Genomic DNA, 144179 nt, shown 5'->3' with positions numbered 1-144179 from the left:
TTGTGTGCTTTTGCTGCGTTTGTTGCAGTCCGTTTGGCCTCTCAGGGCTACCGTACATATGACATGTTGCATGTTTAGAGCTGGAAATATGAGTCCGTCAAACAGAGACATGTCAAGTTCTAGACTCAACACTTGAAGAATAAGTAATTCTTTAATCATTGAATGCTATAACACCAAAGATAACAGTTCAAGGACACACGTTCCCCAAGACATGAGTGAACGTGCAGCAGAGTAAATGATTATCTGCAATAACTGCAGAGACTTTACCAAAACGTTTGCCAAGTTGCAAGATTTGCCTCGAAACATTTTGGTCAATATACTTAGTGATATAAAATTAATTTTAGCTATTTCCGTTATTTCTTTCATTTTCAGACAAAGACATAAAACGCCTGCTAATCCAAACTTCTGCTTTCTACTGTCTCACATTGCTGCAAACTATTTCTATTTTGTTAAGCAGAGAAAAGCTTTGGAGGACAGCACAAGGGTTGAACAAACTCTTTCAGCTCTTTGTATTTTTACTGAGCAAAAAGAAATCCCCACACTGAAAAATGCTATGCAGAATAATAGATAATAGAAATGAATTGCTGCTGACCTGGTTGCTTTGCTCGCTTACCCCTTACCACAATAAACATCCATCTCCTGCAACACATTGCTTACTGAAGTAATGAGCACAGTACAAGAGAGAAAAGAAAATGGATGGTTGTATATTTTTCGTTGCCTTTAATTCTCTTACAGCAGTGTCCAGAGCCAGATTCACGAAAACACACATCCATTGTTCAAAGCTGCTACTTCTTGGCACAGTTAAGTATGACTAATTTGCCATGAACACTATGTAAATGACTACTTTTTTTAGTCTGAAAAATATATAGGAATCCCTTTAAACTGTTTAGCTCACTCGAGCAGAGAATATTTGCCCCCCGCAGAGAATGCATCAGAGTTACAGCAGAGCTCAGCTGCAAAGGATTTGCGGTCTAATGAGGGTCAGTACAACAGTTAACTTGTAGGTTATACGCTCAAATGACTGATAATGTTTTCAGTGTATATTCCATGTGTAGCCACCAAAAACTCCCTTCTCGTGCCTTGTTTCTCAACCTTGTTAGGGAACACCAATCATGAGACACATGTTCCTCTTTTCTTGGTCCCATGGTGCAGCTAATCAGCAGGAGGCACTTACTGTTACCATGGAAAACAAGGCTTTAGCTCTGATAGACATGCTAGCTTAGGTTGGCCTAAAACGGACCTGACACGACAAACAAGTTTTAATGCCTACAGAAATATCAGAGTGAAATTAGTCCCATTTCATACCTCATGAACTTTTATTATATCTTTCTGTCATTTGCATCTATGACACCTAATCTATGCTTCAGACCATCAGGCTCCTCAATAATTCCAGCTAGGATCTGATTAGACAGGTCCGATTGTTAATTATGTTTAACATAATTAACAATGTTAACAGTGTTGTTAAATATCACTGTGTTACATAAGACTGTCATAAATTAGATGGTAAGAAAATACATTATGAATCCCATTTTAGTTTAAGCGAGAAAGGGGCGAACAGAAGAGCACCAAATATTAACAACAACTCTAATAACTAAGACTGAACTGACAATCTGTTGGATTTGGGTGCAAAGTGACCTTGGCTATGTCTGGAGTACTGATACGTGAGGGGGGAATTGACATAAATGTAAATCATGTACCCCTTTAGCTGATTAGAGTGCCAAATTCAGTGTAACGGGACAAAATATGGAGGACCACCCTACTCCTAGGGTGCAAAAAGCACCAGAGATAATGAAACCGCCCACCACGAGCAGGTCTCCAGAGAGAGTGACAGATTTATGTGCGGATTCTAAATAGCATGGGTCCTCTGTAAAGACAGTGTGCATAAAGTGCACTCTGAATCACTTGCCCTCATAACAGTCCGACGGACTAAGGCGGCGCCTCATAATATCAAATGGTAGAAAGGTCAGGCTTTTATCACACATGTAAGAGAGTAGACACATCTGGATACTTCATCTATGGATATTGCGCCTATCTCTAAAAACTTCCTCAAATACTGTATATAAGGGCCCAAGGGAAATTAGAGTGATGAGAGAAGCTGCGGTGTGGCTTTTTGCAATGTAAGCTGGGAGATATGCACGTATTGCATGAATAGTCAGGTCCTCGGAGGTGAGGGTGGGCTCTTGTGAATCTGACTAGTGATGGAGTTGTTCGCTCTTGCTCTTAACTATGGAGCGTGTCTGTGTGATTGGTAATGAGGCAGAATTTTTAGTTCTTGTTTTTTTGTAGTCATGATCAATTATGAGGATAAAACGCTAATAAATGTTGGTGCTGCAACATTGGTGCTGCAAGCTTTTTGTGTTTCTATCTAAAGTGCTGGAGTTGGAATGAGAAAGCCAGTCCATAAATGCCCAGCCACTGTGATTCCCTTTCTGCTACTGTGGATTTCTTTAAAATCTTTAAAATCATATTTATTTCCCTTGAAACAAAGTGAGCAAAATTGGGGCTCACAACTGATATTAAAATCAGAGGTTTAATTTTTTGCCGTTTTAACATTTTATCAACTCATCGAATAAATTTCTAGTGAAGATTAACCTCCTGCAGAACCAGACTCAGGGAGAGGCAACCATCTGCCAGGACCGGTTGGGGTTGAGGGGAAAATTATTTGTTGTATTCTATTTTTGTGGATTTGTATAAAAGAAATATGTTGTATATAAAATTACATATACACTTTGCTGTAAAACCTCTCTGCATATGCTTTATAGTTTAGCAATGGTTTATATCATAGGTGTCAAACTCTGGCCCGTGGGCCAAATTTGGCCCGCAGCCTAATTACATTTGGCCCGCGAAGCCATACCAAATTATTATTATTACTATCAGAGCTGGCCTACTGGTATTATACAGCTAATATATATATTGTTTAGTATTAAGCTTTGCTTGTTCCATATTCAGTTTTTCAGCAAAACTTGTTTGAGTCCATAAGAAGAGATTCATTCTTATATCTGGAGGAAGATTTTTTTGTCAATAAATATTAACGTTGGCCCGCAACTTTGTTCCAGTTTTGAATTTTGGCCCACTGTGTATTTGAGTTTGACACCCCTGGTTTATATAGTCAGGCAAGGACAAGGACAAAATTCTGGTTTACGTCACCCTCTTTTTAGATTTTGTGAAAACATTTTGGTTTAGCTTACAACGTACCTTTCATGAGGTTAAACAGACAAACTTCTACAACATTTCCATGATTAGCAAAGTTGCATGTGTAGTGATAACGCTGGTCTCATGGTGTCAGTCTTATCTTGCACAATGAAAATGATGCTAAAAGAATATCCAGTGCATTACAATGTTTCAGAAGGGGATGTGTTGTGAATGAAAACAGGTTGACCAGGCTACAGCAAAAGGTACTTAAGCTACTAGTTGACACAATAATGGAGCCTTCCTAAGGCTACGTCCACACTTACCCGGGTATTTTTGAAAACGCAGATTTTTCTATGCGTTTGCACCTTTCGTCCACACGTAAACGGCGTTTTTGGTCACTGAAACAGAGATTTTTAAAAACTCCGGCCAGGGTGGATATTTTTGAAAACTCCGTTTTTGCATTTACGTGTAGACGAGAAAAATGGAGAAAACACAGCGTCAAAGGTATGCGCATTTTTTGACGTCACACTGTGCGCCATGTTATTGTTTCGGTGAAATGAATTTCTACAATACTATTACTGTTAATTGTACTCTCTGCAGTGTTTAAATGCTTACATATATACACACAGTTACTGTCCCTCCACACATACGACTCGGTTCTGCTTCTATGCCCCATCTTTGTTTACTTTTTCCCACCGAGGCTTCTAGACTTCTGATTGGCCAACATTTCTGCACGGTTAGGAATATATCGCCACCTGTTGCTTTGGCATGTTCCTAGCAGCGTTTTCCTTCATTTCTGCCTTTACGTGTGGACGGGATTATTTTTTAAAACGAAAACGGAAAACCTCCGTTTTCAAAAATACCCGTGTACGTGTGGACGTAGCCTTAAGTCTGTATATAAAAACAAACTAACAAAAAACAGCAGTCTTTGGTATAAACTCCTATTCAGATCACACAACCTTCATAAATATTCACCACGTTATAAATTTGCCCCATACTCTTTGATAAATTGTGCAACTGAATGCAAATCAATATCTAATTTCAATGAATTGTCTTCTATCTGTCACTAAAGACAGATAAAATGCCTTTAGCGAGGCCTCTGTTCCCTGAGGATGCCTGAGGATGGAATCAACATTTTTTCATTTTTATTTTTTCAAACTTTAAGGTCCTTTCTGCTTTGTTTTACCGAGAAAGGTTGAGCCAAGCTAATTTTGTCTTGCTGTAAATAAACATAAGTAGGTGTTGCTGAATCCTGCGAGTCTCATATCATGAAGGAATCGGGCAAAAACCATCACACACTGAGAATCAGAGCATGCATGCTGTGGGTTAATAGGTTACCAAAGTGATACACCTGCCTTTGTGTAATCTAATAATAACCCTGTTGCTGCAACACTTCATTAAGTACACTCTTTAATTGCAGTGACACTGAAAGCCTGCTTCTAACATCACACAAATAATCTTGGAGTGACACCTTCTAAAAATGATTTTTCATTGTTTTTCCTTCAGCAGCCACACATGTCTTTGGATAAAAATAGCTTGGCTTGCCTTAAAATACAAACAGCATACAAATACACACGCAACGAATGTGCTGATAATGAGCCATTCCCCACTGTGTCTGAACACTGCTTTCTCGGAAAGAGCTCTGTGGGCAAACATTAAACTTACACGCTGATCATATCCTTTGCTTTCCACAGGCCTGGGAATACTTGATTTAATTGCAAGCCACTCCACTGAAAAAACAAAACCAAATCTTTATGTTTGCATGAAAATATATTGTAGAAAATCACTTCCACAATTCCAGTAGCCAACATCAGAGTTGCTGCTGTCATCGCACGATTATATATATTATATATATCATATATATTAGGGGTGGTGGTGGTACCGAATACGGTATTCAGATAGGCACGAATATCATGTTTTTTACGAATACTTGAAAATACTTTAAAAAATATTTGTATTCGGGAACAAGAAAAAACATTTTATCAAAAAGCTGAGTTTCCTTATTAGACATGCATGCCCAGATGAGTGAGTGACGTGTAAGAGGTGAATGACACAGGCTGCTGCACACAGCAAGAGAGAGAAGGCTCGGCCGTGCGATTAAAGACGGAACTGCATCGTTGTTTTTGTTGAATAGATTTTTTTGTACCTTAACTGGGTTCCAGAGGCAGTTTATAACTTTCGCGAAGATCTGGAGATTATTCCATTACGCTGCATTACCGACGTCTACAGTCGGGTGCTCTCATGTTCGCTCTGTTTACGTAGCTCTGTTAGCTCGGTCATTTAGACCAGCGGTCCCCAACCCCCGGGCCATGCACCGGTACCGGTGAGTGTTGAGGCTCGGGTGTGAAATTTACGGTTTACAGGGTTTTTATTCGTTTTTATCGTTAATATTTGTTGTTTTTGTCGTTACCTCAGTTTCCCCGTGACTTTTCCCGTGTGTTATGAATACATTTGTTTTATTTTGTTGTATTCATCCGCGACACCTTAAAGGCCGTTCTGTAAAAATATTGTAGGACATAAACCGGTGACGCAAAGGTTGGGGACCGGATTTAGACAATAGGCTGTTGACAGCGTAACGTTAAAGTCCGGTTTGAAAGGATAAAACAATGCTTGTGTAGTTGGGTCGAACTGTATGCACTTGTGGGAGTTATATGGTACATACAAGTTACTCTGTCTTGTGCAGACAGCAAGATATAGGCTAGTTAACCTTAGCATAGCTTTCCGTCACTCATTAACTTAGCTGAAACTCCCCACATGGATTTGGCCAACCAAATGGAAACGAGTGTTGCTGCTGCTGAGCCACCTCTTGGTCCTCCACCAGCCAAAACAACTTGATCAAGTTCTGTTTGGAAGCATTTTACAGTCAGTGCTGTACCAAACTGATATGTATATCAAACATCTGTCAACATCTGTTATGCATAATCACATGCACTTAAAGCATCTTATTCCTGGTACTGTCTGCCAACCCCCACCAGAAGCACCAATCCCCCACCAGCACCAATTCATCATCACAGCCATGTTCTGCCCCTGCAAGTCAGTTTCACTGTCTGTTCAGCGTCCTTGGTGGTGGTGGTGGTGGTGGGGAGGGGGTTCATAATGTTCACAATGGTATTTTATTAGTTGTTGGTTTTAACCATGGATGAGGCGATGGCTGTTGTTATTTTCTTGCATATCCATAATTATTATAATGGATATAATTAAAGAATACTTACACTATAACGTTAATTAGAAGTGTAATGCAATTTATTTTTTTTACGCCTATTTTGAATTTTACTTGAATACAAATACAAATACCGTCTGCTTTGCACATCTCTAATATATATATATATATATATATATATATATATATATATATATATATATATATATATATATTTCATAAATTAAAACTAAAGTAAAAAGTCAGTTAACATTACCAGAAGGGGGGAAAAAAATCAGGATCATTATCTTTAAATATAACGAAGTCCACATTTATCTCTTTAGCATTCCCTGCAGAGTTAACAGCTGGGGGGAGCAGATGAGTTCATTTGTGTGTAGCAAACAGCGAGAGCTTTAAAAATAATGCACCAATATGAATTCTTATGCTGGTTGTCTGTATGCATGTCATGAAATCCCTGAACTCCTACAGGGGGAAAGAAAGCATACAGGTTACAGACACCATCCAGAGGATCAGAGTGGTATTACAGGAAGTGAGCAAAAAATGAGTTGCAGTTGAATTTCTGTCTTTGCTCCCCCCCTCCTCTCTCTCATTCATATGTGAGAAGTCTCCCTGAATCTCAGCAGTCGTCACCAGATGGTGCTGCAAAGGCAGGTTTGATCCATGTGTTGCTCACCCAGGCAGGAGCGTGAAGGAATGAGGAAGTGCAGGGGCGCTTGCATCAACGTAATCATCATAACTCTGGCGTCTGGCATGCAGACAACTGACTGGTGGCGGCTATAAATCCAGACCAGGAGAAAAGAGGCTATTATATATGCTGTGGAGGAGAGTGATGCGTTGCACTTTGGAAATTAGAGAGGTCCAAGGGGGGCATGACGCTCCTTACTTCCTAATGGAATACCCATGTCATCACCACAGACGCTTCATAATGTACTTGTCAGCTTGAGCAGCTTGAGCATCAAATGAATGGGGTGTTGTTGTGCAGAACACCGCATCTAAGATGGAAAATGTGCCTGTGCTTTAAAGGATCAGCTTTTATTTACAAATGTGGTGAAAAGTGAATTAATCCTAGGCATCTCCATAGTTTTTTTTTTTTTTTTGAAAGAGCCATAGGAAGCAGAAAACAAACTTACAGGACAAAGAGGCTTTTTTGTGCTAAAGGTAAACATGAACGCACCGCCTGAATGTTGCTGGTGCCATAATGTGGTTCAAGGGTAGCATTACATATTGAATGTAGTTATATGAAATGTACTCCCTTTGCATATTAGAGTAAGATGTCAGCCATCTGGTATATAACACAATACACAGTGGATTGCTGGTTTCATCAAATCTGATCATTTGCTCTTTGCTTTCATCCACCACAAAAGTTGGAGTGTCACTGTGCATGGTAAATACTGTCATGATATGATGAGATGCCATTTAGCAGCGGAGCTCAGGACATTTTCTAGAAGCCCAGAGGTTGGAACAAGGATGGGCGGCAGGCAGGAAAACAGGAGCAGCAGATGGAGTGTCCCATTAGCAGTTGTCCTGTTAGCCACGGCCAGCTGCCACTCTCTGGGTCTCTCTCTGGGCCTGTCCTCTCCCCTGAGTCAACAAAGTAAAACCTACTATCATTTCAGGTTTGTTGCTTTTCATGGGTTACTAGTTACACAACATCTGCACGTACAAAACTGCAATGCATGGAGAATTATGATGTCAATTTTACAGTCGTGTACCTCGCTTTCACGTCCTGGAAAAGAGTAGCTTAAGAAAAAACGAATGCATGACACGAAGATTACACAGAGCGAGCAAAAGGCAGAGTCCAAGAATAAAATAAAGCAAACATGTGGAAAAATTCACATTAAATGTGGCAAATGCCTTTTTTACTTGAACCTACAGATTAGTAGGAACCAATTTACCCTCACTCACTTGTTCTTTTTAACTTGTTCGGTTTTTTTTTCTTTGCACGTTGCATTATGGGAGCATAGAGTCAAAAGTGCAGTCAGAAATCAGCCATATTGAATATGCACGGGGTCTTTAATGTAGCACATTTCTACTCAGAAGCTGTCAGGTTTGTGGTATGAAATCACATGCCACGAACACAAAGCATGCCACATCTAATACAGACACACAAATGCAGACATACTGTACAGAATGAGAATACAAGCAAATTGTTGCTTTCTTGATGTCATTTGGGAATGATGGGAATTTCTTGCTCAGACAAGCTGGCTGTATCTTTCACTAACTCCACTCCAGTGTTTAAAGCATGGTCGTGTGGTGGCTACACCTTTTTCATTCACCAGTCAAAGATGTACACAGATAACGGAAACACTCATGCCCTTTTATACACACACGTCACACTCCCCCCCCCCCCCCCCCCCCCACAACCTTTCTTCTTCACTACTCTTCTTCTTTTTCTTCTTTTTTTTAATAGCTCTTTGTTCTCTGCCCATGTCTATTTTTATCTCAGCGTTCACGGGAGGAGTCAGAGAAATGACGAGGCTTGGGAGACTTGCTCATCTCCATGGCAACTATATTGCAAGCCTTTATTGTCTAATATAGTCGTCTCCCCCCCCCCCCCCCCCCCCCCACATTGTATACATTTGTAGCACTTATCTTATTATCAGATTTCTTCAAGTCTCTATTTCGGCACGCTCCCTCACCGGAAGATCTGTGGAGGTCCTTTTTCTTAATTATTTTTTTTTCTATACACGCTTCCTCCCTTGGATCCTCCACGCTGTCCACCTCTCACCAGCCCCTTCCCCCCAGGAGCGGATTGAGCTGTCTTTTCCTCTCTGAACCAATGGGCGTGCTGTTGTGGAGTAATTCTGCACTAACCCATGCCTCACTCATGAGACACACTTTGGATGCCATTTGTCTTGCTACCACTGTGAGGCCTGCTTTCATGAGACTGAAAATCTCTGTGGGTTTTGTTCAGTTCATGGGGGTTTTCCCATACCTCCCTGCCCCACCTCTCCAAACTCCAGCCCCCCACCCCTTTACTGGATCCTGCTGAGACAGCAGATTCACTGACACATTCCCCAGCCAATAACTGTGGTCTGACACCGTCTTTTGAAACACTCGCCATTCCACGGACCTAGTTTATGATTTGACCAATTGCAAACATCTATCACTGTGAAGTCCACAATGCTTTTTAACATACCTGGGGGTATAATGATGGACCTTCTAGTAATTTAAGCAGTACAAAAATATATTTTCATTTTTTTCACTATGGACTTTCCCCTTATTAGTCACCTCTTCAAAAAAATATTTTCAGCTGTTGTAACATCCTGTCTCTTTAAAAAAAACAGGACATGCATTCAGTTCCACATGTGGGATTCCTTCTTGTCACGTGGCTAGGCAGTGCAAACATATGCTATCAGCGGTAGCTTGTGTGTTCATGGCATTAGGTGCACAAACACACATAAGGGAGAGAAGTGGAGACAGTCTTATGAGCTATAATGGTACAAACATGAATGGGGGTGGGAGCTTCTGAAGGATGCGCTCAAACATGAGAAGGAGACAGAAATATACCTTGGAGGCGAAGAGAGGACTGATGCAACCCCCTCGCATTTAACACAACCTGCGCCACCATTAAAGCATTAAGAATATGCTAGCAGCACCCAGACTAACAATGCCAGGTGAGATAATGAAGTTAATTATGTGTTTTCTTTCGTGCCAGTCCACAAGTGCCAGCAGATGCCAGCCCCGAGGATCTAAGTGCTCACCCATGGTCCTCCAGATTGCCCTCTGAAAGAAACCCTTTCACCGGTCCGCCTGTTCCCTATAGCAACAGTCATCCCCCTCTGCGTCACCTGCCAGCCAGGGAGCAGGTGGGCCCAGCGGGGCCAGGTTGAGACTTCACCTGTCACACTTCCAGAGCTGTCCCACGCATGCCAACACAAACATGAACGGAGGCACAAATAGTCCCAACCTGCAATATTTCAAGCAGATTTTATTATGCAAAACACATGGAAACAGCTGAGCACACACCGACACATGTAAACACACACAGGCATATATAAATAGACGTATTTACATGTGTTTAGAGCACATATAGTTGTCTTTAAAGGTGTTTTTTCCCCCCCAGAGGCTGTGTCTGAATGAATCTGTGACAGTGCATCTTAAGGCCGGCCAAGCTGAGTCTATTTGGATTTCACAGCTAATTTAATTTGTAAGAATACTTTTGTTTTATTGCAGCAACATATGTTCTTCTGCTCCATTTTTCACCCAAACAAGGGTTGTTTATTTGTCCTGTTTCTTCTGCTTTAAAAATAATGTGGTGGAAAGAAACTACTGTAAGTACAAGTTTATTATGCAAGCATCATTAGATGTGCCTGCTTTAGTATAGTAAGGCAGCGCAACAGTTCCCCCTGCCTTTAGGACCATATATGGTTTAAATGCAAATTTTGTCCGAACTACTTCATGACATGCAGCTGCAAGGACTTGTGTTCATTTAGCATGTGACATGGATTCCAGTTTTTGTGCCGCCTAGAACAGTTTTAAAGTTTAGCTAGCAATGAGCCACCAAGACCAAGACTCATGTAGCCATTAATCACATCCAGCTAATATTCCCTTTTAGTCTGGTGGCTAAATATTTAGTACAGGTGTGTTCCCATTACTCTGCTGTACAAACACAAGTGGAATTCTGGCATTAATTTAATAGCTTTTACTTAGACCAAGCATTTCCACCACTGCAATGTAGAAGATAGCTTTGTACATGCACAGCACCTTAAGGTAGTAATCAGTCAGAGTGCTCTTCATGAACAATAGAAGGCGTGAGCTTATAGGGGTACGGCAGGGTTGGGCGAAGGCTGTGTGTGACCCTTGATGTGAAGGAAGTGACAGTCAGGCAATCCACAACAGTGTCTGAGGTCAGAGCCCCCCACCCTCAAATACAGCGCGATCAATACCAGTGATGAGATATGGTGTGACGAGTGGTTTATCAATACTGCAAGGCAGAAGGAGGTACATTCATCAATCAATCTTGTCTTTCAAGTTCTGATTGCACAAGAGCACATTTAGCAGCAGAACAGAAAAGGGATGTCAGCAGTTTACTTGTTTGTTTTTTTTTTTGGTTTTTTTTGGTCAAACAGAAACAGTCCTTCGAAGCAGAAAAAATGATAAAATAACATAATTTATTACCTTCTATATTGTACATCTCAGGTATCTTTTGTTTTAAGTAATATGCTATATAATTTTTCATCTGCTTATATAGTATTCTAGGAATGAAAGAAGAATTGCTGAATGGAGAAAATGAAAACATTACATTGTTAGATTTTAATACATCTTGACAAAAAATGATGGAAAATTCCAGGTCCAGAGAACAGCACTTGATATTTTAATATGGACAATGTAAGTTAAATCCAAGTGCCATTAAAATTATATGGTTTTTTTTCTTCCTTCTTTTTCAGTCCCTGGCTGGGCTTTCTTGTCCTTCACTGCTAATGGCATGATAAATATGCAGGGAGACAGTTGCACGCCACTTCTGGGTTGATAGTGTGGGACGAATGATGCAGTGGCTTCTGAGAGAAACCTATAGCTTTTTCTGGATCAACCACAGGATTTCAGAGGTTAGTTATTGGAATTTCAGTGTAGCCATCCATCTGACTTCCTCTTCACTCTTAAGGCTGTTTATCATTTGATGAAGCAGCAGCATAGAGAGCATCACATATGGAAAAGATATTGTGTGAAACTTGTATGAAAAGCATACAAGAGTGAAAACAGATATAAGATCCCTAGAAAAATTATATAAATGAAACTTGTATGTTTTGGATACTTACTAAAACAATATATGAAAGTGGCCACTTTCATGAGTAAAACATATAAGCCTTATATGATTCATCATATGAAGTAGGCCACATCTGATGCAAGTTTTTTCTATTTCTTTTCCATATGGGATGAGGGCTGACACTGTGGACAATCTGATATTAAACTCGGTTGCCTACTAACTGGGTACATCTTATCCTCCTAAGAGGGTGAATATCTTTGCAAGGGCATTAGGGTCTGACCTCTGCTTCCGCAGTTACCATCAGTTGGGAAATCAATGAAGCGCGTGTGCAAAAGGGCTCCCATAGGACTGTTCGCATCTGCACGAATCAGCACTGTTTTGTCGCCACCATTTTTTCTCAACTCTGTCAGATGAGATCAGAAGGCACAAATGTGGCATATTTCACACACCTACACTGGATCTTCACACATAAATAGGCATGGGATACTCAGGGGACAGGTGATGCTGGTCATATGTCACGCATTGAAACAGTGAGAGACATAAGGCACAAATTTTAAGTTGCAGTGTTTATTTGAATATTTTTGATGTGATGATGTGCAACCTGCACTTTAGAACTCCAAGTCTCTTTTCTCCCTCGCACAAACTTGTATTTGCTTTCCAGGCCCTGTAGTTGGCTCTGGTTTTGTCTTTGCTTGATACTGTACAGTATATGAGTTTCTTCCCTCGGGTCTCTTAGACATGCAGAATACTGAGCCGTGCACATTTAGGTTGACAGATTAGTTTGCATTTGGTTTGACACCACAAGAGAAGGTCTCGGCTTGCCTGCAGTAATGGCTGCTACTTTTCTGGATTGGTTTAGTGTGAAAGCATGGCCTGCCAGGGGAAATATGTAGGTTCAAACCCTGACCCAGTAGGACCTGCCCATGACTTCACAGTTCCCTGTGCTTTGGGAATAAGAGGTGAATCATCTATATGTGAATCCCTATATACCAAGCAAAGCAGACAGAAGCCCTGGGGAAGATTCTGTTTCTAAATTAGTGGCCACTGAAGGCTGCGTTACGGAAGAATGCATAATCAGGCTTCAAGTGCGCTTAATTCAGCACTGACCATCTCAGACAGAGAGAGGGAGAGAAAACAAGTCAGTCAGTCATGTGCTTATTTGTAATACTGACTGTGATTGTAGCATAGGCCTGTGCAACGTGTCCTTAATGACGGCATAAATCATTTCATAACCAACTGAGTCTGATGCTTGCTATATGAATATTTACACAGTTTTAATCAATTTATGCATTTAGAATCAGATTCGACGTGATGACAAGTTTGTCTCCCTTTTTAAAAAAAAAAATAATTCGGCCCATGATGAACTGCCATATCACACTAATATGTGCTACTTATACCTGATTAATTTGTTCCCATCTATGTGAGGCCACCTCTCTGAAAGAGTAGCACAGCTGCTTTGAGATAGCTCAAGTCCCTTAGGTGAAACTACACCACACAAACACACAAATGCACATGGACAGAGACACACACATGCAAACACATATGCACGCACCTTCTTTCCCCTAGTGTGGGCTTGGCAGCTGTTCCTGTTATGATTTGGAACACCAGGGCCATGCTAAAGTCTACAGGAATCTAGAAAAGTAGGAGCCAGAAGGAAACCTGATACAAATGAAAAGTAATGTTGGATATTAAGTAAAACATACTCCAGAAAAAGCCTCACGTTCCTGTGCACTTATACGCCCCAACCGATGCTTTTGAGAATGTCTCATGAGCCACCAAGTAAAGTGTACTCAAAGAAGGCATTTAACCTCAAGATGCCCCAGCAGAGATGCCTTGTGGACAATACATTTGTTTCTGGCTGGATTTGGGCACTTCTTGCTGCATCTTTGTGTAACTGTACGAAACTGGGCATTTCTAAAATAATAACAATAATGAAAAATTATAATAAGCCCTGCGACAAAACACTCTTGCTCTATGGTAGCTGGGGTAGACTCCAGCGACCCTATTGGATGGATGGATAAATGGATAGAAAAGTGTGTATATAAATACAAGACTGCACAGAGTCCTGTTTATGAAAACTTTGTTTTTACATGATGTTATTAGACCTAGGATTTCATGACCCTGTAACGTTAGCTCTAATACTAAGCTTGACAAGTAACTTGAAGATGTAACTTGAAGATTCAATAAAGAAAGAAGAAACAATAAAAATGGTGTTATAGGATGAGCGTGAGGGTATTGACTTAAACTTATGGTTAAACTAAGACTTGCTTAACAAAACAATAGAGAAATAATGATATTAATTCTTTTAATCAATATAATTACTAACAGATACATTGTTATGTCTCTATGTATTGATGTAATTACAATCAGCATGAGTAATGAGGCATAAACAGCTTAGTGGCTGATAATTACTTTTGACTTTATATATATATTTATACAATATACTATATCTTACTCTGCGCCACCCACAGTGTCTCTAAGCTAATACCTAATTCTATTACAGCAGCAAAGCAATAGCAACAGTGACAGTATCCAATTCAGTATCTATGCAGATGAAGAGAAAGAGAAGAAATCTATGAGAAAGTGTCAACAGCAGAATTGAAAGTGGCAATATGCCACTGCAGCTATGTGTGTGTTGGTGTCACATGAAGGCTCTACGCATAGTTAGCACATTGTCAAATGGGCAGACAATGGTGGCCTTAGTTGTTTTACTACAATTTCTATCATCCAATTATGCCAGGGTAGATTTAGCAGTGGATCTGGATAGTTGAGTGCAAATTGATGAGCCAGATGATGTCCTTTAGTGGTTTGGCTTGCACACTGATCTGAATCTTATGGGTGCCAACCGGTCACACTTTGTGTAGCACTTGCTTGAGCAATGTTAGACTGCTGACAAGAAGAAGGTCAGGGGATAGTAAAAGGATTTCTAATCATGCTTGTTGTTCTTAACTGCTGATTTGCAAATAAAGTTTGAAAAAGTTGTCTAATGAAGGGTTTAAATGATTTCTAAATCATTGCATTCTTTTTTATGTACATTTTGTACAAAATGCAGGTCTTTTGGGATTGCAATGGATGCAGGATGGAGGTCAATATGTTACAGATGTGCATGAAAGGCATACACAGCTAGACCTGGACAGTGGATGGTGGCGTAGTAGGCTTCAATGGAAGCCACAGAGTAACCTATGTGAAAACAAAAGTGACACTTTCATGGAGACACATGTCCTATTTTAGAATCCTAGTAAGCAGCATCTAGTTATAAATGATTTATTTAAGAAATATAATTAGCCGTTACACCTGGAGTCAAATATTTTATATATTTTTTTATCTGTTTTTTAATTGGAAGTTGATCTTTCAGAGATCCACACAGAAAAGTTTTTTGAAAAGATTTGATGGAAGACTAGCACAGAATGTATCTGACCCCCTGTTTGTCCAGCATTGGAGCCCTTCCTTCCTGATGATTAAATCACATACTTTCAACCACGCACGAAATTCAGCATATTGTGAAATATGGTGACAAAAGCCTTCTAACCTGCTGAAGATAATATCATCCCAGATGGAGCATTTTATATCCATAGGTAGTTGCAAATCCTGGCACAGATGCCTGTTTTGTGCTTTTAAGCATAAAGAAGTTCTTTATTTTCAGAAAAGAAATGGTTAAATATTTTGGTCAAACATTCAGACTTGTGCAGGTTAGGATAGTTTGCAAATACATTTTACAAAGTATTGACACATTCACAACAGATGAATAACAATTTGGCAGCCAGTCTTCTTGTAATGTTGCAGGTTTATGTGCTAAGTTCCAGTTGCAGGTTAGTAAGAGCAGTCAGTTTTGTTGGTATAAAGTGATATACCAGCATATCTTGAAATTGTCGGCTGGTTATTAGCTTGGTTGGCAGCCACAGATAGCTAGGAAAGCCCTGCAGGCTTGTCCGTTTAGGGACACATGCAGAGGCTATCATTGTTCGGACTGTAACTGCAGAGAACAGGCAGCTATGTTTTTGATAGTGGTTCATTTAACAGCCAACCTGGACATGGCGGCCCTGGGCTGTCATATTTGTTTTGGACTTTGTCCATGGCTTGGCTGAGTAGTTCTCTCGAATATAGTGCACTCTACAAGACATGATGATAGCGGTTATCGTGGGTCATTATGCATACGCCATCTGTCACAATGGCCCACTGTTGATCTCTCTAACCCATTAACTATGATTGCATTAAACAGGTTCCAGACTGCGGCGACCACCCAGAGCTTGCTTTTCTTCTCCTGTGGCCAACTTTTGGTACGGGTCATATTGTAACATAATGTAGAACAGTGTGAAGCTTACACTCAGTGTTGGGAAGGTTACTTTTAAAATGTATTCCACTACAGATTACAGAATACATGCCCCAAAATGTATTTTGTAACGTTACGTTACTCAATGAGAGTAACGTATTCGGAATACTTTGGATTACCTATTATATTATCATGCTTTTTACAACTACATGAATGTACTATTGCTGTGTGAATTATTACTTTTACTGAAAGTTACTTGCCATGCCAGTACCGACTAGATTTTTAAATCTTAATATAAAATGAGTAGGGTACAGTGGACATTAGGTAAAGCTGCACTTTTTGCAGAGATCTCGTATAGAAAACTGTTTCACGCGTATATAAAACAGGTCCGCGGCTCCGAACCATAGTAAAGGGACCTCTGGCTAATATGTTGGGTTCCGTGTCGCGCTCGTAGACGAAAACTAGCTTTACTTTGTTGTCTGGGTCAACTTTGCTAGCGAGAAACAGAGAGAGCGTTGAAAGGCTGCTTCAACAGAACTTATTGTTTCAGAGAAAAACACGAAAAAAGTGTACAGTCGAGTCTTAATAGCTTACTTACAGCTGGGCTCGTCAGGCACTCTTTTTGGCTGCAGTGGTTATTATTATATTTGCATGCTTCCATCTCCCGCTTCTGGTCGGTGACAACTCGTACTTTTCCACTTCCTTTTTCTCCCTCTCTCGCGCTCACAAACACATAACGTGTATGGCAGTCCATTCTTCCTGCAGCACTACACTGCCAATGAAGCTACATTCTTTAGGGCTATGCCTGTAACACTCTGCCTATTGCCTTCATATTAAATCATTTTTGTGAATAATCTTTTCTTCACGTCATTATGCGGGCTGCAAGTAGGGGTGACATGGGCCGCGAGATTGAGACACAGACATCAGAGCCTCTTAATGTGTGTTTTGTTTGGGGCGTGGAAACCAAAAATAGAGAGGGCATAGCCGAACATATAAAACAGGAAAATACCGCCGTGTAATCCCTTTATTTATAGAGTGCTTTGAGTACTTCGGGAGAGTAGAAAAGTGCTATATAAGAACTAGTCCATTTACCATATGCTGCCTTTATAAGTTCAGTACTGATCCTGTATTTACTTGATATCAAATCAATACTGAAATTTGCAGTATTGCACAGCACTACTGCACAGAACAGCATTTCAGTAGAAATAACTCAATCCAATCCACCAATTCAATCAGGGCCATCAGAACCAACATCACATAACTGCTGTCAAGCTATTATTTCCAGTCGACCAGTGTCCGTGTGGGTAACCAGTGAAAAATGTAGTTCCATCCTCGTAAGAAGCAAGTGACTTTCTGTTGAGAGTATCACATGGGATCTTAACAGGCTCCAGTTTTAGTATAATATCAATCAATTTCACAAAATGAGAGAAAGGCCATGGTCCATGCAGTGCTAACTACAGCGTTTCACGTGGTCTACACTCTCTCACTGGTATACAGAGTGTAGAACTTCAGGCCCACAGTAAGGTTTCCAAAGTGGAAGACAAAATAAAAGACAGAATAATTGTTTTCCCTTCAAAATGCCTTTCCGGGAGACAGAGCTTCAGGAGAAAACCACAGTTTCTATCATTTCAACATGATTCATTCTAATATACTGAATATCTTTAAAGAATATGTAAAAAGTACAAGACTAAATGATGTTTAGATGAGCAATATAAAATATTCATGTAGTATATACTGTATGTTTTAGTGTGGTGTCAACATTTCTGAGGAGTTACAAAGGACTTTACAGATTCATGGCTTTTTTGTGCAACCAAATGGTTGGCTTTGGATTGCCTTCCATGATTTCTGTGAGAAAAACCCAGTCTCAAGATTTTAGCCAAGGATAGCTTAACTGCATTCTTGGGAGTACCCAAGGATGGGTTTAGCTTGCTGGCAAAGGCAGGGCAATGGGAATAATTGTAACTGAGAAGGGAAATGTGCACGAATGATGCAACCAGCCTTGCCAAAGAAGTATGAGAGGACAGAGGTTGTTCTTTAGGCTGACATGCGGCCAACAGCTTTGGCTATGATCACCCTGGCAAAGAGCTGAAGTAATAGAATAAAAATTACATTTTTAAGTGGCCAGTGATGTTTTAGGTTCTGGCAGTGTTAGTGAAAAGGGGACTGAAAATATATGGTGTACCTTCGTTTTAAACACAGATTCCTTTCTTTGGAAAGGAACCTCAGAGCCAGGGCTGGACCGATAATCTGGCATACCGAGCATTTTCACAGTGGGCCAATGTACTTTTGGGCTGATGAATGACTCATTTTGATTCATTTTCATTACTGACACAGGGTTTCCCAATCAAATCTCTGAATGCGACCGGCCCCTCCCCTACCTTCAATGTGAGCTCACGCAGCTTGTAGAAAAAGTTTCGTGGGCCAGAAGTGGCGAAAAGGTGGAGCTGAAAAAACAAAGACAAAAAAATTACAAGAAACTAAAAATAGATGCAGCAAAATGTGTCAAATTAACAAGTAGCAGCAACAACTAGTACCCAGCCCTCACAGTCACAGGAGGCTACTGCTGTTGCTAGCACCAGCTGTGGAGAAGTGAGGAAGAAACAGAGGAAGATGAAGTTAATGTAAGAAAATAGATGGAGGGACATAATTAGGAAGGGAGAGATTCAAAGATTTAGGTCAAATGAATGGCTACTTTGACCATGAACCACTATTAATAGTTAAAGTGTAGCTCTTAATTATTGTCACGTACTGCAGTGCAAGTAAGAAATAGCACAACAACAACTCTATCAACTTGATTAAATCCTGTTTCACTATCTATAATCAAACAAAATGAAATGTGTATGCATGCCCGGGGCAATTTTTTTGTCCCAGTCCAGCCCTGCTCAGAGCGGTGTTTATCCGTGTTTCCTTCAGTGGATAGTAACAGCTTTGTGAAGCTCTGAAATGTGGAGATTCTGACAGAAACTGGTAGGTGTGTCAACAGAAGTGGACATGTTGACAGAAATGCGCATGTTGACAGATTAGCTGTGAATAGCTGTTTGGGTTTAGGCAAGGGTTTGAAGGTCAGCAAGCAGCTGTGTCTGAAGACGTGCCCCGAACCATGGCATGTGCTTTGGATTACTATAGCATAAAATAACACAACCATCTCACTTTTCATTAAATAATGTGATGCCACTAAAGGCGCAATGGAAAAAGAGTTACCAGGGTGGAATAGTTTAATGGTTCCAAAACTTTGTGGCTTTTGACCCCTAATAGAACTTCACCATATGTTATGATAAACCGGTTAATTTAATTGTTTTTATAGTGATTCATTAATATTCCGGGAATAAGTCAGTGACAACAAATGCGAAACTAAGCCAGATAGCACATGAAAGGGTAGAGGTGGGTTGCAAAGTGGCTTGTAATGTACAACAAGAGTGGAATAAGTCAGATTACACGGTGAGGCTGGCACTGACTGACTGATGTGAGGTAATTAGATTGTCTTAAATCTGGACTTTACTGACAATGTTTCATCCATGTAAGCTGCTGGGAGAAGAGAATGTTTTTTTCTTTCTTTCTGGTTTTAAATTAAAATATTAAATAATTAAAATATTAAATTGACACACATGGATTTTTGTACTTGTTCTTTATAGCAGCGGTCCCCAACCTTTTTTTGTGCCACGGACCGGTTTAATGTCAGACAATATTTTCATGGACCAGCCTTTAAGGTGTCGCGGATAAATACAACAAAATAAAATGATACGACCAAGACAAAAACTATGGTATTCTGTAAATGTAATAATAAACACAAATTCACTCTTGCAGCCCGGTACCAAATGACTCACGGACCTGTACCCAGCGGTCCTCAACCTGGACACCGCTATTTTATTTAGGATTTTTCTTCTTCTTTTTAAATTTTGGAACATATTTTATTTGAAAAGTACCCTGAATAACAATTGTGTGCCCAATGGACCGGTATGTATTGTGAAAGGATTGTGGTTGAAACGCAGGTTAAAGTTCGGCATATACAACAGGAAGTGATTCAAAAGTGAAGCAGGCTAAATAATGCATGCAATAAATAACGGCTGCACATTACTGTAACGGGGTAATAAGTGAGATTTTACTGCTCCGGCATACAAAATGACAACAATATATCTGGGGTGGGTTGATCAATCAATTCCAACGAATCAACGCAGCTTAACAGATACAGATTTCCTCTCTGTTCAGTGGAACCTCAAGACATTCTCTCGCTTCTCCTTACTTCCAGCTTCACCTGCTACAAGCTGGAGGACAGAGCCATAAGACCGACTCCCATCACAAGACATTTTGTTCTCATACCAAAAAATGCTCCTTGTGATTTACCTTTGAGTTTCTGTTACTTATCATTACCCTATACTTTTCTTTAACAACCCCACTCCCAGTTGGCAAAAGTGTCGTGGAAATAATTAGGAATTCTTCAAATATCACTTTATGTCAGTTACAACTGGTCTTAGTCATGATTCTGGAGGTGTGGATGGATGACAGAGACTTGTGACTTGAAAGCATTTGTGAGAACCACCTGCCAGCTGAAAAGTGCTGAGATACATCACAACAAGTTGCAAAAAACTATGAGTTTTATTTTTTCAATCTTTGTAGTTTGAGGCTACAGTTAAAGGCTCTAAATTCTTAATAATAGCAACTGTTTCAAGGGTGAATATTAAGAGAAGATTTTATCTATATCGTTAGGATCACTAAATTTATCATTGTAACTCTGATGAACGATGACTTAGGAAACACATTGACTCTAGAAGAGCACTCACTGATAGATTATTTATATGAAAATAAAACTATACAAAGTACTACAATATTTCCAAAGCTATTAGGATGATTCAATAAGGATAATCTTTACTTGCTGTACCTCTAATTGTGAAATGCCATAAAACTATAACAATGTAACAAGTTTAGTACATCACCATGGCATAGACCTCACTTCATTTTTCATTTTCATCTTTTTAAACTTTGTCTAAAATCTACAGCTTAGAAACTGATTCAACTGTGCATTACTTTAGAAAATTGTTGTATAGCTCAAATTGTAAAGGAAGGGTGTTTTCTTTGACTATGCACCACCTCTCCAATAACCTCCATGAAAATCTGTCAAGTTCTTTTCTACAAAGTTCTGCAAACAAGCTGTCAGTCACAAGGCGTGCTTCAAATAACTAATGTGCACTCTATGAAACTTCACTTTCTCTTAAAGAATTGTTTGACGTCTTGGGCCTCCATCACACAGGCCTAGACTGATTGGCAACCAACTCGCAACCAACTTTGCTTGATTTCCAAGCAAATCATTCACAAAGGAGGTGCTGTGCCAAAAACCTCCTTGTCATTACTTTGGCCGAAAGCAGATTTCCTCAGTCACTCATAGTTTTTATTGAAGATGGTGACCTTTTGCCAAAAACTCCCTAACTAGCCAGTTAGTACTGAAACTTTAAACTGAACTATTCATCTTCAGATTAAAAATGGGAACATTAAACTTTTCACACTTTCACTATGAGTCAGCTGGTAGCTGGTAAGCTGTTCCTAACAAGTCAGCATTTTCCATGCTAGGAATCGAAGAGCGCCGCAATCTGCTGGTTACCAACGCAATTACAAGGAGGTTTTTGGTGTGACACACGCTTTGTGAATGATTTCACCAAGGGACAACCAGCAGTCACTCACCAATTGGTCTGGGAATGCAGTTTTTGTTTCCTTGTGACTGATCTCTGGTCCTGTGTGACTAAGGCTCTAGGAATATGTGTTACGTTTTACGTGTTGTATGTGTCAGACTATGTCTTTGTCCGAGGCAGTGACTTCCCATAGTAGCCTTTGTGTATGATGTCATGTAAAAGCAGTTCATTTTAATGTTTTCTTTTTTTTTGTTTGGGATAAGAAGTGCCTACATGTTAGCTAATTAGCGCTGCAGACGCTGCCGGCAAATTCGTTACATACACACAAATCCAACTGACTGCTTTCTTATCTCCAGTGGAGATCCTAAGATCAGCTAATCAGCGTCTCACTGTATCTTAATATCTGCTGTACAGACTTGACACTTGCATCAGTCTTCTTACTGAGCTCACTAAGCAAGAAAGTAAATAAGTCTATTTCTTTAAAAAAAAAAAACATCTGGGAAACAGTTATTTCCTTTTGTACTTCCTAAATCCCTTTGTGTTTATATCCTCATTACTCTTCCTGTGCTACAGATCTTTTTTTCCCCTAATTTCTCTTTCTTATGAAAAGAAAAGATTAAATAAGATTATATTTGATTTATTGACTGAAAAGACCTAAAAATGTACTTTAAATGTCTTTATGTAAAGCTGCCATGCCATGTCAAGCTATGAAAAAAATGATAAAGTCCATCCACAGCTCATTTAGCAAAAAAGACAATATCTCTTCACATACCTGCCCGACGAAGTCACCGAGCCTCTGACTAATTTGCTTTATGACTTAGCCTGCTTCTCCGTGTCTGTGTGATAAGCTATGATAGTCACCTAATCTTGTAACTTCTGGCAGCTGTGAGCTATCTCATCAATTAAAAATTCCCATGGGAGGCTCAGATCCCAAAAGGAATTACTAAAAAATATTATCCAATTATGATCTCCTTACAGCTGTGTAATTATGCTTGACCACAGTTCATGCTGCTGTGTGACGAGATGGAGAGGTAGCTGAAGTCCATCACTTTTTAATTAACCTGGATGAATGTGGTTTTTAAAAAAGCAAAAAACTTGCACTGGTCTGGTCCCGTGTGATCCCCAACCTGTGACATTTACTGAAAAACTACAGCTGAGGTTGTGTTGACTTCTGCAAATGACTCATTTTTGGTTAAATGAACATAAAGGTGTGATGTAAGCTGTGGCTGACTGAATTCATTTTAACACAAGCGGTTTCTACTCTCATTGTCTTTAGAGGTGGGCAGATCGATCCAAATATTAATAGTTGGTAACAGAACGATAGTAGCGTGTTAGCATCGATACTTTGTTTCTATTCTCTAAGTTCAGTATGTTCCCTCTGTCTTGTGTTATATAAATTTTTCCTTGGAAATAAAAAAAATATATACCTCACACGTGTACTATGAAAAACGTCTGAACCTTTTTGTGTTGACTTTAAACAACAGAGGTTTTGGGACAGGCACATTTACGCTTCAGTTCATAAAAAAAAAAACAGTTGCAAAATGTTTAAAAAGCTGAGAGGTGTGTTTTGTTGTATGAACTAATCACTGTGGAAAGTAAAAATAAAGGGGCATTTAGTGCTCATTAAAATGTGTTTTGAATTTGCAAATTAATGATGATTCATCTCAATAAATCATGACACACCACTTTCCACTACAAAAGCTGCTTTATAGGTTAGTATAAGTATCGGTATCAATATTGGTATCGGCAGTACTGGCCCTGGGATTGATACCAAAATTCGTAGTATCGAACAGCACGACTTTTCTTATAGCCCTGGTGAGTTATGTGGTTGCAAAGCATGAAGAAAGTTGAGTGTGTTTCTAAAAAAAAAGCACATAAATAAATGGAGCATGCTACACACGTCCCGTGTAATGGACGAGACGTATGCTGATGGAATGTCCTTCGGTTCCAGGGAGACTCCAAAGTGCACAAGGACCGGGTCCAAAACGGACAAGAAGCAGCAAGTTGCACAGCGGGCTTATCCTCCTTTAGTGTCACTACTTGTCCCTGTTTATATTTTCTATCTCTTTGTTTGCTTGTGTACTGACACACCGCTCTGTGCTGCCTGCACCTACAGCACCTCACATCACTATGCTAACTCCTCTCTATGGACTTAAAAGCTTTTTCAATGCGTCTGAAAATATTTATGAATCTAAACACAGTTATTTTGCTCCGGCAACTGAGTGCCAGTGGTGAATGCCTGCAGAAGCCGACCTATAGAGTCATATTTGCAGACTCAAGCATAAAAGTCCATTTGGACGGAGACTATTGACTCAGTATTGGGAGGATGGCTAATGGCACTAAAAGAGCATGTTTTTGTGCCGAGATGGATTAGGTTTTCCCACCAGCACACAGCGTGCCGTGCCGCCCATTTTCAAAGACATGAGCAGGACTGTATAATCTTAAGGGACAAATAATTATTGCGTGTACAAATGCAGCGTGTGTGCGTGTGTCTGTGTGTGCGCGCAGGTGGCTTTGATTGATTTTCAATCCATTCCTTCTCTTTCAGCTCAGCTGCGAGGCACATTGTTTAAGGTCTATTTCATATTGTAAATTAATTATTTTCTGCTGGAATTGTATTAGTGTGTGTGTGTGCATATGTGTGTATTTGAGTGTCTGCTCTGCATGCATTTACTTTGTTATTGCAAGCAAAATGACATGGCACAGTATTATTTCCCATCTACCATATCCAGACCTCACGCGTGTTTTTTGTTGTCGTTGTTGAATGCATCAGCTCCGCGGCTGCTGCAAATGCATCTCCAGTGTCAATCACATTTCTTTGAATTTGGAAGACGGAGAGCAGGAGATGGAGGGAGGAGGCAGGGGTGGAGGTTACAAGGTGGCTACTCCTCATTCACAGTTGCTTGTTAAAAAAATAATAATAATCAAAATTCAAAAATCTTAAAATGCAGTTGTGTGCACTGGAAAGCCTCTGCTCGCTGAATTTCAAAATACCTTTGGCACCATTGTTTTTTTTCCCTCCTGTGTGTATACAAGCTGCAAGCAGTCACGCAGCTGTTTCCATGGCAATATCTATCTGTGTGAGGAATTCATTAACCCTTTCTCGCAGGAGTTCCATGTAGAAATCCCACGTAGAATACAGATTGGGGGGAGGGGGGGGTGTGGGGGGGATGCTACAGTGCTATTTTTGACAAAACCTACTATTTATGAAGTGCAACGCATTTTTTTTTTTTAGTATATAGTGGAGAATCCATGTCTGCTTTAGTATTGACATCCATTGTTTCCGTGTTATCCAGACACCAAAGGCTGTGTTGCAACAGGCTCTGACATTTGGATGTAAGGAAAACTGAAGTGATGACACTTTGAATGCAAATAAGGGCATCACATGAGCTACCCTTTGCCAGATGGATAGCAGAATAACCCTTTGCGGCTTGAAGCCATCCTCAGAGAAACATAGTAAGGCTGCGTTTGATAAAAGATAAATCAGTGGCATGCTGAAGTCTGGAAGGAGAAATATATATATGGCACGTGCATGCCAACAGCATGTCCTTAGAAACTGTTACATCCGCTTACTCTAACGCTAAGACAAAGACTGAGCCTGCTAAAGACTTCCCTGGGTGTTGTTGGCATTACAGACATGCTACTTTGATATTGATAAACCATTGAAGAAGATTAACCTGATGCCAGACCTTTACAAACACTTAATTATTCATTGTGATTGTATCAATAAAAGGCCACAAAGGTCTGCTTAAATATGACACCCCCCCCCCCCCCCCCCCCAAAAAAAAAAAAAAAAAAAAAAAGTGCTATAAAGTGAAATGCACTGAGGGCTGCAGAGGGACACGGGTGAGGTAAGGAACAGAATTACAGATTCCTATTAGTGCTTCTCCTCCATCAATAGCTATTTAGCATCAAGTGTTGCGCCTCGTCCATGCTAATTTCGGAGCTGGCATGCCATGTGACTGCTTGAGATGTGCACTCGTCTGGTGTGTGGAGAACAAATGAGCGTTTCAGGTCAGTTAGTTGTGTGCCGCCTGCAGGGGTTGCGAGCCTTTAGTTTTGTCACTTCAAAGAATGAACAGGTAAGAGTGTGTTAAAGCTGCCGGCCTCCTGCGGACTGTGCCACACGAAGCTGCACAGAAACACACGGGGTGGGTGGGTGAGGGGGATTATTTTACAATTATGATGATACATGTAACCTTTGCTTAATCTCATTAATTATTCAACTCCCCCACCCCCTCCCCGAGGACAAGCGCCACATGTCATCATTTTTTTATCTTAAAAAAAAAAAAAAAAGAAGAAGATACATACTACATTTTTAGCTCATTTCCTTCAGGCTCTCTTGTTTTTATGGCCAATCAGAACATATCTGTTAATTTCCAGTTATGTTGGAATATGCTGCTGTGAGCTCACCAAACATCAGAAATAAACAAATCGAGTTGTGTGCGAACACCCAGTGTGTTCGGTTTTGATGAGCGTGTTTAATAATCACCAACAGATGTCATTCACGCCAGTCTGAGGTCACGAATCATGAGCAGGATTTCCACTTAGCATCCTGGAGTTCATACTTTATCTGAGCAGAGGTGGATTATTCATGTGATGCATCTGTCTGACTTGTTTACATGTATTTTTTTCCCCTTTCTCCCCTGCAGTAACCCGAGGCGGACAGAACGGAAGCATTAACGCGCATTTCTTTCTTTCTTGTGTGCAATCCACGGTTTGAGTGTAAACAGCGCTCCTCACAAGTATTTGGAACACTGCGGTGCAGTTCAGCCTCAATGAGCAACACACTGCACTTTGATTGGGCTTTCTGTGGTAGCATAGCAACAATTGCCTGGTAGCCTGCTTCAAGGTAGTGCTTCAGAGTCGTGTGCCGTGTGCTTTCAAAGCCTCCGATCTCATCGCTGCGGTCAATGAGCGGCGTGATGCACACTGATGTTAAACCTTGGTTCTCTCAGAGGTTTGCAGCGAGTGCGAGGTGTTGAGCTCCTGCAGTGCCGTTTTGACCTACGAGTGTAATCATAGTTTATTATGGCGAACAGAAGAAAAATCATAGAAAAGTCATGCAGTGCATACATCCAGTGCCAAAACAAAATGCTCTGCTGCACCTGGCGCTATGCTTTTGCATGGGCTAAATGCTTCAGCTCTGCTCTGACTCTAGGGGCCTTTTGGAGGGCTGTCCAAGTCATTCTTAATTAGGTCATGAGTCAGGAGGGCAGCAAAGCTCAGTTTGGCTTGTGTGTATCTGCTTGTGTTTGAAGACCTGAAATCACCTGTGGATCTTTGAATGCTGCTGTCAGACTTGTGTGTCTATTTGCACTCATCTTGATCCCATCACTCATATATATAAATACACTATATTGCCAAAATTATTCAAAAGTTTTCAGGTGTTCCAATCACTTCCATGGCCCCAAGTGTATAAAATCAAGAACGTAGCCATGCAGACTGCTTCTACAAACATTTGTGAAAGAATGGATCCCTCTCAGGAGCTCAGTGAATTCCACAGTGGTACCATGATAGGATGCCACTTAACAAAGTGGAAGCAACTGGGAACAGCTAAGCCATGAAGAGATTCACCATGTAAACTCACAGAGCAGGGTCAGCAGATGCTGAGGTGCATAGTGTGTAGAGGTTAGCAGCTTTCTGCAAAGTCAATTGGTGCACACCTCCACATTTCATTTGGCCTTCAGATTAGCTCAAAATCAGTGTGTAGAGAGCTTCATTGGAATGGATTTCAGTGGCCAAGGAGCTCCATTCAAGCCCAATATCACCAAGCACAATGGTGTTGTAAAGCACTCCGCCACTGGACTCTAGAGCGGTGGAGACGAGTTTTCTGGAGTGATGAATCACACTTCTCTGCGTGGCAATCCAATGGACAAGTCTAGGTCTGATGGTTGCCAGGGAAATGATACTTGTCTGACTGCACTGTGCCAGGAGTAAAGTTTGGTGGATGGCGGATTATGGTGTGGTTTGTATTTCAGGGGCTGGGCATGCACAGAGTCCTGACCTCAAACAGATAGAAGACCTTTGGGATGAATTAGAACAGAGACTGCGAGCCTGGCCTTCTCATCCAACATCAGTGTCTGACCTCACAAATGTGCGTCTAGAAGAATGGTCAAAAATTCCCAGAAACACACTCCCAAACCTTGTGGAAAGCTTTCCCAGGAGAGCTGAAGAGCTGCAAAGGGTGGGTTGACATCATAGTAAATGCTAAGGATTTAAAATTGGATATATGCATGTGAAGGCACATGAGCAAATACTTTTGGCACGTATTTATGAGAATATTGTAAAGCCTGGTTTCCAGTTTCAGACCAACATTGCTATCTTTCCAAATATTCAGCCTCTTCAGGTCATCCAGCTTCTGTCCTTAAACTAGTCACAGGAATCCCTCTTACAGTGAGAATGAACAAACATGAGCTAAAGCTTTTGTCTCACCTCACAGTTAAGGACTTCGTTGCTGTAAATTAAACCCCTTCGTGAGAAGCCTTGATTGTGTTCTTTAATCAGAGGGAGTGTAAAAAATCCCACAACAAATTAATGTTAAATGAACTCTCATTAAGTTCCCTCCCCCCCCACCACCATTGAAAACACACCTATCCACTCATGTCCCAGACTGATGGTGAAGTTGTATGAAGAAAGGATAAAGCATGTTGTCTAAACACTTGAGTTAAACATACAGCGTCATGTGTTACTAAGAGTCGATTGGGGCGTTTGACTGATGCCTATGAACAGCAAGAGGAAAAGCGAGTGACTGGAAGGCACCAATGCATTAACCATGTGATACTATTTATATCTGAGGAGCAAGGGTGACCCAGTAACTCACACGTGTTATGCAACATATGAATGGCGCAAAAAAAAAAAAGTGCATGGAACATGCACATCTCAGGGACTTGGGTCTCCTTGTCATAGATGCCAATGAGAGTTAATCGCATTAATCAGGGAATGCTGTGGATGGGAGAGAGAAACTGTCTATAATGTAGAGCAGACTGTGCATGCCCAGACACTGGAAGTATTCATCTAGCTTGCTGTCACACAGGTTTCAACTCCATATTACGCTCCATTATATACTGCCACTGCTCCACTGTGGCTCAAAAACGTATCCTATGAGAGCTGAACTGCCTTCAAATGAAACACATGCGGACAAGTAGCACTTATCAAACCTACAATTCCTGTTGCCTTGGCACGTAGACATGAGCAGACCAATTAAAAATGAGAATACATTGAGCTAGTTTGTCTTCAAAGAAAAAACTTGAACATTTTAGCGTTGAACGTCTCGCTTCTTTTGAAACCAGATATCACGCGTGAGGGATGGACCCGACTAAAAACGTTCGCTAGTTAATCACAAGTTAGCCTCACTCGAAACCATTCCCTGTTTTGTCATCACTTTGAGTCCAAATAGGACCATATTCAAAACAATGAACTTTATATTCTATTAAATATACTATAAAACGACATACAACTAACACATGAGGAGAGTGTTTATTGAGGCACTTCCGTTGCACAAACAGAGGAGTGGCCCCCTGCTGGCCATTGCAAAAATGCACATTACAGGATTCACTTTCCCAATGGAGGATTTGCTTCTTTTATGTACAGTTGAAAATCAACCTTAAGCTATAGCTAGGCATTAATCATTAATTAGAGCATCTACAGTAATCTTGTACTCGTAAACTAATAATGAGGAAACTAGTGACTGTAATTGTATCACTGTTAGGCTTTCATTTTTTTGATAAAGAAAAAAATAACAGGCATGATCATCAAATGATCCTGAGAAACAATGTACAATGATTGTTAATATGAGTTTTTAGGGCCATTCAAAATCACTTCTCAAGTATCCAGGGATATTACCTCTTAAGCCTCTCTTTGGAGAAATCCCCAGCTGAAGAGCAGTGAGGTTTATGATAGGAGAAATATTCTGCAGAAAAACAAAACAAAACTAGTGTTCAGCTGCCAAGTGTTTCCAACATCATGAACAAACTAACACTCAGTTTGCTGAATCAGATGCTTTACACCAGATTTGGAGCCATCACACTTTCAAGCTTGTCTGACTATCAGCTCCTGTGATGCAACAAGTATGAGTGTGTGTGAGAGCCGGTCGTAATTGCCAAGCCCTTGGGTTTCAGGTCACAGTCAGTCATGATCTTACCAAAGTCTTTTTTAGAATATTTATTATATAATTGAATGTATCTGGTGTTACTCAGTATATAAATAGCGATGCAATAGCGATGATGGTTATGATGGTCAGAGACAGGCCGCTCAATGGTCTCTTCCGAAGCTAAAGCCAAAATACAGCAGTGGCATGAATCTGCTTTATTGTGTACATTTAAGCATCGGTTAAAATGGGAAGTTAAACGGGATAACTATTTTCCTTCTCTGCCACTTCCTTACCCTTTTGGCTCAGTGCTGTGACATCACCTGTGTGGGAGGGACAAAGTGAAATTTCCTTAGAATGGAGGACAGCAGAGTTGAGGCAGAAGCAGCAACAAATGCTTTGAGTGTGCTGAAAAAGACATTAAAAGGAGAAAAAAGCAAGAAAGGAAGAAGCTAGAGACTGGTTGCCTGGTTATTCGTGACAGTGCTTGTGGCCATGACAATGACGATGATGAGGCGGTTAAAGTACAGTGCGAAACCCCGAGTCACACCGCATTTCGTTCTTGCATGTATTTAATGTAACACAAATGCCTCAGCGGTCAGCTTCATCAGTCGCTGTTTGCTTTTGTCCCACTGACACCACAACGGCGACAGAGCCGGGTCTGCTCCTTTAAACGAGCCTTTGCGCATAGCCTTCGAATCACCACAACTGCATCAGTGCTGGCTGGGTTGCCTAGCAACTGGACAGCACAGAGATCCCTGAAGAAAACCTCTTCCTCTGTATAAAACACAAGCTCGTGTGATTCTCCGATTGTGGTGTGCGCGTGTTGCCAATTTCCCAGTGTTTATGTTACTAATACGGGAAAAAAAAAAAAGATGTTGAAGAGGGATGAAATAAATAAATAAATTCGACGTGCGTGTTTCCATGCCGTGGGTGCGCGCGCGAGTGTGCCCGCATGCATGACTTGTGTGTGGGTGAGCGCCTTCGTGCGTAAGTGCGCGTGTTTCAGAAATGTGGCAAAGTGGAAGAAACGCACGGAAACGCACCGGCACACACTTCCAGCATCCTAATGGGCTTCAGAGAGACAATTCAGCGCATGAACAGCCTGTCGCTAAGGAATTCACCTTAGGTGTCCCCCTCCCTCCTCACCCCTTAGTAGGATATTTTATTTTATTTTAAAAGCAGAGATCCAAAAAGAAAAGAAAAGGAAAAACAGAAAGAAAACACAGGAGACGAGATTCCCTCATCATATCTCTTTGGTCATTGGTTCGGTGTTTCCAGGAGAAGACCACCGGACCCTAATAACGTATTCAAACGCCATTTAACGCCGGGCAGCGGAGGCAAGTGGACTTTTCAAATAGGTTTGCGTCTTTAACATGTAGGCTAATCCGACGTTGTGACACATTGCATTTGGTGTATCGGGGGGCCATCCATATTTCTCGGCATCTAATTTTTTTTCTCCACCAGAGGAGTGATATAGCCTGCTCTGACGTCTGCATCAGATATTACCCAGTGCTTTTTCAATGTGCATTTTCCCCTCAGTGACTTTGCGCTGATCTACATCATCATCAGCAGCAGCAGCAACAACAGAGGGGGAAGACAAAAAAAAAAAAAGAAAAGAAGCGGGGGAATGAAGATTTAATTTTTTTCTTTTCTTTTCTTTCTTTTTTTTGTAATACAAACCCACCGCTCCCCTCCAGACGACGAGCGTTTCCAAACTCAAACAAATATCTTTTAACAACATCACGTTGTGGAATAGTCTGGCGCCAGAGCATCGCTGGAACCATGCCTCATCTGCAGATTTGGACTGGGAAATTTCATCCACCAATTTGATCGTCAAGAGGCTGCTGCTCAGTCACTCATGCCCGTGTTTGTTTGGTTTGTGTTTTTTTAAGGGGGAAGAACACTTGTCATCACTTTTTAAAAGTATTAGGTATGCCGTTTTTTGAGCAAGATGTCTGATCTTCTGGTGTTGGTCGAGGGGCTCTGTGACCTGCACGGATTTCCATAGCCGGGGAAGAAGCAGCGGGGGCCAATTACCAGATTTTTTCTTTCTTTTCTTTTTCTTTTTACCCCCATCCCTAAAGCACATTTTAATGAAGACATCGCATGCATAGATGTAGACTAGTTTATTCGGCATTTTTAAAAGGCAATTATTTTTTGATTGCCGATTTTTACTTTGTGCATTTTCGGGAGGACCACTGGACCGGTTGGATTATAGGAACTATATAGAAGGATTTGTGGAGATGTTGGGTCGCCAAGAAGATAAATTATGTGGAATTTTCTCTGCTCTGGCGGCTTTGTCCTTCGTATGCTTTGTTCAAAGGTAAGAAAAATGTCGCTTGGAAGAAAAAGAAGAAAAGAAATTACGAACTGTCACACCCGTAGACGTGATTACCGGTCAATAAAAGGCTCAGATGTGGCAAATCGCATTAACGGGGTACCCAGGCCTACTTATTAGGGGCATTGCTGCCGATATATGCCCTATTAGACGGCGCTTTGGCGCGCGCGAGCGTAAAAACATGCGCGTGCACAACCAGAAGCCCATTGTGAAACGTAACCTACTCCCGATATCAAAATGGGGATATACATGTGTGTGTGTGTGTGTGTGTGTGTTGTCTGGGGAGACTGTGTAAAATGACAGCCCTGAGTAGGCACTGTAGGCTTGAGCGATGATTAAGCGATACAATCAATCAGCCGATCATCGATTGATTACGCTGTTCTAAGCAGCTGTCCGCAGCTGTGAACTACAGCACTGTATCCAGCAAGCAAGACCCTTTTAATTTTCAACGCCAACTAATGTTCGTATTCATACTGCTGTCGCCCACTTGCTCCTTTTTGTATATTCATATACGTGTTTCAATCTGATTTTGAGAAGGAATCCTGGCGGGTTGTCATCCTCTGCTGCTCTCCACATAGATGACAGGGTAGCCCTTTAACGTTGCAACGTATTTTTTTTTTTTTTAAATTCATGTGCCATGGCTTTTAAATGTTTACACCATTGCCAAATTACTGCACAAGACTTCATGGATAACGTCTCAGTGTCAGTCTCCTGATCAGTTCCGTAGTTGTTTTGATCTTAGAGGAACTGATGTAGCTTTCATCCCTTGTGGCCTACTCCTTTTTCATGGTCTGCAGCAACCTACAGCTTCCCTTATGAGAGTGAAATGCTCACTGAGAACACTGGGCTGCACCTTTTGACATCTGATTCCATTACAATAGTCTGGCCCAAGCAAATGAAAGGGTTTGATTTTTGCAGATTCCCTCATGATGCTGTCAGGTGTCAAACCCTCAAAGCCCTGCAACTGCCCAGGTTGATGAACAGCTGCACTGCCTATGAGCTAATTGAACAGTGATTCCCTGACTGAGCCGTGGGCAGTAGTGCTCCTGCCATACCAAGGGAGCAATTTACCCCCCCCCCCTCACACACTCACGCATGCACACCCTCCCTCTACACTCATTCAGCACCCTCCTTGTAATAGGGAACCTCAGCTGGAGAGCTGCTCTTTGCTAGGTGATGCAGGTCATGGCACCAATGTTATAGATGCCACTCAGACTAGAGTGGACTATGCAGTTCCTCCTGGGAGAGGTGGTCCGTCTCCAGGCTCAGACTGATGAGGCCCGTGCTTCTGACGGCACGATGGGAGGCTTTTTGCTATAACCTTGTGCTTATTAAAACACACGCCACTGAATCACGCTGGGCTTTTAGCTGATGGCGAGCCAAAGAAACTGTGACGTTGTTACACTTAACACCATTGTTTCTGAAGGACTGGCATCAATATAAAACGTTTGACAGGTGCACCATCATTGCACCCTCTCAACCGATTTGATGAATATGCTGTAGGTGGGGCAGAGGGGGATAATGCACAATGCAAAGCACGTTTTTCAAGCATTTCCAGTTATGATACAAACATGGGATTGTTTTAACATTTTATCAGGTGCACCTCAGAGTAACACAGAAAAAAAAAGCATCTGCATGGATTTAATTCTTTGCAGTGCTATTTTCTTTGCGTTTTGATTAAATCTGGAGTCTGGTAGTGAAATAATGTTTACTTTGAAGGACGTGGGATGCACGCGTGGATGGGATTATTTGTATGCGAGGTGTTGTTTAACATCCAAAGTCCCCTTCTGCCCTTTTGCTAACACCTCATCAGGGCTTCCTTTTCATATGTCACATTTGAAAAGGAATATAGAGTATGTGCAGCACAGTTTTCAGGCTACTATCACCCAGTAGGTGTGCTGTAGAGATGCATAATGTTTGTGATAAAAGTATTGGACACTTCTGCTTTTGCTGCTTAAAAATGCCTCTTGGATTTTCACCTCCCCTCCAGCTCCTCCATTGGAAGCGCCGGCATGTCTGTGGCCAAGACCACCGTGGACAAGTTGCTGAAGGGATATGACATCCGTTTAAGGCCTGATTTTGGAGGTACGTGTCATGATTACATCTGTTTATGGGGCTCGGGCTCCGCTGTCGAGGGTCTTAACAATTCAAGGTTTGGTCATGATGATATCTACGAGTCATCCCTAAGCCGAGAGCTGCCAAAGAGTTGGCCTGTGGCAAAAAAAAAAAAGAAAAAAAAAAAAAAGAAAAAAAAAAGATGGGGATGAGCTTTGAAGTGACTGCTACCATGTCATTACTATGCATCTATCCACATAATCGAAGATGGCTGCTCCTCCAGAAGTAGGGCATACATGGAGACGAGCCGTCAAACGCTTTGTCTTTTAAAATCTGGCAGACTGAATGCGCCGATTTTCAATACTTTTCTGAATGCACTTCTGATTAGAGATGTTTTATGGCCTCTGCGTTGCACATTACGCCATACATTTGGCCCATTAACTTTTACTGGAAATTATGCATTTGCTCATTACAATAATGTTTGCTTTTATGATTCTCTAAAGTATACAACATGGAAGACAACTCGTTCTTGTTTGCTACGTAGAGTGATTGTTTTACTGAAGCTATTTAACTAAAGCAGAAGTAAAGCAGTATGAAAATAGCTGGACAAGCTATATTCATTTGTTGGTACTTTAATAGGTAATTCGTTGGGTCTCTTTTGTGTAAAATGAAGGTTTGGGGAAAAAAATTCGATAAGAATTAAAGCTTTTCTTTTGCAAATGGACTTACAATGTACAGGATGAAAAGCCAGTGGTTGGTTTCCTTTTGACATTTAAGTTATTGAGATAACATAAAGTTAACATTTCCAGCTGTGGCAGCGTTGCTTTTGTTTTGCTGTAAAAAATGTTCAGGGTTGTAGATTTGATTGAATTTCATTTCAAATGTAAACAGACATACATTTGCATACATTTAGGAGGCTTATTTGGCTGATAGTGGTTTTCTTTAACATATATGATCTAAATTACGCTTATCAAATAGATGCACACTGTTCACCAGTACCTTTTTTTAAATATGCTGCAGGCTGCAGCTTGTCAGCCCTGTGACTACACTACACTTGATGAGAATGAGAGCAAGCAGTGAAAAACATATAGCAGGTGTGCCTCCTCATATAACCTTCGTCTGGTTGGCTGCTCTGATGAAGGCTTATGTGCCAAGATGTGTTAGGATGATGTTAGCTATTGTAACAACAACAAAAAAAACCCAAACAAACAAACAAAAAAAAGAAAAGAAAAAAAAATTAAATATGCTATGTTATAGTTGAGGTTAGGTCTTTGTTCTGTGTTTTGGAGTGCTGCCATTCCAGAGTTGTTTCAAAGACTCAGTGAAAGGAAATAAGACAAAGCAGCAATGAAATGCCATTTTCACTTTGCTTCCGACTGTTGAAACAAGCTTGTTATGCCTAGCAGTAGTTTTGGACATTGCACATTTCATTTTAGTTTTGCAGCCAATTTCAGTTGGGATATTATCACCCAGCAAGACCCAGCCCCGTTTGACGATATTAAATATCACTCAAATACAAACAAATGTTTCAAAGTCAATGTTTCTGCAACAGATTCACACATTCCTCGGCCCCATTTATGTAGCGCCATAGCTGTGTAGCTGGTGCTTGCAAATGCCAAGTCTATTGTGTTTTCTCTCTGGCGTTTTAATTTGTGCTTTCATGACAGTTGGCAGCAATTTGAAGAGTGTTTCGGGTCTGAACTCATCCTTATTGTCCCGCTCACCAGCAACAGTTTTGTAGCTCACCAGTTCCGCCATTCAAAGCAGACAAAAGAATTAAATGTGACCAAGAACTGTTGAATCTGTGTAGCGTTTTTGCTGTTGTTAAAGGTCAGAAAAGACAAAAAAAGCTGGATTCGGCATGTCGAATTGGCAAGCAAGCAACAATCACTTTACTTCGCCGTAATAACGTACATAATATATAAAAACACAATGCCATAATTCCCATCGCATATCTCTTGTGGGTGAATTACCAAAGTATGTATTAAATATCAGAATATAATCATGAATTTTGTGCATAGATTTTGAATAAAAATAAAGGTTTCTGTTCCGAAATGTTCAATGTTAAGAAGATATAGGCAGCGTTTTGTGTTATGTGAATGATTTCATTTTTGTGCAGCTGAGAAATCAGCAATGTTTTATATTAAAAAACAAATGGATGAACACTGCAGCATCCTCTTTTATCTCTATATCACCATCAATTCAAGTAAATGCATTGATTTCTGGTTCGACATTGAATGATATTAAATATCTATATTGATATTGATTGCCTAAAGATTTGTTAGTCACAGGCTGCTATTCTGTAGCAAGCTGCGAATGTGTTGGAGTAAGTAGAGCAAGTTTTAAGGAGTGAGTATCCCAGGCAGGGAGTAGCTGTGCTTTACCCTCGGGCCAGAGAGCTGTAGTCCATCATGTCTTAATATTTCCAACATCACTCAGCTGCTTCTGCTGTGCTACTTCTGCTGATGACCTTCAGCACTGGAGATTCAAGAAGGAGGATTTTAATTTTGGCACAATGCAGGACAGTGAGTGTGATTGCTATCGGCCTGGCCAACACCCATATTAGAAGTAAAGATCAGCCCAGAGGTGTATGTTGGTGGAAAAAGCTCGTGCACTGAGTGGTCAGAAACAGGATGATGATGCGTGATATTATTCGGATCGTTTATTTAAATGGAAAGTCCACTCTGCAGTCATTCCATTTGAACAGTGCTCTCCTCTTCCCATTGATCTGTGAACCGACTGGAATTCAAGATAATAGCTCAACAGTCCCAAATGACTTCTATACTATGATGATATTGGTTGAATTACTATTACTGTTTTTCAATTTTGCAGAAAAAACAGTTTGATTAGTGATCTCTTGCAAAAAGGGTGTGCGTGTCTTCTCTTTGGATTGTAGTCCTCGGTTGTAACCGCCTAACAAACCGCCCATGGTAACAGTGCTGATTTTTCGATCGCAATTCTGAATGATGCATTACATTGATTTAAATTCAGCCAGCGCATTGCAGACCTGGTAAGGAAAGAATCATTTTTTAAACACAGCAATATTTTTTTAAACACATTTGCTCTTTTTGAATCAGTTGTGTTTTCATACCAATGCAATTGCTGCTACTCAATCCAGGACCTGATTGTACGGAAATCTGTGTCTTGTATAAAAAAACAAAACACTCACAAGTTACCAAAGAATGGACGGTTGGTTGATCGTGTCGCTGCTCAGCTGCATTTCACAGCATCTGCCACCAGTACTTGCTTATTTGCTGCATTGATGCTGATGAGATCTATCTTTTCCCACTTAATGTTGAATTATAAAGAAATAAGGATGAAACATAGTTTTAATGACATTAAATGATTCTAACTTGCTTGAACTAAGCAGCAAATGGTGCATTCAAATGCTTTTCTTAAAATCTGCTCATTCCACGAGAACTTTCCAGCATACTGAAAAGTGTTGTGTAGACTTGTTTAGTCGGGCTCATAGGTGTGTTGTTCATGTAAGGCAGATGACTCACAGTGATGTATGACAGTGTCTTACAATTAATCGGAAAATAGTGGATTTTGGGAATATGCCCAATTTGGGGATACTAGTAAATCTGCAAAGAGAATAAAAGCTTGAACACATACTAAATGGAAAATAGGACACACTAATGAGACTATAGATTTTAAAAGTTCACAGACATTGTAGGGAGTAAGAGCAACCACTGCAGCAGTAAAGCTTTATTAGTTATTGGAGCACAGTGGTGCTGGTCATGTGTTTAATGATATTTTCTAAAACTGGTTGGTCTTTATCATGATTCAGTGATGATGATGCACCTTCTGTTGGGGTAGTCCCTGTCTTTGATTTCATAAAAACATTTGTTGGAAAATTCAAGGTAACTGCAAAAATACTAGAAATAGTCATGGAGGGCTTTGGTTGACTATATATGTTTTGGGTTATTACATTTGAAAGAGATGTATATTATCATAAGAATGAGGGGGTTTAAAAGAAATCTTTTCTTCTATTCATAATGAAATAAAGAAATATTGGAAATTGAATATTTTTTTCCACTTTCATATTTAACCACAGGTACAAGAATCAGATCCAGAACATGTAACATTTACACTCGTCTACTGTTCCACAACCATCCCATATGACAAATCTGATAAATGATTTAGTACTCTGTCGAGAGGAGGAGCAGGGGCTGTGGATGCACATGCATTTATTTTTCAAATCCATAAGCCGGTTAAGCTTGTTGAAGACTTGCAATTGTTACAATTACCTAAGATGATTTGCAGCGCCAGACTTCATCTTAATATACAGATAGTAATTTCTTTGTCTAGTACATGTTAATATGAGTGATCAGTTGATCTTTGAGAGTCTTAAGTCTTTCTCAGGTGACAGTGCATCTAGCGTCTATGTTTTCACTCTTTCAGAGTAGCTTGTAACATCAAAATCTACACAAGAAGGAGAACCAAAATGGCTCCAAAGCAGCCTCACTGGCAAAGCATTCTGCTTCCTTAAGCTGGCAATATTTTATCATTGCAGGTTTTGTTCGGGTGCAACCACTCAACACATGCCAATCGTATGCTACAGAATGCCAACACTCTTGAAACTGGCTGCATGTTATCAAGCAAATCAAAGAATAATCTCGCAGACTGGAACTCTGAGCCAGTGGAGTGAAGTAACTCATCAGTAAGATCACCTGCTGGGGAAAACAGACAGTTGACTCTCCATGGCACATGGTTGGCTACTCTTGACCAAGTGTTTTTGACAGTAATCCCCATTTTTCAGTGAACACGGGAAGCTCTGCTGCAAGGTATTCCTCATGCACCTCTGCACTTTGACAGCATTTTGATTATATAGGTTACAATGGCAAAGCCCCTTGGAAACCTGGGGCAGGTGCTGAAGAGCCAAAGAGTCTGTGTCATGCCTGAAAAAAGGCAATAGATCAGGTACCTAGTAAATAATCCCAGTGGACTTGTAACTGGTAAAGGTTCATTGTAGAAAATTGCAGCTATCAAGGAGACCACTGGTCTCAAGATACTTTTTGGGCACAAGGTATTTTTGCACATGGTAAAGTACGAGTTTTGAGATTTTTTTTTCCTACAGTTGACCCCACAATACTACCAGGTTCACAAAGAAATGAAGTATAAGTAGGGCCCAGAGCACTTACAGAACAGATTGCTTTACATTCAGTATACCTGCTAGATTATTATCATAAGCTGTAGACATCATTTTAAAAACAAAGGTCAGCATGTCTAAGAACAGACATTCATGCTATGGTGTGTAAAATATCTGAGTATGAGAACATTCGATGTATACTGTGCATAATGTACTATGCAAAAATCTTGTGGGTGCAATATAGATGCAAATATGGTCCAGAATGGTTACACCTCTCTTGCATCTAATGACAAGTGTCAAATTTCTATCTGAAAGAGCCCGGGAGGTGCCAGACTCTATCTGCACTCTTTGCTCGACATCTCTCACATTTTGCCAGCGGTGGCAGCACCAGTCCGACAACAATGTATCTGGTACCATGACTGTTGTCAGACATTAGACTTAAAAGGTCACAGTGATGAAGACTAATTTTTGTTATCATCATCTATACTGAGACCTGTGCTGGTTACCATTTTGAATGTATTGAATATATCACCCAGTTGACTGAATTAGCAAACTAGGTAGCGAGTTAGCGAGCAGAGCTACCTGTCAAGCAGAAGACCATTGAATCCTCCAATCACTTTCTGCTGGCTGCAACAATGTTAAGACAGCAATAGACCACTTCCTTATTGCAGCCTTTTCATGTACACATTTTGATCTCCAGAACTTCTTCTCTTTAGTTGTCCTTTTAGACAACATGAATTTATTGTGAAGAATTGCTCTAATGTGTATGCCGATTGCTATGAAATCCTGATGGTTTGGTCTGTTTTGGATGGAAGTCTTATCAATGACATGTTCAAGGTCCAGTCAAAAAGACCTAGAGAACGGTTGATGACTTGCTGGCAACCACCAGTCACAAGAGTTCTGCATCAAAAATGTCTCTGTAATTGCTTTGGTCCCTACTAGACTTGTGCGATATGTCTGCCTTGCTGCTGCAGACAAAACATTTCTCTGTTTCTGGTTTTCACACTTCACAGCTAGTTTCACTACTGCCTTGAGAGTAATTAGTGAGAGTTTGCAGACAAGTGAGGACTTCCTTACAAACTCCCGGCAACCGTGGCAATCTGCTAGTGACCAAAGCAATTGGATCTCTGTTTTCTGTGCTGCACTATATACCACTTTGTGACTGGTATCACTTCACTACTCCTGGTAACCTCTACCAAGCACTCAGCAGTCAACATTTTTTTCCTAATGACCCGTGATTGACAGGGGGCCACCAACCAATTTCTAGGTATTCATGATGGGAGCTTTAGCAATCAATTTTACAGCAATTGCCATTAGCTACTTGCCAACCAACTTGGGAACACACCTTCTTCCCTTCCCACCAGTGGTTGCCAGATGATCACTGACTGGTCTTTAGGCCCATGTGACTGAAGCCTTAGTTTTTTCTCTGCATCTAAGATTTTCTTTTAGAAAACAACTCAACAGCTTTATTTGTAAGCTAAGACTCTAATTTTAAAAGACAAGTTTGACCAAAGCAAATGAATGCCAAGTAACGTAACTAACTTTAGCTAGGCAGTGAATTAGCAAACAGCTAGTGCAGGGGCTGTAAAGCTTTCTGTCAAGCCGAAACTAAGAAAATTCTGCATCCATCTTCAGGGCTTTGAACTCTCTGAGGTTTCTAAGAATTTTATTCTCACAAACATGTGTTCTGTCTGATTTTCATTATCTTTCCTTCTGTGATTTCATTGCGATGCTCAGCATGTTAATATATTCCAGTTTTTTGCCCCTCGCACTCGCAATCATCCCTTGCCCCCACAACGCCTTTTCTGCTATTCAGTGCATGAGCTAGATCACCCCCTGTTGCTGACAGGCAGGCGCTATATAGATCAGTCTGGCATATTACTTTCATTAAAGATCCAGTGGGTATATACACCTTTTTCCTGTTTGTGATTTCATTTCTTTGTCTAATTTGTCGCTGTTACAAATTCTGCAAAATTGCACATCTTCCTTGTTGATTTTATATGTAAATGATTAATTAAGGGAGTGTCTGCATCCCCTTATGGCTAAATCAATCAGGCATCTGCTTGTGCGTACAATTCCTCAACAGCTGAGATTTATAAAAGAGGGTCATGTGTATGCATGGCTTTATAAAACTGACGAAAAGAATGCGCATTCCTGCCTTTACGCATACACAATTTTAGCCATTCGAATGGTTGCTTTTTAAAAAAAGATACCAATGCCTCACAGAATGGATAGGAGACCGTGAGGAGATATTCAAGAAGCCAGATTTAAAAAGTGTTCCAGATAGTGTACCCACTCCACCTTTATGAAAGAAAGAAGACTGTTTACAGCTGCTACAATTTATTATACAGTTTACCCCAACATTAGCCTGACCCTTCGCCAGTGTAGCCTGCTGTATGTTGCAACAATGTATGCCGATAAACAGGTGATAAATCAAAGAAGTTACAGAAATTCAGTTTATCTGCAGTTTGAAAACCATTGTTCGTTCATCTCTTCTGCCTTTCTTCTTCCGTCTCACCCTTTTATCTCACCCTTCTCTCATTTGCGTAGCCTTGCATGCATGCACACAAAGACACTCAAGTGTGCTCGAGAACTTGCATGTCTCTGCATTAAATCATTTTTTTCTCTGTCAAGTTGTCCGACACTTCAATAAAACTTGACTACAAATGCTGCTTATCTTGGATAACACAGCTAACCTTGGTAGTCATGCACCACAGGCCACACTTTGAATCACGGCTTCTCTGACACATGGCTTTAACGTGTTACACGATGACTTCATCATTTATTATGGAGGTTTTCATAAAAGTGATAGTCCCTAAAAAAAAGTAGTATATGAATTACCCAAACCGTTTCTTAACAGACCTTATAATCAGTCACATAATATGTTTATAATACTGTTTGGTGTTACCTTGTAGTGACTGTATTTTCTAGCAACAGCAAGAAAACATTTTTTAAGTTTAAAAATGTGACAGTATTATTACCTGCCTGATTTTCCTGCCACCATTTTATATACTGTGATTTCTTTTCTTTCTTTTTTGCAAGTTATTTAACATCATTTACTTTGCCCTGATTTATCTAAAAAATAAAAACAAAACAAAGGACTCAACAAGGAGTCCATTTCAATTCAGTTTGATTCAGTGTATATAATGCCCAAGTCACAACAACAGTCGCCTCAACGTGCTTTATATTGTACGACCCCACAATAATACCGAAGGCTCTACAATAGTCATGAATAGAGACTCTGGTTAGGCTAACTTGGGGGAGTCTGTCCTGATATTTGGTTCCTGGGTATTAATTATTGTATCACAAGACAATGTACTGCAATGTTGATTTTTTTCTCCCATGGTATGGGGATGTAGCTGTACCAAAAACTTAGTAGTTCGTACCAATACCAGTCGAAAAGTGTGTATTTCAGAATAACATAAGGATATTTAGTAGTTTGGATGATGTGGCTGAATTGAAATTCATTTACTTTGAATTACTCTAACAGATCTGGATTTCATCTCTTAGATGTTTTTCTAAATTCAAAGATGTGAAAAGCATGATGGCATCATTTGCATATAGCCTTTTGCATATCAGTTATAACCCCTTTTTGGCCTTTTTTAAAAAGTCTATATCGAAGTACGCTAGTCGCTATTTTCCATGTGTAATATGTGCTGTGCAGTGCATAGTGTTTTTGCTCATGCATTCTTTTTCTTACATGTCTGGATTGCCTACAGTACTGAAAAAACATGTACATTTTCAGAGTATTGTAGTGAGCATTGGTTTTGGTACTTCCCCTGCACAGAAGCTTTACCCTTTTTTATAAGTCTTATAAGCAAAAAATGTAAAAACAAACTAGAACACTTAAAATAGCAACAATCTTTGATGGATGGATGCATTTTGGGCCACATTACCCCACCATAATCTCAACATAGTTTGAGCCCAGACAGCAAAGGCAGCATGGTTTGAGACTGTCCACCAAAGCTCTTCATCCACTGTAAGTTTTAATCGATGCATTTAAAGATAGTTTGAAATTTGCACTTTTGTTTTTTCACCGCAGTATGCAACCACAGTGTGATCCTAAAAAAACCATGAAATTTACAATTTTGACTCAAATACTGTATCCCAGCTCTCAGGAGAAGCTTATCCTCCTCATTTAATCAGAATTCAAACAATGGAAATAATATAGAGAGATACATTTTGGTAATGATACCACCACCTATAGGTGTTACGGCATTTTTACAGTTGTAACAAAGTTGTTGTTTCTGCAGACGGAGCCTTCATTTATCCCCATCCTACTTACACAGCCATTTTGTCTCTTTGTTCATTAACCTTTTGTGAAAAGAATACTTATCAATAATACTCGACAGATCACCATATGTTCCAGTAAGAGACCTAGCAGAGGTCATGCACTGTGCTAAGAATGGTTTGTACTTTCAGTCAGGAAAAAGGGCATGGTGATCTGACAGTTTCATTCTGGCGAAAACAATTCCCTGTCCTGCTATCAGTGTGAACAAGCTAACAAATGGAAAAACAAACAAACGTCCAGTCAGTTGGAGACGATAAGAGGGCCAAGCTCAGCTCATTCACACATTCGTCCTTCTGGAGGACACATTTCAAATCAAGCTGTCATCATCACAGGAATGGGTTTTATGATCTCAGCTTCCACCATTAACACACCATGACAGGTGACATATCACAAATGCTGTAAAGATGTCATTCTTCCCGCAGAGCCGTGACCAAGTGTGGGACATCTCTAGATGACAAAAAAAGTGCATTTACTCAATCCAGCACTTCAGATTTTATGGATATACATGGTTAAATATGGTCTGGTGGGCAAATGTTTTTTAAGGGTTGGCAAAAAGGGTGTTCAAGTTCAAGTGTTGATCACGAAGAGCACTGAGTGAAGTTGAAAGCCCGGCCACTAAATATAGTCAGCAGATGTCCAGGGGGTGTTCTGAGGCAAGCATTTTTCAAATAGTGACTTTGAGATGAGCTTGTAATCATGGAGCGAATGTATTTTTAGATGACCAACCAATGTAGACAATACTTCATCATATCAGAGTAGACTAAAGAAACAAAGAACCAATCCTCTACCTACCTAAACGTTCTTTTAATTAAGAGGTTCAAATGGTTACAAATAGAAATCTTTATAAACATCATTAAATGGGGGAAGCTATCAGTGAAAGTGCTTTCCACAGTGTTTAATGTGGTTGCATAAAACTGTAAGTTACGCTACATGGGAATTTAATGGGAAACCACTCAGCAAAGACTTTGAAGGTCTTTATTTGATTAAAATGCACATTTCATCTTGCTGCCTTCATCATGCAACAAACACAGAAATAAGGAGCATTTGAATAGTTAGATAGGTTTGAAAAAAAAAACAAAAACAAAAACAGGTGTATCTGTCCATCTACCCATTAGGGTTGTTGGGAGACACTGAAGCCTGTTGCAGCAGTCACAGGCTAAGAAGTGAGGTGCACTCTGAACTTGTCACCAGTCCAAGGCTAGTGCAGAGACAGGCTACTATTCTTGCACTGACATTTAAACCTATGGCAAGTTTAACCAATTAACCTAATGTATTTGGACAGTGGAAAGACAGAGACAGAGTACCGGGAGAGAACCTACATGTGCACAGGGAAGATGTGCCAATTCCACACTGGACCCAGTTTTCCAAAATATTTCAGTCAATAATTCGTTATTTTTATTATTATTATTAGTAGTAGTAGTATTAGCAATCATTATTATTTCACCAGATTGTTTTGGCAGCATGATTTTAGCACAGCACTGGTATAGAGTAGCAAAAAACAAAAGCAAAATAGACAATTAAGTGCCTTGAAGCAACCCATATGGAAAAGAAATAGGAAAAACTTATAAAAGACTTGCATAAGATGTGGTCTACTTCATATAGTGAATCATATAAGGCAGCGGTCCCCAACCTTTTTTGCGCCATGGACCGGCTTATGCCTGACAATATTTTCACAGACCAGCTTTTAAGGTGTCGTGGATAAATACAACAAAATAAAACTAGTACCGGTACCGAAAAAAAGAAGATTTACTCATAACACAGGTGAAAAGACCCAGGAAAACCGAGTTAACGATAAAAACGATAACAAAATAACGCTAAAAACCCTGAAAACCATACATTTCACACCCGAGCCTCAACTCTCGCGGCCCGGTACCAAACAACTCTGGTCGGTGGCCCGGGGGTTGGAGACCGCTGATATAAGGCTTGTATGATTTACTCATGAAAGTGGCCACTTTCTCATTACTTTCATATATTGTTTTAGTAAGTATCCAAAACATACAAGTTTCATTTATATAATTTTTCAAGGGATCTTATATCTGTTTTCACTCTTGTATGCTTTTCATACAAGTTTCACACAAGACAGATACAAACTTTATACGATTTATATATATCTTTTCCATACGGGAAGTGTTGTTGTATTTTGGCGCCATATAAATATAAAATTGAGGTAGGCTAGGCACACGGTCATGTGATTCAAAGTCATTGTTCTTAGAAATGTAGAGTGTTCAGTTTCCCATGAAGAAGGCTAAATATATATATATATATATATATATATATATATATATATATATATATGTACTCTTAAGCATATTTTATATGCTCTTGAAGTGGTATTTTGCATATACTATAGTTTATGAGGCTGTTTCACAATATTCAGCTTTTTTCAGTGGATCTTGATTAGGTCAGCGTTTACATTGTCTTTCTGTCGTTCCTATACTGAACATGGGAAATAATTTAGATTATCAGCACAAAAACAGTTCAGTGATGCTTTACTAAGCTACTCTCCTACCTTACTTTGTCCTTGTCTGGTGTAATAAACAGTGATAGTGGCTTAGTGTGTCTTAAATGGTATTTTGTCGGTAGTGCAGCAGGGAGAAAATGAATTTCAGTGAGCATACTGTAGATGTGCATAAGCAGGATGACAAAGAAATGAGCCTGCAAAGAGAGCCTGTAAATGTCTAACAGAAGGTGCTGTGCAGGGGTAATTTATGAAGTGTTGTCTCGGTGTAGACAGCCCTGCAGATTTTAGAAATACATGTGACTAGTGGAAATTCCAAGTGGTGATCTCTTCTGTTATTTTTTTTTCTCTCCACGACTTTAAAGGTTCACACGGTTCACGGGAAGATGGAGAATTTTTCTGTAACAGATGGATTAATTAAAGTTCAACCGTGTACCTTTTAGGGAGAAAGGACAATAAAGGACACCCTGTCCGGGGACTGGAATGTCACAGCAGCGTATAGCTCCACTGGGAATAAATCTGAAACCATTACAGAGGTGACTGAATCCCTGGGGAATTCTCTGCGGTCGTGGGGCATTTTATGTTTTATGGTGGTTATGAGCATTAAAAAAACAAAAATTAAGTAAAACAAAACCAAATAAAAGTAGCACAAAAAGAATTTGGTGTTGAAAACCAATATGTGATTTTTAGTTTAAAATACAGTGTTGTGTTACAGACACAAACATCAGATGCCATCAATGCAATTTTTTATTTAACACATTTAATTGATATTATTAGTTTAAGGCTTTTAACCTTGGTCCCTATGACAGTGTCAGAATGCACCATCTGTGAGCAGCTGTTTTAAAGGTGTGTCAAAGGCGGGCTGATAACAGTGAAAAAAATAGTCTATTTTTTTCGATTATTTTTCGATTATTTCGATTATTTCGATTATTTCGATTATTTCGATTATTTCGATTATTTCGATTATTTCGATTATTTACTGTGTCACAATAAAGGGAAAATTGTTCCAGTCTGTTAATAGAGCAGCATTTCTCACATTTATACTATAATTATATGCAGAACAGAATGTGCTAGTTGGATAATAATAATAATTTAAAAATTTTTCATGCGCTCCTACTGTACATTGGAAGTGTCTTGGAGCAAGAACATCAGTCAGCTATAGAGCTGCTGCTGCTGCTGCTGCTGCTGCTGCTTGATGCTACCATTAACAGTTCTGAGGTGGTATGTATTATTTATCATTACACATGAAACGACACAAAGACATATTTTTAACAACAATAAAAAGGATCCGCAATTTGACTAAGAAATGAAATACATCACATTCTTAACCTAATTTCTCACAATTCTTTACAGATTACATGATACAATGTTTCTTTGTCGTTTTGTTATTAAGTTACCAGAATTTGTCTGAAGTTTAAACACCTAAAAATATAAGAAATAAAGGCTAATTTTGTTCAAATTTCTAACAAGTGTTGCTTCTTTGAATGAAAAGAAAACCCCAAATCGATTCTATTTCGTATTTAAAGTGTCAAGGGTGTTCCATAGACATTGTACATGTACCAAAACACTGTAAGAGTATAAAACTTTCTATATTTATTGGAGACTTCAGACTGCAGGAAGTCATATTGCTTCCACAGTCGATAACAATGCTCCGTTCTTGTTTTCTCCACAACATGTATTTTTTCTTGCATCCTACCATAAAGTCATTTTGACACAAGACTTTAATGGTTTCAAATAAAAGAGGATCACGGTAGAATTTTGCAGTTTAATGATCTCAACCATTAAAAAAACATCAATGGCTCTCAGGACCACTTGTCAGAGCGAATCAGACTCTCTACCTGTGCGGCAGCTTGTGACTACAACTGTAATTGCCGGATCCCGAGCTATAGGCGGTCCAGCCTGTGGACATGTCATCAAAGAACGGCCACCTGCCATATCTCTCTGCCATATGCAGCTCGGGTTTTGCTGATCTCATTTCCCATTGACCTCAAATGAGTCCCAGTTGCAGCTTGATCTTGTTTGTAATGGATAAGTGGTAAATGTAGCCATGAAACAGCACATCGGTTTCAGCGAGAGTGGTGAGTAGAATGGACACCTAATTGACTGCATATAAAAGGCGGGACATGTAAGTAAGAGCAGCAGCTGCAGCGCTTTATATTCAGCTTGTAAGATGCTGTAGCGTAATGTAAGTGTAATTGATATGAGGCTATCCCGTGTGTCCTTTGAGATGATAGACTAAATGCTGCTCACATACGTGTGTGGCTCTTTACAGAGAGCACTCCCAACACTATTACTTTACCTTCTGAGAACACGACCACTGATTGATGCCCGCGGGACGTCGGATGCAACCTGCAGTTTGGCGGACGCAGATATTAAATAATATGTGGTAGCAGGTAGATCTATCAAGGTTAGCAGGCGACTGTGCAACACTCGGGACAATCTCTTAGTCTGTGTGCTGCGACATGTCAAATGTTGGGGTGTTTTGCATATGGGCTGATGGCAGAGGCCATTGTAATTCAGTCTCAAAGTAATGCCTATTCAGCGCAAAACATAAGTGTGTTGTCAGAATCCCAGGATGGATGTTGGGGCATGTGCAAGTGAAATCTATCCTGATGAAGAGAGAATGCCCAGTGATTTATTACAGAGGGAACGCAGGAAAAAATGCTCAAGCTGGGCACTTTTTCCTTTTCCCTTCGCTTAGATTTTCTATTTGAATTAAATGAGGTGTGTATGTAGGCAGGCAGAGGGGGGGCAGGGGTGGTGAGAGATAGCATGCAGGAGAAAGGACATACTTCATCTTCCCATTCAAAGTGTTGTTTTCAGCAACTTTGAAATGAAGGAGAAAAATGCTGATAGAATTGCACCAGAATGTATCGCAGTGGACTGCAAAGTACAAAAACTCTAGGTCAGGCGTTGGTGAGGCATCCTGCGTGCAGGGCATTTTTCCTCTTCTTTTTTTTTAAATTCCTCTTAAGGTCCCCAGTGACTCACTTCTTGAACCTGCAGTGATTGATGGGAGGTGTGTCCTTGACAAGGCCATGATAGGGTGGCCAAGGGCAAGATACAGCTATCAAATTGTTTCACATACATAAACAAGGATGAAAAAAAAAAGCCATTTACAGCATCTGGAGAGAGATGCTTTGACCCTTACTACTAGGAAACATGCTTAAAAGCCCATCCCATTTCTGAACTCAAACAGCTGGCCACAAAAAAAAAGGATTCCACATAAAAATATTTTGTGCATAGTGTAGGGCTAGAGGAAAACGCAAGATGGAAGCGTGGCTCAACCTCTGTGAAACAGCATATACACCTCTTAAAGCATCAATAACAACAATGCAATAAAACGCTAATTATTTATATTGAATTCAGTGACCATTTGAGAGTACACCAGTGTTGTAGCTCTGAAAGGGAAATTTTTCGTGTTATAATTATTATAATTATTATAATTATTGTTAGTACCTGGAGTCTTTTTACTGCTGTTATAACAGGTGCAGAACATAGCTCGGCATTGTCTTCCTGAAACAAGCAAAGTCTCCCCTGAAGGAAATCTACTTCAGCATTTATTAGGGGTGGGGGAAAAAATCGATACTGTGTAGTATCGTGATATTTTGTTTGCTAATAATGTATCGATACAGGGACAGCAGAAATTGATATTTTGTTACAAAAAAGGTTTTTGTGCTCTGACTTCAGAGCATGTTGATCCTGACATTCCTTCCCTGTCCAAATGTGTTTAACTTTTTTTTTGGCAGCAATAAACATGACAGTTTACTTATTTTAATTTTAGACATGTTTTATTTTAATTAAGTTTAAAACTTTTTTATTTAATGTAAAATTATATTTTGTTTTAATTTACCTTCAAATTCTTCAGTTGCTGAAGGGGCTGCATAGTTTTCATAAATTTCATAGTTCAGAATAGCTATAATTGTACCAGATGATTGCATTCAGTTAAGTTGGACTAGACTGTAATACAAACCGTTCAGTTTGTCAACAATAAAACTGACTGAAATGAGAGAAAGACTGAGTGTGAGACTTTGTTATTAGACAAAATGAATATTGATAAAGTTTACCTTTATGTACAGAATCTAAATATCGCTAAATATTTTTAAAAAATTGTAATAATATCATATTGTGCGTTAAGTATTGTGATAATATCGTATCGTGGGATGTATGGTGATTCCCACCTCTAGCATTTATGAGACCTTCACAGATATGCACGTTACACATGCCACGCACAGTAATGAACATCATGCCATTACAGATGCTGGCTTTTGACCATGTGCTAATAACAACCTAGACAGAGAATTTCACTGTTAGCCTGACAAATTTGGCTTCCAGAAATATTTTACTTTTTATTTAGTCAGAGTACCCAACACAGTGGCACAGCTAGCATCACTGCAAATATGCTAGAGACCAACAGCGATAACAGAAAAAGATGATTCTCTAATTTTGTTTCATGTTGCATACATCATAATTGTGATCAGTGTTGGGATCGTTACTTTAGTTTCTTAAAAGTATTGTATTATGTTACTTAATTTGTTATACTACTCATTACATTACATTATATTACTTACCAAAGACACCTCCTCAAGATCAGTCTGTGTTCTTTGCTAACATTGCGTTAGCATGCTATATGTGCAGATGCTTCCAAATACAAAGCCAAAGTAGTGCTGGCAGCACGATGCAGTTGTTTATGTCCTGGATGCAATTTGTAGTTTAGCGGACTACCTCACGTTTGTCCTTTTGTGCAATAAATATAAAAGCGATGTCCATACCGCTCCACCATTTTCCTCCTCCCGGCACATGACCTGAAATCAGCTGACTGCAGCACAAGTGAGCAGGAATAAGAAAGGTTTTGTTGGATGTTTTTTTTTTTTTTTCTTTCTATCCACCCAGCATTAAGATAACTGAAGAAGTAATGCAAGTGATGAGATAATTGTAGCTGTAATGTAATCACTGAATTTATTATATTACTGCGTTCCTGAAAAATATGATGTCATTACAGTAACGTGTTACTTTGCAACACTGATCGCGATAATACGTTCTCAGGGTGTCCGATACAGATAATTACCTTAATGCTGTTTTGTATGAACTGTTCTGGCATCTGTATGCATAATGGTGATGTCAGTGGTGATGCTTTCATTTTCAACATTTAATATTATTACAATTCAGGGCTCTCTTGTTAATTGTAAATAGAAACAGGAACTGACACTGTAGGTATACTTTACCAGGTCTTGTTAAGTCTACAATTTAGAAATAACTTGAATAGGTTTTCTTATGTCAAACTCCATTCTCCTGTTTTGTGAAGCTATAGGTATGCAAAAGATATGCATGTATAAACTGAAAGATCTGAACTGTAGTTGTGTTTTTCGTTTTTGATTTTCTGTGTGATCACAAATAAATGGAACACATTTGGACAGATGTATCCATCCTCCTGCACGGTCACATGTCTCTGCAGTTCAAGTGTACAGTAGATGTATGTGTCAACTGGCTGATGAGTTAAACTTACTGAAGTTTTCCTCTAGTGGCACAACACAACTTCTCCATTTCTCTTCCTGCCCTTCTTTCTTCCTCGGAGTCTTTGAACACACAGCAGCACTTGCTGTCACTCTTCCTTTTGATTCCACTTTTTTCATCTGATCTAACACGACTTTGGTTTGTTTTCCTTCTTTACATTTATGCAGCTTGTTTTTGTTTTTCATATACTATTTTTCTCCCCCTTGTTTTAGAGTTTGTCATTTAGAGTCTGTTATCCAGCTCTGTTGACTTTTGTTTGTTGTGTTGCAGGACCTTTTTTTTATTCCTCACTTTCGTTTGAGGTGAGATGTTTCTTTTCTTTTTTTTATCTCACCTGCGCAATGTGACTTTCTCTGTTCCTGTGGTCTAGCAGCATTTCATGTGCAAATAAATGAACTCTAAACTCTAGATGGCAATTCAGCTAAAGTGAAGAGTCCTAAGTAGTGAGATTCCTGCACACATGCCTCACACACATCTCGCTAATGTCTTATACTGTTCACCTTTTGATGACCTTGGTTGTCTTCACTCCTGATGGGTTTTTCTTGTTTGTTTTTTTGGTACATTGTAATTTAGTGGCTTGGACAGAACAGCAGAAAGAACACGAGGAACACTAAGAGTTTCTTTACTAATAAAGAACTAATTCATGTATCGTACTCTCTTGAGACATATTAGTCTTGACTGGTGAGGAGGATCTACACATAATTACCACAGGTTAATGTAATTACACAGACATTTAAAGCGGGACTTACCAATGCGTGCACGATGATGCTGATGCCATTGGATATCGTGCCATCAGTTAAAAGAGACAAAAACAGATGCCCTTTTGTAAAGAAAACACCCTGTATTTAGCAGCACACATATCTTATGACTTTACTTAAGCCAATTTTTCAAAATGTTCAGTTCACGATCAGAAGGGAACATGAAAATAATGGCATTGATTAAAACTGTCAATGTGCGACTGAATAAATTAGGCCTACGAGTAAATAAATAATAAGCTGGACCACAGAGAACTGATGAATGAATTATACCCTTTTTTAGCCAATAGTTTGCTAACAGCTTCAGGGGGAAATCCTGCAATGGACACACTTTGTCCTCAAGTACCCATACATTGGCATATTTCCTTTGTATCACAGAAAACAAACCTTCCACAGTTTGCAAGTCGTTCCTTTTTTAAATTTCTTCAAAACAGATTAGTGACTTACCCTTTTTCTGTGCGTACAACAATCTCAGATCTAGCTCTGTTCATCTTTGGAGAGCACAAAGCGTCATTTTGAGATATTTGAAATTTAATCTCGAATAAATAGGCTTTATTTTCATTTGGCTGTGTTCAGTAGATATACTGTAGGTTAAATCTGTTTAAACAAAGTATTTCGTTGATTGAGTTACCCTCGTGATTAACTGTCTGCTATTTTAGTGTCTCTCAACAACTGCACTTGCTTCTGAAAAAAAGAAGTCAAACCTTTCAATTCACTCTTCATCCCCTCAGACTACTTTAATAATGTTCCTTGTGGGATTATAATGTAGGAGTTGGAGATTTCATTTGTAATATGTGCCGTGTTTCGTAAGTAGAAAGCGTCTTCTGTTTCCAGCTTTTTAGTGCAGTATCTAAGTAGGCTTCATATATCAGGCCTGAGGTTTGTGACAGGATAGGACGATAAGATGAGGCCACCTTTACTTATCCTCTGTCTCTCTGACTTCCTGTGATATACTGCCTCTGCTCTCCTGTTTCACCTCATCATTTTCTTTTGTCTACTCTTCTGTCCTTTTTCAGGCCCCTTTGGTTTAATGATTTCGCCTTATTTACTGGTTATCACCGCGTACTCAGGGTTCTTCGGTTGTGGCAGCGCTTGCAGTTTTGCACTTGGTTGCTTTCCTTGGACAGTGCAGAATGCAACATTGGTATCAAATGACTTATTTTGTCTGAGAACTAAATGTTACAAACAAGTGTGAAGAATGAATGATTAAGTCGGGACAGAAGAACGGGTTGCAATCATGGGATGCGCACAGGACACAAATATTAAACAAACTTACATATACCCAAAAGACATTACATTAATTTCACTTGTTTTGAAATTCTAAAAATTAAAAATAGATATGGAAAATAACCTGATTAAATGCTCGGTACTTGACATATTTGACCCTATCGATGAGACCTCAGGGAAAACATTAAGCTGCGCTGGGTTCTGTAAGAGTGATCCAGTTTCCTTCCACAGTCCTGACATATGCACAGCAACTGGAAACTCTAAATTGTCCGTAGGTGTGACTGTGTTCATCCGTCTATGTGTGTTAGCCCTGCAAGAGACTTGTGTCCTGCCCACTGCATGCTGGGCTACAGACTCCGGGTCTTTGCTACCCTGAAGCTTGTAGAAAACAGAAGAATATTAATTAGCTCAAGAAATGAGGTGTGGAAATGGTATTAAAATAATAATGATTAAAAGTAATAAAAACCTAGCGTTCTGCACAGACCTAAACTGGCTGCACACGTTACGACTGAAACGGCAGTTTATCATGTTTTTGTTTTTTTAGACGTGTGTCTAAAAATGTCAAAAGATGACTTCTTCACTTATATAGCTTTGTGAGGATATTTAAGTTCTTGAGGGTTTAGGGTGAATACATTCAGTCAGCAGTTACAGTAGCTCCCTGTGGTGACCTAAATAACTTCATTCATAAAGACACTGATACATACGGGGAAACGTGAAAGTACAGAACTGCCTCCCTCTCAGTGTATGCGTTTCCTAAAGCAAACATTACCGCCTCGTTTCAGTTTTAGCCGTATATTGTTCACATGTGCTCGTGATGATTACTTGATCTGATGCATTTGTTTCTTTCCAAGCTGATCCTACTTTTAGCAGCCACAAAATTACAGTAAATCTAATGTATATGATGTGTTCATTTGGAGTTCATAAGGGTCTTAGATTATAATAAAAAAAAAAGAAGACACGTTGTTCCTTCCTCAGTGTTCGGGATGAATGAAACATGAAAGCCGGTGCACTAGCGGAATAGACCTGCTGTATAATTAGGCTGCTGAAATATTGGATTTTAAGATGTCATGTTGTTTTGTAATCTTCTGCTGATGCATATCAGAGACACCCTTTGGCTTCTTGAGCAAAGGTAGCGTTTCTATTATTTATTGCACTTTCCGCTTTTGTTTTCGGTTGATCTCTATCATGAAGCAGCTAACTGAAAGGAAGCCGCTGTAGTGAAAGCATTTTGTAGGACACATTGTTGTGTTGTCTTGAAAAAAAAAAGGTTTCCATTGAATAAAACCAAAACATAAAGAGAAAAAAACTAATGAAAAAACAAAAACAAATACAGATTCAGCTGGATAAATCATCATGCTTCTCTTGCAACACTGAAGGGAAAATGCTGCACAGTTGCTATGGAACCCTCTGTTGCTAGGCAATGGGTTTATTATCAGAGTTTTATTTTTTTATATAAGAGGCGGTGTCTTCTTTGGCATCTCGCAAATTTGTTTTCAGAAGGCTTTTTTCGACTGACAGGTTATGAGGAATAATGCTTTCTTTAATTAAGATCCAAGTTATTCTGTTTTATTTATTTTCTGTGTAGATGATCAAATGCAAATGTCCAAACACAATATAACTTGTGAAGTATTTCATCAGAAACCATTGCTGCAAGAGAATGTCAAACATTTATGCAATATTAAACCGCATATTTAGCGGTTAGCTTTCTTAAGGAGGATTCTATATAGAGTTAACCTTATGCTGGTCCTGTGTTGCATGTGCTATTGATCCTCTCTTTCTTTCTTTCTTTGTAATTTATCTGGCTTAATTTATGAAAACATCCAAATTATAAGCGCAAATATGGAGGGAATATTATCATGATGCCCTCTTGTGGCTGCACCCAGACATCAGACTGATTAAGGTTTACATTATTAGACATGTTTTTAATGTATAAGAAAATACAATCGTAGTAAAGACCCAATTTAGGGAAGCCTGACTCTCTTTTTCTTTCCTGCCTGACCTGTCACGCTCTTACATGTACTATGCATAGAAACTGACATGAATCAAAGTAGCACTATTTTGACTTCTGATTATGATAAACATCTGTAATAGCAACTGCAACTGTACTTTGTGGCTGATTATCTACATTATGCTAGCACATTAAAGGAAATGCACATATTGCACATATATGTGTTAAACAGATAACAAAAGTAGTAATTCTGTGTTTGAAGCATAGCATACAAGCGGAGCTTTGGATGTTATTAACACTTCATAATGGAAGCAGTTCATGATTTTTGCTAGTCATCAAATAACCAGCCTAATAACATTTGAGGGACCATATATAGTCTAGAGTGTCCAAAAAAACAAACAAAACAAAACCCCAAACAAAGGCATTTTTTAAACCTGCTTTATTTTCTTTATAATAAATAACGACTTTTCAGATATTAGTCAGGTTAGGATTATCAGCTCAGATTAGAAAAAAACATGATTAGCAGTCAAAAGATTAGTTACAAAGACATGTGTGCCCTGCCTTCAGTTGAAATCAGGATATGCCACTCCCCAGCAGTAAACGTACTTTGTTTTGATTTAAACTGCCATTACCATGGAAAACATTAAGTGGGGCAGCTTCACTGCCCCCTACATCGGTTGCCCTGAGGCAAAATAAGGCTGTTAGCCTGCAAGCTAAATGTGGCAACACATTGTTGGACTTCAGAGGACAGCATACATAATAGATGCAAAGCAAAGGAGGGGATGCAAGGGCTCAAAAAGAAAAACAATTGTCATCAAGGAATGAAATCAGATTGGCTTATTTTCTGTTTATGAACCATGTAGGAAATCTACTGGACACCACTCCATGCTAATGAGCCATGACAATAATGACTTCAGCTACTGGCAAGAAAAGAAACACATTTATATCTTATTCGTTTAAAGCAGTAGTTCTCAAAATGTGGGATGGGACGCACTGTTGGGGTCCCATCACAGTCACTGCAGGACCAGGGGGGAAAATCTGGAGTGAATGAGATCACTGACTGATTTGTATTTTAAAAAACTAAGATGAGTTTACTGATCCTTTGCCTTTTATTGACCTTTATTTTAATAAAATTCAACCTGATGAAAATTGTGCAAGTTTCTCTTTGGTGCCTTTCAGTAAATGTGACCAGCATAAGCTTCTCCATCATTTAAGGCAGCGCAACTGGTCTTTTCATCCATTATTTTAACTAAATCCGGTTGTTAAGTCTGACGTCACTAGCCGTGTCTGGGCCTAAACTCCGCTGCAGGTCCATATATCAAACGATCACTATGGCATTACTGAGAGTTGAAAAACTGTCTAAAGTCTTTCATCTTTAATAAAATGATCAGCATTCTGCTCTACCAGGTGTAACAATTGAGTTTAACATCCAGGCATCCATGAAAACGGAATTCATGACATTTAACGGAGTTAGAAGTTAGCAGGAAGTTAGCTCGCTAGCTTCTATCTAAATACAATATAGCATGTCCTGACTGCGGGGTTTTGGAAACAAATTAAAACGTACAGCTCTGTTATCACTTCCAACATAAATGAAGACAGAAAACTAAACAGCAGTGACGTTTGTAGGGTTACTGAAGTTTGGCTAGCTAGTATAAAATGATGTGCTACGTGACCGCTAGCGACACAGCTATGTTAGCATAATATAGCTTTTTTCCACTCGATAAAAGTTAACGTGAGTGTTCTCGGTGGTCATGAACAAATGTAATCGCATGGCAGGATGCTGTAAAAGGACCAAACTTCAGCCAGGAGAACAACTCAGATAATCCATCCACAATACAAGGCTAATCATTCATATACTGCTGCATGGGCTGGGCTGTAGTTACATCCTAAGGTTTTAAAAACTGATTTTAAATAAATGATTAGCGGTAATAAAAGCCGAGGGAGGTCAACAGTAATCACTGACTGTTTTAGGAGCTTTTTGAGATTAAATAGAAGAAAATACAAAACATTAAACATGTTAACAACACAAAAGCCATATTAAACGCAGACTACTTTAGGCCCGGAAGTAGGATTCGTCACGTCATCACTTAACGACCGAATAGTCAGCTTCCTTCTGGGAAATAAAAGACAACAACATACGGAGGTCGGCCTGTAGTTTGAGAGTTCCTTTCAAACCCGATGTCATGACTGAGGAGTCTGACTGAATTCCAGGACAGCACGCTACTTGACCAAACAATAATGATTTGTCATCATTGCCACAATCTATAGTATATTTATGGTCTGTTTCAATCTAAAAGGCAGCATCATTTGCAAAATTACCATTCAAGTACATTAACTAGAACTTAAAACTAGTAAACGAGATTAGAAATCCTTCAGGTTTCCTGGGGGTCACACATGAAGGTGGAATTAGGATTCTTTCTCATAGACTGCCCCCTGCTGGCCGCTAGAAAAAATGTAGGTTTAAAGCACATTTGTATCATATTCACTTTTCAGGCCCAGAGGCAGTTGCCATCTTTTATTTACATGCTATGGGCATTATGAAGACTTCAGTCTAGTCACCTCTGCTGATACTGTGAAAGCTTGAGGAAATATTATACATTACATCTTAATGTCCACCTAAAAAAAAAACCACACTAAATTGTGTTGTGATGTTAGCGTACAAATTCACCCAAATCAAATGAAGAGAAAATAAAATAAGAAAAACATAGTATTATGTTTATAATCATGATGCCCTGCTGCAGAGAACCCGTTTTAAACACTTATATTTAAAATGATTAATGTGATTAATTGATTCTTTACCACCAACAACTGCTCGCCTTCTTTACAGTCGACCCATGTAGCACACACGCACAGGAAAATCTTCATGCTGTTAGAGCATGTGGTCATTACACTGCCATGCGAGTGGACATCAAAAAACCCCACAGGGTGACTTTAATTTAGTAAAATTTCAGTAAATCTGTTCTGTTCCCTGAGTGATGTCCCTGTGCCCAGTTTCACGAGGAACCACATGAGGAGAAACCACATGAGGAGAAACCAGTAGGCGACTAAAGATCAACTCATATTGTTTTTGCCTCTGTTCCATTTTAATGCACCACATCTATGCCCAGACCATCATCAGACATGTGCTACAAGCTGTTCCTACTGCGATGCTGGCCAGCAACCCGTCAGCGAGCCAGAGCAGGCTGACACATTCAGAGGCTTCTTGAAAAACTTAGTGTTACACGCTAGTTCGCTAATTGTTCGCACACAATATGGCTTGCCTTGGGACATTATGATCTCTTCCTCTTATTCGCACCCTTCTTTTTCACAGATCCCAACCTTTGATAAATTATTAAAAAGACAGACTAAGAGATGGTTGGAAACATTTGCAGCGGAGAACAAGAAAGTATGTGGTGGCTACTGTTGTTTTTTTGTTTTTTTTTTTTGTATGAAAATCAACGTCTAATGGTGTTTGTTTTTGTTCCAACTTGTGAAGTGCAAGTGCAGGCAACAGTTTTATTTCAAGAAAGCTGTGGTGGTGAAGTGAGTGACTCTGCTCCTCTAAAGCAGGGTTAACATATGCGGAGGGAGACAGAGAGGGAGGGTGGGAGAGAGAGAGGTGAGATTTGGTGCTTTCTGTTTTCATCTAGCGAACGAATGTACTTTGACATCTCTGGGGAAAACAGTTGCTGGTTGCTTTCACAAAGTGTGATGGAAAATGGCCCTATACCCCCTTCCATCATCCATTTTTCTTAAGGAAAAGATGGGTCAGGGAAGATGACAGAGCTTTAGTGTATTTAGAGTAGTGGGACGAGTCAAAGAAGAAGAATTTGCAGAGTATAGGAGAGAACGTGTGCGGGTCTTTCAGTCAGATCCCCAGAATAGTAGCAGATTCATTCATGTTATCACATTTTATCATAGAATATCATAGAATGTTTGTATTGTTGCTGTTTTTTGATCGTCTGATTCTGTTGTGTTTTACAGCAGACATCTGATATGCCTTATAATTCTCTAAAGCCATAGATTGTTGCAGTGAGGCTTCGGAGGTTATTTCATGACCCTCAAGATTGCACCGATCAGGCATAGCATTATGAGCACTGACAGGTGAAGTGAATAACACTGATTATCTCTTCATCGTGACACCTGTTAGTGGGTGGGATATATTAGGGAGCAAGTGAACATTTTGTCCTCAAAGTTCGTGTTTTAGAAGCAGGAAAAATGGGCTAGAGCAAGGTTTTGATAGGTAGACGACTGGGTCAGAGCTTCTCCAAAACTGCGACTCTTGTGGGATGTTTCTGGTCTGTAGTGGTCAGTATCTATCAAAAGTGATAATGCTCTCCTGGGAAACCTTGCTGTCCTGCCATCTACAGTGGGGCAAAAAAGTATTTAGTCAGCCACCGATTGTGCAAGTTCCCCCACTTAAAATGATGACAGAGGTCAGTAATTTGCACCAGAGGTACACTTCAACTGTGAGAGACAGAATGTGAAAAAAAAAATCCATGAATTCACATGGTAGGATTTGTAAAGAATTTATTCGTAAATCAGGGTGGAAAATAAGTATTTGGTCAATAACAAAAATACAACTCAATACTTTGTAACATAACCTTTGTTGGCAATAACAGAGGTCAAACATTTACTATAGGTCTTTACCAGGTTTGCACACACAGTAGCTGGTATTTTGGCCCATTCCTCCATGCAGATCTTCTCAAGAGCAGTGATGTTTTGGGGCTGTCGCCGAGCAACACGGACTTTCAACTCCCGCCACAGATTTTCTATGGGGTTGAGGTCTGGAGACTGGCTAGGCCACTCCAGGACTTTCAAATGCTTCTTACGGAGCCACTCCTTTGTTGCCCGGGCGGTGTGTTTTGGATCATTGTCATGTTGGAAGACCCAGCCTCGTTTCATCTTCAAAGTTCTCACTGATGGAAGGAGGTTTTGGCTCAAAATCTCACGATACTTGGCCCCATTCATTCTGTCCTTAACACGGATTAGTCGTCCTGTCCCCTTGGCAGAAAAACAGCCCCATAGCATGATGTTTCCACCCCCATGCTTCACAGTAGGTATGGTGTTCTTGGGATGCAACTCAGTATTCTTCTTCCTCCAAACACGACGAGTTGAGTTTATACCAAAAAGTTCTACTTTGGTTTCATCTGACCACATGACATTCTCCCAATCCTCTGCTGTATCATCCATGTGCTCTCTGGCAAACTTCAGACGGGCCTGGACATGCACTGGCTTCAGCAGCGGAACACGTCTGGCACTGCGGGATTTGATTCCCTGCCGTTGTAGTGTGTTACTGATGGTGACCTTTGTTACTTTGGTCCCAGCTCTCTGCAGGTCATTCACCAGGTCCCCCCGTGTGGTTCTGGGATCTTTGCTCACCGTTCTCATGATCATTTTGACCCCACGGGATGAGATCTTGCATGGAGCCCCAGATCGAGGGAGATTATCAGTGGTCTTGTATGTCTTCCATTTTCTGATGATTGCTCCCACAGTTGATTTTTTCACACCAAGCTGCTTGCCTATTGTAGATTCACTCTTCCCAGTCTGGTGCAGGTCTACAATTCTTTTCCTGGTGTCCTTCGAAAGCTCTTTGGTCTTGGCCATGGCGGAGTTTGGAGTCTGACTGGTTGAGGCTGTGGACAGGTGTCTTTTATACAGATGATGAGGTCAAACAGGTGCCATTCATACAGGTAACGAGTGGGGGACAGAAAAGCTTCTTACAGAAGACGTTACAGGTCTGTGAGAGCCAGGGATTTTCCTTGTTTGAGGTGACCAAATACTTATTTTCCACCCTGATTTACGAATAAATTCTTTACAAATCCTACCATGTGAATTCATGGATTTTTTTTTCACATTCTGTCTCTCACAGTTGAAGTGTACCTCTGGTGCAAATTACTGACCTCTGTCATCATTTTAAGTGGGGGAACTTGCACAATCGGTGGCTGACTAAATACTTTTTTGCCCCACTGTATGTGGCTGTTACTTTGACACGTACCACTTACCTAAGCATTGCTGCAGACCATGTGCACCCTTTAATGGAAATGGTACTCCCTGATGGCCATGGCCACTGTCAGCAGATTAATGCGCCCTGCCACGAAGCAAAACGTGTTCAGGAATGGTTTGAGAAGCAAAACAATAAGTCTAAGGTGTTGACTTCACCTCCAAATTCCCCAGATCTCAATCCAATTGAGTATCTTTAAGATGCGTTGTACAAACAAGTCCGAAGGCTCCACCTCTCAACTTACAGGACTTGAAGGGTCTGTTGCTAACATCTTGGTATCAGAAACTACTTTACACCTACAGGGGTCCAGTACAGGGGTCCATGGGTCAGGGCTGTTTTAGCAGCAAAAGGGAGACCAACACAATATGAGGCAGGTGGTCATAATGTTGTGCCTGATGTGTAGTACGCAAATGGTAACACAGTTCTAATCCCAATAACTAATTTGCCAATCCAACTATTGTGACCACTTAACATATGTGCTAATATTTCATACATGACAAAGCTGCCACAGGTTTTGTTTTTCAATTTAACAATGTTTTACCCATACATGTGTGTCAGTACAGTTACACCTATAGGTTGCAGATAATAGTTTAAGCAGAATGATGCACTGAAATGTGTAACATAAGTGTCGTTAAGGGGGAATGAGGTGCAAAATGATTTATTGGGTATGATCTTGATGTAGACAAAGACTCAACATTTGGAGCTGGGTCAGTTCCTTGCACAGTGCCCTGCAAGAGGCTGTCTGAACTTTCCCAAGCATGCAAACTATCACTCGTTAAACCATTTGTTTTAGCCACATTCAACAACCGTCTTGGCTTCCTGGTCACGTCAGTGAGCACTCTGTTCTGAATTGCTTGGAGATCTCGGACCCTGTTGTATTTTTTTTTTAAAGTTGTTCCAGAGTGCTGGAGTACAATTAAATGTTCTAATGCGGTACACAATTAAATATTTAATAAAGGAAGTGGATGTTGCACCAGCATGAAAAGAGAAACACAGGCAATCTGTCAGTGCCAATTGCAGTGTTATTTAGTATAATTGACGAAATTTGTCAACACAAACAGTTTAAATAAGTCGATTAGTCATCAAAGCTAATTCTAGCAGAAATGCTTATTTTATTCACCTTTCTGCTGAAACAAAATGTTCCTAGTAATACGTGATTATGTTGGTCAGAGTTGGTCACGAATTAGACTGCACAGTTTGTTCCAGGCTCTAAGCTACAGAGGCAAGACATAAAGTTTATGGATCGATGTTTGTATCACAGAAACACACGCTATAGTTATTGAGAGCAGACTGACAGGCTAGATTGAACTCTATTTTTAGCCATAATCAGAAGCATAGTCATGTGGACTCTTTATGCATCTCGACTCTGTATGGTGAGATTATTTGGGCAGATCTGGGTTATGTTAGTGATTTTTATACACTTAAAATCCTTATGGCCTCTGAACTGTGCAAGTTTCCAACCTTTAACATCACCACAGCTCTCGTCATCTAAAGCAGCTGTCAACTTTTTTTTTTCTTATTAATATTTTTTTTTTTATTTCAGAGTGTTATATTTTTAGAGGATCCAGAGGTGAAGTCTTAGATCTGTTTTGGGCAAAGAATCTGTCTATGTGAACTTGTGCAGTATAACCATCAGCTGTATGTCACTCTCTGACTCTGTGAATCACAATAGGTTATAACAATATACATATTCATAAAATGTGTTAATTATATTGTGTTATTACAAAAAAGTAATTATTGGTGGTGCTTCCTACTTGATACTTCTGTTCCAATGAAACTCCAAAAAAATTTTTTTTTCACTTTCAGTACCTATTACCAGCAGCTAATGCTGAGGAATCTCACTGTGCAGTTAAAACTGTGCAGGAAATGATGGCCTAGTAAACTTTTATTTAAAAAAGAGAAAATTCGAAGAAACAATCAGCATAAAAAAACAGTCATTGCTTATGATAAAAAAAAGTTATCATGTCGTCCTTATTCCTTTCTATTTTCTAATTAATGTGTGCCACCAGTCCCTGAAAAATGATATACTGTAGATGCAGTATATCCATGCATATGATATACAGTAGTATATCATATGCAGTTCACACAGCAGCAGTGCACTAATAACGTAGCTATCGCATTGATTCATTTTAGTAAAAAGCTATAAGTCTGATGTCGTTCGGGTATGTATGATGATATATTAGATTGTCCACACTGCAGCAGAGTTGCTTTTTTTCTTCTCGTAGTTATGATTCCTATGCAAATGCCACTTCCACTATAAAACTGTGGCACATCATCTGAATTCCCTGATTCAGCTTTGCCACATGAACCAATCGCTGATCTGCTATTGCTGTTTCTGTTTTCCGCGGCAGCAAATTATATTTTGTGGCTCCATCAACCAAAATAAAGGTGACTCAGTTTGAAGAACAGGGAATGGGAAGGCTGTATTTTGCACCAATAAAACACTAAGAACTAATGGTAACAGATCTGTTCCCCCAGTTAAGGCCAATGCAATGTAAGAAAAGAACAAACAAGCGCTTATTGCAGTTATGTATCTACATTTTTTAGTGTTACAGTGTGCCTTTCTGTATTTGAGGCAATGTCTCATGTGTATTCATGACTGTATACAGCACAGTCACATAGTGTCACTGGCTGTTGGTTACAGCGACTGTGGTTTTATGTGCGCTGTGAATGCATACACCTCGTAAACCTAAAGTTGTGTGACCACAAAAATGGGTATGTGGTTATTGCATTTGTAAGGGAGTCAGCATGCATATCTGTCACATGCACTATAATCATGTAAATGAGGCGTGGTTCACTCTTTTCGTTCTTTTACATAAACTGCTCGTATAGAAACGTGTATGTACGAGAGTATTTTCTCCGTCTTGTTTCAGAGGCTTCTGAAAGGGGCTCATCTTTACGCTGGGCTTTGCATCCACCCACTGGCAACTGCACATATTAAGCACTAACCTTTATATTTGTGCTCAGTGTGATTTTTTTTTGTCTTTTTGGGGGTGGGGGTATTTGAGCTGTTGAACAAGGGTACAGTGCATTTTCGGTAAAAAAAAAAAAAAATGGCTGTTTTCAAATGCAAATGATTTTTGTCGATTTTTGCATCGGTCAGTACACAAAATCTGAAAATCTGAAAATCTGTGGGTGCATGCTGCTGAATTTATCAAGCAGTTTAATGTTAGATCTTCGCTTCAAAATATGTGCATTTAAGAAGAAAAGAAAAAATAAAAGCGCTTTGGTGACGCCAAGTTTTCCTTTCTCCTCAGGTCCTCCAGTCGTCGTAGGAATGAGCATCAACATAGCAAGTATAGACTCCATCTCAGAAGTAAACATGGTAAGTTCAGATCTCATTGCTTTAAGGAGGGCTCCACACTAGGAACTCTCAACCTTGCAAGCAGAGACTAGATTCATGCTAAACAATGCAAATATTAAATATCAGATACCAAATTTCCCCAAAAATATATCTCAAACACTCGCTATGAAAAATATCGGAATATTTCTGTGTTGACTGTCACATCTATTTTTATTTATAGCCTGCAGCACATTTAAATAATAAAAGTTGATCCAAAGTGCTTTAGAGACAAGCACATTTAAATTCCAGGTCTTCAAAATTAGTGTTTTTTGAAGACTTGAAAATACATGAAGAGCTTAAAGGTGTGTTTTGGTGTGTTCACTAATTACTGTGGTATCCGATCACAGTGATTTAGTGGTCAAATTGCAAATTAATGATCATTCTAATCAGTATTGGCAATATTATCCCTGCATTTACTTTGCATGGGATCAGTAAATAACTATCACACAGCACTTGCAAATACCAAGGCAAATACTTGCTTACAGAATCAGCAAAGGCAGGATTGCTCAAAGGCTTTCCAGCTACAAACACTACTAACTATGTTTTGTACAGTTCAGTTGGACTGAACGGCCACACAGACTGTGGATACGTGTGATGGTGGACAACCGCTTCTGCTTGTTACTGAATGAGACACTGAGATTTGACTGCAGGTTCTTTTTTGTTTCCTTTTTTTCATCATTACTCCTCACACTGGTTTGCAGGTAATATACAACGTGTTTGTGTGCTCTGACAAAGACTGTCAGAGAGGCAGGCTGGAGTACTGGATAAGGCAATATGGCTGATGTCTGAGAAATGACATCATCCTGTCTCTTAGCGTTCTTTTTCTTTCACTCAGCATGATATAGCTGCCCACGTAGTGTGGCAGCTTTTTAAAAATTATGATTATTGTTATTATTTTCTGCTGTATGGCTTTTTTTTTTGCTTCTGGAGTGATGGAATAATTTTACAAAAATTAAGGTTTATTTGTGATTTGACATACATCTAACAATCTCCAAAAGTTGATTGTGTTCATCTGGACGTAGCGTTTTGTGGGAGAAACATTTCGTCACTCATCCAAGTGACTTCTTCAGTCTCGGCTGACTGCAGGTTTCCCCAAATCTTATAAACAGTACGTTTGCATAATGACTGAAACCAGCCCACTGAAGGAACAATGGGGTTGGGAGGTCAGTTCCTTAATCATAATTATGCAAATTCTCATGACCATTGATCAACAACCACTAACCAAAACCCACTGATCAATGGCCACTGATCAATGGCCATGAGTACCATTCACAGAGAGTTGGGGAATGGCTGCAATCACAGCATCAACCTTTGGAGATTTACTTTCCTGGATGATTGAGAATGCATTAAGACATCTAACAATCAGTCACTCAGACTGATTATGAAACAAAAACATAAAATGTCAGTGTTTTCCGCCAGTCGATGCGTTTGCAGGTTTACGAGCAGCAGAAAATTTCACTGGGTTGTGTTTTTTAAAATGACGTTAGAGTGCCTTTCCTCGAATTTGCATCTGAAATTGCTGCTTATTAATGAGAAATGTCACTGAAAGGGGTGATTGAGTTGTTTATCAGTAGTATGGTTTAGTTCTCATTACGAGCCCCGTGGCCATTCATTTGTACACGGGTGAGGCGCTTTCTGAAAAAATATTATGTCATTAATAATAAATCAGAAAGGAAGGATACCAGAGCTCTTAATAGGCATCATGCTCAAATGCAGAGTGTGGGTAAACTTGTTATTTAACTCTAATAATCTGAGATGCATCGAAAGCTGCCGTTTTTGGTTTTTTTTTGCACTTTGTAGGTTTTACATTAAGCGCCTGTACTCGTGTTTTTCTCAGCACTATTAACAGCACAGCCCTTTGGCTACAGGGGATACATTAGCTGCAAGACGATATTTCTCCACTTCACTGCATTTCTCCTCCTAATCCTTCTCTCTCACGCTTTTCCTTAACACAATCAGAAACATTAGATGTTTTTTCCTGATCTGAGATTCACTTAAGCATCTTCTAGTTTCTTCTGCACTTAACTTTTGAGCAGCAGTTAATCTAAAACAACTGTCTACTTTTCCCCTTGAGTACAGTTGAGAACTTTTTTGTTTCTTTGTTTGGTTTTTGCCTGTGGTTTATGTTGGTTTTTCCTTTACTTCTTCCCAGGACTATACCATCACAATGTATTTCCAGCAGAGCTGGCGAGATAAACGGTTGGCCTATGGTGAGCTGAACCTAAACCTAACTCTGGACAACCGTGTAGCAGACCAGCTTTGGCTCCCTGACACCTACTTCCTTAATGACAAGAAGTCCTTTCTTCATGGTGTGACAGTAAAAAACCGTATGATCCGACTGCACCCTGATGGCACCGTCTTATATGGATTAAGGTAAGAGCAGTAAAACCGCTACGCACTACGTGGGTTGCTGGTTAATTTTAATGTGGCTTATCAGGCAAGCATCGGTGCTGTGGACACATTGTGCCACACTCTTCTGTCTTTCTTTTTCTCTGTTTACCGTCCAACTGTTGTTTTATTTGCCTTCATATTATAATAGCAATGCTGTGACACTAAGACTGCAGTTACATTTTGGTTGCTACAACCATGTGAAATTAACTTTTAAGTAGACCAGGTCTACAACAACCCGCAAACAGTCTCTGTCTGCAGAGCAACTTTGGTATGTCAAGCTGGGAAAACAAGGCAATAGGACAGAGTCAGTGTACTATCAGTTTGCTATCATGTGCTATTGAATGGGGTCAAGATGGCAATTACATGTAATCTGTTTGTGATAATATCCAGTTAATAAAGTAATCCAGCCCAAACCAATTTCTCCAAAAACAGTGACATAGGTGTTCCAGGACTTCAACTGAACTACAAAATGACACAGGTACTCACCAGCCTTGCTTTTGTACAGCAATATAACCAAACTACAACCAGTTGAGTTGATCCCCCTGTTGGAAAGTGGCCTGTCACAGGCATGCCCTTATCAGTGAATACTGACTCAAATAGATAGCAATGCATTTGGAAGTTAGTTAGTTATTTTATCTGCAATCTGTCTGAGACTGACTGTTTAAGTCAGAATTGCTTGCCTTCCACCAGGCAACCTGTGCAGTCACCTTGCTGTTGACCACAGCTATTCACAGTTGGGCACCAAATCATAAAAAAAAATCAATCCAATCAACGTGCAACCACCAGTCTTTTGCAAGGAGGTTGCTATCCTGTCTTTGCTGTAGCATGAGTGAGCGATGAGACTGCGTAATTATTATTTATCATTTTTATCATTACCAAAGTTTGTTACACAGCTGAACTTAGAGGCAGTTTGGCTCTTGCAGTCTCAAGAGGTCAAGTGAGAAGGAACTGGACACTATGAAATGTCCCAGTGTGAGTGTGGCTATGTGCAGCTCCATTTTCCTCAGCAATTGATTAGAAATCTTTCCAGGATGTTTCTCTGCCCACAGCCTGGAAAGAAACTGGACAGAGTTCTTGTTGCCTTTTACATTTTACTTTTATACTAGAAGAAGTCTAAGCCCCAGAAAAACATTCCACGTGTGCCAGTAAAGGACCCGTCTCACTGTGACCATAAACAGCATTAGCCGTAAAATAAATAGCACAGCAGAATCACAAGTATTTCGATATTGCTAAAACTTTTGCAAACTGCTGAACATCCATACATACAGCTCTTACAATAACCTGAACAACTGTTGCTGTGCTGCCGGTCATTTCCTTCATCAAGTGGTATATTTACTAACCTTAAACCACATTTAAGCTGGAAAAACAAGATCACCTCTGCTAGCCCATATCATCTGGTCCTTTGGCAGGATGAAATATGACAGATTTATTTTTGGTAACAACAAACAGACTTTCAAGTTTTATTTTTAAAGTTAATGGTCTGCAAAGTTATAAGCTTGACCTGAAACAATCACAATGTTTTGGAAGCAGTGACGAATACATTAAAGCAAAGGTTCATTGACCCAGAAAGGCTAAAAAAAAAAAAAAGGTTTAAAATGCTCACCACCTCAATGTCCCAGATCACTGTGACGAACCAGACAATTCAGTCAACAGCAAATGCGCACAGAGGGACCCATCTAAAAATCCCCTGGGCACTGCTTAAAGTAAGGTTTATGGAACTCACAATGGATTGCTGCTTTTCTTAACACAAGTTATTAAAATAAAGTAGTGTGACAGAGGCAAAGAAGCTGGGAAGGCGTTTTGTTCGCTGAATAAAGGAAAATGTCAGCGACAGGGTTTACATCATATGAAGTAATGAATTATTAATGCGATAATCAGCATTCAGAAATGCCAAATTACCAAATTGGTGCTGACACAAAAGGAGATGTGACTGCAAAAGTCTTTTTCTTCTTATGACTCGTCACAGGACTATTATCACTTCGACAGAAATGCATCCTCACTGATGCAGAGGTGGCAAACAAATATCTGTGAGACGGTTTCATCTGGATCTACTGTGACAATTCCACACAGGCATGCCAAGCTAATTTTAGCTTCTGACCAGACAAGTACAATCTGTACTTGTGTTTCTGTTCTCCAAGTCAGGAATAGGATGAATATATTATTTTAACAAAAAAAAAAAAAAGAGTTGCTGTTTGATGGGGAACGTTATATATCCAACATCGTTTGCATACATCCAGCTGATGATCACATTGGGAACGACTAGAGGGGGACTTGGAGAGTACATCCTTTATGAAGGCTAGTACACTATTTTGGTATTTTAAGGAAGGGAACTTGAAAAAAAAGTATTTAAAATTGTTTCATGCAGGTACTAATTAAGCAAATAGAAAAATAGCACTGACAAAATAGCATATACCAAGTGAAATCTCTGACTTTACCCCATTAAATATTTAGCTTTGTTAGTTTTTGAATGTGTGTGGAATAAAATAACAACTTTGTGCAGCGGCCAATTTAAGCAGGTGGAGACTTGTGCCAAAATGGTACCAAATTACACTGCGCCACCTGATCTGAATAAACATTCCCAGCTGCTCCACTCAGCGCGGCTCAACACATGCAGGTTCCTCTGCGCCTGCAGAAAGAGGCACAAGGGTAGCAAAATGGACCAGAGCCAGAAGAAAATTGCATTACACCTGCATTTGCACCTCGGCTGGCTTTTTTTCCCCGCATGCACGAAATGCAAAGCGAAGTCCGTTCCAGGGGATTTTAACGTCAGCTAATTCTTCAACAGCTCGTCCTGAGACGTACTACAGTTTGGTGTTGTCTGCTGTAAGCTGTATAGTAGATGGACTCAGATTTGATTTTTGTCAGCAGTGTGTAATTAGAAAAAAGTGCATAATCGTACATGCAGTGGTGATTCCAGGGCCTTTATAAGCTTCCCATGAGCGTGTAATGAAATTGCTTTCTTGATTTGTTCGTCTTTTGCCCAGAGGTTGTGAGGACAACCAGAACAGACAATGCACAATAAATGTTTGTAGTCTGAGTTCAAACCAATTGATTGTTGTGACTCTCAAATCAGAGTGCCTGAGGTTTTCGGTGTCTTTAAATGGATTTTATTGCAACCCCTCCCCGTTTGTGTCTATCCCCCACGTCCTGCTACTGAGCAGGACGTGGGGGATAGACACAAACTGTGGACAATCACATTACACACGCTACTGCACCTTGTCCTGTTCTCTACCCACTCACTGTGAAATGTGCTAGCGCTGGTGTTTTTTTGTGTTTGTTTTTTTTAAAAAATGTGCTTTGTTTCGTACAACTTACTGTGATTCTAATCTAACTTGCGTTCTTCGACTACTTCTATTTTTATATTCATTTTGGGCAAAAGCTTAAAAGTGTCTCTGCTTCACGACGGCACCGTCATTTTTTTACCCACTGATGTGGCTTTGAGTGTTGAATGGTGAATGATTCTTTGTACCAGCAGCCTTTGTTCCTCCAGATTACCAGTCAGATTGCACCAACTTTTTTTTTAAATCAATTTTTCTCATGATCAAACACACACGAAAAAAAGATATTTTAAAAGATGCTATATTCAGACCTATAACTCAAAGACTGCTCTGTTCTGCGCTACAACTTAATTTACTTTAATAAAGTAAACGGTAATAATTATCCTTAGTTTTAAATTTTCCGTATTGTAATACACAGACTGCAATGGAGAGTTGTGGCTGCAGCAATGATCAACGCTCCAAGAATGGATCGGATCACAAACCAGTTCTTCTGATGTGACAGTCTAACTAGGCTTGTGCATAATTTCAAAGTACTTGTGTCTCTTTTTTCTCGTACAGCAATAAATTTCAGTGGGATAAAAGGCACTTTTTGCCGCGTTACTTTTATTCATAGATTTAAATAACATTTTTGTAGGGTAATACTTTAACAGGATTGTGCACTGTTCAGGTAATAGTCCATACAGTTTAGCTTTGAACCCTTTAAAGCAGTTTTAACACTTCAGTTTCTAGTATATATTTTTTTAATTTCAGCTATTGCTTGAGGATGAAGTTAGGTACCCATACACGCACACAGAACAGTTTTGAACTTAATATTTTGAGTTCAACACTTACTTGAAATGCTTGTGACACTGGCATCTTTGCCTAAATAAATTATTAGTGCTGTGCTTGCCCACAAGAATCCAGAGATGAAGGAATTGTATGAATGCAAATACAAAAAAAAGCAGCAAACAATGAAATTCCATCATTGCAACATTTTGTTTCTTTAAGCTCTTTGTTTTCAGTTGTACCAGGTAATTTTACAGATAGATTTGAACCTTGTGCTTTATTACGTATAACATAAGAGGTGGGTCTGATTCTGAAAAACCACAAAAGATGCATGGGAACATCAGGGTGTTGCACGCAAAGTCACTTCCACCATCACTAAAAGAAGATGTATTCAGTAAAAAACTGTTGAGCAGGTTTTTCTAACTTGCCAATGGGTTCAGAGGCTGAATCATCACCAGCAAACCAACGAGCCAATATGAGCATTGAGGGCTTTGTTGAGCTAAGCTCTCGCCAGATTGTGTTCTCTCTCTTCCCGTTTCTGTAAATCTGCTCTCTCATGTTGCTCTGTTTATTAAGCCAAGCATTGTGATACTACAGTGATCTTCTTTGGTAAGCAAACTACCACACAGAGATGGATACAGGAGTAGACTGCGTAGGCGTCACAACTTTTGCTCAGATATCTGAAAGCCTACCAGTCTGTAGTGCCGAGCCTCTGGGATCCACCTCCAGATTGCTTTTAGTAGTGGTGTTATGTTGGCATAATTCTTTGAAATGAGCGGAATGAACCTTTTATTTATTTATTTTTTATATTACTGGCTGCATAGTAGTCAGCCCTTTTGTTCATGAATCATTTTTGCAATGCAGTGACTTAAAAGAAGCTACAAAGTTCCATCAAAACAGAATTTTGACCACAAAGGTTTCTTTAGGCGTTAGATGCCAATTCCAATGGCCGGCCCATTGAGATGGCTCTCTTCCCCATACCTCACTTTCGTCTTTTACCTCCAAAGACAACTAAATTGCATTGCATATAAACGTAAAATCCAGAGCGTAGAGAGTGCTGAGTGTCAGACTGCAGTGCATGCACAGGTCTGAGGCTGCTGACCATCTCTTGTGGGACTGGAAGTTGCTGACCTACATCTGCTGACATTTCCAAATCCCAGCCCCTCGCTGTGAGCCATCTAAGCTCGTGCCTACTCAATGATGATTCTCTCCTGACTTGTTAACTGTCACATATAAAGTCAATTTCATTTCTTGTGGGCTTCTCTTCTTTTTTTTGCCGAGGGGTAAAGAATTCATTTCTGTCCATTACTCTGAGCTGCTGTTTCTGCGGCTGCCTGGATTTCACTGCTCCGCTGTGCTGCTGTATCAGGGGTATTGTCTTTTAAGAATAGTAACAGTGTCTTGACAGGATTTGTCTTCCTGTTTATGATCAAAACGACCCATTGTATTAGTTTTCTCTGGGGTGGGGGGTGGCTCTCTTTTTTGGATGTTTTGTTAATGTTTGCTGTGCAATCATTAAAAAAGAGAGAGAGTTATGATTTTAACCTTATTAATTTTAATTAATAATTTTAACTGCAGTAAAGGAAAATGTTAAATTGATCATTTAATTAATGTAAAAAACACAGCACAGTGTTTGATGGGATTGCATAAAACTGCAGATATCTGCACTTCATGATGAATAATCTATAGGCAAGAGACAAGATTATTGATAATGGAAACTTGCTGCTTTCTGTTTGCACGAGGCTATTAGCTCAAATTCTGTTGACTCCTTGAGTTTTCAGTGCAATATCAGCACCAAGACCAAACCTGGCTAGTATGTCGACTATCTATAACAGAAGCCCCAAATGATTTGAAATGATCTCTGATAATTTATCTTTCTTTTTTTGTCTCCGTGTTCTTTCTGCCGTCTGAACTGCAAAGGACTCAACTTTTAATATGATGATGCCATTAAAAAAAACAATCTCATAGGCAAGTAGTAGTAGACTGTAGTGATCACAGGTAAAGGTATGTAGGGAAGTGGTCTAGGTGGATGGACAGGTTTGCTAAACACAAGAGGAAACATTCAAATGTAACCCAGGAGACCTCTGTTTGTTTCCAACTGGTAGCCAATGTTTCTTTTCTTTTCTACTTTTTCCTTGTCTTTGTTATTGTAATCATGATATCGAAGGACCTCTGCACTATCCCCTTTCAGATGTGTTTTTTATCTATGAACTTCAATCCCAATTGTATGTTTGCATAAATCTAGTTTACTCCAAACCCTGGTCTTTCTCTAACATGGTGTTCATGGTGCTCATATTACAAGTGCAGGGAGAAAGCGACTAAATGGACTCATATAGCAATTCTAAACTGTAATTATTGTTAACTTTGACTTTTTTCAACTTTTGGTCTCGAATCACGATTGCCAAGGGACCTTTTCTGTTAATGTAATTAGGCATGATGTTATCTTGTCACAGTGTGTAACAATAGTGGCCCTGCTATACCCTCTCAGCAGAAGATCGCTGTGAGACAACAGGGAGGTGCGGTACAGTAGAGCAGAACAGCATGCAGATTGAACAGCTTACTACTTGTGCAGCAGAATGCAGCACAGTGTCATTGTGAATAATAAACACATACGTGTCGCACACTTTGTTTATGTACATGTATAATTTTCTTTACCCTTCATGGTGCCTTTTGCCATCATGGCTTTAGTAGCCACACATGCTGGGGTGTAAATATAGCCAAATCAGCTTCAGCAGAACATATTTTGTTTTCCAATTACCTGCCAGCAGAACTGTGTTCACGCCACCATGACCAATTTACAGACTCTGTGTTCAAGCAATATATTTCCAGCACAAAGAGCTTATTATCTAATGTATTTCTAATTCTAGTTATGGTACATGGTTGTGTATATTTGCTTGCTATATTAGTATAAAACCATGGACTCTGGCAGCATCTGTGGCTTATATGATTCAGTGCATCCCAAAAGTATTGCATCCTCTAAAAGCTGAAACTTTGTGAGGTGCTATCATGCTCTCACATGAATGTGCTGCTTGCTTCTGTCACAAGGCGATGACCTGAAAGTTAATTTACTGTAAATATATTTTACTTGCACAGGGCAGCAGTAAGCAAATGAGAACTGGTGTGATGAACACATACCAGCTGGTATAAACCACAGAAATGTAATAACTAAAATCTGCTGCACCAGTGAATATCTCAAAGACCCCCACATGTGTAATTTGTAGCCAAAGCTGCTTTCCCATGCGCCTTGATTTATTGGCATTAAGCTACTATGCATACATTTTTCTAAAGCTACATGGCAGAAATGCATATCTCAGAGCAAGCAATAAATAACATAAATCGACAAAATCCTACGCAGGCACTGAGCAGTTAGTGATCCACATAAAACGAAATAACATCACCAGACCTCAAAAATCACAAATGTATAAATCACACTGACGTCTCACATTTTCCCCTTTATAGAAAAGAACCTACAAAGCTATGTATGTTCAGACCCATAGGGACAGATAGAGTATTGACAAACTGTCATCTAATCAATGACCTGCAGAATAATTACTCTTAAAGGGAATTTTGATTATGGAATCGTAATACTAATGGTTCATTATTATGTGCAACATGACAAATGATGACCCCTATATTAAAGGAGAAATATAAAAATGTCAAGAAAAGGAAGAATTTGAAAAAAGAAAATCTACTTCCTGCAGATCTCCTGACCATGAGCTTCACATGTGCCGTAAAAAGGTTAATGTAAGTTTTGGATTCATGCAGGATTAGAACTTGAAACTTCCAGGTAAAGGACCACTCCTTACCCCACTGCACTATGCCTTCCTTGTTGTTGGACTTTTTTACCACTCCCCTCATCTGGTCTCATCTGTACCAGGTCTTCATGTCTCTATTCTGTCTTTGTCTCACAGGATAACCACTACTGCTGCTTGCATGATGGACTTAAGGAGGTACCCTCTTGATGAACAGAACTGCACCCTGGAAATTGAAAGCTGTGAGTAATGTAAAAGACCCTTCAAAAGAAAATAACATACCTACAGCCATAAGTATAAATTTTTGTTCTCCGTCAAACTGTGCAATGCTCAGAGAAATAGCAAAAAACCCAAGAGCAACTTTTCAGACCCTTCAGGCCTTAGTTAGCATGTTAAATGTTAAAATGACACTACAATTAGAAAAAGTATGCAAGAATGCACTGCATTTGGAAAAATCCAAAAAACCATATCAGCACAAACATGTAGGCACGGTGGTGGAAGGGTGATGATTTGGGCTTGTTTTGGAGACATGACCAGGACCTCGTCTGTATATCAAATGATTGTACAATCAAATGTGAGGCCCTCTGTCTAACAGCTAAGCCTTGTCCGAAACTGGACCATGTAGCAGGACAATGATCTCAAGCAGGATGGATGAAAAAGAATCAATGTTGCAGCCTCAATTAGAGAGAGTGGCCCAAACTGTGAGGAGGGAGAAAAGTTGAGAATAATTATTTAAAAGCAGTATGGTTAGTCTGGGAGCTTAACTCTATTTTATATCAGAATTTTTGTCATATTTTTACTCCCCAGGCCTGATAATAATTTTCCTTCATAAAGTGATGCATAAAAGGTTCAAGAGTTTTGCATAATGCAGACGGCCCCCAGTATGCTCCACCCTAATGTTCAACCATGACTTTTTGCTAGCTAATCACTACAATACAGGTAATCTATATTGAATTAGGTGCAAATACAGAAAGTTTTATTTTGGTTTATTTTGTAGCATGAGGAATTGGAAAGATATTTGTCATCTTTGCACATGTATGGCAATTGTCTGATGTTTAACCCTCTGCATATATGACTTCATGACTGCCTTCAGAAAAAGAAAAAGTTGCAGTGCTTGATGATGTGCATTGATTACTCATCTCCAAAAGAGACAGTAATCAATCCAAAAGGGCTTTCAGGGTGCATAGATCAGCAAAGAACGCAGAAGAGAGAAGCTAATATGACCGTAAATGACTGCAAAACTGAGCTGAAATGAAATACACGCACAAAAATAACTTCTTTGGTTCCTTTCAGTAGTCTGGGAAAACACCAATACACTCAAACTGTCTGCGTTCTTTACAGGAAAAGGGAGGAAAATTGAATCTATTTGGATGACGACATCACTTAAGTTGATGAAATAGGAAGTGAGGTTGAGATATAGTCCCTATTACTGGCAAAATCTTTTTCCCGGTTGCTGCCTTTTTAATGTTGCGGCTAAGTTTTGGCTGAGCTGAAGTCCCAGTTTTAATAGTCACAGTCCGCCATCAGTGTGACAGATGGACCAAGCCAGCCGTGGATTATTCAGTGGCAAAGGCCAGTAATTAATAGTGCAAACCGTAGTGAACTTTCAATGTGTAACATAGTGTCCACATTAATAAATAATATACTAGCTCTACCCATCACATCTACATCATACATTTCAATGAATAATTTGTACATAAGACATGTAACCAATATATCGGTAGCAAGAAGGTAGTAATTAGTTATTGGTTAGGTTCCATTTAGCACCAGATTCAGGGCTTATCAGCAATGATTCATTTAGAAGGTAGTCTGGACCCAGATACTTTGAATAAGGTAGTGTGTTTCTTTCAAAAATCTGAACTTTTTCAGTATGTCCTAAAGGGGCAGTTTGACATTTTGGGGAAGACTAATAAGGTAGCCATGCTCACCGAAGGATTGATAAACAGTCTTACCACTACCACAACACAAAGCCATCAAACAATACTTGTGTTAACAAAGAAAACAAAGTAAAAAAACAATCATAAACTCAAAGTAGCGTATGCTCTACCCATAATTAGCCAAAAGATGCACAACGCAAAACTACAAACATCAACAAAGTATCAAAAAAGACCCGGAAGGGTTTGGGATATTTATCAATTTCCTGGTCTCAACCCAACAGTGCATGCTTTTCAGTTACTAAGTACAAACCTGAAGGCAGATAGAACCACAAACAAGATTTCAGCCAGTCAAAGGATTTTCATCCAAGTATAAAAATCCTTATATTTAAAATTGTGTTAATTATTAATTTTGATCCTCTGAAAACGAGTGGGCTGTGTTTAAAAGTGTCTGTAATTCCCAAATAGTTATTGGGGGAAAAAAGCCCTTGAAATAAAAACTAAAAGTCTGCACTTCACTTTAAACTTTCTTATAAAATACAACTCCTAACATTAGCTGGCAGCTGTTTCACATATTATTTTCCCCCCAAATGCTTTAATTTCAATAAATCATTATCCGAGAGAAAAATATGCTTGTGGTGTAATTAAAAATTGTATTTGCTTGATCATTTTCATTGACCGTTCCATCAATCAAATCCACTTGCTCAATACACCAGATATTTTGTGGTTCATGTTGTTCAAGATAAAACTGCCTAGCATTTACCCTCGGGGGATTTCAATAAGCAATCAAATATGGACAGGCTGTGAATTAAAGACTTGCATGAATTTCTGCTATTTACAGTCATGGAAGCTATGCACTAGTGAATGGTGCACATTAAACATCAGTTTGATTTATAAGTCGGCCACTTGTTTCAATTTCATGGACAATGTCCCATTTCCTATAACCTAAAAGAGAGATTTAATAGTAATGAATCCTGGTCCCTTACTGAATGCAGTCCAGGTCTGAGCACAGAGTAGTAGAATGTGAAATGGAGTAATACTTCTCAGACTGAGAAACGGCTCTGCAGTGAATGCATGCTGGCCTACTGACATAAATCTAACTGTGGTCACTTTTAATTGCACTGCCAGTTGAAAATATGTGGGCACGTCATACCTATGATACAGTATATGTTAATTTATGTAGATATTAATGCATACGGGGCTATATCTTCACAGGCGATGGGATAGTGAAGCATGTGATTATGGATTGGTAGATTTAAGTCCTAAGCAAAAATGTGTTCTTCCTGCTCCCACTGCTTGACTACACTTGATCTTTTACTTAACAAATGCACCAAATGAAAAACTACAACAAAAACATGAAAGTTTGTTACACGTAAATGTTCCAGATCGTGAAACGAATTTTAATATTAGACAAACATAACCCAAAATACAGTTTTTAAATGACGATAGCTTTTATTAAGGAGAAAAAGCTATCCGAATCTACCCGTCCCTATGTGAGAAACAAATGCCTCATGCACTTTTTTGAGCAAGAACTACAGTCAAGCATTTGCAAATACTGGCAATGAGTCTTTCAAATCACTGTGGAGGAGCTTTGGTTCACTCTTCTTTGAAGAATTGTTCTAATTCAGCCACATTGGAGGGTTTTTTGTTTTTTAGCAGGAACGGTCCGGTCCTTTTAAGGTCTTGCCAAAGCATCTCAATTAGATTTAAGTCTGGACTTTGACTGCTACATAACCCCAGTATGCATGAGCTTCAGGATACAAACTGATGGCAGGGAATTCTACTTCAGGACATTCTGGTAACAAGCAGAATGTCCTGAAGTAGCAAAGCAACCCCAGACCATCACACTACCACTACCATGCTTTTCTGTTGATATGATGTTCTTTTTTTTCTTTTTTTAAATAAAATGCTGTGTTAGTTTTACAAACCTCAGCCTTTGTCCACAAATGTTTCGCAAAAGTCTTGGGGATCATCAAGATTTATTTTTATTTTTTCGCCTGTTGAGGGGTCAACATTGGTTTTTGCCTTGGAACTATTCCATGGACACCATTTTTCCCAGTCTCTTTCTTATTGTTGAATCATGAACTCTGACCCTTACTGACAGATAGATAGATAGATAGATAGATAGATAGATAGATAGATAGATAGACTTCAGTTTTTACCATCTAAAAAATTTAGAATTACTATTTCCTTTCCTTTGTCTTGCAGTTGAATTGTGATCAGAGAGATGATCAGAGTGAAACTATTTTAGGAAGGCAGTCAACAGACATATAAAGACACCATGTTCCTGAACTCTCAGTGACTTGAAAGCAGTGCAGGCCCTGACTTATTATCCATACTCATGTATCAGACTTCATACAGAAATGTGGTTGACTTTAACGAGGATTTCTTTATCACATTTACACCTCCCTCCCCTGACTTCTCATTTTCCCCGACCTTGGCACAGATGGATATACCACAGATGACATTGTATTCTTCTGGGAAGGAGGAGACAATGCTGTTACAGGTGTTGACAAGTTAGAGTTACCTCAGTTCTCCATCGTGGCCACCCAATTGGTGTCCAAGGAGGTCATCTTTACTACAGGTAAGAATGCTTCACATCTATTTAGACAGAGCCTGCATACAAGCACAATAAATCGCAATAAAAATGCAGAAATTTAGAAACTGAGCTGCTGGTTATGAAAGCCTGAAATGGTGGAGCAAACGTCTTTTTTTTCTCACAAATTAGAGATTATAGAAAACTGTCTCATCAGGATTACTCATGCAACACTTCTAAAACTCTTGATTTAGCTTTTATTTATCCTTATTGCTGTTAAATGAATCATAACTACAAGAAAACTACTGCTGTGCACAGTGAGCTATGAAGATGGAGAGCAATGATGAGAGGGAGGCTGTTTTTTCCAGGAATTAAACTACCAATTAACAAAACATATCTTGTTTACTTTAAACAAAAAGTGCAAAAGCAGCAGCTTTTATATTGCCTTATACTGTATACTTCTTGGCCCGTGGCAGTGCCTCCTTGCAATCCTGTCAGTTTGCTCGGCAAACGTCAGTGACTCCGGGGATGAGATGTGTTAATTAGAGCGCTTGAGAGAGATAAATAGCTTTATTAGTAGGTGAGCTTTTTCCCCTCTGAATACAGGCATGCTAGCTCATTATCCTTATTTGCAGTATTTATGTTAAGCTAACACTTCACTCTCTCTGTGCTTCGTATTCAGCGTACGGATTATTAATCTTCTCATCGGACTTTCAACAAGCAAAGATGTAGAAGCGACCTTAGACATGTAACATGAATGTCCTTTTAGTTGTGTTTCAGCTGATTCCAACTTCCCTTAAGCAACCAGACAAGGGTAAACAGAGGAAAAAGTCGAATGTATGATTAATAATTCATTGAGTTTGACGACTTCCAATAATATTTGTTGCTGCTCTTTATCTGGCATGTATTTATCACATTTGATAAAGCATTTATGCGAATGTACCAGTCCGTTAGAAGATTTACAGGTAATTCAAGGTTGCTACATCGACAATACAATACAAGTGAATATCATGCAAAGAAAAAAAAGTGGAAAATTGTCCTTTGGTGAGACGCACTACAGATGCATTATTCTTCCCGATGACAAGATGACAGATCAGTGACTTAAAGGTGGTAAGTCAGGTAACACATTGGTCCAAAGCCAACAACTACACTTTCTATTGTGTGGTGGTGCATTAGTGCAATGGCACAGGTAACCTTTACATCAGTGAAGCTCCCATTAATACTCAATAAAATTCATGAAGATTTTAGAGCAGCACTTTTTGCTGAAAGTTCTTTCAGCAAGATAACGTCCAACCAAATCCTCTTGGAGTTATAGCATCCAGAGTAAAAAAGTAAAAACCGACACTGGATAACACATTCACCTTTCAAACCTGTGGAATTATCTGTTCAGTTCCCAAATGCTCATCTTTTTGTGTAAAGAAAATGACGAGATGTAACATAGTGCCCCCGTCGCAACTTTTGCTGACAGTTTCCCACTCAAAATGAAATTCTGTTAGACATAAACATGCCCTTGCACGATTTCCAATTAAATATTGTGCTCAAAATCTTTTGTACATCATTGTATTCTAGTTTTATTTACATTTTTTTTTTAAATATCTTGTCTAGACAGCAGAGAAACCATCCATCAGTGTTTACATTAGCTGATAGTTTTCCTAGAAAACATTTTCTGGTAAGATTCTGCAATAAATGACTTACGGCACACATTTTTCTTCCTCTCAGCGAATAGGCATGCACTGCAATTATCCACCTTTAAAAATGGCCGTTTGTTAATGTTTAGAGGACAGAGAAAGTGCAAAAGAAAAGCAGAGCAGCTCACTGTGACAATTCTCAGAGGGATGCTGGAGCTGCCTGCTGAGATAGGGGGTTGCAGAAAAATCTGCCTCGTTTGCGACTTTCTGCCATGTTTAATTGGAATCGAACTTGTCCCTGGAAAGGAATCCATCGCTTTGGGGAAATTAAGTGCTCCATCTGAACAAATGGAGAAATGACTACCCTGCGTGTTGTCAAAGTGCAGAGTTTGGAACACTTAAATTGTGCCATGGTTTCTCCCTTCTTTTTTCCTTTCTTTCTTTTTCTTTTTTTTTTTTTACTAATGTGTTTTCACTCTTCTCCTGCTCTTTTCCAAAATCACCCATCCTCCATCCTCTCTCCTTACAGGTGCATATCCAAGGCTTTCACTGAGTTTTAGGATTAAGAGGAACATTGGATATTTCATCTTGCAGACATATATGCCCTCTATCTTGATCACCATCCTCTCCTGGGTCTCCTTCTGGATCAATTACGATGCCTCTGCAGCTCGGGTGGCCCTGGGTAAGCCGCAGCCACTGCTGCATTATTAAACTCATAACTATCTCTGCTAGAATATATTTATTATCACAGGAACGAACAACATGTGGCTGTCGTGCAGTGTTACTCGTTCCTGTGTAACTCTGAAGCATATACAGGCAAATGACTGATAGATAATTACAACAAACACACACCTAAAGGTCATAGTGTCAGCTATTTTTAATAGGACATTGCGGTCATGTGGAATTTCTTTTGTTCCCAGAAATTAGTCCAAAAACAGAATAACACAACTATTTCAGTGAGACAGTATTAAAAAAAATCTTTATTTTAAATATAATATTTTTATTGCAAATAATTAGTAGTGACACGAGGCCCAGCTACACTACCAAAATTGGTAACTTTCATGACACTTATCCAATTTCTCAAGCATTCTCAGAGCATTGTCTGCCATGATAATTGAATAAACCGCATCAAAGTGACTAACGCTATGATAGTTAGACTAAGATGTGATCAGGGTGGCACGGTGGCATGGTGATGGTGCAGCGTCCTCTGTTCAAATCCACCCCCCGGCTGGGCCCTTCTGCGTGGGGATGTTTTCATGGTCTTTCTCTGGCAGTCCAAAGACAGGCTTATGTTAGGTTCACTGGTAATTGTAAATTGGAGGTAGATGTGAATGGTTGGCTGTCTCTCTGTGTTAGTGACAGAGGCCCTGTGAAAGCGGCGAACTGTAACTCCTACTTTGGAGCCAATCAATGAACTCTAGTAAAAATATGTATCCAATTGCATTTACTTAACAATCCCACTTTCCTCCTTATCTCCTCTAACACGCGTGAAAGGCAAATATTACTTAGGTACCGCTATATTAGCAAAGCAATGCAAGATTAAAAGGGAGAAAAGAACACTGGAATGACATTTTTGTCTAAATAAAAGTAAATTGTGCACTCCTTTCACCACTTCTATCACCACGCAGTAAGTAACGATACACAAGTACAGTTTGGAGTAAAAGCGTGTACATGTGCAGTATCTGACGGTCTCTGCGTTTCTTTTCTGTGTGTGTGTGTGTGTGTGTGTGTGTGTGTGTGTGCTGCTGTACTCAGGTGTGACAACGGTGCTTACCATGACCACTATTAACACCCACCTTAGGGAGACTCTCCCAAAGATTCCATATGTGAAAGCCATCGACGTCTACCTCATGGGCTGTTTTGTGTTTGTGTTCCTGGCCCTGCTTGAATATGCCTTTGTAAATTACGTGTTCTTTGGTCGGGGCCCCGCGCAACAGAAGAAACTCAGCGAGAGGCTGAACAAAGCCAACAATGAGCGCACAAGATACGAAGAGAAGCGCCTGAGGGAACAGGTTTGCATCTTCATCTGCCACCTCTCTCTCTCTCTCTCTTTCCCCCCCCCTTTTTTTGTACTCCACCTCTCTGTGTCAGTCAGAGTTCAAGTACAAAACAACGATGTTCTGCACATAAGATTTCGAGCCACAGCCATTTTATCCAAAGACACATATGCATACACTAGTCCCCGAAGTAATCTTCCACAAGCATACTGATGCCACCACAGCCTAATATGCATTCACCGACCATCATCCATTGCTTCTCCCTCAAGCACTGACTGCTTTTTATCGAACATAGCCTTTTTCATTGAGATACCTATTCATCTAACTCAACAGTGGTGTAAACATTCCCATTTCTTATTTAGGTTGTTGTCTATGTTTATGCTGTAGGCTTTATTCACTCTCACTCGGCCGGCCTTATATTTCAGCGCCCGTTTTCCTGCAAAATGGAAAAAAAAAAAGAAAAATTGGATAAACATCAAAACGCAAGATAAGGGAACATCAGCACTTATGCAATTTGCCAATGACAGATGCTAAAATGGAGTGAAAAAAGCCCCCTCCCTTTCCTGTTTTCCTGTGTGTGAGGTACTAAAAATGCTATGCTTATTCAAAAGTTGTTCCTGTTAACTCTATGTCTTATGCCTTGTGTAATTTCTGAGAAAATGTGCTTATTTGCCAGTATTTTTATAGCCGTTTAATGTTCTCTTCATTTTTCTTTCACATTGCAAGGACTCCATTTCCGTGCCGTTTCAAACCAACACCTTCAGGTCATTTACACAGCGAAGAAATCTGTATCTCGAGGAACAAAGAAAAGTTGGGGTACATTTATTTAGCAATCATATCAGCTGTAGGCCAGACCTCACGATAAAGTAACTTTTGTTAAAAAAAAGAAAGAAAATAATAATAGCAGTAATATATAAAGAAAGTCTTGTTAACTATTTCTGTTGCATGCGAGAAATGACATTCCATATCATCCCTGCATTTTGCTTAAGCTTGACAGCTTGTGGGATGGGAGGGGGGGTTTAACTAAAGTATCAGTTTTAATGGGATTAACGGGGCTGCTCCTTGGCATTTCAGCCCTCGCTGAATCTTTGTGTCTTTCGCCGCTTTGCACAGGTGGATGCTTATGGAAACATCCTCCTCACCACGCTGGAGATGAATAACGAAGTGATGCCTTCTGACGTGGGGAGCAGCGTCAGTGACTCTCGGAATTCGGTCATGTCCTTTGACAGCTCCGGGGTCCAATTCAGGAAGCCCATGGCCCCCCGAGATGGCTTCAGCCACCACTCGCTGGATCGGAGTGCCATGCGGAGCCGGGCCAACTGTCGGCTAAGACGACGCTCCTCCAAGCTCAAGTTGAAAATCCCCAACCTGTCAGATGTTAGCACCATTGACAAGTGGTCCCGGGTCATTTTCCCTATCACCTTTGGATTTTTCAACCTTATCTACTGGTTGTACTATGTGAAATGATGTGCATCCCACAAGGAATCATGGGCCATATTTTGAGAGCACATTAAATTGGCTTTGATACAGTTCCAAAATATGTATACACATATACGAGTTGAACATATGTATATGCATATTTCTATATATTATATTTATATATACACATGTGAAATCCGAAAGACCTTTCTGCTGTACAAAGTATTAATAGGATGACTTGAATGTTTAAGAATAATTGCGAAAGAAGAATTTGGAGGCTTTGAGTTTCTTTTTCCTGCTGAAACGAACAAAACAAACACGAGATCCCACCAGGGGGTTTTTGGAACTAAAGACTGCATGATATTTTTGCTAAAAAAAAAAAAGAAAAAAAAAGAAAAGGGGGAAAAAAAGAGAAGAAAAAAAGAGAAAGAGAAAGCTCTCGAGAGAGAAACGATGTCTCAGAATCCCATTGACTTTTTATTGATACTTACTGTAATCAAAAATCCTCTTCTGCAGCTCATGAAATCAGTGGTGGCTTGTCTGTTCAGGCATCAGCTGAGTGAGATCCTTGGCACCCCCCTCCCCACCCCCCCGCCCGCTCCCCTCACGCACCCCTACAGCCGAATCCCCCACCCCCGTCATCACCCATGGATAACATGCACGGAAATCTCCGGTTCTACTATGTACAGCAACCTTGTTTGGATTATGTGTTGTTCCTTGGGTTTTTTGAAGTGATATCGTTCTCTTTATCAGACATCAACTCTGGCCTAATGGTCTCCATTAGAGGGCCGCTCGGATGGGGGACGACCGCCGCATTCTCGACGAGAGTCAACACAACCCTTGTATTCCTTTCTCTTCTCATGTTGTTTTTAGAAACGCGTCCTCGCGGGAGGGTGGGGATTGGGTGGGGGGTTGGAGGTTGAGGGAGAGGGCTCCTTTTTTTCATTACGGTTAAAAACAAAATACTGATTATTGTAGATATGGTTTTGACTTGAAAAATACTGTGATTTCAGAGAGTGTCAGAACATGTTCTAGAGCTAGGGCATTACAAGATAAAAGAGTCAAAGGTATGCATTACTCATTTTGATTGTTTGGAGATAAAAAAAAAAAGAAGCATATTCTGTACATTTTATCATTCAGTATTCTCATGAAAGTATATTTGTGCTGTTTCTTTCCTCCTAACGACGCTCTTTAGATGCAGCGTTCATTGACGTCATATCCTGCTTTGTGTTTGCTATGAGGAAACGGAGGATTGCTTTTGTGATTCGTTTGAAATTATTCTGCAGTGAAGATGTGCGAACATGTATATTCAAAAGAGTCAACATATCCGCCTACAGTTTGACCAGTTGTCATTGAGTATATAGTATTCTTTTTTTGTTTTGTTTTGTTCGTCGAGCATTTTTCTCAGTGTCGGAGGCTCTGAGGTCGAGATTATTTGATCGGGATAGTATCGGGCAGCACGTTCAGAAGGTGATGGGGAAAAAAGTATTCAACGTTTCAATCTTAAACTCAGTCAGTGCCATCCCACACATACGCCAAACCCCGAGGATCAGAAACGACAGCCTATAAGCAGGAAGGATTCTTGGGGGGGAAAGTGTCCCAGAAATAGCCATAAATTGAATGATGTAACAACCAAAAGGCCTACAATCCATATGGATTATTGCTGTTTTGCTCAAACACAAACACACACCTACACACACATGCAGACACACACACATTGCATTTTCAGTGCTCAGGTTCATTTGCAAAGAAAAAAAAAACCTCTAAGATTTTGTATTTCATTAATTAATTCATTGTATTTTTCGTTTTTTTAATAGGCCTGGTTAATAGTGTATATAGGTTGAAAAATTGTAGCCACTAAAATGCGTTTATGATATTAAAGCAGATGGACAGCTGACACTCTATAAAAGTTTTGAAAGACAGAAAAGAGAGCAAAAAGCAGCAACATACACAACCAAACCTAGTTAGGGGCATTGGCCCTGGAGAAACATAAAAGTTACAAAGAGAGCAAATGTGACCTACACACAAACATCTGGGATAAGACTGGCATGGAAGGGCAACATATTAATGAAGTGAAGGTGTCTAAGGTGTGTTAAAATAAAAGGAGTGCTAATCAGAAACCAATTTGTCTCCTTACGTCTTAGTGAAGTTTGTATTGTGATGTGGCCCAAGCCTTGAGCTGAGTTTAGTATTCCTTATTGTGTACATTTTATGCATTGTTGTCTTATTCTCTAGAAGCAAAAAAAAAGAAGAACAATCACTGTTGAATATAAAGCAACCCATGAAATCATACAGAAAGACAACAAGAGTAACACAAATACATAGTGTAGTGCGTTTATATCGGATATCTTGTCTTTGTTCCAGCAGCCAAGTAGTTTGCTGTCTCGGTGATCCTAAAGTCTAATCATGTGGCCAGAACACAGCGATTACTGAAGAAAAGGAAATAGATATTTATGAGAAAATTTGACCAAGCCTGGGAGCAGGTTCTCTTGTTAAGTGAAGATTACATATTCAGTGGCGTACTGTAGCAAGGGTAAAGGATAGAAAGGGGGTGGGGTCTTTTACAGTTGCCAAATGAAAGTGAGTTAAGGCTGTCAACAAAAAACACAGGCAATGGTTACGACACGCCTAAAAAAGCCCAGTACCAGTTTTAAAATAGCATTTCACTGATTTAGCATCACACTCCTATCAGACTGTCAGACTCTGGATGGACAGTTTAGAGCAAAAAGAAGGAGAAATGTCTGTTTTTAAAGAAAATTATTATTCTCATAAATCTTTTCATGTTAGAGTCTTGCATCTACGGAAGAAACTCCACCAAAATGGCATCACTTGGAGCACAAAAGCTTTATGCAGCTTCGTTCACATATGCAGTAGTAGCGCCAAACACCCGCCCAACTAATGCTAAAGTGGAGTGCCCCTTTGACATAATTACACGCATCCCTGTTACACATATGCTGCAATTTTAACATATGAGGATGTTCTGATGTAAGACATTCAGTTGACATCATTCCTGTACACAGTCCTCAGTTTTCCAGTCGTTTTTTTGCAGTCAGATTTTGATTGCACTCCCACAGTGTGGACAGTCGACATTAGGGGTGTCACGATAACCGTTTATTAGCATTAACTGTGATATTTAGGAATGAAATATGGATCTTGTGCTAATTATGCACATGTAATAAATGTTTTGCTTTTGTTTTTTTGTATGCCTTTGTAGCGTTACAGTCACAGTCCCTCATAACTTCCATGCAGTTGTATTATGAGTTTCATTAATTTGCCAAAAAAAGAAACCAAAATAAACAAAGTTATATTAGAATTTGACCAACAGCATTAGTGCCTTTTTTTATTTTGATAATGTTGATTTTTTTTTTTTTTTTTTTTTTTTTTTTAATCGTGACAGCCCTAATTGGTAAGCGATACACGGAGTTCTCTGAGTCGGGGAGAGAGATATACATATTTTAATTTATGTTGCAGGTTACAATAAAACAAGAGTAATGATAAATGGAAGTTCATACCAGTAACACACAATTTACTTCTTCTTTTTTTTTTTTTAATGAATTTTTGCCATTTCATCCTGCACTGCACACTAACAGCTTGTCAAACTGTTTGAATGGAATTTGGTGGATCTTCGCTAAGAGTTTGGTCAAACTATGAGGCCAGATTATACCGTTTGTTCTAGTATAAACAAGCACTTTTTGTTTGTTAAAGTATCACAACCACAAGTGTTTTTAAGTAAATTGGTGGAACGCGTTAGACTAGGGTTCAATGATTTGCACTTACACTACATTTTGTGATGTAAACTGACACAAGTATCACATTCTTGTTCAGGTTGGTTTATTGCCAGAAATCAATTCAAGCATCCATTTTCATATATATATATATATCTATATATATATATATATATATATATATATATATATATAGATAGATATTTTTTGTCAATAGTAAATGCATATCTTTAATAAACACCAAGCAAATATGGAGGGAAAACATTAGCGGCCCTTGCATGCTGGCAGAAGAAGAAGAAAAAATACAACAACAAAATTCTACCACTCATTTCAGGGAGAACATGTATTACCTGCTTTCTGAACACGAAATCAGCACATTGTTCCCCAAAAAGCTGTGAGGATCTTCTGTTCTATGCTTTCACTTTCAATTTTTTGCTTATATGAGAGAGAAAATAAATTGCTTTTGACACGTTGTCATGTTCATGGAGTGGAGCAGGAGGAGGAGGAGAAAAAATGTGTTGAACTGATTTCAATGTGAATTTTCTTGCCTCTAGTGTATATGTGTAATTACATGTGAATTGTACTGTAAATATGATATCTTTCACTTAATAGTTCTTAATGCATGAACAAAAACATGGCAGTTCGTAATACCAGCTAGCCTCACTGCTAATGGCATGGACAGCTTCTCTAGCACTGGCATACTTCTGCAAACGAAACCTAAAAAATGAAACAGAAGAAATACACGGTGTGCACAAAATAATGGAGAAATCAATGCAAAGTCCTCTGACAGTGAAGGAGTTTCTGGTGGTCCCGAGCTTGTATCGGTTCACCCATTCCCTCCAGAACAAGGCTAATGCTAATGCTGTTGAAGATGCCTGGAAATTACAGTATGCGGCCTTGGTGCACTCTCAGCGAATGGGAATTTCCTATTAACTTTAGGATTTGCAGAAGATTTCAGTACAGGACACCTGCTGCATTTACCTCAGCCATGGATAAACCACTCAGTCATCTGCGAATCCTCTCAGAAAATTAAGGGCATGATCGGCTTGCTGGCTCGTAGAGGCTAGAGGAGCAGGTTTGCCTTAAGAAGGCGAGTGGGATGTTCTTACCTGTTCCTCAACAAGACAGTCGCATGTGCCCTTGAGCAAGGCACTCAGCCAGTTGCCTAAATGCAACTGCTCAGTTGCACAAATCTGTGTAGGATGGCAGTGAAGTATTTTTTAGCGGGGGTGAGGGTATTAATACAAAATTGTTCCCTGGGTGCATGTAAAGATCCACGAATCCCATAGTATTATTAAACAGTTTAGTTAATGTGGGCTTGTGCTCTTTTCGATGTTCTATAAAGTGCCACGTTAAATGCCATTACACATCTTACCAAAGTTTCATCTCCAGTCTCCACATTAGCTCGCTTCATGTGGCACTGAAAGAGTGAACCACAACCACGCGAGCATGTTGAACCAACCAAAACACCAGAACAAGGCTGACTGGCTCCTCACTGTTGGAAGAACTTTTGTTGGTGCATTCATTATTTTGTATGTACCTTGTAACTGGTTTTGTTTTGCATGACCTGAGTTTTAAAAGGTTAATTTTCCTACATTTTTACTCCGCACCATCTGATTCATCTCCACAGCCAGGAAGAGAAAGATCCAGTGTTTACATGCTCAAAATTGCACTTGTTTTACAGCCAGTTCTGCAAATCTTGTGAAAAAAAACTGTTCATAAAACTGGAGGACGTATCGCGCGATTGTGGCAAAACGCGAATACGTACCTCTGCAAAAGTAACTGTAAATCACACAATTTGGAACAGATGCACCAAGCGGATGCTGTAATTTTATCAGGTTCAGCATAAGCATTAACATCAAACGCCCTTCAGCTACAAAGGATGTAAAGGATGCTTGCTATTAGCATCTGAACGTAAGCCATGTGATTGCACAGTGAGTTGGTGTTCCCTGTATTTTCCTCTCTAAAAAGTTGCCTCTGGTTAAGGTCTGTTGTCGGTTACTGTACGAGGATTCCCGCAAAGAAGCTGTGCTGATTCCCACTTACGCATCAGTTTACTGTACCTCCTTCTTTAAAGGAGGAAGACTAGATCATGTTTAACCAGTAGGTAAGAAAATTATCCAACACTTTTTAAATTTTGGCAATGGAAGAAAACAAAAAAAGAACCCCACAAGATAAACAGCCCATTATTTTTTGCTTTGTCCTTTTGTTTCGGTATAAATTAGTAAATGATTTTTCTTCATTTCTGTGTTCATTTCGAATTTATTGTATTTGTTACATTTGTTATGGATTGTTATTCTTACTGTTGTTGTTGTTTTATCATAAGAAGGAAATGTAATTCATCTGATATACTGGCACTGGAAGAAAAATGCATTTGTTTTTTTGTACTGTAATTGTTTTGTTCACATTGGGCGCTTATTTGATTCAGTTGTTTAATAAGGTGTTTGATTTCATTTGGAGTACCAGTACTCATGAAATCAACATTTGTGTAGTATGAAGTTGTATTTTTTTTTGTCAGTGCAAAATTAATGTTATAGTGTCGATCAGCTTTTTTAGGTGTTTGAACAAAATGTGTTTTTTACAAATACAAGGTGTTCAAGTATGTGGTATAAAAAGGGTTATCATTCAAACAACCGACTTTTTACAAATAAAGGCTTATACAGTAAAGAAAGCTAATGTCTTTTCATTTGCCCTTTGTGGACTAATATATGACACCGTTTCGTTTGACTTTCGATTAATTTCTTTTTCAGATATTAGTCCCCAAAAGGTAAATAGCATAAATACAATGTTGCAAACCAAGAGGACAAAATCAGGTATTTGCCATTGCTACTCCAGGTTGTTGTCAGAGCTCTCACCACTTAGCTGGTGTCTTGCTTTTGATAAGGACTGCTGGATATGAAGACAGTCTGAAAACAAAAAAATTAAGAAAAATAAAGAGTGTCTTCTTTTAATTTGATTACAAAACATTGCGCGTTTATGAGAATATACCTCCTTTCATACCCTATTTCCTGAATAAAGACGCAAAGTGACTCCTGCTGACAAGTGTAATATTTGCCCCTTTTTCAATTCAGGAACTATTAAGATTCATTTTTCTTTACATTCTTTACAGATGTATGATAATAAGTCGTAGAGCAGGAATGCCTTTGTGGGGCAGTTTGCATTCTACAAAACACATGATGATTAATTTGCTCTTTGCTAAGACTCTTTGTCCTCTGGCTGAGGGCATGGTGCTATATATGGTTGCACATTAGGGTTGTTTTTTTCCTGGATGCAGTCTGGGCTTGAACTTTTAGGTGGTGAAAGTGAATAGAATGGGCTCTCAATGTAATTGCACCTTGAGCAAAGACAGCAGTAATGATCCAGAGAGAGAGAGATTTAAAATATGTTGCACAACGGCATCTAAACTTTAAGAAACATTCATTACTGTCCAAATCAGCTTATTGATTATGCAGATCAAGTAGCACGGTGGGTTTGGAGGGGCTTTGGGATGCAACCTGTGTCCCAGTCGTCAGTCTCATTTGAAGCAACAACCTGAATAAAAGCACATCAGTGTTTTAAATGTAAAGCATGTACTTTTACCACACTACCAACATTCTGTGACCTCCGAATGATCTAACAAGGCTTTTCATGCATAGGCAAAATGTATTAACTCATTTCGATGCTGTTTAAGGTCTGTTCATCAGCTGTGCTTGCAGTCATACTCAGAAAGCACAATATTTTCCACTGTGTGAAAGCCATGTTCCTCCCAAAGTGCAAAGACATTCATTTCAGGTCCACCAGAGGCTTTAAATAGCCTTGTAGGTGTGAATGTGTTTGTCTACATCCATGTTAGCTATGTGATAGACTGGAAACATGTCAAGGTGAGCCCTTGTCAGATCCCTAGTGCTTGCTGAAATGGATTCCAGCCCACTCCTGTGACCATGGAGAACATAAGGTTTAAGAAGTGGATGGATACTTGCACTTTATATGTCTTTAAATACATGTAGTTATCTGTGTAGTTGCAATTACATAATGGAAAAAATCTGTCTTTAAAATAAGTAACCAAATCAGCACATACCAGAATGTGCTGTTATTTGTGTATCAGTTTAAAGAGTCACCAGTTCCATGCCTCTTAATGATTTTTAAACACAGATATCCTGAGATACTAACATTTCAGTGTTGTGCACCATTACAAACTAGACTAGGTAAAGTTTTAAGTGCTTATTAGCTTCAAAGTTTAGCTCATTAGTCAAGTTCATAACAGAAACATCAATGCTGCATTTACTATCCTCACTGGTGGCTTTGGCTGGGGACACGACATAATAGATGGATTTTTCATAATTTCCAGATGGGTTGCATCACCCATCAATAAAATATTCAAGCAAAAACTTCTATATCTTATTACCTCAGTTAACCCTCTCAGGCTCAAATTAAACTTTTTGTTGCTAATGCACAACCAAGTCCTGCAGTGGTACTTCTGAGTAAAAAAAACTCATAAAATATGTATGTGGGGTAATCAGGTTGTTAGTTTTTAACTGTTGCAAATCGGCAATGCCTGCCTCGAGAGGGTTAAGAAGCTTAATAGAGTTGTTGATCTTTTACCTGTTTAGATATATTGCCTGCCTACAATAACCTAGCTGCTTAAGCTAACACGTCTACTTGGATTGAATCATGTTTCTGAGAAAAGGTTTTTCTCCCAAGGCCTAAATACAAATGCAAACTTAGGTCATCCAATTCAAGGAATTCAGATACACACTATTAACATGAATCTATTTTCCCTTTCATGCCTGGTGCCCGCTAAGCACTTGCTTGCTACTGGGGATTTATCGAATTTCAAATAAGATGAACTTCAATCACAATGCCTGGTGCTGCTCTGCACACAGCGGTGGTAGCATCGTTGCCGTTGACACGTCCTGTTTGGAGCCCCAGTAAGACTCTATACCCATGCTAACTGCAGTGTCATGTGGCTAGATTTATAAATAGCAACGCTTGGGCTAAAAGCTAACATCAACATTTTTTTTTACAGTTTCTGTAACCAGCTAATTAGGATTAAACAAAAGGTAGAAATTAGACTGGAAACATATAAATATTGGGACTAACTAAGTTCTGAACCATCCAAAGAATAGACGACAGTTCAAAGACCCCCTCTAATGAATATGACACTTTTAAGCGTTTCACTGACTGTGTTAATCTAGATACCATGTTTTCAATGAAACATTCTTTCAATTTATTTTTAACAGCTAGCAAGTTTTTTGTTCTTCCTCTGCTACTTCTTTTTCTAACAGACATGACTTAACTGTGCTCACCAGTAGGCCTGAAGACATTTTGACCTTTTGTACTAGAATAAAGCACAAACGTAAATAATATCTCCAGCCTTGGCAAGTGTACCAGCAGGTCATGCTAGAGTAAATACCAGTAACCTGAAACTGAAATAGCGAAATGTATATTGACAATATTTGTTTCTCTGTTTCTTCATTTGTTTGCATACTTATTTTTTTCAATGTAATGTAATTTAAAAATTGGGAGGCACGCAGACCTCTGCATGGAGCCTCAGGCTCACCATCCGATGATGAAACTTACCCAAGCAGACACTAGCATACTCGCTGATGCGGAAAAGTATAACATGCCTTTAAGTCTTCATATTTAAGACTTTATTGTTTAATATATGCCAATGTATATATTTGAGATTATTCATAGTGTTCAAAAAGCATTTTTAATAAGCCACTGATGCACAGTGATCCACTTATTTTTAACAAAAGCAAAAGAAAAGAAATGTTTTACTTACGCTGTAGCAGTTTGAATAGCAGTTGTAAGCCTCGGACATGCAAAGCAGGCTTCTACTAGCCATTAAAATAGTATCAACAGCGCACCTCTTTCTTCTTTTTCCCATGTTCCCTATTTTTCTGCTCCATATAAGTTCTTTTTTGAGGCATAGCTTTTTTTTTACTATGAATAATTCACAGGACCAAGAAAAGGCATGCAGTAACACGGTTAAAATGGAAGAGAATCGGTCTCAAAATTTCCAGCGTATACTGTAAATATTACACACATGTATATAAATGATATAGTAAGTAAGAAAATGTAGCCTGAGATTTTAGGGGGGTTTTTTTGTTTTTTTTTAAATACCATTAAGGCTAATGTACCGTTTAGGATTTACTTGTTACAATATTGTTTCTTGTTGGAAAGGGTTAAATAAAAACAAAATAACTGGATAGTTTGAAACACGATACTACAATATTAAGTTGCAAATGAAAGAAGAGCACATTTAGCAATGTAAAACATATTTATGGGCAATACTGAAGCAAGTGTGGTTAGATTAAACAAAGATACTCTTATTCCAAATCACCTAACATCATGCAGGATGTATTTAAAATGGTTTCTTTTGTCTGTTTCATTTCTTTTACGTTAGTTTCTTCATTTCTGATTATAATGTGAGATTTGGGTAAATCTACTTATTGTTTACTTCAAGTGATACCGACCTTCATCCTTTCAGGCTGATTTGATATGTAGCCGTGACAGACTCGGTGTGTTTACGTCGTTGTTGCTTAGCCTTCTCTGGTCGCTCTGGCCTGTGTAATGATGCACTGCTGACGCGTCCTCCTTCAGATACGATGGAGATTTAATGCACAGGTTTGTCTCTTCCTAATTGATTTCTTTTAATTTACTCTTGCTAGACTCCCCCAGACACTTCAACGGCTGATTACGCTGCCAAGTGAGTTCACCTTGAGAAGAGCTAAGGTTCACATACAGTATAAATAATATGTCTAACACGCAGTTAACTCCTGATTAACCCATGGCCTGTTACAGCTGATTAAATATGCTGGAGAAAAAAAAATCATGTCATCTGTCATTTGATCTGTTTTTTTTTTTTTAGTGTACACAGACATTTTTGCATCCTATATTTTCATCTTACTTTCAGTGCACGGGCTCTGTCTGCATTGAAGTGCACAGCTTTTCTGAGGAGATGGATACTGGGCTGCTGAACTAGCTCAGCGAAATGTGCCTTCCATTTCCGTGTTCTATTGTCAGCTCTCCATATAAAAACATAAAATATTGAAAGGGTGCATTAACATGGATCAGAAATTGATGGCTGTTTCTCTCAGAGGGGAAAAAACAGCAGTTAAAAAAGCACTGGATTCTTTGGTTTGTGGTTCAAACCACCAACTTTGTTTCAAATGTTTTTAATAAATCATCTTTACTAGTTGTAATTATTGCATTTATGCTTGACCTAGTCAGCCTCAACAGATCAGTCCACTAGTCCAAGATGGGTCATGTGACCGAGCATCAGCTTGGATTGGTTGAATGGATAATGATCAACTATTCAGCTAATAAACACTTGCATCTGTTACTTTAAGCATCATGTTCATTCTTTAAGCATCTAGTCTGACATGATCGCTGCTATAACACTCGGTGCACAGGTGTTTTCCTTTTACAGTATGTTCATCGGTGTTACCATGGAGTTTTTGTTTGTGACGTGAAAAGAGAGTGAGGAGCTAAGAAGGAGTGGAAACATAATGCGTGTAATATTAAAATATTAATATTAATATTACTGTGACCATGACTGAACTACTAAGACCACTATGTAGAAAACCCTATGTCTAGGAAAACACACAAAAGGGTTAGGTCAAGACTTCATATACTAGCACTGCATATTTTAGTGTTTAATATACTCAAGGAAGAATATGCCAAAGTCCTTTTTAAAAAGTAACCTATAAAGTGTGGTTAACAACAGCTGATTTTTATCTCTAAAATTTGCTTCATCCCCTCAATAACGACCACTCCAAGGTCTCAGTATTCTAAGCTGGACATAAAAAACTGTGTGAAAATCTCTTCAAAACATTAGTGTACTTTGTGGAAAACACACATTTCCACTTGGCAAGAACCATCTTTCAGTTAAGTGTTGAGAAGATCATGACTCGAACGCATAAAATTATACTTTTGCTGGCAAATCTAACAGCTTGCCTCTCAATTTATTTTGGCATTTCCCTTGTTGCTAAAGGACAGATTTTAGACGATCAAAAATATCATTAGACAAAATGGATGTGGGGACGTTATGCATCTTCTGAAAGCGTAACGTTTCTCTGTGCCAGAAAGGGTCATCGGTGCGATTGCTCCTTTTCTTTTTCTTTTTTTACTGCTGGCATTTTACAAAAGTTATAGCCCAAATGCATCACTGACAGCTTGTCGATTAGACTGTTTGCTGATGTAAATGTACTCCCCTTCTGCGCCCCTTGTTTCTCTTCCTGAGACAATTCGTCACAGGTCGCCCTCTTCAGTGACAGACTCTGAATTTCAGAGATGACAAAAGTATCAGGAGATGTTGCGTCTGACTGACTGTATCCCACTTCTTTTAGGTTTGTTTGCACAATTGTGTCAATCTTTGTGGAAGCGGCGTCTCATGCTAGCATTTGATGGCAATGTGAGATGATAGTTCAGTGTCACTGCGTGTGGTTTTTAGATGCAAGGGGAAAATAAAAAAGCAATGCAAAGGAGACTTTTTCATCTGTGTTAGTCAGATGATGTTTCACACTACACTGTTTTTTTTTTGTTTTTTTTAAAGTTCTTACTCTCGCATATGATTTGGTTTTGTACCATCACTGTTTTTAGAAGTAGTAAGGTTGCTTGGTAGCTGTGGGGACATTAAGCGAAGCCACGCTAAATGCCTGGCCTATATATTTTTGTTATCCAAGTGGGAGAGGAGGGTGAAGAAGAGCCAGGCCTGCTGAGGTTGAGGAGTGTGGCATTCTTGGCTCCGTTGCATCAAGCTCCCCCCACCCAACATGTACATGTACATCCACATGCACATACTTAGAGAAATGCTCATCGCAACACATCTAACAGGCTGGCCTGCCATCTATTGTCCAATGACTGAATTGCACCCCTGTCCTCCTCAATAGCAGCAGTGTTAATGCGAGTACCTTTTACATGACATCATTTATCTGACCGCTTCATCTGCAAAACAAAGCAAGAGCGCAGGAGGAAAACACAATAAACAATAGATGATATTTGTTTATAAATGGCTTTGAGCTCTTTAAATTGGGGGACTTGGGGGCATACAGTGCATTTTGACCTTAAGTGGGCCATACCAATAAACATTTCAGTCAGTGTAAATTAGTTTAGCTGCACATTTAATCACTGAAATATCTCAAAATAAGAAAAAGAAATGCAGTTTCAACAGCACGTCTCAGATTGACATGATAAAGAAATGCTGCTTTATTTAATGAAAGAAACCTGTCAGCGTGACTCACTGGGCTTTAAGGATAGGAAATAAATGTGTAAAATGACAGAAAAGGTTCTGGTAGCTCATTGCACAGTAATTATTAAGCAGGAGGTTTTTTGTTAACTCACAAAAAATGTTGATAGTGAAAAAACAGGAACTTTCATCTAATTGTTTATCCATTACTTTGGTGCAGAATGAAACACTGTGGGGGAAAAGCTGTAAATCTTCATGAAAGATTGAGAGACATTTAAGTGCAGAACATTCACAGATGTCTTCTTCTGCACTGGGTACACTATTATTTTCAGAAGTGCATATTTCCAATTACACTCATATACTTTTAATTGATTTGTGTTCTAAGCAGCACTTGTCATAACTTACTACAATGGTTTGAAAGTGCTGTGGTACTTCTCCACCATGAAGGATTCAAATACTTCCCCCGGCACTGTGCATTACTACAACAACCAGTCGGATTGTTCAGATAGGTCCGTCAAAAAAAAAAGCAGAAGAAAATACCACTCAATGTGTACTCACTCTTTCTGAGCTCTGAGTTTTACGCCCCCTCGCAGTCTGCCGACAGGGAACCACTGTTTGCAGTGGGTGGATGAGTAAGTCTGTGTGGAGGTATTACACAGAAACCTGCCGGAGGTTTGAGGAGGACACAGCTACAGGTCCAAGCAGCCTCTGTGAGATGACGCTCGCGGCTTGGTGGATGCTACAGGGTGCATGCATCATCAGCTCTCCCCTCGGATTCAAACTAACTGCAGAGCCATTAATGTGACTGGAATAGAAAGAAGAGTCAGTATAGTGTGGCTGAAGGGTGAAACAGTCAGAAAATGGCAACAATCTAATCTTCCCATTTTATTATCCATGATGGCTAAGTTGCGGTCTTGCTTGCTCGGTACAGGTGCAAGCATTTATGTTCCCCAGAGCATTTATGACAATGACTCGGATGATCCCTTTCTCCTCTAAGGCTACCGCTAAAAAAAGTGGTCAGGATTTTGTGAAGCATTCTTTAACAGGTTCTCAACATATTTTAACAGTAGATTTTTTTGGATTTCTTCTGAAGTGCTTCAATAGCTAATGGGTAATTTTAGTTTTTTTGTTTTTAGTACAAGTATTCAAGTGTCAAGTGGATGAATCAGGTGATGAATCAAATCTTTATGCTAAAATATTAGCGTTAAGCATTCAGTTGAAAGCAGCAGCGTGATCATTTATAGCATCATGGGGTAAACTCTTAGGCTTACTCTAACAAAGAGGCCGTAACTGGCCCCTAATGACTGTGCATGTGAATGTAGTATTATTTTTTAAAATTTTATTTTAATATGTTATTTTCCCCATGACCCTGTAAAACTGTATACTTTTTTTGCAGTAATAGTGTAAAACAATGACTTCTTTGGATCAAAATAAACATGGCCGTCCATAAATGAAACAGGCCATTGTTTTGCTGAACGTGGACGATCCGTCACCCTCGATAAAATTTAGCTAAAACAGGAAGCACAAATTTGAAGGTTTTATCACGTTCTGCCAGATGTCCTATTACAATGTCAGCTTCTGTCACTCTAATCTCTAAAAACAGATCTCTGCGCATGAATATGTAACACCTGTGGATTTTCTAGTACACAAAGTGTTCTCATTTACATCTGTAATTCAAGTGCTATTGGCAAATCAAGCCTGAGCGGGCTTTGGTTGCAAAGCACGGAGGTCAAAGAGTCTGCGTGGAGAGCCGAAGAAGGACCGAATTTGCCAGAAATGTGATCTAAAATCTGCCCTCAAATAACAAGGGATCTGCTTATTGCGTTTCTATAATCCTGATCTCAACTTATGTGGGAATAAGCATTTCCCAAATGTAACTAACTGAATACATTATTAATGGTTCTACTCATTCATTAGTGATTTTCCCACTTGACTTGTCATGGAATCAGAACGCTCTCAGACTCTGATTAGCTGGTCGTGAGTCATGCTGATGCATTTATTTAAAGACTGGCCCCTTGTTGTTTCACTCCGCAGTTCTGCCCAAACACACAGCTGCCAACAGTTTCTTTTTCTTTTTTTTAAAAAAATTTTCAGACAAAGCCTACAGACAGTGATATTGTGTCATTTGCCAGCCTATCACATAAACGTCTTCTGGATAATGAGCTCTACACGCCTTCCTCCGCTTCCCACATCATGCCGCTGCCTCCCTCCCTCACCCCTCCAGTCACCCCTAATCAACATTTTTCACATTGTTAATCACTTATGTCAGCTTCTGGTAATTATAGACAATTAATCATGTATGATTCACTGTCTCTCCCTGTCAGCACTGTGCTGCACGCTGTGTGAGCGAAAACGACAAAGGTGAAACTGCCTTTATTAAGTAGGCAGCAGCACCGGGGAGTGGACTCCCCAGTGATAAGCGGCATGTTGCAGCGCTTTGGCTTACACTTCCTCGAGGCAAGCGATAAAGGCCAGGTGGAGATTAAATTACATTAATTCCTTTGCCAGAAGCCTTGACCCGGAATGACTTACAAGACAAGGAGGATGAGCTGTGGTGAAACTACTGCCAAAGTACTGAAAAATGAATTAACCATCATTGTCACAACACTGCGTGGTCCTAACCTGCCATGTACAGTCAACATTTCAAAACACACACACAGAGCAGACTGCACTCAGTCCATTTGTCTCCTTTAAGGTCACATTGTATCTGCCCAAAGCATGACCAGATTAGGGGTTTTCTTTGCCATCATTTCTCATTTTAATCCACCCTGATTTAAACTTTTTGAGCCCCAATGCCCAAATCTATCATTTATGAAACACAGTTCTCTACACACCCAGTGTACACACCTTGTCTGACAAACATGGAAATGCAAACATGCGCATTATCAGCAGTTCTGTTACCATGAATTCCCCGACCTTGCCTGTGATACTGTAATGCATTTACCCCTTCCTCTTCTAGACCTGCTTGCACGGCGTGTACAAAGTTCAGTTCTTAGGACGTTCTGTGAGAATCCCCACAGCTTTTGTAAAGATGTGCTCTGTGCAGCTCTTGTTGGTGCTTTTAAGCATTACAGGTAAGCACATTTCTGTCTTACATTATCACTTGTTTTTTTGTAGCAAGTTTACATTTTATTGGAAACCTACTTGAGCTCTGATATTGTTTTACAGGATGTGTCGAACTCATCGCCGTGACGACCACACAGAAATACGTCAATGTGACAATTGGTGGAAGTGTCCTGCTCGACTGTACGTTTGCCACTACAGAGACGACAACTGCCGCCCTAACAATCCAGTGGGAGTTTCTCTCAAAATCCGCCATGACTGCACAGCAGGTAGATGCAGTCTATTGTTCAGATTACAGCCATGTGCCAACTAATTTGTAGTTTTATGGACCAGGATGATGAAATGTCTTTCAATTTAGTAGTTAAAAATAGGGTGTGCAAGTTGTAGTTCAGGCCAATAAACTCATGCGACTACACATGGTGATCACTTCTGAAAGACATGAGTAATTTTGTGTTTCTTCCAAGTTCTCCAGAGCAGATAAGAATCGCTTTCTCAGAACATAGCATCATCTTGGAGATGCTTCAAAATGCTTCGAAGGAATTGATTCTCATCAGAGCAGCAAACATTTCATTTTTTCCTGTATTTTAAATATTTTAAAAACATATGTCTACGCACAGCTACACATACAGGTTTGCGCCTTTTCCTGCTATGCCATGTTTTCTTACCAGCTAGCAGACACACCCAGTCTGGATTGCAAAGCCTGTGACTGAGATCGACAAATATCTTTCAGGCAGTGCTCATTTAACCTACAGCCACAGACTCACAAATGTGCTGCTTCATGCAATGTCAAAAAAGTGCTTTTAAAGACATCTACTACATGCTAATGTGAAAAAAAACAAACAAAAAAACGTTGGTCCAGTAAATATCATATTAACTGGAGAACTAAAGGTTTTATCTCTCCAATTACTTGGATCACTCATGCAAACTAGCTCAAGGACAGTGAGTTTGTGCAGTGATAGCCAACAGATGATCTGATCTGACTTCTTGCCATTTGCTTTCAGATCTTTTACTATCAATCAGGACAGGTTGTTATTCCCAAGTCTTACGAAGGCAGGATTCAAACTCCAGCTGCTCCAGGGGCCACCAAGAATGCCTCCATAACTATAAGAAACATGCAACCATCGGACTCTGGGCTCTACACGTGTGAAGTTCACAATTTGCCTGACGTTGATGGACAGTCTCAGGCAAATATCATCGTGAATGTCCTCGGTGAGTTTTGCCCACTTTTGAAATAGATTTTTGGTGTTTGGTATATTATTGTGTTTTTATGTTATTACATTTTCAAACCCTGTTTGATCCTATTGAAGGCAGTACAGATCATTTTTTTAAAGACAAAACATGAACTCTAACACACTTAGGTCACACAAAAGCACGGGTAAAAGTGAACAAAAGGACTGAGTCATGGAAAGGAACCTACACACATTCTCACAGTCCAGGAATCAGAAAGGTTGCGAGGGTAAACAGTGGGTGTGTAGGAGATTTCATGCTACCTGATTACACCCATTAGAATGCTGCTGCTTCAGCCATTATTCTCCTCCTCTAAGTAAGCGTGTGTGACTCCCTGAAAAGGGAGTGCCAGTGTTTTTATCGAAACTGTGATTTCAGTAAAAATGTTCCAGCTATCTCTCCTCACCTGAGATTTCTGTATCAATTATCAATGTTGTAACATTAACAAACCTATTAAAGTAGTGGCCCTGAACAGTGTAAATAGGGAATTACATTCATCTCAAATCCTCTCATTCACCGAGTTACCAGGACAACCTTGCAGGCCTCAGTAGTTTCCATGGTTACTTCAGCAGTCTCCTCATTGTCAGTGTTGGAAATTAGAAAAAGGACTGTGACTGCATCCTCGTACTGCATACAGAATATATATGAGTGTCTGCTGCATGCATGTGCTACCTAAATACTGTACAGCCTTTATGGAAAAAATGACTGGGGAGTGGGGCACTTTCTTTATACTGACTGTGAGGCACAATATGAATATGTACGAACACACTCGTGCTGATTAACATGGGGTCAAGGCTGATTTGCATCCCTTATTTTCACATAGAACGACTGACACTGGACAGCTTTGCCATAAATTACAAATACATATGTATAGAAACTTTATTTGTTTTCCTGATGTCTTTTTTGTTTAAGTTAAAACTCATGTGGTATCAAACATGATTTTGGCGTACAGTTTGTTTCCAACTGTCTTACTGAACGATGTAATAATCAGCGGTCAGGAATGAAACACAGATTGCATCTTCAGTCGCTGCTGAGCTCACGATGAGGCCACTCCTAACGTATCCTGAATCACGATGACTAATGGCTAGCCACGTGACGTTTTGTTTGATTAAAAGGATTTGCTATTTTAACAAACAAATCTGTTAACCATCTTTGATAAACAATCTACAATACACAATGACTTGTTTCACCCGAAAACCCCAAGGAAAGCCTAAAAAACACGCTGGTGCATGAATGAAAATAAAAAAGGGCACCAGAATTTGCCTTTATCCCTTCATTTTCCATTATCTACTTCCTATGGTCTACAAAATGCATCTAAATTGCCAGTGCAGTGTCAACAGCTCACACAGATAGGGCAGAGAGGAGAGAGGACCCTCATACTTGAGATCTGCTCTGGCTGGTGATTTATTCTCTCAAGATTAAAATCTGCCAATCAGGTGTTGGAGAGACACTCAGCAGTGGAAGCCAATAATTGATGGCACCTACAGGGAGAAACCAGCATAAACAGGAAAGAAGAAAATACACACTGAGAAACACACACAGAGCTGCGGACTGGAATATAGCGGTAATCAATACGGTGTAGACCATCTGTTCTAAAGCAGCGACTGAAAGAGCATCTAGAGGCACTTGACCGTTGCTGCTTTATCCCACTTCATACTGCAACAAATTTCAGAAAAGAAAGTACTTTTTTTTTCAATTCCACTGCTTTTATCTGACATATCTACTAGTTGTTTCCAGTCCGCAGTATCTAACTCAGTCTAAGAGGATTATAAAACAATGTGGTGTTAAAGAATAAAATCAGCACTTTCAATGTGTTTTGCTTGCAGTCCCATCAGATGCTCATAAGCTGTCACAAGTGTGATTTCCCCTCTAAAGTTACCCTGTGGTTTCGCTGAAATAACATCAAAGCTTGCGGTGGTAAAACTATACAAAAGTAATAAAAAGAGAAGAGAAAGAAAAAGAAAAAAATAGTAAATTATTCATATTTCATCAAATAATAACAACAGTCGCCTCAAGGTGTCATATATTATAAGGTAAAATCCTACAGTAATACAGAAAAAACCCCAACAATCAGATGACCCCTATAAGCAAACACTTGGCAAAAGCTGTTTTGACCAGATTGTGGGTGAGGGGAAGGAGACAGGACAAAAGACAAGCTGTAGAAGAGAGTCGGAGATTAATACTAACTAATTATTAAATGCAGAGTGGTCTATAAACACATAGAGAGGGAAAACGAGGAGTAAAGAAGCATCATGGGAAGCCCCCAGTAGCAGTGTTGCAACTAAAGGAAGGTTTGGGGTCACCTGATCAAGACCTAACTATAAGCTTTATCAAAAAGGAAGGTTTCAAGGCTATGATGATGACTGGATTTCCTTGCCAAGCCTCAAAGGGAAGCTGATCTCTTTATTCAGGAGCTGCTGTTTAAATGGCTTGAAAAATGTCAGTGTTTTCTCCAGGCTGAATGTGTGCTTTGTAATAATGTCAAGTAGCCAATAAAGCCTTAGCTTCCCTGTGGTCCGCCAGAGAAACCATCTGCTCCTTACTGCGCCGTCCATGGCAATGTTGAATCGGGTCACCTGGTCACTCTGACCTGCCACAGTGAGCAGGGAAACCCAACATCGACCTACAACTGGGCCAAACTGGATCAGACCAAGACAAGGAGGCCTGTGCTGGGAAGAAGTGAGTCCAGCATCTATATACACACACCCATATATATATATATATATATATATATATATATATATATATATGTATGTATACACACCCATATATATATATATATATATACATATATATATATATATATATATGCATTAGCACCATTTACCATCTCATGAATCTGAGTGAACTTTGTTTTTTCTCAGCAACCACAACTGGAATACTGGAAATCAGAAACATCTCCCAGTTTGAGTTTGGGGAGTACCAGTGCATTGCTACAAATGTTGTGGGCTTTGCAACATGCACCATTGAGCTGAGTCCTGGTTTGTCCACACATTTATTTTTTGGGGAGTTTTAATATGTGTGTTTGTGTGTGTGTGTAATAATCCCCCCCAGGGTATAAAATGTTTGTGTTTGTATAGAAGTGGCAGATGGGGTTATCGCAGGCGCGGTTATCGGAGCGCTGCTCGGGTGTGTGCTGATCGGCCTGGTTGCGTGGTTCATCGCTCACACAGTCAAGAAACACAAATACAACGCTGTTAAAATGGCAGAGGCCAACGAGATGAAGTGAGATTACAGATTTTTGATACACTTCTTCCATTGATTTGGTCATTCAGAGTTCAAGGGTGTAACGGCTACTGTTTGTTTGTCCACTAGGGGGAGATCTCCTCCAGCCCAGGAGGCCTATGAGAGCATTCCCAATGCAAACACGACTGACAACGTTCAGGATGAGGAAGAAGGCCCTCAAGCCTAAAATCCACTTTAAACAGCCACAGCATTGCTTTAGCATCACTATTATGTATACCAGTCTTTTGATATGGAGAGAATTCAGATGTAATGAGAACAATGGAGCTAATCTTCATGTTTGAATTTGCATTTTCTGTGCTTACTCAAATTCTGTCAGTTTTACAGCTTTTTTGAATGAATGTTTTAAATTTCAATCTTATTTTTTCTTACATTGTGTGAAAAAAATAAACTGTACGAACATGATTCTAGATTTTTTTACATAAAAGAAAATCAAATAAATCACATTGATGATGTCATGCCTATACCAAGGGGTATAGGGTATAATTCAGTATTGCTTGATTGCACTTGTGAATCCTATGAATGATCAAGAAGTTCCTAACACTGAGGTTGCACCACTTTAATGTGCACAACCAGCTCAGTCTGTGATTTTGTTTTGTCTTTTTTTCTGATTTTTATCATAACCTGTGTTTTAAACTTTTTTTTAAATAACTTTTTTTTCAGTAGTAACAGAAGTAATAAATGTAAAAAAGTTACACCATCAATTTGTTTTGTATCACATGCAAACTTTACAGATCGTGATTAAATAAAACCTTTCTGAATCACCTGAGCGCCTCAAGATTTGTCACATGAGTGTCAGAGGCTGTGTTTACTGAGTATTGTGAGAGTGTCGAGGATATGCTGTGTGATAAAAACAGGATCAGCACATGGAAGTAGAAGTAACACTGAACGCACAACACATCACAACACAGTTTAATAACTGGAAGCCATTTGAGGATTTAGACATTTCATTGTTTCAAGTAAAATTCGGGACACATTCACACTCTAACTTCACATAAACTGTTTAAAAAAAAATCAAATGTTAATTAAAAAATACAGAAGAGCAAAATAAAACATGCTCCAGCAGTATCGGTGCAGTGTTAATTAAACCTGTATTGTGGGCAGAGTGATAAGGCAGTCAAGTGAAGACAACTTCACATTCAGGCCTGGAGCCCAAAGCAGCGGGCAGCACTGAGGACGTCATCTCTGGTCAGATAGCATCCACAGAGCTGCCTCGAGCCAGTGAAAGACTCCCTCCCGTGTAAGACTCGCCAGTTGTCTATGAAAACAACCTTACGGGGAAAAGACAGGGCAAAACACTCAGATTACAAGGCAACACTGACATTTAAGTTGTCCTGTGACTTGACTACGAATTCATTTTAGTTGGAACTCAGAGAAGCATTTATGTTTTGACTTTGTGGCCTGCACATATCTTACTTTTCCCGGAGTCAGCTTCACCCACAGCTCGTTCTCTGGCCTCCTCAGCTCTGTGGTCAGCTCTCGATGCGCTGCGTACCAGCGCTGAACCACGTCATGGGGGATTGTGTTTAGCACAGATCGATCGTAGTTGTTGTATCTGTCAATACGCAAATACGTCAGTCGCGCCAATTAAATGGACAACTACTAAACAAGTGAACACAATATCAGAAAAATAAAAACAACACTAAATTTCAGCATCAACATACCGTATAAGATACATTTCATTGTTCCAAGGATACACGTTGAGCACGGGGCCGATGCCTGTGATGTGGTTTTGGTGCTTGTCGGTAGTTTCGATATAATCGTGCTTGACGGGCACCTGAGCAAGCAGCTCAAAGCTCTCAGGTGAGCTCTGACGTAATTTTTCTGCAGCGTAGAACCCATCAACAAGTAGCGTCCTTCCCCCGGTTCCCTCATGCTTGAGACAGTGGAAAACCTGGATTCTGCCATAATGCCATTCATGCCATAACAGAAGCATCAAATATCCAAACATAATCACGAGAAGTCAACGTTACACCAACAAGCCCATCTCTGCTGCACCTACCCACACGGTTCCTGAAAGTAGGAGGTGTCAGTGTGACGGTCCAGGGCCAGCTGGCTGTAGGCAGTATCGGCCCTGGAAAAATCTGAAGTGAAGCACCACATTCTGCCATAGGTAGTCTCCCTTTGTGAGAAACAGATGAAATTGAGGAGAATCAACAGACAGCTGGTTGAACGACGCCACTGGATACGAAGCGTTAACGTAAAGATGAGAATGTGATCTGCAGGCCAACAGGAAGCATACCTGATTAGACTGACCCTCTGGGTTACTGCCTCCGTGGCTTCCACTGTGGTTGGGACATCGTCTACGAACGCGATCCCGTACAGAAGATAATTTTGAAGAAATTTCTTTAGCTCGTCATCACAGCTCATGAACGTGTCCCATTTGGATGAGGTTATGTTTGCATTTTTATAGATGTCTGAATTCCAGAGGATGCGCGGTTGTACTGCACTCTGGTACTTTTTCTCAAAGCTGTTCTCAGCAAGCCAACTGAGACTGTACTTGGACATGTGACCACCAGGCCCTGGAACATTGACATGCAAAATATGGTTAAGCTGACTTTGACAGATTTCTACTTTAAGGTTATATTGGATGATTCTACTTCCTGTAATAAACATTTCAGATAATGATGTAATGAAGTATTGCCTATGAGCAGTGTTGTGTGTAACGCGTTACTGCAATTAAATTACTTTTCCACTGAAAAAGTAGAGTAACTGATTACTGTTCATTTTTGGGTATTTTAATTACAGTTACTTACAATGCAATTGCGTTACATTGTAAAATAATTAAACTCGCTGAATATCATTATTTAATTTTAATAATTTATCTTCTAAAGGTAAAAGTAAACTCTGCCGCTTTAACATCGCTGTAGTGCAGCTGCGCGTCATTTTGCGCCAGTTTGCTGCGTAGTCGTATTCTAAAGCGGAAGATGTCGGACTCGGCTGAAGCCAGTGGCTGTTTTATGAAATGGACATATTCCCGTCTCTTCACTTTTCTGAAACAAGCAGACAAGAACATTACAGTAATACGTAAAAACTATCGGCCGCTGTTAATAGCATGAGTAATCTACTGAAGCGCCTGACACGAGAGCATAGACGAACCTTTTAAGATATTTTCAGCTGAGAATGTAGCTGTGTAATGCTCAAATATCTACTTAATTTATCAAAATATCACATATTTGCAAAAGTGCTTCCATGTTTTCGGAGATTTTTGTTATCTATCAGCGCCATAGCTAATGACCATGACAATGATCCAAGGTGTACCCTGCCTCTTGTGCCCTGTGACAGCTAGGCAGTATACATACAGGATTGCAGGACATTAACAGGCCTGTAAAATCCTCCGTCTGTACGTACATATGTAGCAAATGAGTTGCAGGGACTCTTATTAAATACAATTTTCTCTATAAAGACTCTAAATGAGAATGTGTGTAGTCATAGAAGAAGTTTTCTGGATTCTGTTTGTAGTCCTTGCTCGCTAGGCTAATTAAGCTTGTGTGGGCTTTGGCAGAATGCAGGAAAACAGCCCATGTACGGAGCAAAACAGGAAGCCATTGAGCCAAACAGCCATTTAAGCACCAATTTCTATTGTCCGTCCATGATTTTGCTTTGTATTTTCTTTTTTATTTTATCTTAAATAGATCTGTATTCTAGCTGTACTGTGAACAATAACAACAAACAGGAAGTCTTGGCGAATAACTGCTGGAAGCCTCGAAATATTGACTGTTGCCACCAGAGTGCAAGCAAGCGCACAATAGCAGAGGGGTTCTCAAGATTACCTGACTCGGATCTGAATGCAAAATTTATAGCAGGCGGTCCATGTGCTGCTGTGATTTAGCATTTGCTAACCTAACTCTGAAAGCCTCCCTGTTCACAAACAGAATACACGCTCAGAAACTGAGCTGACCTTGAATATGTTCCACTAACAGGGAGAGGCATGCATGCCAGAATGCCTACATCAGCAGCTGTCATGGGGTTGCCACATCCACATATGTCACTGTGTGTAAGACACCATGTCACTCTTGTGCCTGCATAAAACCATAGTGAGAGTACTTTTCAGCAGCTGCACAGTCTGTTTTTTTTTTTTTTTTTTAATGAATGGTAGAGTATAATCCAGAGAGATTCCCACAGAGAAAAGGGATCTCGGATCTACAACACTCTGACGGGACTGCTATGTTCCTAAAAGGTTAAAGGAAGATGGAGTTTCCCGGTCTGTACACTGACTCCTGTGCTAAAGAGTGAATAATTCCAGCTTGTGTCTGAGCCCATGGGTCAAAGATTAACATTTTTTCAAACTAGAGCAGAGGGAGTGAATAGTTTCCACTGGTCCACACCTGGCATCTGCAGGACCATTTAATCTTCGGATTTCACAAGGCAAGGGAAACTAAATCCCACCTGACTTTTTCCACTTAGCAGACAGAATAAGTAATGACTCCAGCTAGCCAGTGCTTTGTGCTAGTTAAGCTAGCTCGCCCTGCTGGGGCTCTCTTTAGGGAACAACACTGTGAGCTGAGCAATGGCTTGTGTCTACAGCAGCTGGGCGATTATGTGGAAGATGAGGTGTTAGAGAGCATGGAAAGGGTTTCTTCAGTGGTGGGCAGGAAGAGAAACCCACGATCCTCCCCCTGAGTTCTGGGCAGGAGATCACAGAAAAATATAAACCTGCACTTTTTCTCAGTTGTGTTCCAGAGCAGACTGCAATGCAGGCAGAAATTACATAATTTAGGGCTTTTTTCCTTGTGTCAAACTTCAACGAGCTTTTAGGGGTCAGTAGAAAACACTAAAGGAGGAGCACAGATATGTATCGGTCTCATCTTTTTATTTGACAGTGACTGCTGATAAAGGCTGCTATCTAAAGCCAGCTTAGGCAACATTCCTGTACGTGTAAATCAATTTTATGGTATATAACTGAAACTGTCTATGTTTTTCTCCTTTTGATAATTACACCCTAAGCCTTACTGTACCTGCACATTAGTGATGGGTCGTTCGCCAACGAAATGGCTCTTAGAGCCGGCTCTTTGACGTGAACGACGCAAGCTGGCTCCTTATCGCGAGCCGTCACGTGGTTTTTTTGTTTTTTCTTTCTCTCAGCCTCTCTCTCGCACTTTTTTTCTGCTTCACTCAGCACACGAGCCTTGTGCTTTACGCTGGGAAGAGGGGGGAGGGGAGGTAGTTACACTCAGTAGCACAGGAACAGAGCCAGAGGGAGAGAAAGAGAGCCAGGGACAACAACGTCACATTAGAAAGGTATAGTAATCATCCACAACTATTTTCAATTGCAGATGATAAAGGATTCAGAAAGTTTATTCATGCAGGCCCATATGACAGAGAATATGCATCTTCTTTTTGTTTTCATATTCTAATTTATATTTAATTGTGTTGTGGTTTGCAGTGTTTTGTGTTGTTTCACTTTAAATTTGTAAAAGGAAAAAGCTGAAAATTTAAATAATAAAAAGTTGAAATGTGAATAGTTGATTTTTGTATTATATGATTTATTTATTACATTTTATGTAGAGTGAATAAATAAAAGTATATTTACGGTGGCCCCTACAGACAAAGCACATACAAACTCCAAAACACGTAAAAACTCAAAACACGTACAAAAGACAACAGAAGTGCTCCAGGATGCTAGGTGCAGTGTTGAGCTTTTGTTACCTAGTGGCTACACAAGCCAGCAAGTACCAACGGCCGGATTTGGTGTGTGGTAGTAACAGGTAAATGAACATTGTTTTTAAATTATTTGATTATATATGAGTGCCTGTGTATAAATACACAAACAATACACACATGCTTTCAATTGTGTAATTTAAGTGATCTAGTAGCTCTGCTTTGGAAGTTCAGTTCATGCTAGAAATGTGTTTTGGAGTTTGTACGTGTTTTGTCTCTAGGGGCCACCGCATATATTTATATATAAACATATATAAATAAAACCACTTTTTTTACGTTAGTAATTCCGTTGTTCATAATTTTATATTATTGTTAATAATAAATTAATTAAAGCAACAAAACAACCTGAAGAGCCGGTTCGGAGCCGAAAGAGCCGGCTCTTTTTAGTGAGCCGAACCGAAAGAGCCGGATCTCTAAAAAGAGCCGGAAAACCCATTACTACTGCACATGAAGTAAATCTTTACACAAATACAATGTGCCAGGGGGCAAAGACCACTACAGTATATTTGGCTGTGCAGAGAACTTCAGACGAGCCGGTTCTTGGCAGAGTTGTTATAGCTTTGCTTTTTCTAATTAGATTTTTTTTTATTTCATTTTCAATTTTTGTTTTAAATTCAGTTTAGTTTCAATACATTTCCAGAGATGGATTCTCTTGTTTTAGTTTAGTGTTTACTGCATGAAAAGTTTTGCCAGCCTTGTACACATCTAGTCTCAATAAACATGCCTATCAGCTCTCCCATCAGACAAGCTGTAATACAATTTTTACCAAACTAACACTAAAACTAAGAACGATTCTTCTATATTTTTTATTGTTGTTTACTAAATTGTTTCATTTAATTTTTGATTTTTCAATATTTTTTATGTTTTAGTTAACTAAAATGTTTTTACACGTTTAGCTTCAGTTTTAGTTGAGTTTCAATAACCTTGCTCCTGCGTTTAGTATGTGCCATTTTAATGCAATTTAACTAAAGAAAATGTGTTATTTCGAAACTATTTTGTTTTACAGAAATGGCCACATTGAATGAAGACTCCATTTAGAAAACAGATGATAGCCATCCTTAAAAATAATAATAATAATAATAAGTTGCACTTCAACAATGTGTCTTAGTTCTTCACACAATTTAAAGTCAGTTTTCATCACGTTCTCTCCCACCCACCTGTGCAACCCACTGTTGCACTTATAGTTCCCCACTTACAGGTGATAACAAGGTGGTCTTCTTCCACTCGTGTGCTTTCGGGACGTATAGTTAGATCTATGCTCCCAGTGTCCAGGTTCCTCTGGTTAGTTTTGGAGTTGTACGAAGCAGCAGAGAGGCAGTGATCGCGCAGCCACACATAGTTAAAATACATCTGCGTCCCTCCATAGTGCAGTTCTGGTGATTTCAGAAATATGTGGTCAGGGGTTAACGGCGATAAAAACAAACAAACAAAACCAGGCATGCGCAAACCGGGTTAAAAGGTTACAGTTAAACCCACCAAGACACTCCTCGTGTGTGCGGAAAGTAGCACAAGCCCTCCGTGGCAAAGCCGTGCTCCTGCTGACACCACGCAGAAGCTGAGCCTGTCTCAGCACACTCCTGTGCAACCTGCAAAACATTTCAGGTGCAAACACACTGAGATGCACTAAAAAACTGAATTAACTAAACCCCAAAATTTAAAATGGTTTTCCGTTAAGCCTTCCAGCAGTAATCCGACCAACTAAAGCCAGAGCGGCGTGCTTTGTGCATGCAGGTGTGTGCGTGTGTGTTTCTCCCTTCAGTCCTTCACTTGCACACAAGAAAGTCTTAAAACTTGTAAAAAATTATTAACATGGCGTAAAAGTCCAAATTAATTATTAAGCGACTCCTCCTGCAGAGTTGCTGCACCCCTCCATCAGTTGGCTCTTCTTCTTTGAGCTTTTCTCTTTTGTTTCGCTTGGGGCAGCAGCCATCAGTGAAGTTGCATTACTGCCATCTTCTGGATTTCAACCACAGAGAACCCGGATCTGCTTCCCCGCCGTCTTTACACACTTTAATTTGAATTAAACACACAAAGTTCTTTTTACTTATCACAACCCACAGTCCCCTGGCGGCTGGGATAGGATCCAGGACCCCGGTGGCCCTGAACTGAATAAGCGGAAAAGATTGAATGGATGGGCATCTGTGTTAAATGGCAGAGCTTTTGATGGCACAGTTTACCACCTTTAATAAATGCGCCGTTTAAAGATTACTTTCCAGTAAGTTCGGCGATAGGAAGCCTTTTTATGAACCTGATGGATATCTGCAGGAGAAACAGAAATGAAGCCCAAATGTAGCTTGACCCTCTATAAGACAGTAAGAGTCCGGATCATGTTAGTGAGTGGACAGCTGATAGAAACATGCTTGCTGGCTCCCTCTGGAGTTGAAACTGGCACTCCATCGGGGAGCTTAAACTCATTAGCTGGCTTAATACCTATTTCCTTGCCTCCTGTTAACCACACGGTTTTTTTGTGCCACGCAGTAAAGAGTTGGCAGCTCGTGGTTTGTTTATACTTTGCATATACAAGAGGGTTTTGGCAGGTGGGGAACTTTAAGTTCCAAAAAGTGATTTCCGGTATTTGCCAAATAACTTTTGTCCGTATTTAAACTGTTGTAAATAACTCGTTGGCCTATAATCTGTGAAACATATGTCAAATATATCTTTCATGAATGATATCAAGTCACTTTGAGCCAGAAACAATATCCCTGCCACAATGTAGAAGCCGCAATCTGTTTTGTTGTTGTTTTATTTTTTGTTTTATTTTTTGTTAAAAATACTTTTATATATCTTTTATTTATTCCAGTAAAAATCACTGACATTAAAAATGGCTTTTTAAGCGAGATCGGCCCAAGAGGGCAGGAATTGCAAAAAAAATAAAATAAAAATAAATGTAAACAAAAAAAAAGAAAAAAAAGAATCGTTTTAGAAAGATGTTTTGAGTGGTCAAAAAGGACTGGGTTGATTATAATGGGGTACAACACTGCAGAGACATTAAAAAAACACACCTTAAAAACAGGTCCTTTTTAAAAAATATAATAACCCTTCATAAATCCTGTTGATAACAGTTTATTTAATAATATAAGCAAATATGTCACACATAAAAAACACACAGAAACACCAGAAATCATTATTTAGCCCAACACAGAAACAACAGATGGGACACGACTCTAAACAGCTGGTATAAAGGTCAAACTTGGAATTCTTATATTCGGATTGATGACTCCTTCTGGAAGCAAGTCCTGTTAGTCAGCAGCCATGCCGAAACATCTGGGCACTTTCATTTAACTTTTATTTTAATGAAATAAAAACTACATGCATACAATGTCAAGTCAAATTTGATCAAATTAAATGTTTTCTGATGTTGTCCTCAAATAAACTTTTAAAACTTTTACCACCATCTTTTGCTGTCGCAAAAGTCTCCAATACAGTTCACAGTTCTTTCACTGCTCTCTATTTTATAATATCTCTGTAGTTACCAGTGTTGGGACTAACGCGTTATTAAGTAACGCGTTACAGTAACTACGTTATTATTGTGGTAACGAGCACGGTAACTAGTTATTATGCCAAAATCAGGAACGCGTTAGTCGTTACTGGGATTTAGATACGGTCGTTACTCGTTACTTCGTGTGGTGGCTATCGCGGAGCTTCCACAGATTCTGTAACATTAGCAAGTGGTGGAGGCAGCAGGTGGATGAGGGAAAGGGGACGCAGAAGGAAAAGAGACCCGAGGCGGCCGCCGGTCCAAGTGTGAACTGAACTTCAGGTAAGAAGTTATGACCTGCAGTCTATCTGGGTCAGATATAAACCAAGTTTAGGTGGAGTTTATTTTCGTTATTCTGACTTTTTCCGTACTGCGTACTAGCTAGCATGACGGAGTTTCTATACAGCTGGGTGGGTGCTATGAAGTTAATGATGTTGAACTTTATTTTGTTCATAAGTTATTAGAGTTGCCAACCGTCCCGTCTGGTATTCAGAGAAAATATTACGCATTTCTTATTGAGGTGAAAAGGAACAATTTGTCCCGTAATTCAGCTACAATGAACAAGGCACAAAGCTGGAGTTATTCTGTGTCTTTGCTGCACAGCTGCCTCTTCTTCTTTCATTCCCCTCCCTCTCCTGTTTCTACTTCAACAGGAAACTGAAACATGAAAACTGATCAATGATCAGCTGATCGGCTCTCTTGTTTGTTTATCGCCCACTTTGCGCCAGAAAGAGGAAACCAGCCGATGTCGCGCTAAACAACAGCAGCACGTTTAAGCTTGAGCAGCCGTTGTTAGAATTTATTTAATATTAATTTCTAGTATCAGCTGATGTTTGCTGGAGCCACAGCTGCAAAAAAGCTGCTGGTCATGATATCGGTTTGGTTATCTGGTGAGAAGGAAACATGAAGATGAAACCAGGAGATGTCCTTACTGAATCATCAGAGCTGAACAGGTGATGGAGAAACAGGTTTACCTTTTAGGTGACATGAATGAGTTGAAGGGAAGTTATGAACTGTTTCTGAGAGACAAATAACCCCAGGATCCTTTTCTAAGTAGCTGACAGCTGGTAACTGTGCAGGGGCGGGTCTAGCAAAGTTTTGCCAGGGGGGCCAGGTAGGGCATTAACAGGGAGAGGGGGGCACAAGGAAATACTTTTCTTTCTTAATCTCATTTAAAATGTCTGGCTTTTAAAAAATAATTATCTGAATCTTACAGCAAACGATTGATAGATTGGTGCATATATACCATCAAAACAGTGAACATCACTGTCACAACAGCGTTTGTTTTCATTCAAAGGCTTTATGATTTTTCCTATAATGGCGGGCCAGTCTCAAGTCAAAATGCCCGGGCCAATTTTCTGTCCCAGTCCAGCTCTGTATGCAGCTCATCTGCAGTCTGGTGTTGCCTACATCTTCCTATTCAGAAGGCAGAATTTCCGAGTTCTGAGTACAATCAAAGCACCACGACTGCAGTTTTTGTGTTGGATGTAAAAGGCGCACATGACGCTGTGACGTAGGCTAGAATCATGGCATTCTCTCGTGGAAATATGCACATTATCTTTTCCTTTCTATTGGTAGGTGGCACAGTGCACTTGTGGCAAGTTATGGAAGCAACACATTAACAAGAGAAATCTGAGTAAAACCAAAGTTACTTTCCCTAGTAACTAGTTACTTTGAAAGTAACGAGTAACTTGAAGTAACTGAGTTACTTTTGATAGAAGTAACTAGTAATGTAACTAAGTTACTATTTTAAAGTAACTTACCCAACACTGGTAGTTACCCACAGGGCAGGCACGTGCAGGGGGGGGGGGGCTAGAGGGGCTTGAGCACCCGCCTCTTTCCTGATGGGTGCTCAAAGTGCCCTTTCGTTGAGGCAACTTTTTTTTTTTTTTTTTTTTTTTTTTTAATGTGTTTGTGCGTGCGGAGTCCTGTCTGTGCCCCTCAGCAATAATATTTAACTATTAATCACAGTTTTGCTAAATAAAAGGATCTGGCTTGCATCAGTCACATGATCACATTTAACCAATGATCTCCCTTGACGGCAGAACGCGCTGGTTACGAGCGTTTTTTGCGGTCCGGAGCTGTAGGAGAAACACAAGTTAAGTCAGAGTCATAGACTGATGCGACAAAACCAGTAAGTAGGTGTACAGCGTACACTGTAGTGTATAGCACACAGGAGTATTAGCTTATTACGTACACGTTGGTAAGCTGTCTTGTTGCAACTGACGAACTGAAACAAACGAGCGTGCTGTGTGTGCAACAGCGCGACAAACATTACCTGTCCTTTTATTAACTGCACAAGTAGTGCTGGTCATAGCTGCTGGCTACCTGTGTAAGGCTGTCATGGGTCTGTAGCTCTGTCCACCGTTTTAGGGAACAAATTTAGTTTTAAAGTATTTAGAACATATTTAGTTTTAAAGTAAGTTTCCGGGCTTTTCCTGCCTTTCTGGAGGGATTATATTTCACTAAAAAACGATCTAATATGCATGTCCACATAATTATGCATTATTATAATTGTAATATATTAAAAAACACGCTGTATTTTAAAGAACATACATTAAGAAGCAGATTATATTAGATTTATATTTTAAATAAGACAAAATTTGGATATTACAGCAGTACAATTATTGTATCTCTACAGTTTAAAAATGTAATAAGCTTTGCCCCTGCACAGAGTGGATAGTGAAACAAATGGAATCATCATAGTGACATTATTTCATATTTATTACTTCCCCCTCCTCATTGTTTTATTATTGTAGCTCCAGTAATAAATAATAATGTAAGGATTCTGGATCAGCACCATGATGCCCATAGTATATACAGTATTCTGAAGAAGGTCTAAAATGTCACTGTGTGTGCGTGCATGTGTGTGTTTTATTTAGATGGATTAAAAAAAAATAATATTACTCATGATATAACATTGTCAAGACATGCCTGGTAAGGACATGAGGAGGAAACAGTAGAGCTGTGTGAGGCTACTAAAGGCAGTGCTATAACATTTTTCTGTCATCATTTTATTATAGATTAAGTGCAAGAGTTGTTAGGTGTGGATAATTAGATTATGGTAAATGGTAAATGGCCTGTATTTATATAGCACTTTACTAGTCCCTAAGGACCCCAAAGTGCTTTACATATCCAGTCATCCACCTATTCACACACTGGTGATGGCAAGCTACATTATAGCCACAGCCACCCCAGGGCGCACTGACAGAGGCGAGGCTGCCGGACACTGGTGCCACCGGGCCCTCTGACCACCACCAGTAGGCAACGGTGAAGTGTCTTGCCCAAGGACACAACGACCAAGACTGACCAAGCCGGGGCTCGAACCGGCAACCTTCCAATTACAAGGCCATCTCCCAACTCTTAAGCCACGATCGCCCCATTATAGTTTAGATTATAGTTTATTGCAATAGTAAGTTGTGCCTTGTTCTCAGATAGACAGCAAGTGGAGAGTGATATATGAAATGATGGGATGGAAGGAAGAAGAGAAGCAAAGAGTGATTCACGGGCAGAGCCTAAATTATTTCTCACAGTTTTTTGTTGCCTTATGGTTCCAAGCGCTGTCACCAATCTTTGCATTTTGTTATTATCTCACACTTGTTTAATCAGCTACCATCTCTCCTATGGACTTTTTAATGTCTACAGTCTCAGATCAACACAGCCCTGCCCTCCAGCACTATCCACAGCAACCCCTCAACAGCAACATTGTACCCATCAGGTAAAACATCGGCTACGTTTGCTTTGCCTTGTTGCCCATATTAGATTCTTGATGAATGTGTGTTGTTGTTATTCAGCCTGGTTCAATGTGCCCCTTTTTAACTTTGAGCACCCGCCCCTTTAAACCTCTGTGCACGGCCCTGCCACAGAGAGTTGACCTAACTTACCACAATCCACCACAACACTGCAAACCCATCAGCCTTCACTATCCATCTAAACTTTTGAATAACATGAAATTATTATCGTGATATTCCACATTATGAAATAGCCTGGTAACTTCTATATGGTTCAAATGATTGGAAAGTCTAATATGGTTTAATTTAATCTTTTAATTTCCAGTCTTGGTAGCCGGGGATCGGTCCGCCAGGACCTCTGCTCCTGGCCGCCGCCCGGCTCACATCGCACCCGACCCCTACATGCCTCCTACGCATGGTGGGCCTGCAGGAAGATGGGCCCATGTCCCTTTTTCGGGCCCGGCCACCAGACCCTCCCCAGGCGTGTCTCCAGGGCAGGGCCCCGCTAACCCTATCCCGGGCAAGGTGAACTGTTCCCTCGATGGTCTCTTCATATGGGTCCTCTGAATCACTCTTTGTCTGGTCTCGGGAGGAGGCCCTGGGGCAGAACCAGGACACGCTGGAGATATTATATCTCTCGGCGGGCCTGGGAACGCCTTGGTGTTCCCCCGGACAAGCTGGAGGAGGTGGCTGGGTAGAGGGAGGTCTGGCCTTCTCTGGTTGGGCTGCTGCCCCCGCGACCCGGCCCCGGATAAGCGGAAGAAAATGGATGGATGGATTTCCAGTTTGTAAGATTTCCATTGTGGAGAAGTACATACCTTTTAAAGACAATTTCTCATCTTCTTTGCCAGGAAACATCTGAAATATATGTTTTTGAAAAATAAATGAATAAAAAAAAATGATGGATAAAACCAGGATTAATTTGTATCAGAATGGTCAGAAGAGAAAAGTATGAAGAAGGAACGTAGATGTCATCCAGACCTTTATATCTTTAAGAGATGTCTATAGTTTAGCTAGTTGATTTGTATCTTCTGGTTTCACGAATGAATAAAGCTGGGTATCATGATGTGACAGCTGATAGAAGCAGTAGGATGAATTCTGAGTGTACAGGGCTATTCTCTCTGTTCAATTCTATTCAATTCTATTCAATTCAATTCAATTCAATTCAATTCAATTGTGCTTTATTGATATAGCACCATTATGTACAAATATTTTAAGGTAAGACCCTATATAATAGAGAGAGAACCCCAACAATAGATGACCCCCTGTGAGCAAGCACTTGGTGATAGTGGGAAGAAAAAACTCCCTTTAAACGAGTAGAACTGGGCTCAGAGATGGACAGCCATCTGCCATGACTGGTTGGCGGTAAGGGGAAGAAGATTCAGCCAACTTTCAGGCTCCTCTTCTGTGGAACCAGTTCCCAGTTTGCATTTGGGAGACAGACACATTCTCTTCTTCTGAGATTAGGCTTAAAATGTTCCTATTTCAACAAATTGGGGCTGGTTTGGGTGACCCTGAGCCCTCTCTTAGTTAATCTGCAATAGCTCTGGACTGCTGGGGGCTTCTCATGATCCACTGTTTGTTTCTTCTTCACTCACTTCTGTTTCACTCTCCATGCTGTATTTCATCGTTAATTTTAAACTCTGGCTGTCTCCCATGTGTGTCTTTTGTGCTATCCTCTCTCTGCTCTCTTCAAGGCAGATGGCTACCCCTCCCTGGTTTTGCTGGAGGTTTCTTTATGCAAGGGAGTTTTTCCTTCCCACTGTCACCCAGTACTTGCTGCTAGGAGGTTTTCTGATTATTCGAGTTTTCTATTTATTATTGTAGTCTACGTGCAATATAAAGCTCCTTGAGATATAGTGATTTGGTTTCTATATAAATGAAACTGAATTGAATTGAAAGCGGTGTAATATAAATCTATTTAAAGTTCATTAAAACAGTAAAGGAGATGAAATCCATGTAAACCAGCTCTCAGTTCACCTGTCAAAAAAAGACTGCATACATGCTTGTATATGTTGTATGAGTACACAGTGGAAATAGACAGGCCATTTTAAGGACGGGGCTTCCTGCTCACAGTCTCCCACAGCTGCACTGTATTAAACCTAATCACATGCAGTGTCCATGTTGCAACACTGATGTCATCTGTAATCACTCAGTAATGTATCAGTAATATGATCACTCGACTTTCCCACTGATTATATATTTTTTTTAAATGTTTGTTTGTTTGTTTGTGTGTGTGTGTGTTAAATTAGCACAGAGAGACTATCACACTGCAGCTGGGTATAATATGTTCCAAACTGAAGTTCTTGCAAGCTAGCTGCTGGAATCACCGTGACTACGTTATTTTTTGCTTCCCTGTAGCTTGAGAGGGTAGCCCTGCTGAAAATGCTGCGGTAATGTTGCATTCTCCACCTGTGGGACATTTAGCATTTTGTGGGGCTCAAAATGGAAATTGATTTCCGTGTTGGTCCCATCAGATTCCAAAGGCTTATGTAGCACCGGTTTTGAATTATTTTTGTACTCTTTTATAAAAAATAAAACCGTATAAACGAAAAATAAACAAAGAATCTTTAAAAGGTTTTTATGACACATAGGTAGATGATGTTTGAATAAACATCGCAGTTTAGAGAAAGCCTATCGATCAATAGGGATATACGATGCCAACGTAGAAATATCCAAAGAAAATAACAATAAGAAGCGCTACATTATCGTTTGTAATTCTCTGATTTCCGCTCATTTTGTGATGATAACTTCAATAATGAGATCCCTGAGCTCGCACGGGGAACATGAACGCATCAGCAGCCAGCCCCTCAGAGCTCAGCAGCAGTCAGATGCATGTTTACTTGCTTTGTCAGCGGTGTCCCTGCAGTAGTTATCGCATGAACCTCACCTACTGCTGATCAAATCTTTGGACTTTTATCTCCGACAGTGACTTATCTCATAGTCACTCCTTATCAGCAGTTTGTGGCCAGTGTCTTGAGGACTTTGATCGAGGGGGCAAATCGAGTTCACTGTGTGTGTTTTTTTTATCTAACGGGAAAGATGACGTTAAAATCCAATAAAAACGATCCCACTGTCACACTGGAGTCCGTGAACAGCGTCCGGACAGCCCTTTCCGATCTCTACCTGGAGCAGCTCCTTCAAAACAAACCAAAGTCTGACAAGGTAAGATGATCTTTTTTGTATATACCTTATTAATTTATTTAGACCCCTCTGATTTCGCTGTTCTTATTTGCTTCCGGGAAGCAGATACGGGGACATGTGATCGTTGTTTATTTCCGAACAAGATCTCTAAGAATAGACCCGTTTATGTTTTCATACTGCAGCAGCTGAATGTGTTGATCTCTTAAACAAAGAACATTTAGATCTTTACTGTGTTAGCAGCTTCTTCATTGCTCAGCACTATCGGTCAGCCTCAGCTTGAAATCAGCAGACATTGCTGTGGCAGTTTCAGTTCTCCATTTCTCACAAATTCACGCAAGTATTTTGACAACTTGGGGAAAACATTAGGGAAGGGTTTTTTTTGTTGGTTTTCTTTTAGCCATCATAAGACTATGTTCCTGTATTTCACAGAGTAGTATGAACTGTCTCATTAACCAGCTGGGCTATAGTGATATGAATGCATTTAAGAGCGGCAATAAGATCATAAGGAAGTAACATGTCAGCTGTGAAGTCGTTTCTGGGACTGTGCCTTCCTACAGTTTTGAAACATATTGTGTAATTTTGCTTACAGCTTACCCTGAGCCTCTGCTCAGGAATCAGTCAAGTAAAAGTTGTTTACACCACACTGCCAAACACACTGTTAAACTTGTTTGCATTTTCCTCCCCTTAAAGATCCCGGAGTTTGTCATGAAAATACTATCTTTGCCTCTAACAAAGACTAAGCTAACAAGTATGACTGAAAAGATGTCCCAGAAAACATGTAGATTATGTCGGAAGGGAGAAAGCCAGAGTTAAATCTCTGGCACACTTTAGACCTGGATTAGATTTCTAGCAGGAGACCGGTGTCTTCTCAGAATTTGAAAAGTCAGCACTGAGCCACTGAGGGAAATGTGAAAGAGAGGAAACTTTATTCCTGACATCAGCAGTTTGCAGTTCAATAGCCTTGAGTTGCAATCTTGCCTGCATATCTTTCTGCTCTGTGTTAATCAGCATGTCTCTAACTGAGGTCACGAGTGCATTATCTTAAATGGTGTGTTTAAGGCTGATTTATCATATTTTGTGTCTTTCTTTCTTACTTTTTTCTTTTTTTGCTCCTTTGCACTGAGTTATGCTTCTAATATCTCATGCTTAATAACTGTGTACTGCCCTACTTAGATAGACAATAAGGCATTTAAGGTCTTAAGGCAAGTTGAGGCAAGTTGATAAGCAGGACACGCAGAACTTTTGGCAGTTCTTTCCTCCTTTTTTTCCTCCTTTTTTGTGGAAAGCTCATTAACCACACAGTGTTCAAATGTCAACTATTAATCTCCTACTGTGTTTCTCCAAGAGATCAATCGAAGGGAAACAAAAATCTGTAAACCCTACATTGGGGAGGGCTGATGATTTATATTCCTTTAGTTAAAAACAGCAGATCATGTAAGAAAGATAAAGTATAATCAACTATTCTGTGTTATATTAGACCAGTAACCCAACTGTGTGCAGAAAAGCAAATGGAACTCCTGCTCTAGATTTTTATGGTGAATTAATTTATCTCGGCACGGATGGTCTTCCTCTACACGCCTGTCACCTTCTGTTTTTCACCCTGAAGAGACAAGCCGCTGATTTGAACGCTCTGTCTTTACCCTGATGCTCCTCCAAACTTGAAACCAGCATTAAAACTGTGGCCACGACCTGACCATACTTGTTGAAGGATAGCTTGTTACCAGTTACTGAAGCATTGCTCAAACCTTTAATTATATCTTGATCTTGTTACACTCCAAGTGGTGGAGCTGACAGAGCTCACTGTCAACATCTTGATGAGGTGAGTTTTATTAAAAGGACCCTGTAGCCCTAGTCTAAATCTAATTCCTCAAGAGATCAGAGACATTTCTGCTCCTTTCTTCAGACACGTTCAGCTGATTTGTGAGTAAGCGGATTACTCAATACATTATTGCGGATTCTTCTTTGTGTGTGAAAGAAATCACTCCTCACAGAGAAGTGACCTGACTGGCTGTCATGGCTCCTGCATCTGGCTCATCAGTGCAGGAGTAGTTTCTAAACCCAGAGGTGGCTTTAGAGCAGCTAAAGCTATTGGTGAGGTGGACAGTGATAACGATTGGATTATTGTAATGCTGATGATGGAAGGTAGATAATTTTTTTTTTTTTTTGGCTGAAGCAGTGCTGATGTGTCATATTCACGCAAGAAAGTTTGCTGATGCAGGCAATCATCTCTCTGATGTCAGTTAAGTGAACAAATTATAAAAGCTTTGATATGGTGCACTCATTGCCCGATCCTGGAGGGCACTTTACTCTCACAAAGTCATTACGTGGTATCTTATCTTGTACTCAGTAGATTTAATGTAATTCCGTAGTGTCTTGATTTGTCAGGGGAGCTACGTGGATTTCTTCTCTTACGGCGATGCTTACACTCTGGAAATAACTCGGACGAGGTTGTCCTGCTATGCTTTTGGTGTAAAAGAATAGCACAAATCTACACATTTGGTTTCTGTAGCAAACATTCAAGCAGCATGCTTCGTAGCGTATTCGTTTTGCTACATCAGTGCTTTGTTCATCACACTGCTGGTATCCATGACCACACGAACCTGGTGGACCAGATGAGTGGACGTGGTTAATGAAGTGTGTTTTAATGTCTGGTTAATTTTCAACTTTGAACATATGTTGAAAGTGCAAAGGAAACGTAGCTGTTGTGCTCACAAGAGCAGAAAGTGTCCGCCGCCGTTATTAGAAAGAGCAGTAAGCTAATGATCTGATCTGACAGAATGGTGAATTCGGTTCCCTGTATAATGGGAGGCTTCTTGTTTTTTAGTTAATTTCATTTCCTGTGATGTCATGTGATTCACTTGTTTTCTTTCTTCATTTTAACAGGCAGCTATGCAAAACTATGAGAATCAGGGGGCTGACTTTTACACCAACGGCAGTGCTGGACACAGAAATTGCACAGAGGTTCCCAGGATGAAAGAAGTGGCGTTTGAAAAGAGTGCTTCAGAGCCAATGGTATGTAATCAGCCTCGACTGTTCACACAGTGCTCGTGCTTTAAATTTTGAAGAAATGATTCCTCCTCATTGACTGTGGTCTGTGTCTGTAGGGGGTCACTCTGAAACTGAACGAGAAACAGCGATGCACGGTGGCCAGGATATTGCATGGAGGGATGATTCACAGACAAGGTGATTCAGCACATTTTGATTCTTTGGTTGTTGTTTTTTTACAGTTTGCAGGAATTGTGCAAGAAAAGATATTAATATAGTGTTCACAAGGGAGTTTTATCTGATGTTCTGATTAAGATAAGATAGATAAGATAAGATAAAACTAAACTAATCCCTCAGGTGGGTTCCTCTGGGAAATTTGGTTTCCAAAAAAGCACAGCAACGACAGAAGTTACAGAGTTACAGAATATTATATATATATATATATATATATATATATATATATATATATATATATATATATATACACACACATATAAATACAAGTGAATTGCACATTTCAAGTATGGAGTCTATTGCACCGTTGACTATTAACAAAAAGTATTGCAAAAAGTTTAGTTTGTTGTTATAGTTTAGTTGTTATAGTACTGGAGGATCAGTAAGACATCTAGTTTGCATTCTTTGTCTTTCCAGGGTCTATACACGAAGGAGATGAAATAGCAGAAATCAATGGAAAAACTGTGACAAACCAAACTGTAGATCAGCTACAAAAGATCCTGGTAAGCCACCAGCTCTTAAGTCCTTCCATTTCACAGAATCACAGTTTTTGCACTTCATTTTAACTCGGCATTCCTATAAAAACATAAATCCGTTTCTATTTTACATACAGAGAGAAACCAATGGAGTCGTCACGATGAAAATCATACCCAACATGAAGAGTCGATCCCGAATCTGCGAGGTAACGATACGACCGACAGACCATGCACAGCTTTAGTGTTGTGATGCTTATGTTGAATAACGTGATTCATATTTATTCTCTCCAAGATACTTTCGAGATTTGCATGAGTGAATCCAGGAAAGCAAGCTTTTCTGGTCATATTAGAGCACAGTCAAGTATTAGTTTGGTCACTTTTCTCGCAGTCTTTTTCTTCTGCATCTTACTTGCTTACAATGATTTTGTTTAGGTGAATCTGCTGTTAGTCAGTGAACAAACCAGGTGACTATAAACCTAGCTTTAATGTTAAGAACATCACTCATTGTTGCTAGTTTGACATGAAACACATTGGTAGTGTGTTTCATTCTGCCATCTAGTGACCACAGCATGTCTCTCCATTTACATCTTTCTTGTGGCAAAAAATGGCTGCCCTGTAACATACTTTTAAGTACAGACCACATCAACTTAAAATAGCTTTAAAAGAATTGACATATATTTCTTTTTCAGCATTAAAGTTCGTCCCTGTTGTGGTCAGTGATGGCAGTTTACTTTAAAGATTGTACTGCATTAATATGTAGGCATTGTTAATATGCTTTCCATACAAAGAACAGCATTTTTGGTGACCCAGATCACTCCAGTGCATCAATGTTTGTGCACATTTTGGGGTGTAAGCTTGTGTAAACGTCCACTGGAGTCTCTTGGGGAAACCACAAATACATGTTCATGGACTCTACTAACATTAGTAATCGTTTACGCTGAGGGGAACCTACACATGTTCCTGCTATGATCTTTGACAGTTTCCTCAAGGTTTGCACCCTTTGGATTTTAACCTGAGATATAAAAAGTAACAAATCCTTGATACTAGTAGGTCAATAGTTATTTATTCGCACAAGTTGTCCCTTGGTTAGAAATGTAGCCATGTCCACAGTTTGAAAGGAGCTGTCCAAGATCATATCATGAAATTGTTTACTAGTATTCTACTTCAGGGTGAATTCACAGTTATCAGTAGAATCATAGAATTGTAGACTTCACATAAACTATTAAGTTCTACAGATTAGTATGTCGATATTAGAAACTTTACTCCCGGCTGACCTTAAATAAGTGTTGGGTGATAACTGAACACTGTGGTAAGGTCAGCAGGTTATCAGTAGTACCTTACATAATACCCACTGTAAATGTTTAGTTCTTTTACTGCCAGGGGAACTAATAAGATTTGTTCACAATCTCCAGATGTACATGAGGGCTCAGTTCAATTATGACCCTGCCACAGATGACCTCATCCCGTGCAAAGAGGCAGGTCTGAAGTTTCAGACTGGGGACATCATTCAGATCATCAACAAGCAGGATCCAAACTGGTGGCAGGGCAGAGTGGAGAGCAGTGCTACTGACTTTGCTGGACTCATACCTTCTCCAGAGCTCCAAGAATGGTAAACTCTTTAATATACCAATCACATCACAAATCAGTCCAATTTTATTTTATTTATATAGCGCCAAAATCACAACAATAGTTGCTTTAAAGAACTTTATATTTTAACGTAACTGTAAGGTAAGGTACAATAATAGAGAGAAATTGCCAGCAATTAGACGACATCCTATGGGCAAGCACTTGGCAACAGTGGGAAGGGAAAACTCCCTTTTAACAGGAAGAACCCTCCAGCCATTACTGTGATGTTCTGTTTAGAAAGTGTCCTGCCTGGCATCCCCATTCTCCAAGCAGTACAGTGCACCCCATCACCAGGATGATTGACTGGGTTTCAAACTGCCCAAAGCTCAACCAAAACAATTATTCACGGGTTCTGCCAGGCTAAGCTCAATCCATCAAAACCCAAACCCTCAACTCATTGGACCCAAAGGATCTATTGATAGAAAACCACAAGATGCTCTTAAGAATGGTAGTGCCCATGCCCCACGTGGTCAGAGCTCTTTTGACATCATGTTAGGGATGTACACGATCTAGGTTTGCTGGTTTAATGTCGTGGCTGATTTATAATACAGAGTGAACTGTACCAGATATTCTCAGGCTAACTTAAATACCTGTTTTCCCTGCAGGAGGGTGGCCAGTAAAAGCAAGGCCAAAGAGGGCACACAGTCCTGCAGCCCATTTGGAAAGAAAAAGAAGTGCAAGGACAAGTACCTAGCTAAACACAGCTCCAGTAAGTAGAACACTGCAACTCTCAGTCCCACAGTTTCATTCATTTCTTCTCTGGTGCGATCTAAAATAATCTTCTTCTGCAGTTTTTGACCAGCTGGATGTGATTTCTTATGAGGAGGTTGTTCGGCTCCCAGCTTTTCAAAGAAAAACACTGGTCCTTATTGGTAAGCTTCCTAGTTCAGTTATATTATAAGTTTGTAACCTTTGCCTTTTGCTTTCCACATCACCGCAATAGGAAATAAAACAAGCAAGATGCAGAAAATGTGCACAGTCCTCAGATCAGTCACTTTTTTCCTGGGTTTCAGAAATAATTCAGTTTTCAGTTTTGTCATATGCAAGTTAGCACAGGGTCAACATCGCAATGAAATGTATTTGACGAGCAGAAGACAGTCACTCAGCAGAATGGTACAGTAGAAGAAAAAAATAAAATAAAATAATAAAAAATAAATAGAAAAATAGTAAAGAGCAAAATATTAATAAGATGTAGTAAAAAAAATAAAATAAATAAATAAGAATAATAATACCCCGAGAAGTTTTCATACCCTTCACCATGTAAGTAGACTGATGGCCTTTTTATTCCTCTAACGTGGTGCAGGTTGTTACTATCCGTGGACTAATAAAAATAATAAGATGTTCCTTGTTGAAACATTGTCCAGAATCCTCTGTGGGTTATGAAGGCCTGAAGTCTGGAAGCCATGATCATAACTAAAGAATAAATTTTTTTTGTTTGCAATTCTTTGTCAGGTTGTTACTGCTGCTGTGTGCAGCTGTGCAGCTTTTTTGTCTTTAGCATCAAAAGAATCCTGTGATTATCCACCACTGTTTTCTTTAATGGGTTGCCAGGTCTGTTAATGATGCATTTTGCCAGCATGGTCTGTTTTTTTTTCGTTGTTTTTCTGTGAGAGCTGTTAGGCCACGCTTAATGTTACTGCTTTTGATGTGTAAGGATGTCTTGCTTTACTTGCATTGAGAGCCCTTTTATAGTATATATGCTGTGGATTCACAACAGTAAATTCCAAAAACAGATGCCATACTTGGAATCGGCTGTAGACTATTTGCCTGCTTAAATTAATGAGATATAACACGGGAATAGCTCAGATGTGTCTATCAAACCGTTTTGAGTCACTTGAGTCCAATTAGCTCTGATTCCCTGTAAAATAGTGGACTACAATAGCTGAGAGCCTACACTTTTAGCCCACATTTGTTAAGTAACAGTAACTTTAATATGGTAAATGGTAAATGGACTGGTTCTTATATAGCGCTTTTCTACTCTGTCCGAGCACTCAATATATACTCAATATACTTTAGCAAGAAGTTAAAATAACATAGATTGTGTCTTCATTGAAATTGCATATAAGTATATCTTTAATCAACGGTAATGAAAGCATAATTAGCACAGTTTGGGTCTGAGTAAAATTTCCTTAAAAATTTAGCACTGTTTTGTTAATTCTGCCTTTTTTTCTCAGGGGCACCTGGTGTTGGAAGGAGTCATATTAAGAATGCACTGTTGACACGATACCCCGAGAAGTTTTCATACCCTTCACCACGTAAGTAGACTGATGGCCTTTTTATTCCTCTAACGTGGTGCAGGTTGTTACCATCCGTGGACTAATTCTCACTAATTCTTAACTCTCATTCTTCCGCAGACACCACCAGACCCCAACGTAAGGATGAAGAGAATGGAAAGGAATATTACTTTATCTCCCATGAAACCATGACCAAGAGCATCTCTGGAAATGAGCTGCTGGAGTATGGCAGCTTCCAGGGTTTCATGTTCGGCACCAAAATTGAGACCATCCAGAAGATCCACACGCAGGGCAAAATCGCTCTGCTGGATATAGAACCACAGGTTAGCGCCAAACTTCTTGTCATGTAGCATCAAAGCAGTTGATCTAAATAAAGAATACTGTGTCTGCCCTGGAGTGCTATTTTACCATTTCTCAGTGTTGCATAAACTCATTAAATGTTTTTATGCTTAATTTGAGAGCTTTTTTGTTTTCTTAAATTCTTTTTTTGAATTGAGATACACCTACATGAATTAGCTTCACTCAAAGGGAAAGAAAATGCTTATCCAATCTAACTTTTCGCCCTTTAACCTAACCACATTGTTAAAGTAATATGGTGCAGATTCAGCAGTCATATTATTAGCTATTGTTTCAGTAGCTATAGCTGTGTTTGCTATACCTACTATCCACCTTTGACAAACCAAAGATGATAATTTTATATTCTCCTGCAGTGAGTTGCTTTTGTACTCATATTCATGCAGCACAGTGTATAGAAGTGATAATGTGGTATATTTTAGGATAGTCTAGACTGAAGTAGTTATTAAAAATCCCCTAAAATCCCCTTTTGTTAAATAATGACTCAAAATGCATCTTTTTGAATGAAATTCACACTCCTTACAGGTAAATGTATGATTTTTATAATGATTTCATTTTTCAAATTATTTAAAAAAAAAAAACTGGGCTAACAAGTGAAGGACTTTAACTTGTCTTGTTTAGAGGATGTTTAAAGTATCAAATGTGTGAAATGCGCTGTACTTCATCAGTTCTTCTTCTTCTTCCGGCTGCTCCCTTTAGCGGTCAGCCGATCATCAGATCATCTGAATCCATTTCACCCCATCCCTAGCATCCTCCACTGTCCCACCAACCCTCTGCATGTCCTCCTGCAATGCATCCACGAATCTCCTCTGTAGTTTTCCTCTTTTCCTTCTGCCTGGCAGCTTCATATGATGACATGATCTGATATCCCATCTTGGACGAAGCTGTCATTGTTCCTACATCATCAAAACATTAGTTCAGGATCAACATCGCAACTGACAAATGACTTTGTCTGAGCATTCAGTTAGCATTAGACAAGAAGCTAGCTTATGCTTTTAAAAACTATCACTGGTGAAGCAACGTGAGTAACCTAAATTTGTCTAACAGCAAACCAAACTTAACCTTGCAGTGTAATGACATCACAACAACGTAACTGCTCAGTTGCGACGCTGATTCAAAACTAACGTTGTTGTGATGATACAGGAACAACACCAACACATAGATAGTAGATGCACCGCTCCATATTCAACATTTTTTGTACAGAATATCCATATTCCCTCATCTGCACATGTCTAAACCATCTCCGCCTTGCCTCTCCAAATTCTTCATCAAACTGCTCAACGTAAGCTGTCCCACTGATGTACGTGCTTCTAAACTACCACTAAATCCCTCTTGCAGACCTTGAAACTCTTGCGGACAGCTGATTTTGCACCTCTGGTAGTTTTCATTGCACCGACCAACACCGCTCCCCAGGTAATACATCTTATCAAAGTGTTTTAAAATCCCCAAATTTCCCAACCACAAACTGCTAATCATCTACATCTCCTCTCCTAGACGGAAAATCTGCAGATGATCCAGAAAGAGTCAGACGCCATCCTGAGCACATATGGACACTTCTTTGATGTTGTTCTCATCAACAACGACGTGGATGAAAGTGTTAAGGGTGTGGAGGAGGCCATGGAGCGGGCCACGTCCACCCCTCAGTGGGTGCCTGTGTCATGGGTGTACTGAAAGATGTTTGGCACCACTATGATACCTTCTTTTTGTCGAATAGCAGTGCAATATCACTCCTTTACGCAATGCCCCACGTGTCTGTGGGCTTACTTTTAGGTAAATGTTAATTGTCACAGAGATTTTTTTGCACTATTGCGTTTTTAAAAAGAAGCAATATGTTGACAGGGTTATCTCAGAGAGTCGAGAGCCTCGCCAGGGATGGTTTATTTGGCTGTTTAGACACTTTGTGCTTCAGGGACTAACTGGTGAAGTTTTGGTGCCGCACATCTTTGGGATTATTTGGAAAGTAAAAGAAAAGCAAAACGGGGCGATAACTGTGAATGAAATCCTCACTCTGACTTAACTGAGTTTTAACAGGCACATCCTGAAATTGTTCATGCTGCGAGTGTAGTGCCATATATCATTGTTTGTCACAGAAAACCCTTCGCTGAATCATTAGAGCCTCGCAAAAATGTATACCTCATATGTTACTAGAAAAGGCACTTTGAAACAAAAAAAATAAATCTCCCATCTCTGTTGCAATTGAGTCTTTGAATGTGTTTTACGTTAAAAGCTGTTTCTCAGACCTTACGTGGGATTATTTTTGACAGTTTGCTTGTCGTTAGGTCATCTCCTTTCATTGGATCACAAACATGAAAGGGCGTCTTTGAACCGAAATATAAAAGTCGAGGTTTAGTCTTTATTGTTTCGGTGTCATCTAGACTTTTTCTGCCTAAAGTGGTTCATCATAACGGGGCAGACGTAACACATACTTCAAATCTCTCTTAACATTTTGGTCTTAGATGTAGTGCAGGGGTGGCGGGGTGGGGGTGCAAAAGGTTCATGTCTGCCTGAATATTTCAGAGCGCATCATAGCTCAAGGCTGCCATCAATAATAGATCAAGGCGTGCATGTCTGAATGGTAGGATACAAGCAATGCACCTGTATCAACCACATTGCAATTCGTCCCTCATCCACACTGTGGGATAAACACTTACAGGCTGTACATGACAATGAATTTCATTCCAATTCAGTTTTGCACAGAGTTCCTGGCAGCAAACGCGTACTAACTGAAATTAAAACATGTCACTCCATGGACGGATATATTTATGAGTGTGCAAATAAATGACACAGTTTAGTTCTTAAGTCATTAAAGCCAATGTGGATTTGAAAGATATCAAAATTAAGTTGAAGGTAAGGTTTGACAGGGAAATCTGGTGTATGGTGTACTGGAAGCAAACACGTAGAAAATCCGTGCCGATTTAAATTGTGTCTTTTCAAGAATTAAGAAAAGGAACAAACATTTTTAAGTCTACAAATACAACTTAAGCTGCACAGTTTTTAAAAAAAAGGTGTTATTTCGTCATCAGCTGATTAGCTGTGTTCAGGTCTCAATGCTTTCTATACATATGAAATGAAAAAACAAAACATCATAATAACAAGCTGGGTTTTCTCAATTTTTTTATTGAGTGCCAGCTGTACAACATCTTCCACATCGTGACTGAGGTCATCGTTGTGAAGGGGATAGTTACCAGTGCATCGTTAGCCTGTGAGGGGGTGGGCAGTGAAGTAACGCTGCCTTTTGATGCCACCAAGTGGTTGAGTGTGAGCAGCTACAGCTCCTCTGCTGCAGGCTAACAAGAGGATTCTTCAGCTCTGTAACAATAACCCCAAACACCATAATAAGTTGTATTTGCCAAATTTTAGACCAGCAATCTGCACATTTACATGGTCTTGTTAAATTTTCTTCTAGTGTGACATTTTTACCATGATTGAACCTTATCAACGGACGCAAACGCAGAGGATTAAAGAAAACAGGGGCTGTTTGTCACCATTTCAACCTTACATTTGTTTGGTCTTGCAAGGTATTTCAGTTTGCGTGGTTTATTAATGCAGCAGAACAAGCCCACTGGTGTGTCACATAGGATCATATTAAATTTAACTGTGCTTTGTGTTATTTATTTTATCAAGGATGCCCCCAGTCTTGCACAGCAACACAGTTGTTGATTACACAGATTGTAATGGAAACACTATAGATATATATTTTTTAGCCAAAGGTAAAACATAATTAAGGCACATTGATTTCCATACACTGTGTTGATCCTGCAGCAGTGGGAGCAGCTTCCACTCTCTTAGGGTTTATAGTACATTAATTGAACTCTGCCTCGTTATCATCTTCAGCTTGGAACATCTTTGAAGGTAATACATTTGGGGCAGCTGTCAAGAGCTCTCGAGACCTACAAACAATAACTATTTTTAAAGGCTGACCTTTAAACTTCCTCAAGGTGTAATTCTGTCATCAAGATCTATTTGGACCAACCATCACCATCATGGTGATGGTGATGGTTGGTCCAATTAGGACCAATTAGGACCTTCATTATTATGAAGTCATTACAAAACACGATAAAATAAAAAGAAAGGCTGCAGAAAAATAATGTTTCAAATCCATTTTTTGTTGCTTGACCTTGACCCACAAAGGTCAAGCTTGTACCAGCCTGTCACACTGTACATATACAAGTTACAGTATCAAAGCTATTACAATGCAGATTTATGCCAGTTTGAAATGTTATATATATATATATATATATATATATATATATATATATATATATATATATATATATATATATATATATATAAACTTTAACAGCCACATTCATATTTACTATAAATGATAACCTAGGCTACTGCTTATCTCGCCACACCCCCTTTCGAGGAACGCCATTTTGTTGACAGACAGACCCGCCGTGAGAAAAAGCTCCTTTCTGAGGAGCTAGAACCCCAAATGTGACCGCAACATGCAATGTATTTAAATGAAACACGAGCAGATCCCCAATAATAGCCCCCACAGTTGAAAACGATGCTTTGTGGGCGCTAAAATGGCGTGTTTGAAGTCTCCGGCCACCCATTTCAACATGAAAGTCGCCGCGATTGACGTCACCGAGCCATCTTTGTCCACCTAATCCAGGCGGAGGGTTATTACACCTTCATTACAGCACGGTCTCCGACAGCACCGGGCTCTAGTAAATAGCTTGTCAGGTGCCGCAAATCTGTAGACATAGAGATAATTTTTAAAAAAAGAGGAAGAAATATATAGCGAGGAGACACCTCTCAGTGGCAGATTCAAACTCAGTGCTCCTCCTAGGATATATAGGCAGGCAAACGCCACAATAACCAACCAAAGGCTGCCAGAGGGTAGAGAGGAGCGCAGAAGGCACATCCACATCCATCTGCCAGCCACTTAGCACGCGCTAACATTTCCAGTCCGGATTAGAGCACAGCTGTCTCCCTGCTACCAGGAAAATGTAAGTACAGCTCGCTGATTTTTTTTATTTATTTTTTTGTCAAATCCGAATTTATTTAATTTGGTCCTCACGACTGGTGTTTGGGAGGCTTTGTGGGGATTTGTGGTGTGTGAACAATGTCATAAACTGAGATGGTTATTAATCTCTGCTGTTGTGTTGATCATGGAGAAATATCGCAGTTTGATCTCATTTCACAGCTGTCTCCTTCTGATAATATGACCCAAAAGTGAAGAGGCTAATGCGTCGGCCTAACCTTAGAGCAGACGGTGGGGTCGGGTTTAACTGTTATTAAACGCGTTATTAGCCTTGTTTTCAGTGTGTGTACAGTGAACGTTTTTGTCGACTGTCTTTTCCCTTGTTGTAATTATTATTAGTTGTTGTTGTTGTTGTTTTTTTCTTTTGCCGTGAGCTACATTTGACTTGAGCCAGCACGTACGCATTTTTTTTCCAGTTTGGACTGGTTTGATTTGAAAAGGACACCGTCTGTGTGATTATACCCACGGGCTAATTAAAATACATTTATTTATTTCTTATTATTAATAATAATATTAAGAAGAGAAAAGACGTCGTGTTCTCTAAAGCTGTGTCCCCTTGTTCAACATTTCCAGTGCATTATTCTTCCCTTGCCCAGTCACAGGAGACGATTTGGCTGATTCTAGAAACAGCAAGGACATAACGCTGAACGAGCCATACTAGCTGTTTGACCAGCGCCAGACTATTTGGATAGCCTGTTGAACACACCCTCGACGATTTTTGACGAATACACCATAAAACTTGTCAAAGACTGTTATTATTAGCTCTGAATTAGGCTTAGGCCTAGTTTACGTGATGTTTGCAACCTACAGCGGGGGGTGGGGATAGCCTAGCCTCCTACTGTATGTCGTCGATTGTAGTGCGAGGGCGGACAGCTGTATATCTCACCACATTTCATTGTTGTTGGGTCTTCGTGGGTAAATGAAGCATGTAAATGTCTTTCTTCACGCACCTTTATTGTCCATTTTTTGTTGTTTTTGACCGCACGGTGAAAAGGGGTGGGCTGAGAAAAAGTAGCCGCCACAGCCTTCACTGTCAGCATTCGCATAGCAGGCAGTTTTAAGGGTGAAGCAGCCTGGTTCCGACACACGACCTGCCATTTACCAGTGTCATCGTGCCTGTTAGCGTTTTCTCTTTGGGCTCTGAGTTACATTTGTCGACATATTTGGTTGTTATTGTGCATTTAAGAGCTTAAAATACACCCTCCCTAATAAGGAACCTCCCCGCCCTCGACGTTGGCAGGCTGTAGGTGTTTTACAGGCCCGTCCTGCTCGCGGTGGACAGGGATGTTTCGTGTTTCCTGGTCTGTGTGGGTACACGGTCACACATGAACGTCGTGTAGGTTAGGATCCAGTGCCCAGCATCAAACAGACTGGGACAGACATGCTGGGATCAGACAGTTTCGTGTGGACTGCTGTTGCGCTGTCCAGTGCTGAAATGTCGCTCTCCAGTGCTGAAAATCAGGCGGCATGCTTTTCCGTGACAGCGACAAACAGAAATCAATTGCAGAGTTAAATGAATGTCTATCTGCCAACCTTACTCTGGCTTAAGGTAACCAAGCATAACTGTTGAAATGCTTCCTCATTTCATCAGGGCCCCCTGAAAACCTTAATAAGTCCCATCAGTGTTGCAGCAGCTCTCCACAGGGCAAGACTATTTTTAAAAGCACTATCTTGAAAGAAGGTTGAATATATTTAGCTTTCATAGGAAAACTGACATTAGCAGTGGACTGTAGACCAAACTGCATCTTACGTTAGGGGCTTTTATTAAATCAGAGTTGCATTTGCATTTTGTTTTTTTGTTTTTGTTGTTTTCACTGATTACAATCTCAAAGTGCGATTGAACTGGAACACTGGCACACAGATTGCTGATAGAGTCATTTATAAAATAACTATGTCTCCTTTTTTAATGTATTAAAATGAAAACAATATATCCATTGTTAAAAAATACAGAGAGCATGAAATCACTTTATTTAGTTTATTTTCAGTTTGTTTTCTTAACTTTAAAGCTTTAAAGGTTTTAGATTATGTTCTGAAGTTGCACACAGATGAGAAATGGTTGATCAAATCAGCAGCACACAGTTTTCGCAGGATGTGAAAGCTGGTGAGAAACGTCGTCACAGCACTAGCAGCTCTTCTTGGTGCTAGTTTAGAGGTGATGACAGCGTGAACCTCTGTACACATTACACCTTTATGGTGGGACTCACTGGAAAGTTGGGGGGAGCTCATAGTAATTATATATATATATATATATATATATATATATATATATATATATATATATATATATATATATATATATACACACACACATATATATATATATATATGCATATATATATATATATATGTGTGCAACTTTATTGTATATTCATGCCTGTAAATATACAGTTATAGAATAGTAGTCATACTAGTCTGATAAAATAAAATAATATCAGTATTTTGCACGTGTTTGTATTTTAAGGCAAATAAAATTATTAATATGACATTTAGCTGTTATAATTTTTCCTTGGCGACTCATAGGGACCACCAGCAGCACCATGTAAACTATTTGAAAGGATTTGTTGTTGTTAAAGGATTAGTCATTTGTGAGTGTGCAGAGGTGACCTTTATACAGAGTTTCCCCTCGCACTAGTGAAGTAGCTCAGTCACAGCTAAGGTATATTTCTCGTAAGATGCTACAAGCTTAGCTTTATCATAGAGTGTTTGTTCACGATCTTACTTTGTGATCATTGTTTTAGTTTGGATTTATAGAAGCAAATGGTAAGCATTAGATCACACTCCATCTGTGTATTTTTAACACCTTCTCACTTGCATTTCAGGAGTTGTAGTGACCGCGTTATACATTATACATCAAGCTGTATAATGTTTAAAGGTTATGTTTAAAATAGCCACAAACTATTCCTGAAAAAAATATTAAAAAGTATATTTGTGGTTGTAATTTGCGCCTGATGTCCATTCATTCTCCATCTCAGTCATGAGATGCGTGTCATAGAGGATTCAAAGTGGATATTTTTTTATTTCTATTGATATACTACAAAAACTTTGGATATACCTCAATCACAAGTAGTGTAGCAGCACAGAAAAGGCTAAAGTTTCAAATAGATATAAATGACATTTGCATCAGCGGTGACAAATTTAAGTATTTTTCACTAAGACAAAAAGAAGCAGAGAAACCATGTGAGAAACTGCCATGTGGTGGAACTCTGCACAGGAGGTTTAGAAATGGCAATGATGAAGAGACATCTGGGTTGGGATGTAGGGTCATTTTACCCAAGCTGTTTCACTATTTGGGTCCTTTTGACTTAATGTTGTGGACCATAACTATAACTCTCTCTCTCTCTCTCTCTCTCTCTCTCTCTCTCTCTATATATATATATATATATATATATATATATATATATATATATATATATATGCCCACCTTGATTCAAAAAGCACAGGGCTGCAGTACATGTTGACTTTTTAGCGGTAAATGACACTCCCACTCTGTGAAATGACACTCTCACTGTGGTCACCATTTGTACATAATGTCAAAGAACAGGCTCATCTAGCCCAAGAGGACAAGTTCAGTAGATTGATATATACTAGCATATAGAACTGACACATTGTGAAACCTCCACATCTGTTGCATCACACTTGATAGCCTCTTTAGGTTTTTGTGAAGATTATGGGGAGCATGACTCATTCTTTTGTAGACTTAATTTTCACCGCATCACAAAAAACACTTGTGGCTTTTTTTCCCATCTGTTGTAGAGTAATGAGGGGATTTAACACGATGAACATGCTTTACATACTATTGAATATTTGCATTTGTTTATCATCAGGTCTGCCCCAGCCGCCGGAGCCCCTGCACCAGAGGGAGGGAATCAGCCCCCTCCCAACCTCACCAGCAACCGCCGTCTGCAGCAGACACAGGCACAGGTGGATGAGGTGAGTACAGTGCAAACACACAGCCAGGCATTCATGCATTTCATTTCATTCATTCATTCCTCACATACTAACAAAAAGAACTGAAAAAAATGAACATTTAATAATAAGTAGTGGGTTTGACTCCTCTATCATTTCTCCAAGTCTTCAAACAGTTTCTGCTATAAAAATATATAAACAATATTCTATATCTAGTAACCCTTACATGCAGTCATGTTGTCTTGATGGCCGATTACACCACACTGCTCTGCGTGTTTCCCCCCCAGGTGGTGGATATCATGCGTGTAAATGTGGATAAGGTTCTGGAGCGTGATCAGAAGCTGTCAGAACTGGACGACAGGGCCGATGCCCTGCAGGCTGGAGCCTCTCAGTTTGAGACCAGCGCTGCAAAACTGAAGAATAAATACTGGTGGAAGAATGCCAAGGTGAGGTCATGCAGACATCCTTACTTGAATAGCAAATGTCTGTCTGTTTACAGACAAAAATGAAAAAAAAAAAAAAAAAAGGAATAAAAATCAAAGTGAAACAGAAATCCTCTGCAAACATGGAGCCAACTACAACCATCAGTTTCTGCTATAAACTTTGCTCTTGAGCCTAATTTTGTGTGTCACTGGTAGAAATTATATGTGTGCTGTATGTGATATTGATATTTTTAGTGCTTTAAAGAGTTTTTTTTTTTAATTAAAAATCTCTGTTTTTTTCTGGAAATCTGCTGATTACAGATGATGATTATCCTGGGTGTGATATGTGTGATTGTCCTCATCGTCATTATTGGTAAGAAGCACATTGATATTTTCTATAACAGATATAACAGTTATTTCAATGGTGTTATTCATTTGTAATCACATACATGTCTTTGTAGTTGCCTTTTTAATCTCCTAACCCGTGCAGCGATTTACCCTCCTTCACCTTTCCTCTCTTCTATGTCTCTACAGTGTACTTCAGCACCTAAGAAGAATTACTCCTACCCCAGTCTGATCCTAACTTCCTTGCTACAGAAAAAAAAACAAACTCGAATTGATGACAAAATTAACCGCAGATGATTAATTTACTCTCTCTATATATAATTACATCTCCCCAATTAGCCTTGATATAACACCCCTAAACCCGTCAGGGCCCCCACGGCTCCCCCACTTCCACCACCTCGCCTCTGGACCCCTGTCAATATTTGTCCTGTGAGTGTGTGGCCCTGTCTCCTTTCTGGGTACTCTTGGCTTTTCTAACCTGCCATACTGAGAACCAAACACTTGTGACGATGCATCAACAGAAAAGGAAACAACGATTGGCGATAATTGTTACATAACTGATATATATATAGTTCTTTGTAGAGTTTTATTCTGATATATACCGTTTTGTAGGTGTGTGTGTGTGCGTGCGGTGCGTGTGCATTTTGTACTTTTTATTTTTTGTATTAATTTTACGTATGCTTCAGCGGTAACTACTGCCTATTAATCGAAGTGTGTACTTTTTGCATGTTTTTCATCATCTTTCCGTCCCCTTGCTTCTTCTCTCTTTTTGGTGTATTTTTGCACAGTGGAGTTCGCCTCCAATCAACTGGGATACAAATTTTCATCTTGTCTGGGTTACTCGCATCCAGCAAAACAAGCCAGAGAACTAAAACTTGCATTTTAAAAAAAAAAAAAGTGACATCAAGTTACAGAAATTGGAGCTAATCCGCAGAAAAAACTGCCCTTAGAAAATCTCCAGGTTACTCCTTGTTCGGCTCAGGATTTCGATAACTTGATGCCGTGAAAAACAAAAATCAAGTCTTAGATTCTTTTATGGCTTTTTGAGCGATTTAACGCTCACTGATAATCCCTCAAGCGTACAAATAATGCATGAATTGTGAAACTGACCTAATAATCATCACCCCTCCGGACCCCTTTCCATGTAATCCTCCCATTAACCTCCATTTCTCTTTTGAAATTTCCCTCTTGAATAACTTTCATCTGTTGCGTCTTTTATGCCCCCACCCCACCTTCTGTCTCTCGGCATGCTTGGACACCTCAATTTCTTGTGATAATTTCGAAACTGCCATAGTACATTTGGACCAATGTCTGTAGATGTTTCTTTTTTTATTTAAATATTACGTAGTGTCTTATTTCGAAAACATTCCTTCATTGCAGTCTAGTGCAAACGCTCTTACTGTAGCACATGTAAGTGTAAGTATCTTGAAAAAAGAAAAAGTAACAAAAAATGCGATGAACCTATTGTCGAAAACGTCAGTCGTGCAAACCACTGGAGAAAAAAGTTAAATAGCTGTAAGGGTACATTTTCAATAGGCAGGATTAGACTTTGAAACTGTCCAGATTATTTTTTTAGAGGTATTATCTTAACACACTTACACACTCACACTTATATTCTGGAGATGTATTCTGTGAAGGTACCGTTGTGTAAATTGTTGAATTCGCACACAGCAACGTTTCCCCAGTGTGAACACTAAAAGGCCTTAGTCTTAGTCTTCAGTCACTTTTTTTCAGTAAGTGTCAATTATTTCCAGTCACACAGTCTCCCCCCCCCCCCCCCCCATCCCCTTCACACTTTTAGTAGGTGTGGAGGGACTGCAGAAGAGGAGTCTGCTTCAAATGCACAAGCTACCTTGTTTTTGATGGCGCTGTCTGGCTCTTCCATAGCCTGGTCAAAGCAGGTCCTGGTGCAGTAAAAATCAAACAGACAAACAAACAAAAAACCTCTCCACATGAAGAGCACATTATAAAACAAGACAATTCAGCCTCGTAGATTTAGCAACAGGGACAGGGGCTAATTAGTCAAATTCACAGTTTTAGATTTACTTGAGCTGTTTGCTAACCTTCAAAGGTTAGCTAGCGACAAGACAAGTAAGTCACAATTTAAAAAAACAAACAACAAAAAGTAGCATTCCTAAGACGAGCATTTTGCTAGAGCAGTGGTTTGTCTCGGTGTGTCTCCCTATAGTCAAGGCCTTTTTCTTTTTTAAATATATAGATTCTATTTTTTAATTATAGTATATTTTTGTGTGAAACAGACAGGTAAAGAGGAAGTGTGCAATCAGTACCATTTGCTGCTAACTGGCAGCGAGCTCCTCTTTACCTCTGTCTGCTGTGTTTTTTGTAATTCAGCTCTGTGCGTTACACACTGCCAAGCATCAAAGGGAGAGGCTTCTGTTGTTATCGCAGTTCTTTCTTTCCTTGGTGCCCTCACTGGTTTGGTCTTGAACTCTTACGTAACTTGATTTCGGCATCTAACTCCTGAGCGTGACCATTTCGGCTATTCTAGGAGCAGGAGAGCAGGGCAATATAGATGCACTTGATTTCTTTTTTTTTAATTTTCAGACACTGTGGGACACTAAGGCCTTTTACACATTTCATTTCTCAAAACCGCCGAAAAGGTTTCGCTCTCAGCTGCGGGATGATTTAGAATTTTCCCTCGTGGTTGTGGTGAATTAAAGTTTATATCGTGTTTAGAGAAATGATGTACCGGCCTAGCATTGATAAATGCTCAACAGGAAACTGCTCCGTTTATGCTTTACTGCCACTGATGCCACAGTCCTGAAATTTAGTTTAGAAGGAAATACAGCATTTCAGAGCAAATGTGTATAAAGCCTTAGCAGCCTTGTGTCTTTTTATCTTCCCCACCACCTGAGTAAACCAACCTGCCCCTCTTTGCTCAACTCACTTTTTGAAATTCCTTGTCTGCGCGTGTGAGTGTATGTGTGCACAAGTGCTTTAATGTGTATGTGTGTGTGTGTGTGTGCATGTGTGAGTGTTAGAATAGCTCAGTCTTGGGAATATCCCCAGTTTATCCTGACAGATTAGGCCGCTTAACTCTCAGAGTGAAGGCACGTTGTTTCCTTGATCACTGAAGTACGATGAACAGAGAGGTTACCAGAACTGTTGGCCCGTTCCAACCTTAACACACCCCCCACATACACATATATTTATCCCCAAACAAAGCAAAAGCAAACCACAGAAGATTACCAAAGACCAGAATTCCATGCTTATGCTGCCAATTGCCATCAAAAACAAGCGGATAGGAAGATGTTACCCAAGCTATCCCAGTCTGTCTCAGATAGCTTACACCCTTACTCTACCTATAGGAACTTTGAACTCGTACACACTGTTTATGTGGTGTGTCAGTTACGGCTTGTGAGTGTGCCATCCTACTAAACGTATGCAAGTTAAACCAAAACTTGAGGACCGCATGCTTCAAATCTCAAAACTACATTAGCCTTCCCCTAATTATGTGTATGCAGGTTTGAAGAGCTTCTTTAATCTGTAACTAGTTTGTAGACACATGATCCTATAACTAATTATAGCACAAGTCTTCTTTTTTGTGTGTCTCCACAATGCTGCCAATTTTTCAGAGGACAAAAAAAAATCAAGATACAAACTACAGCTATTAGACAAACCCGAGAAAAACAGTGAAATCTGCATCTGTTTGGTGTTGTAATATGGGGGTGTTTTGGGGATAAGGGGTCCATATCCTCAGGTTTAAGCCACTAGTAAATTCACCATAATATGTACAAGGACAAAACCTGCATGAGAAAAAGTAAAATTGGATTTTTTTGGCAATATCAAATCATCATTGGGTTACAGATGTGGTCCTTTTAGCCATCTTACAGGAGTTAACCATACAGTGGACTGAAGTGGTATAACACTACTGATTGGGGTAGGATTTGTGTGTTCTCCATAAATCCAGCTGTTGTCCCGTGAGAGCTCAACCCTATTGGTCACAATAGTGAAAACGAAGTGATTGCTCTCTTTTTCTGTTGCTTTACTGTCTGTACGAAAAGAAGTGTGCATAAATTTGAACACCGTGGCACTTTCTTCTTCTTCTTCTTTTTTTTAAATGTTGTAACTCATTCATTTTCAAGCGGGATGGGAATATGATTCACTGGTGGATATTGTCTTACGTCAGCCTCAAGAACCGTTCAGTGATCTCAGCGCTGTGTTCAGGTCATTTAGGGGGAATAAGTGTTTGGAGCCCCTTTTTTACAGGGCTCTTGAATTTGTAATTCAAATTTTGAAAGCAAACGAGCAAAAAAGAAGGAGACCAACGCAAAATCCGCAACCTTATTGAAATGTTCGCCATTAAGCCCTAAAGGGGGTGAACGCAGCAATAGGAGGGAACCTTTTGAGTCTCTGAATGTTCTTTGGATGGCTATCAGTTCACAATATTCTACTTAACATATGTTAACATGTTTCTTTTGTTCTTTTTTTGAAACCAAATATTGTGTTTTTATTTTGCATCAGTTTAGTAATAACTTCAGATGTCACTGAGTTGTTTGTGTGTCAGCACTGATGGGTAAAGGTAAAGAAAATGGGAAGTTAGAAGGGCGGGGGAAAGTATTTTTACCTTCCAATAGTCCAGAGTGCTTAGAATGACTCTACAGTTTACATCAGATTGCCGTTAGTATCTACGAGATATTTTTTTTGTTTAAATCAGGTTATTTTTGAGGAAAGACTTTTTTTTTCTTTTTTCTTTTTTGTCTTTTTGGGAGTGGGCTTTCTGAGATGATGGTCCATATTGCCCCTGGTCATCTGGCCTTACAGGAGGGACAGGACTGGAAGATCATGGGCAATGTGCTGGGCTGTATGTTTTTTTTTTTGTTTTCTTTTATTTATTGATAAATTTATTGTGCTGTCATTTGGTATGGGATTAGAAACTTAACAAGGTTGACTCAACGCAAAGGAGAGGAGACTGAATGAGAAACTAAAGTACATAAAATAATTGTAGTGTAAATCTATCAATGTCTTATTATATTGATGAACATCATGAAATATATGTATATTGGAAAAACTGTGTCTATGACAGCTTGTGCTTTCATTTGTGCTTCCTTCTCTTTGTCCGTGTGCAACAATGGGGAAATGCAAATGTGACTGCAAATTTGGGACCTGTGTGAATAAGCATACAGTTATTACCAATGCAAATGATATCCTTAATTGATCCTTATTATATGCAAGAGTGCCAAAAAAAACTATGTTGAGACCTGAAGTCAGAAAAATGTGCATCTCTGCATCCATTCAGTCTTGTTTATAGTCTCTTTTTAACTCCTTAAACTGACATTAAGACTCTCGCATCACTGAAAACTAAACAGCATGCACAACCAGTTGCATGAGCATATAAATGAGCTAAACTATAATGTAGCTCATTCACTGTAGTTAGACTAATAAAGTAGGCACAAAACTTACGCCTCCATTTTAATCACGCACACTAAATTCTGTATCAGAAAAGTAAGTCTCTTGAAACCAGTGGGCAAAAATACAAACTGTCAGGTGTGCCTGAGACACTCATGTACGTC

The 144179-nt window shown here is 39.6% G+C and overlaps 5 protein-coding genes across 7 annotated transcripts; 4 read left to right on the top strand and 1 right to left on the bottom strand.

Moving 5' to 3' along the window:
• Window positions 1-30947: 30947 nt before the first annotated feature.
• gabrb4 (gamma-aminobutyric acid type A receptor subunit beta4) lies at window positions 30948-92804 on the top strand. Of its 2 annotated transcripts, XM_085174592.1 has the most exons (10): window positions 30953-32305; window positions 34311-34405; window positions 64901-64968; window positions 67139-67359; window positions 75332-75414; window positions 79493-79630; window positions 81740-81892; window positions 82966-83222; window positions 83934-84023; window positions 84321-92804. In XM_085174592.1, the coding sequence occupies exons 1-10, from the start codon at window positions 32226-32228 to the stop codon at window positions 84672-84674; spliced, it is 1539 nt and encodes a 512-aa protein (XP_085030718.1). In that variant the 5' UTR covers window positions 30953-32225; the 3' UTR covers window positions 84675-92804. The 2 variants fall into 2 exon arrangements, with proteins under 2 accessions (XP_085030719.1, XP_085030718.1); XM_085174593.1 differs by lacking the exon at window positions 83934-84023 and having other exon boundaries at window positions 30948-32305.
• A 106-nt stretch (window positions 92805-92910) lies between these two features.
• Window positions 92911-105834, top strand: LOC146509594 (V-set and immunoglobulin domain-containing protein 1-like). Its single transcript, XM_085174596.1, has 7 exons — window positions 92911-100597; window positions 100692-100855; window positions 101588-101795; window positions 104337-104492; window positions 104678-104794; window positions 104894-105038; window positions 105129-105834. The coding sequence occupies exons 1-7, from the start codon at window positions 100555-100557 to the stop codon at window positions 105223-105225; spliced, it is 930 nt and encodes a 309-aa protein (XP_085030722.1). The 5' UTR covers window positions 92911-100554; the 3' UTR covers window positions 105226-105834.
• A 116-nt stretch (window positions 105835-105950) lies between these two features.
• Window positions 105951-112801, bottom strand: tmlhe (trimethyllysine hydroxylase, epsilon). Of its 2 annotated transcripts, XM_085174595.1 has the most exons (8): window positions 112527-112801; window positions 112194-112303; window positions 111914-112090; window positions 107299-107578; window positions 107059-107178; window positions 106721-106957; window positions 106473-106611; window positions 105951-106327 (listed from the first exon to the last, which is right to left on the bottom strand). In XM_085174595.1, coding segments are annotated over exons 1-8 (1197 nt in total). In that variant the 5' UTR covers window positions 112529-112801; the 3' UTR covers window positions 105951-106195. The 2 variants fall into 2 exon arrangements, with proteins under 2 accessions (XP_085030721.1, XP_085030720.1); XM_085174594.1 differs by having other exon boundaries at window positions 112194-112799.
• Window positions 112802-120734: 7933 nt separating this feature from the next.
• mpp1 (MAGUK p55 scaffold protein 1) lies at window positions 120735-131175 on the top strand. Its single transcript, XM_085175354.1, has 12 exons — window positions 120735-121091; window positions 123954-124082; window positions 124175-124253; window positions 124707-124792; window positions 124903-124971; window positions 126178-126374; window positions 126997-127100; window positions 127183-127263; window positions 128566-128646; window positions 128746-128948; window positions 130318-130392; window positions 130474-131175. Exons 1-12 carry the CDS (start codon window positions 120969-120971, stop codon window positions 130648-130650), a joined length of 1404 nt encoding a protein of 467 aa, XP_085031480.1. The 5' UTR covers window positions 120735-120968; the 3' UTR covers window positions 130651-131175.
• Window positions 131176-133600: 2425 nt separating this feature from the next.
• On the top strand, window positions 133601-143677 carry vamp2 (vesicle-associated membrane protein 2). The gene is made up of 5 exons (XM_085175365.1): window positions 133601-133937; window positions 137797-137902; window positions 138166-138324; window positions 138622-138673; window positions 138835-143677. Coding segments are annotated over exons 1-5 (336 nt in total). The 5' UTR covers window positions 133601-133935; the 3' UTR covers window positions 138852-143677.
• The last annotated feature ends 502 nt before the right edge of the window (window positions 143678-144179 follow it).

The sequence above is a fragment of the Neolamprologus multifasciatus genome, chromosome 10 (genome assembly GCF_963576455.1).
Source record: "Neolamprologus multifasciatus chromosome 10, fNeoMul1.2, whole genome shotgun sequence".
In the NCBI taxonomy this organism is placed as follows: domain Eukaryota; kingdom Metazoa; phylum Chordata; class Actinopteri; order Cichliformes; family Cichlidae; genus Neolamprologus; species Neolamprologus multifasciatus.
Note: the sequence above shows the minus strand (reverse complement) of the source record. Positions and strands in the feature narration are given on the sequence as shown.

Coding starts and splice junctions, on each gene's coding strand:
- gabrb4 (XM_085174592.1), top strand. CDS start 32,226: ATGTTGGGTCGCCAAGAAGATAAATTATGTGGAATTTTCTCTGCTCTG. Junction 67,360..75,331: donor ACCGTCTTATATGGATTAAG/GTAAGAGCAGTA, acceptor TTTGTCTCACAG/GATAACCACTACTGCTGCTT. Junction 83,223..83,933: donor AGAAGCGCCTGAGGGAACAG/GTTTGCATCTTC, acceptor TCACATTGCAAG/GACTCCATTTCCGTGCCGTT.
- LOC146509594 (XM_085174596.1), top strand. CDS start 100,555: ATGTGCTCTGTGCAGCTCTTGTTGGTGCTTTTAAGCATTACAG. Junction 104,795..104,893: donor CACCATTGAGCTGAGTCCTG/GTTTGTCCACAC, acceptor GTGTTTGTATAG/AAGTGGCAGATGGGGTTATC. Junction 105,039..105,128: donor GCAGAGGCCAACGAGATGAA/GTGAGATTACAG, acceptor TTTGTCCACTAG/GGGGAGATCTCCTCCAGCCC.
- tmlhe (XM_085174594.1), bottom strand. CDS start 112,314: ATGTTTTGCAGGTTGCACAGGAGTGTGCTGAGACAGGCTCAGCTTCTG. Junction 112,091..112,193: donor CACACACGAGGAGTGTCTTG/GTGGGTTTAACT, acceptor TGAAATCACCAG/AACTGCACTATGGAGGGACG. Junction 106,328..106,472: donor TGAAGCTGACTCCGGGAAAA/GTAAGATATGTG, acceptor TTTCCCCGTAAG/GTTGTTTTCATAGACAACTG.
- mpp1 (XM_085175354.1), top strand. CDS start 120,969: ATGACGTTAAAATCCAATAAAAACGATCCCACTGTCACACTGGAGTCC. Junction 121,092..123,953: donor ACAAACCAAAGTCTGACAAG/GTAAGATGATCT, acceptor TCATTTTAACAG/GCAGCTATGCAAAACTATGA. Junction 124,972..126,177: donor GTCGATCCCGAATCTGCGAG/GTAACGATACGA, acceptor CACAATCTCCAG/ATGTACATGAGGGCTCAGTT.
- vamp2 (XM_085175365.1), top strand. Junction 137,903..138,165: donor CACAGGCACAGGTGGATGAG/GTGAGTACAGTG, acceptor TTTCCCCCCCAG/GTGGTGGATATCATGCGTGT. Junction 138,325..138,621: donor ACTGGTGGAAGAATGCCAAG/GTGAGGTCATGC, acceptor TGCTGATTACAG/ATGATGATTATCCTGGGTGT.